At 47.2% G+C, this 143,120-nt stretch overlaps 2 protein-coding genes and 1 non-coding gene across 7 annotated transcripts; 1 reads left to right on the plus strand and 2 right to left on the minus strand.

The window, feature by feature from the left end:
* Positions 1-6,570: 6,570 nt before the first annotated feature.
* On the plus strand, positions 6,571-43,430 carry LOC138445055 (solute carrier family 22 member 1). 4 transcript variants are annotated; one of them, XR_011258721.1, is made up of 12 exons: positions 6,571-8,051; positions 13,838-13,941; positions 16,326-16,480; positions 19,471-19,639; positions 20,098-20,212; positions 20,460-20,566; positions 24,750-24,964; positions 25,559-25,637; positions 29,085-29,193; positions 38,588-38,700; positions 40,178-40,277; positions 42,691-43,430. XR_011258721.1 is itself a non-coding variant. In XM_069598859.1 (11 exons), the coding sequence occupies exons 1-11, from the start codon at positions 7,656-7,658 to the stop codon at positions 42,797-42,799; spliced, it is 1,692 nt and encodes a 563-aa protein (XP_069454960.1). In that variant the 5' UTR covers positions 6,571-7,655; the 3' UTR covers positions 42,800-43,430. The 4 variants fall into 4 exon arrangements, 3 of the variants coding, with proteins under 3 accessions (XP_069454960.1, XP_069454961.1, XP_069454963.1); XM_069598859.1 differs by lacking the exon at positions 25,559-25,637; XM_069598860.1 differs by lacking the exons at positions 16,326-16,480; positions 19,471-19,639; positions 25,559-25,637.
* Positions 43,431-66,974: 23,544 nt separating this feature from the next.
* On the minus strand, positions 66,975-100,322 carry LOC138445057 (solute carrier family 22 member 2). Of its 2 annotated transcripts, XM_069598863.1 has the most exons (11): positions 99,228-100,322; positions 97,085-97,188; positions 91,820-91,974; positions 89,372-89,540; positions 87,107-87,221; positions 85,464-85,570; positions 83,211-83,425; positions 82,283-82,391; positions 81,245-81,357; positions 77,512-77,611; positions 66,975-68,867 (listed from the first exon to the last, which is right to left on the minus strand). In XM_069598863.1, exons 1-11 carry the CDS (start codon positions 99,621-99,623, stop codon positions 68,801-68,803), a joined length of 1,650 nt encoding a protein of 549 aa, XP_069454964.1. In that variant the 5' UTR covers positions 99,624-100,322; the 3' UTR covers positions 66,975-68,800. The 2 variants fall into 2 exon arrangements, with proteins under 2 accessions (XP_069454964.1, XP_069454965.1); XM_069598864.1 differs by lacking the exon at positions 81,245-81,357 and having other exon boundaries at positions 99,228-100,312.
* Positions 82,876-82,947, minus strand: TRNAH-GUG (transfer RNA histidin (anticodon GUG)). The gene has a single exon. It is a non-coding gene; the product is annotated as a tRNA-His (tRNA).
* Positions 100,323-143,120: the final 42,798 nt, after the last annotated feature.

Below are 143,120 nucleotides of genomic sequence, written 5' to 3' on the forward strand. Positions count from 1 at the left end.
ACGACCACCTTCAGGGAGGTTGATGGCCACTCCAGGGGGTCATCTAGAAAGAATTCTTCCGTCCCTTTGCACCAGTTCAAGAGGTAGGCATGGAGGACATGGAGGTCTTACCTTTCTTCCGGAGTCAGGTCACCAGCGGGTAGTGTGCCTTGGGGTGGAGGTCAGGTTAGATTGATTAGAAACCCCTTCACCAGCTTTGGAGAATCCCCACGACCCAGAGGGACATGACTTCCTACTTCTCCAGATGAACTTGGCCGATGGGGAGTTGGCAGCTCAAGGGTGGCTGAGAGTGTTGTGCCTCCCGGGAGGGTGGGTCACTGCATGAATCCCAGGCAGAGCGGTCCTGCAGCTCCTCTCCAGGCTGCACGGACCCCGAGGCAGGGAGCTGGGTGTTTGGGAACAGAGTGGCCAGAGGTGCTGGGGAGGTAAGGCTGGAGTGTTGTCATGGAGCTTGAAGAGCCCCGTGACAGTCACTGTCGTTCCCATTCTGGGGGAAGTGAACTGTTTTCCCTAAAGATGCAGGGGAAGGCCAAAGTCAGGCTGTGAGTTATTATTCACATTTCTTTGCTTCCTCCTGGTAGTGAGCTATGGGCTTCCCTGACAGCTCAGTTGGTAAAGAATCTACCTGCAATGCAGAAGACCCCAGTTTGATTCCCAGGTCAGGAATATCCCCTGGAGAAGGGAAAGGCTACCTACTCCAGTATTCTTGGGCTTCCCTGGTGGCTCAGCTGGTAAAGAATCTGCCTGCAATGTGGGAGACCTGGGTTCGGTCCCTGGGTTGGGAAGATCCCCTGGGGAAGGGAAAAGACTACCCACTGCAGTATTCTGGCCTGGAGAATTCCATGGACTGTACAGTCCATGGGGTCATGAAGAGTTGGACACGACTGAGTGTCTTTCACTCTCTTTACTTCTTATGGTATTTTGGGCAATTAGTGAATCAGGTTCAATGAAGTTTACTTACACTGTTATTTTGATACAGAGTTAGAGGAAAACAGAACTGAACAAATGGTCCCGTCACCCCTGGACAGGATGAGAGTGTCAGGGGTCACCTGGTGGCAGCTCTGGGGACCCCCTTAGGGGAAGCATCCCGAGAGCAGACCTCACTCCCCCAGAGCAGTGCTGAGTCACTGTGGGGCGGGGGGGGGGGGGTGCGGGGGAGGGGAGGTAGCGGGCGCCATGAGGGGCGGGTCCCAGGCAGGCCCTGTGACCCTTGGCTTCAGATTAAAGAAATGAAATTGATGAAATGTACCAGGCAAAGAACTTTATTCCCTGAATCACATGAACATGAGCTGCTTCCATGATGCCTTGGGATGTCACCACCCCTGCCGCCCCCTCAACATGCATGGACCCTCGAGCTGTGGTGCCTCCGGCCTGCTGGTTGTCATGGGAACACTTTTCACTAGGAGGACCCCACTCAGAACCCTTCCCCATTCAGTTGCCCTGTCTTGAGTTTCCCTCCATCGGGGAAGTTGGCCTTTGACTTTCGTGACCCTGACGTGAGGTCGCCCTCCTCACCCACGATCACCCTCTGCCACCCCTGACGAGCGCCCTCCCCTCAGGGCTGGCCTTGCCCAGCCCACCGCTGTCCCGCTCTGCCCACCTTGTGGCTTCCCGACTCCTGCCGCAAGCACCAGGGAAGGGGCTCAGGATGAAAGAAGGCATGCTTGAGCGCGTTTTGACTGCTGGGTTATCTCATACAGCCACACTCCCCACAGGGACTGCCGCACGGAACACTTGTTCTGTGTGGCTTTTGACAGAGGTTCTGCAGACACTGGAGAGGACTTAGGTTTAAGAATGTTTGGAAAAGCCTGAATTTAAAGGGAAATGACCTTTCTTGGTACAAGGCAGAAGGTCTTTTGAAGGAGAGATGGCTGAGTGCACGTGAAGTCAGACTAGGGCGCGTGGCCAGCGAGTCTCCTAGAAGAGGAGCGGCACACGGTGGTCCCTGGGACCCGGGGGGTGTGTGGACCGCCCACCGGGGATGCTGTCACGATGGGCGGGGCTCTGTGGCTCCCTGGCAGGTCCCATGGAGCAGGATTGTGGTGGACTCTGCGAGGGCACACAGATGATTAACAATGACGATGGCCAGGTGGGCCCCGTCTGCCTCTCACCTGCCTTCCTCAGAGGAAGGCTTTGCTCCCTGCCCCCACCATTTGTGTCCCCCCAACACCACTCTCCTTGGGGTCAGTCTCCAGGAAACCGACCCTCAGCCCTGATGCTGAAGCGCAGTTGACCCTTGAGCAGCACAGGTTTGAACTGCACAGATCCACCTAGACGCAGATTTTTTTTTCAGTAAATAGCATGGTACTGAAAAAATGGTTGACAAAAATAAGGATATCACACGACACAGGACAATGAGATGAAACTAAAAATTTCTGTGTCCCTAAATGAAACTCTCCGGGGAGCCAGAAGGCACGTGCCTTCATTTCGGTCTCATCCAGGGCGGTGTTAGCGTTTGGACTGAAGGGAACCCTCTGCAGAGACTAGACGGCCCAGAAGAGCCTCTCCACCCAGGCACTGACCACCGGGGCCTCTGCGGATAAGCTCACCCACCGCCCCAGGCTTTCCTGATCCTCTCGGCTGCACCTGGGGCAGGAGGGAGGGTGAGTGTTGGCCCATTTTACAGGTGTGAACGTTAAGGCTTAGCAGATGTGTGGTGTACTGATGGAGGTGGGATCTAAATGACTCTAAAGCCCCTCCCTGCCTGTGTGCTGTCCGCTCGCTCTGTGGGCGTCTCCCGTCCCCTCGGTCAAGGGAAGGCTGTCCTTCCAGAGGCTCGGGCCAAACGCCTGGCACCTCTGGACCTCTCGCTGGCTCTCGCACCCCACATCCAGCCCATCAGCACATCCTGCTACCTCCACCTGCAATCACACCCTGAATGCGTTTCTCTCCAGCCCTGCTGGTGCCAGCTGGTCCAGCCCCCCGGGCCCAGCTGGGCAGTGGCAGCTTCCCCGTGCTTGGCTCAGACGGCCTTGAGGGGCTGCCCTCGCCCCTGGGTGAAGCCCCGGTCCTGCGGGGCCCTGTGTCCAGGCCCGAGGCCCCTCTGGCCTCAGTCCTGCTCCCTTGGCTTGCCTCTGTGGCTGCCCCACGGGCCTCCTTGCTCAGTCTGCCCAGCCCCTGCTTTTTCCTCTCTCTGGAACGTTTGTCCTCCAGTTCCCACCCCCAGAGCTCATTCTCCTGTCTCCCTCGAGGCTCAGCATCCCAGAGGCCCCCCCGACTGCTGGTTCTTAAGGCTGCAGCCCCCCACCCCTTCCTGCTCGAGATTTCCGTAGCACTTCCTACCTGCGAAGACACCGTCTCCCTACTTCCCTCACTGAGCTCGGATCTCTACCCTAAGATGCTGGTTCCTCTGTTCAAGGCTCTGTTCTCCCTGCCAAGAGCAGGGCCTGGTAGATTGCAGGAGCTCTACTTTGCAGAGAGTGAGTGGGTGGGTGGGTTCCTTAGTGGGACAGGGTGGTGGGTAGCTGAGGCCCAAGCCAGGATCTCTTGGACAAGGTTTCAGAACAGTGTCTGGAGGCTGGTCCTGGAATGTTCTCACCTCATCTGGAAAAGAGCTGAAGACCCAGGTGATGCCCGTGTCCTCCCTGGCCTCTGCCGATGTTGCTGGGCCAGCCCCCAACCCCCAGAGACCCCCAGCCCCAGGGGTGGCATCTGTAGGCACTGGGCCCTGGCGCTCTGGGGGCAGGGTGGGTAAGTCAGGATGTAGTGATGCTTCTGTGTCCAGGTCCCGGGACAGGCGGGATAAAGAGGACTGTCACAGCAGGTGAGGCAGACACAGAACACTGGGAGAACCATCCCAGTCCCTGGAGGAAGTGGAAGTAGAAGACTTCTGCCGAGAAAAATTGGCAGAACATCAGGCAGGGCCTTGTACAGTAAGCGCCGTGGGCAAACCCTGGCATCTACACTAAGGCACAGCTTAATAAACCATCCTCAACCATCAAAAAAAAAAAACCAAAAACTGATTGAGGCCTGGGAGGAGGAAGCACTCTGCCCAGCAGCCTTCCGTGTCAGGACTATGGGGCAGGAAACGCAGACCCAGCAGAGCCGGCCTGACTTCGGGAAGGAGCTTGAGGTGCAGGGAACGCACTTTGCCCCTAAGACAAGCTTCGCCCCCCAAGACAAGCTTCGCCCCCAAAGGCCTGGCTGGAGCCTCACCACGGGCTCCCATGCTGTTCCCACGCCTCTGGTGGCTTCCGTGCTCCCCACTGGAGTTAATGCCTGTCCCCTGATGGCCTCATGGAGCCATGCTGCCTTGGAAGAAGGTTCCAGGGTCACCGGGGGACCCCTCAGGACAGCACAGAGAGGGAAACAGCAACCCTGGGGCCAGGTCCGGGACAGCCATGGCCCCCCAACCACCATGTCCCCAGCTCAGCCCGGCGGGAGGGGCGCCCTGTGACGGCAGGAGCTTTGGGGCCACAGGGTGGGAGGCAGGCCAGCCGATCTCCCCAAAGGCCTCCTGGAAAATCAGCCCAGTCGTGTTGAAGTCAGTCCCCTGGGAGGTCATCCAGACCTAGGGAATCCCTGGTGGCTGGGCTTTCATTCTGCAGCTCTGGGCTTGCCCTGAATGCCTGTTCCTTTTCTATTTTCCCAGAGGGGAGCCCGGCCTCTGTCCTTAACTTCAGGAGGTCCCAAGGCCTGGGGTGAACTGTCTTGCAACAAAGGACATGTCTTGCACAAAATCTGTGTTTTGGGCTGCTGGGCAAGTTGAGCTGCAGCACAAGAGTCCTGGAAACACTGTCACTGGTCACTAGCCCTGCGGCTTTCAGTGAATTGATTTCTTAAGAACTGGCCAAGAGCCAGTGGCATGACAGCGGACAAGGGCCTCAGTTTCTTGTCTCTAACATGCTTCTAACCTCGAGGGTTTTCATGGGATCACGTAGTGAATATCGTGCTCAGAGAGGAATCTGGCCCGTCACCCCCGATGCCATTGAGGATGGTGGCACTGGCCTTTCCTGGCGGCACTTACCCACCAGCCTGGGTCGCTTCTGCAGTCTGGACTCCAGGATGACCGGCCACCCCCATGTGCCCCTGGCCGAGGGACTTGGAGACAGGGTCGGGGGGAGCCATGCAGAGCCGTGCACAGGTCTCCCTGCTCTGGGGTCCGAGGGGGAAAAGAGCTCTCAGGACACTGAGAGCAGGAGGGCAGCTCTGCCCAGACCTGGGTGGCTGCCGTCTCCTCGGGGAAGAGTGCGTGGTGGGTCCGGCCCAGCCTGGGGAGTGGGTGCGGGGAGGGCCCTGCTTGCTTCCTCCCCACAACGAGCTGAGAGCAGGGCCTTAGCAGCTGGCCGCTTCCCAAGCTGAGGCTGCGAGGCAGGGGAGCCCTGTGTGTCGCTTGTGGTGGAGAAATGCAGTGACTTCCTCGTGTGTAGGAAAACCCCGTTCTCCTTTCTCTCATGAGTCCTCCTCACTCCTCTCCCAGGACACTTCACTTCAGATCACCGAATGTGGGGCTTTTGCCCACACCAGACACTTGCCTGCAATGCCAGCCAGGTGTCCCACAATTTAACCCACTTCTGACCCCCTCGGCCTGGAGAGAGCCTCAGACCCCACCGGTTAAGGGCTTGGTCCCATGAGACCATGCCCCCTCGATGCCAGTCACTATGGCAGGTGACCCACAGTTCTGCCTGACTTGGCTACAGATCAGGGTCCTCTGACCGCTTCCCTCTTTGGAGTAAACTAATTTGTGAGAAAGTGGTACCTGCTCAGTCGTGTCCCATTCTCTGCGACCCCATGGACTGTAGCCCACCAGACTCCTCTGTCCATGGGATTCTCCAGGCAAGAGTACTGGAGTGGGGTGCTGTTTCCTTCTCCAGGGGATCTTCCTGACCCAAGGATTGACCCCGGGTCTCCTGCACTGCAGGTGGATTCTTTATCAACTAAGCCATGGGGAAGCCTCTGATTTGCTGGAGCAGCTCACAGAAGTCAGGGAAATGTTGGCTTGTCCACCAGATTATTAGAGAATATGGTGCAGCATCGGAGGAGCCAGGAGAGGAGACACACAGGGCGGGGGTGGGGGGTGGGTCCCAGTGCAGGAGCTGCGGTCCCCACAGACCTGGGGTATGGATATGATTGCTCTGAACCCCAGGTAGTGGGGCTCTTATGCAGGCTTCACCCCATCGGCATGACCCATGACCAACCATTTCAGCCCTTTTTGCTCAAGAGAGTGGGGAGATGGGGCTGAAAGTTCCAAGTTTCTAATCACAGGCTTACCTGCAGGCAGGCACCCACCCAGAGTCTCTTTGCGATCCCGTGGACTGTAGCCCGCCAGGTTCCTCTGTCCATGGGATTCTCCAGGCAAGAACACTGGAGTGGGTTGCCACTTCCTTCTCCAGGGGAATCTTCCCCACCCAGGGATTGAGCCTGCATCTCCTGTGTCTGCATTGGCAGGCAGGTTCTTTACCACTAGCGCCACCTGGGAAGACCCTAGCACACAATCATAGCTTGGTCTTACCCATGACCAGGAGCCACCCACAAGCCCACCCAGAGTCACCTCGTTGAACAGAAGACACTCCTAGGAAGTGTCAAGGGTTTCAGGGGCCCTGTGCCAAGAACAGGGAGGCGTGATGAAGACACAGTTCTATTATCTCACTCAGGCAGGAAGGGCAGTGCCTGGCCTGGGTGAGCTGATGCCTTGGGGAGGTTTGCCCCCCTCCCCACCCTCTCCCCTCCCACCGCACCCCAGTCAGTGCTCAGCCCAAGTAGGGAAGTTGTTTGCAGAGCTGCAGCTTCCTCCTGTCTCACCAGAGCAGCTGGTGCACCGCTGGGCTTGGGGCCAGCTCCCCGTGTCCACAGAGCAGAGAAGTGAGGGTCCCGGGAACGAGAGGGCACCCGGCACTCATTCGTGTCTGTTATCTGTCCCTCTTGCATGCACGGAGGGGGGACCCAACCTTAATGTTCTGTGTCCTCCCAGGCTGCAGTCGGGGAGGGGGAGGTGTTCTCTGCCTGCGGCCCTTTGATCTTTTCTACCAGCATCTCTGCCCAGGAAACCCATCAGGATCTGTGCTCAGAGGACCCCTGTGGCCCACTTTCCTGGGGATTCAGGGTGGGTGCATCACGGTCCAGCGGCCATGAGCCTGCCTGCAGACATAGTGATACCAGGAGAAGTCCTTTGTGGGTCCCGAAGAAGGCAGCCGTTCTACCCTGGGACAAGGACGTAGGGAAGTGAGTCAGTCTGGGAAGCGTGGCTCTCCCATCGCCCGCGGCCAGACCCTCGATGCACACTGCTTGAGACACCCCATCGTGAGTAGCAGGTCCGATAGCAGTGTGCTATCCTTGTTTACCTGGATGATAAAACATCTTTCAAGAAGAGGATCTCTCTGGAAGAGCCTGAAAGAGACTGCTGGGAGGGTCACGGCCACTTTCACTCACTCCCTTGGCCCTGGGAACCCCGGTGCCACAGAATCAGGTCCTCAGCCCAGGTGACTTCCCCCAGCCCAGCAGTCTGACCAATCATCATCCTCCTATCCCTGCCTGAAACCTGCCCTGTGGGTGAAAGATTGTTTCCAGCTGGCTGGCTTCCAAGGGTAGAAGCCAAGATGCTTAGACAGCAATTCGACTTCAGACCAGCCCATTGCAGAGAAACCCACATAAGACCCTGACCCTGAGCCCTGTGGCTGCTGTGGTCCGCTCAGAGCGATGTGCATGGAGGCTCAGTCATGCTCACCGTAGATGATGTACTGGAGCAGGTCGGGGAGTTCGGCTGGTTCCAGAAGCAAACCTTCCTGATCCTGTGCCTGCTGTCAGCCGCCTTTGCCCCCATCTACGTGGGCATTGTCTTCCTGGCCTTCACCCCGGACCACCGCTGCCGGAGCCCGGGGGTGGCAGAGCTGAGCCGGCGATGCGGCTGGAGCCTGGCGGAGGAGCTCAACTACACGGTGCCAGGCCCGGGGCCCGAGGGCCAGTGCCTTCGCTACGAGGTGGACTGGAACCAGAGCGCCCTTAGCTGCCTGGACCCGCTGGCAGGCCTGGCCGCCAATGGCAGCGCCCTGCCCCTGGGCCCCTGCGTGCAGGGCTGGGTATACGACACGCCGGGCTCCTCCATCGTGACCGAGGTAAGAGCGGGCCTTTGCTGCGGGGATAATGATGCGGGTTTCAGGGCAGAGAGGAAACATGATGGATCCTACAGGCTTCGACCCCACGTCAGCAAAGAGGCAGCGGGGTCGTGTTCTCTGAACTCCGGCGCATCAGACTCCGTCCTGGGCATTGCTGTTCCTCCCTTGTTCAATCCTCCGCACACTCTGGGTGTTAGAGGAGGGAACTGGGGCTCGGAGACACCATCGCCTGCCAGGCTGAGCTGGACTGCTTGGATGGGGGGCCCCTGAGGAGACTGGCTCCCTCAGCCTTCTGCCCCACTGGCTTCTCCAGGGCCTGCAGAATCCACCTGGGGGCCAGCGGCCCCACCATCAGAGATGCGAGGCCCCATCCCTCCATTCACAAGCCGTGGGCATGTGACAGCTCAGTGCTGGTCTCTGAGGCGGTGTGGAAGCTGCCCTGGAGTCCGACTGAGCCCCAGCCATGCCCCGAGTTGGCTGAGTGTCGCTGTGTAGGTTACTCAGCCTCTCTGAGCCTCAGTTTCCTCATCAGTCAACCAGCGATGACAATGCCCTGCTTCCCAGGGGTCAGCCGAGGACAGCGAAGGTGCTGATCAGACAATCCAGAAGAGTGGCAGGGTCAGCACCCCTGGGTGTCCAGCACCCAGCTGCACCGGGTATCCCCTCCATGGCCCACAGGAGAGCAGGATGGTGGCAGAGCGCTTGCCTGGATAGGTTAGTGGGTTATCTGAGCATTTGCTTTGAGAATATCTTACCGAGAAGCCAGCAGATTTCTTTCCTTCATGGGCCCTTTGGAAAGTGCTATGCTGTGTCAAGCATGGGCACTTGGAAACTGACCTCAAGGTTGCTTGGTGAAGTCACAGGAGACATTTAGACACATTAGTTGCTCAGACATGTCCGACTGTTTGCAACCCCACGGACTGTAGCCTGCAAGGCTCCTCTGTCCATGGGATTCTCCAGGCCAGAATGCTGGAGTGGGTAGCCATTTCCTTCTCCAGGGGATCGTCCCGACCCAGGGATCGACCCTGGGTCTCCTGCATTGCAGGCAGATTCTTTACCATCTGAGCCACCAGGGAAGCCATTTGGTGAAGCCACAGACCAGAACTACGCAGAGTCTGTCTGTTAGCAAACTGCTCACCTGAAACAAGGTAGCTGAGTGGCCTGAGCAGCACACGTCCAGCTGGAGAAAAGCGCCTTGTCCACTCCTCTGGCCCCACGGCCCGCTGTCTTGGGGGCGGGGGAGCAGGTGTGGGTGCCCTTGCTCAGACATCCAGTCTCCGAGGCGTCTCCAGTCGTAGATGTCCAGGTAGAGGACTCGCCTTCCAGGGATGCTGAACTGGCCGCTCATCTTGCTGGGAATCTAGAAACAGACCCAGACGGGGATGTATTGTTCTCTGTGGCTGAGGCACACTCTGCTTGGAAAGGATCAGCTAGATGCATGAATTCATCCATTCACCCCTCCATCTATTCCCTCAGTAACCATGTCCTGAGCTTTTCCTCTGTTCTGGCACTGGGTATGATGCCAGGAGGGACACAGAGGAAGCCCATGAGGTTCAAGGAGTTTGCAGTCTCCAGGGTGTGAGGGAGGGGTGGTGGCCGTGAGAATAAGATTGGTGTCTCAGACAAGGAGGGGGACCTTACTGTTCAGCTGGCCGCTGGGGTCTTCCCGCGGGAGGCGGCAGACTTTCTGCACTGGAGTGCAGCTGATTTACGGTGCTGTGTCAGTTTCAGGCAAGGTGATTCAGCTATGCCGTCCCAGGCTAAGTCGCTTCTGTCGTGTCAGACTCTGCGACCCCATGGACTGCAGTCTGCCAGGCTCCTCTCTGTCCGTGGGATTCTCCAGGCAAGAACACTGGAGTGGGTTACCATGCCACCTCCCTGACTCAGCTATATACACATATATATCTATTTTTCTCAGATTCTTTTCCCTTCTAGGTTATTACAAAATATCAGGTGTAATTCCCTGTGCTACACAGTACGTCCTTAGGACCGAGTATTTGAATGGGGCCTAGGGTGGTATTTTGAGCTGCTAGGAGAGCAAAGAGGGTGCGTCGGGGAATGTGAACTGAAGCTCAGGGGAGAGGGAGCAGGGACCACGTTCAGGGAGCAATAGTTGTTGAATTGGCTGGAATTCAGTAGAGGAGTCATGAACAGAATGGTGGTGGCTCAGCTTTGGGCCAGAGTGCTGAGATCTTACATCAGGTCACCAGATAAAATGCTGGACGCCCATTAAATTTGAATTTTGGGTAAACAACGAATATTTATTTAGGATCATTAGGTCCCAGATATTGCATAACATTTGATACTGACAGCTGAGGCTGGGGATTCAGATACTGCTGAGGACACGATTGCACTAAAAAAAAAGTGTTGTTTATCTGAAATTCCAGTTCGGAGGGGAACCCCATATTTTTTTTTGCTCTAAAACTGGCAACCCTACCTTTGTGCCAAGTGGCAGTTCGGGCAGAGGAAGAAGACAGTCCTCACGGGACTTGGGGATGGTCCAGGCGCTGGTGGGGAGTGGGGGTGACGCTCCCCAGAGGTGGGGAGAGCTTGAAGAGGCCGACATGGGCCCTGGCAGGGCTGTCAGTCAACGTGGCTGCCATAGGGTCAAAAAGAAGGATCGATTTTAGAGACGCAGACCTGGCAGGGGTTGGGGAGGAGGAGGGGCCCGATTTGCCAAAGGGTCCTGGCCAGGGAGGCAGGGCGGCTGAGACCCTGAACAGTGAGGCTGGGACACTGGGAAGTAGCAGGTCATGCATGTGGGGCGCCTGGGCGGGGCGGGGGCTTGGGGAGGGGACACAGCCCCGACTGGCTGACGGTGGGACCCGCGCACTCTGGGGAGGGCTGGGGGAGACGGTTTGGGATTGTGGCTAGGGCTCAGCTGGGGGCACACTAGTGTACTGGGGGGGTGGGACTCAGCTGGAGGTGAGCAGGCGATGAGACGCGGGGCCTCAGGAGTGGAGGACCACTTCTCCTGGGTGGAACACGCCTCCTCTGACTCACCCTTCCCACTGCTTCACAACAACTTTTGCCTCCTCCCCTTAGCCTAAGCTGAAGCTTATTTGGGGGAGAATCCTCCCTAGTTATTCATTTCTGCAGAAATAATCTTTAACATGACCTTGCCTTGGACGTTGGAATTGGCTGAAGGAAAGACAATGAGCTGACCTCTTTGAACCCCCAGCTCCCCATCCCTCCCCACCCTGAGGGCAGAGGTCAGGGTCCATTTGGGGCAGGAAGGTGCTGGTTTCCCAACTCACCTGATCCCTGGGATCACCTGGATTCCAACCCATGATCTGCTGAGACAGAACCCACGGGAACCTGGATTCTAACGAGGACGCTGGGTGACTCTGTGCCCTGTGAGCTTGGCCAGCCTGCTGCTCTATGGGTCACGTCCACCATACAGCCTGGCCCCGGAGAAATCCCCAGTGAAGTCCCAGCAGGGAGAGGGACCTGGTCTAGGAGACCCCACCCCACCCCGTGGCCCCCCTGTACAAACCCAAGGCTTTCTGTCTTCCTAGGGGCACAGAGGGGCCCCAGGGACAGTGGCTGGGTCTGGGATCACAGGGCGCAGGCAGGTGCCTGAAGACAGAGCCCCTTGGCATAGCTGGGGGCAGAGTTCTTAAGGGAGGCGGCGTCAGTAGGGAAGGCCAGGCCCCTCTTCCTCCAGTTCCATGAGCTCCCTGGCTTCTGCACGCCCCCAGAGCAGAATGGCATGCAGGGCATTTCAGGGAGGGTGGCAGAGACATCTTACAAAGATGCTGATTGCAAAGAGTAGAAACACCCCCAAACCATTGCCCTGTGGCTTTGGGGGCATCTAGTACGCACAGAACATCGTCCTGGGTGTTGTAGGTGGAGGCTCCAGAGAGGCCGCTGGAGAGGCTGACCTGGGCCAGCGAGATAACAACTCCCAGGAGCGGCCTCCCCTGAGTTCCACTGACGGGGCCCAGGGCCACAGACAAACCAAACAGCAGCAGGAGAAACTCCTCAGGGCGGTGTGCTTCCAGCTGAATTTTCAAGGGAATAAACACCTGGAGTGAGAGTTGAACCATAAAGAAAGCTGGGCACCAAAAAACTGATGTTTTTGAACTGTGGTGTTGGAGAAGACTCTTGAGAGTCCCGTGGGCTGCAAGGAGATCCAACCAGTCCATCCTAAAGGACATCAACCCTGAATATTCATTGGAAGGACTGATGCTGAAGCTGAAACTCCAGTCCTTTGGCCACCTGATAAGAAGAGCCGACTCACTGGAAAAGACCCTGATGCTGGGAAAGACTGAAGGCAGGAGGAGAAGGGGGTGACAGAGGATGAGATGGTTTGATGGCATCACGGACTTGATGGCATCATTGATTCGATGGATATAAATTTGAGCAAATCCCAGGAGACAGTAAAGGACAGGGAAGCCTGGCATGCTGCAGTCCCTGGCGTTGCAGAATCAGACATGCCTGAGTGACTGAACAACAAAAAGTAAAGCCTCCATTTAAAAAGTTAAATGGTTCAGTATTTACTAAACCACGGGCACATGGTTTCTCCCTGCAGTGCCCACAGGGGCTTCACGAAGGTGATAGGAGCAGCTCCACACATGCCTTCCAGACAGGAGACCGAGGCCCCCCTGCTTTCTGCTCCTCTGTGCTCCCAGTGGGGATGCTTCTGCACTTGGGCCTCCCAGAGCACCCAGGCCTGCTGGCATCACCACGCATGTGCCAAGCACGGAGAGGCGATCCCTGGACCTCACTCCCAACAAAGACCAGGCAGATTGGCCCCTGTCTTTGCCTCTGTCCTTCTGCCCTGGTTCCTCCCAGGCACATGGGACCCTCTGCATCTCCTGCCGCTTCTGGGCTCCCACATCCCTGGCATGCAAGGCTGCACAGGGCTGCTCCCCAGACGCCCCCACCAGCTGGCCTCTGCGTCTTTGGTAAGAAATTCTCACGTTGATACAGTTCCATCAGTCATGACAAATTTACACAATTATTGGGTAGAATTTATGGAATAAAACATGTGATTCAGTTCAGTTCAGTCACTCAGTCGTGTCCAGCTCTTTGCGACCCCATGGACTGCAGCACGCCAGGCCTCCCTGTCCATCAGCAATTCCTGGACCTTACTCAAACTCATGTCCATCGAGTCGGTGATGCCATCCAGCCATCTCATCCTCTATTGTCCTTTCTCCTCCTGCCCACAATCCCTCCCAGCATCAGGGTCTTTTCCAATGACTCAGTTATTCGCATCAGGTGGCCTAAGTATTGGAGTTTCAGCTTCAGCATCAATCCTTCTCAGGAATATTGAGGATTGATTTCCTTTAGGATGGACAGGTTGGATCTCCTTGCAGTCCAAGGGACTTTCAAGAGTCTTCTCCAACACCACAGTTCAAAGCATCAATTCTTTGGCGCTCAGCTTTCTTAATTAAGGGTTTTTACCAATTCTGGGAAACACGTCATATTTATTTTACATAATTTTTGCTTTTGGATAATTACTTTGCTGTATTTCCTCTAGAAACCTTACCACTTGGCCACCCTGTCCTTTGAAAACTATCAGGGGTACCTGACAACAGACTCTTTAATTAGTATATATTGAGGGTAAACCCAAGATAAAGATATCAGGCATATAATGACACTGCCTGAGATTCCTCAGAAACCTTGCATTTGTCTTACGAAAATGTGGTGAAAGGAAAGACTGTGAGGGGCCCCGGGATCCCACATTTTTGCATAGTGTGTTGACATTTTCTGCAGGGAAAATGGTAGGCGTAGTTTAACTTACAAATGGTCTTTTGTGTCTTGGCCCTTCCGACCTGCAGTTTAACCTGGTGTGTGATGACTCTTGGAAGGTGGACCTCTTTCAGTCCTGTGTGAACTTGGGCTTCTTCCTGGGCTCTCTGGGAGTCGGCTACATCGCAGACAGGTATGTAAAGGCGGATCCGACCAAGCACAGCGCCAGCACTGTGGGGAGAAGGGACTTCAGCGGCCGGAGGTGGGAGAAGTGGCCAGAGGGAATCTTCGCAGAACTTGAGACTCAACATGGTAGGGAGTGAGGGACGATGTGGGGCAAGACAATGGGAGGAAGCTGGGGACTTAGGGGGGACTTCAGAGGTTGAGACTTGCAGGCAGGTTGTGTAGCTGGGATGCAGGGCTTAGAGGAAGGGGGCAGAAAGCCAAGGATTATGCTTCTGGCAGATGGGTGGAGGGGGGCAGGGCCATTTTTTGAGACAGAGAGGGTTAAGAATATCCTCCACTGCAGCTTTTAGGAGATGTGTTTTAGAGCAGCGTGTAGACAGAGAAGAGTGCCAAGTAGACAGTTGGATACATAAGGTTCAGGCTGGAGTTAAATATTTGGGATTTGCCGCCAGTAACTGGTATTTAAAGCGATAAACCAGGTTTGAGATAAGCTAGAAGAGGGTATGCAGAGAGAAGTTCAACATGTAGAAGCTGGTGAGCAAGGACAGTGTCAGTGGGAGGTTGGAAATGAGAGATGAGGAAGTGGATTTTTGTGTGTGGACAGCTCTTTCTCCCCCCACAGTATTTCCCTAAAGCGTGTTAATCATCTTTGCATGCGGGAAGGAGGTAGAATCAATGGTTCCATCACTAATATTTTTAGTATTTATCTATTTATGTATCTATTTGCAGGAGTAGATGATTGTCATTAGAAGCTATATTTGTTTTGTTTCTTAAATCTTGCGTATGAGTGAGGCCACATGGTATTCGTTTTTCTCTGACTGCTTTCACTTAGAGCTTTACCCTCCATGTCCATCTTCACTGCCACAAATACGTTCTTTTTTATGGCTGAGCACTACTGCATTGTATACATATCTATAATATATAATAATAATAATATAAATATAATATAATATAAATATATAATAATATATAATATTATATATATACACACACATATATATACACACACATCTTCATATCAGTTCAGTTCAGTTCAGTCACTCAGTCATGTCCAACTCTTTGCAACCCCATGGACCACAGCATGTCAGGCCTCCCTGTCCATCACCAACTCCTGGAGTCCACCCAAACTCTTGTCCATTGAGTCAGTGATGCCATCCAAGCATCTCATCCTCTGTCCTCATCCTTCTCCTCCTGCCGTCAATCTTTCCCAGCATCAGGGTCTTTTCAGATGAGTCAGTTCCTGACATCAGGTGGCCAAACAAAGTATTGGAGCTTCAGCTTCAGCATCAGTCCTTCCATGTATTGCTTATATTGGAATATATTCCATATATTGCTTTCATATATTGGCAATTTAGCTAATACTGCAATAAACATGGGGCTGCAGATGTCTTTTTGAATTAGGGTTTTTGTTTCCTTTGGAGAAATATTCAGACCTGAGATTGCCGGATTGCATGGTGGTTCCATGTTTAATTTTTTGAAGAACCTTCGTCCTGTTGCTTCCATTTTCCATGATGGCTGCCTCAGTTTCTATTCCCATCCACAGTGTCCTAAGCTCCCTTTTTTTCACATCCTTGCCAACACTTATTGTTTATTGTCTTTCTGATAATGGCCATTCTGATAAGCATGAGGGGATATCTCATTGTAGTTTTTTAAAAATGTTTTTTAAAAATTATTTTTAATTGGAGGATAATTGCTCTAGAATATCGTGTTGGCTTCTGCCGTAGGCCAGTGTGAATGAACCATAAGCATACACATGTCCCCTCCCTCTTGAACCTCCCCCCCAACCCCCACCTCACCCCAGCCCTCTAGGTTCTCACAGAACGCCGGTTGAGCTCCCTGTGTTTACAGCAACTTCCCTGCTCTGATTTGCATTTCCCTGCTGACTAGGGATGTTGAGCATCTCTTCACGTGTTTGTTGGCCCACTTTACTCATGAAAAAAAGAAAGGAAAAACACTTTTCAATAATTATACTATTAGAATTGAATATTTCCCCAGAAAAACCTTATGAGCATTGATAAGGTTAACTATGTGGGTGGGTGGGGACCTGATTTCTGGTGCACCCTGTTAAGTCTGTGAATAGTAATGCAATCTATTAAATACAAAGATAACAAGAGGGGATGAGTCTGAGGACTGGGCGGGTCACAGAGGGAGACCCTGGTCCTTGACTGAGAGTGGTCGGGATTCCTCTTCCAAGTGACTTCGTTAAACCTGCAAGAGTTTCCGGTCGCTGTCACGGAGTGGGGACCAGGTCAGGCCTGAAGAAGGGGCCGCGATGTGTGATGGACTGCACGATGCCGCAGAGAAACTGTCTTGTCTCCCACTAGAGAGCCTGCTGTCCCTTCGTCCCTGTGAACACTCAACGCTCACCTCACTGTCTGCTTGTCTCGGAAGGTTTGGCCGCAAAGTGTGCCTCTTGGCCACCACCATCACCTGCGCCATCTCGGGCGTCCTCACGGCCGTGGCTCCAGACTACACGTCCCTGCTGCTCTTCCGCCTGCTGCAGGGGCTGGTCAGCAAGGGCAGCTGGACGGCTGGCTACACCCTGAGTAAGCATCTGCTGGCCCGAGGTTTCCAGCCACTTTGAGAAGCCCGGGAGGTCAGACAGTGGGGTAGAATGGGACGAAGCCGAACATGCAGGCGGGTTTGTTTTGGAGGAAGCCTAGAGAAAGTGTGGCCTCGCTAGCTGTATTTGTGTTTGTGTGATTGGAACTGAGTGTGCCATCAGAATGGCCTCTGTCTCTTTGTTTGAGAGACACTTATATAACCACTTATATGGGTCCTTTTTTTCCATATCAACTAATCTGTTTGGGAAAAGGAGATCACGTGTGATGTGTTTACAGTGATGGGGGTGTGTAGGAAGGGGAGACAGGTGGGAGAGTATTTTAACGTTTTGAATATAAACTAACCAGCCTCTTCCAAAAGAAATACAACAAACTCCACTTGTTTGAAGGACACTCAAGAGTTAGGCTGCAGTCCATGGGGTTGCAAAGAGCCGGACACAACTGAGCGACTCCACTTTCACGCCTTGGAGAAGGAAATGGCAACCCACTCCAGGGTTCTTTCCTGGAGTCCCAGGGACGGCGGAGCCTGGTGGGCTGCCATCTATGGGGTCGCACAGAGTCAGACACAACTGAAGTGACTTAGCAGCAGCAGCAGCAGCAGCAGCAGCAAGAGTTAGGGGAGAAGATACAAGAGGAAATAAAAGAAGCTCTTATACTTTGGCCGACTCATTGGAAAAGACCCTGATGCTGGGAAAGACAGAAGACAGCAGGAGATGGTTAGACAGCATCAGCCACGAATGGACATGAACCTGGGCAAACTCTGGGAGGTGGTGAGGGACAGGGAAGCCTGGTGTGCAGCTGTCCATGGGGTCTCAAAGAGTCGAACATCACTTGGCGACTGAACAAGCTAATCAAAAAAGAGATAGACACAATGATGAAAAAACTCAAGTGTAAAACAATGTAATTCTATATACTATTTTTTCTTTCAAGTTTTCTCTGAAGAGTAAGAATAGAAAATGAAAAATACTTCTGTAGAAGAAAGCATCATAGCCGCCTGTGTATCTCTCAGCCCATGGATGGCTGGATGGGTACATCAGACAGCATGAGGATGGCCCAGGTTTTTGCCAGGTCTCGCCATCTTTGAAAACGGACTCTTATGGCTTGACATTCTAAGAAATAGTTCACTAGGGCCAAAAAACCCCATGTTCCTCCCCCAAGAAATCATGAACACACTAGTTTAGTGAGTTCAGCACATATCAGCTGCAACGGCCCAGCCATCTAGAGGCTGAACGTGCCGTATTTGGCACCTGGTGACAAGGATTAATTTAAGGTCAAATCTACACCCAAGTCTGATCAGCTGTGTGGTCCTGGGCACGTTCCATAATCTCTCTGTGCCTCAGGATCCTGCACGTGGGGACCGCGGTGCCGTGAGGTCGATGAAGGGCCACAGGGGAAGCCCAGAGCCATGCCTGCCCCTTCTCCTCCCTGTGGTGTGGCTGTTGCCCTGTGGCAGGCACAGGGGCGGGGCAGGAGATGCCGAGATAGATAAGGCCTCCCATCCTGCTCTCAAGACACCAGTCAGCCCCAAAGGAAATCAACCCTGAATATTCATTGGAAAGCCTGTTGCTGAAGAGAAAGCTCCAATACTTTGGCCATCTGATGCAAAGAGTTGATTCGTTGGAAAAGACCCTGATGCTGGGAAAGATGGCATGTAGGAGGAGAAGGGGGTGAAAGAGAATGGGATGGTTGGATGGCATCACTGACTCAATGGACATGAGTTTGAGCAAACTCTGGGAGAGAGTGGAGGACAGATGAGCCTGGTGGGCTCTAGTCCATGGCTACCAACCAAACAGTGAAGTTGCTCAGTCATGTCCGATTCTTTGTGGCCCCATGGGCTACAAGCCAGTACAAAGAGTCAGAAACAGCTTAGCAACTGAACAACAACCTCCGTCAAGGAGCTCCCAGGCTAGAGAGAAAGGAAGACAGACCCAGAATGCTACCTGTCAGTGATGGAGTGCGTGCTGTCCTGGCTTGCCTCCTTCCCACGGCTCCCTGCCTTGCTTGGAGGTCCCATACTCCCTGGTCCTGCACGAGGGGCTCCCCTTCAGTCTGCGTGACCGACTCCTCCTCTTTTCCCAGCCCAGGACGTCTTCCTCCTCCACCCCCAAGCCTGCTCCCCCTGTGCCCCTCTCCCCAGCCCCCCATCTGCTTTCCTCTCGGCATACCTCCGGCACCACAGCCCTCTTGCTCCACTGCTGCTCCTGCTGGGCCCCCCACCACGCTGGCCTCTGCTCCACACTGGCCCACCCCCGGGGCGCCCACAGGCAGCAGCGCGGTGGGGGTCCTTTAGCAGACGTAACATCGGGTCACCCCTGTGCTACGGTGCCTCTGTGCCTCCCACACTTGAAGCCAGTGTTCTCCGCAAGCCTACGAGACCTGCCCACCCCCCTACCCCAGGAGGGCGCACGGCCCCCGTGGCCCGACCTCACCCAGCGGTCACCAGGGCTGCTATCCCTCTGCCTGGAACTCGCTTTCCCATTCTGGGTTCAGTTAACTACTGCTCCTCCCGATGGCTCAAATTTCCTCCACGAGCTCTGCTCCACTGCTCTCTGAAAATCTGCGACCCCCGGAGACTCCCCCACCTTTCTGGCTATTTATGCTTTCTTCCCACATGGCCCGCATCATGCCAAGACCTGGGTGTGATGAACACAGTGTGTGCGTCTGGTCCACCACCTCTCATGAGGCTGTGAGGTTAGGAGGGCGGGACTGTGCCCACAGAGCTGGAGATGCATCTGAACACCTGTGACAGGGCCAGGTCCCTGGGGTGCACTCAAAGGTGTTGGTGTTAACAGCACTCCCTTGGGGGGTCGTGGGAAATACTCCAGCTAATCCTGGAGCCAATGGGAGGAAGGTTCTGGGCGGGAGAGCCCCGTAGACAGAATACTGCACTGTGCAAAGGCGGGGGGAGCTGCAGACGGCAAATGGGGGATTTTAAAGCGGATGGGAGCCCGCAGGTGACGTCTCTCTGGTTTCAGTCACAGAGTTCGTGGGCCTGGGCTACAGACGGACGGTGGCCATCCTCTACCAGATGGCCTTCACCATTGGGCTTGTGCTGCTCTCCGGACTGGCCTACATCCTCCCGCACTGGCGCTGGCTGCAGCTGGCCGTCTCCCTGCCCATCTTTCTGCTCCTCTTCTGCTACTGGTACTGTGTCCCCATGGGGACCAGTCTTCCCCACAGCCAGGGCGGTCCTACCCGCAGGCCCGGGGCTTCCAGCCACCCACGTCATCTGGGGTGCTCCGTCATGGGGTAGCCCTCATTCCTGGGGGAGAGCCACCCTCAGCCACCCTTTAAAGAAACAAATTCGCATCACCCAGAGATGCTAAAAGTCAGACAAAAGTTCACCTAGCCACGAAGTAGGCGTCTGCTCTTTGACGAGCCGGTGAAGCAGGAGATGAAGGAATGGAGCCATCTCTGGGGTGTGCCCATCAGACAGGACCACTGGCAGAATGGACGAGGAAGCTGTGGTTCATATACACAAGCAATACTTCTCAGCTATAAAAAAGAATGCATTCGAGCCAGCTGCAGCGAGGTTCTCTTTTGATCTTAAACTCAGACGGGCTCTGGGGGAGACGCTAAGTGGGGATGATCTGCGTCCGCAGGTTTGTGCCCGAGTCCCCCCGATGGCTGTTATCGCAAAAGAGAAACACTGAGGCGATAAAGATCATGGACCACATTGCCCAAAAGAACGGGAAGCTGCCTCCTGCTGACCTGAAGGTGACTCACTTGCAAGGGTTTTCTCTCCTCACTGAATGCTGTGTCGGGTTTATGACTTAGCGCTTGCCTGTGGGACTTGCCTGGGGAGGCGGGAAGGTGCTGGAACTCTTCGGGGTGATGAGTATGATGACCGACCTCGGGGTGGTGGCTGGTGGGAGGCAGGGGGTGGGGTGGGCGAAGGGCTTTGATGGCGATTCCTGATCACGGTGGCAGCCTGGATGTGGCTGATGCCCTGACTCTCTCCTAGATGCTGTCCGTAGAGGAGGACGTCACTGAGAAGCTGAGCCCCTCGTTCACAGACCTGTTTCGCACGCCCATCCTGAGGAAGTACACCTTCATCCTGATGTACCTGTGGTAAGGGGTCTTTCCAAGGCCCCATGCACTTCCCTGCATGCCTGGGTACACGTCAGAGATGGTGGGCCAACTTACGGAGGGGGGAAACGAGAGGCATGAAAAAGCATTTCCAGATGGCTTTCCACTCAAAAAGCTCTTAAAAAGACACCTGTATTTCTCCTTTGAGGACATCCAAGTAAAGGAAAGGCCTCATTTTAGTAAGAAGAAATCCCCATGTAGAAAAGTCAGCAGTGAGCCGGAAGGAGGTGACAGGGTTGCCAGAAACCCCATGTTTCAGGAGCCAAGTGCTGACTTAGCCCCCGTAGGTAGATGAGATTTCAGGGATTCTCCAGGACAGCAGTACTTCTCTGGTGGCTCAGACAGTAAAGCATCTGCCTACAATGTGGGATACCCGGGTTCGATCCCTGGGTTGGGAAGATGCTGGAGAAAGAAATGGCAACCCACTCCAGTACTCTTGTCTGGAAAATCCCATGGACGGAGGAGCCTGGTAGGTTAGAGTCCATGGGGTCACAAAGAGTCGGACACGACTGAGTGACTTCATTTTCTGGGCTGTCAAAGAGGAAGAAGACTTCCTCATGTCTGAGGACTTGACAGAGCCTGCGGAAAGCACAGGCGTGCTTTATTCACACCGATTAGGAAACGCCTGTCCACGCCTAGCACTCTTTGCACACCCTGGGGCTGTGTCACTCTCCCCGGTGGCTTCCTCGAGATGGGTCTTCTCCCTCTTCCCCTGGGGGGCTGGGTCAGCTCCTCACCTCAGCACTTGCTCCTCCAACCCCGGTGGCCCTTCAGTTACTTCTGGAAACCCCTGGGCCAAGTATCCGGGTTGCCCTTCCACTGGGGTCACTCTGCCGCCCTGCCCTTCTTTGCCCCTCTGTGAAATAAGGGTTCCAATGATGAGGGCAGTGCCTGGCACGTAGCAGCCGCTCCGTAAATATTTGTGGGAGCTTAAATGAGTAACCAGTGTTCCACAGAGTCCATCCTGAGTTCTCTAGATGCTGGGTTGTCTCCTGGTCCCCAGTCCCTGTGTCTGCAGGCTGGCCCTGGGAGCCCTTGTGCCCGCCGTGTGAGGGGCCCAGGGACCCCTGCAAGCATACCAGGTCCCTGGTGCCTTTCTCTTGATTCTCAGCATCCAACACCATGGTACCTCTTGGGTTGGAGGCCCAGGACCCCACAGACAGGAAGGCTTGCTCCCCTCCTGTATAAGCCCGGGTCCCATCTCCACCCCTAGCATTCCTGTCGAGGCGGTGATTCTGTCTCCTCAGCTCTCTCACACCCCTCCACGCAAGCTTTCCATAAATCCCTCTCTGTCTTGAAAACCTATCCCGAACGTGCCATTTTCCCATCGCCTGTGCTCTTAGGCGTGAGTGTGGCAATCTCCCATCCAGCTCGTCGCGGTAGCCTCCTTGCTGGCGGTCTGCTCCCGCTCCTGTTCCCCCCTCCCCAGAGCACAGGTCACGGATGGCATCACCTCCTGTCCACATCCTCATAGTCTTCCTAATTCACTGAGAAGAAACCTAGCTTCCTTCCACGGCCTGCAAGGCTTCATGCCATCTGGCTCTGGACACCTTCTCTTACTGTACACGCCCCCTGCCCCCGTCTGCTCCATTCATTACAGCAACTCGGGGCCGGGGGGCCCATCACTTCCCGGCTGTGTGACCTTCAGGAAGCTTCTTGACCTCTGTGACTCAGTTTCCTCATCAGCCAATGGAGGCAATGATAGGATCTACTCACGGGCATGTTGGAAGAATTAATGTGATAATGCGTGCGAAAGGCTTAGAATTTAGGAAACGCCCAACAACGACAGACTGCTATTTTTATGAGTGTGAGAAGGAAATGGCAACCCGCTCCAGTATTCCTTCCTGGGAAATCCCACGGACAGAGGAGCCTGGCAGGTTACAGTCCATGGGGTCGCAAAGAGTCAGACCCCTGGCGAAAAAACCATCGCCTCTACCTGTAGCAGTGTGTACATGCAGTTAGTGGGTTCTGCCAGAAGATGGCAGCATTGCACATTGTTGACTGCAGTTTGGTTGGTCAGTGGCTAAGTCCCGTCCAACTCTGGGACCACATGGGACCCCATGGGACCCCATGGATGGCAGCACGCCAGGCTTCCCTGTTCTTCACCATCTCCCAGAGTTTGTTGTGATTTGGGGTTTTTGTTTATTTGTTTGTACAGGAAAATCAGGGCTCTACATTCCTTTCTCTTAGGTCAGTGGCTTTCTGAGTAGAAGATGACTGTTGCCATTTAACCATTTAACCCGGCATAGAGAAGCTCCCCCTTGCCCCACCAGGCTCATCTAAACTCACCGAGTTGCAGGCAGTGCATTCTTACTCTCTTGACACTTTGTTTCAAACAGGAATAATTTAGGACTAGAAACAAAAGCATACCAGACTCCCCTGAATGCAGCTTTATAAAACCAGGGAGTGAGTGAGTGAAGTGAGTGAAAGTCGTTCAGTCATGTCAGACTCTTTGCAACCCTATGGACTACAGCCTACGAGGCTCCTCTGTCCATGAGACCTTCCAGGAAAGAATACTGGAGTGGGTTGCCAGTCCCTTCTAGAGGGGATTTTCCCGACACAGGGATCGAACTGGGGACTCCTGCACTGCAGGCAGATTCCTAACTGTCTGAGCCACAGGAGCTGGACCTTATAAAACCAGGGGGGTGTAGTAATGAGAAACGTCCCCTATGACCTCAGTTTTGGAACTGATGGGCAATTTGCATTTCTATAAGAAAGTAATTTCTTATCCACCAAAATCTCTTCCCACAGCCAGTACTTCATATCTGCAGGTTCTGCATCTGGGGGTTCAATCAACTGCAGATAAAAAATAGTCAAAAAATTCCAGACAGTCCCCCAAAGCAAACCTTGAATCTGCTGCATGCTGGCAGCCACTTACACAACATTCATATTATGTTAGGTGTTACAAGTAATCTAGCGATGGTGTCAGTCTTACGGGAGTGTGCCCATCCTACGCTGATTCATACGATTTACACGAGGGACTCGAGCATCCTCGGATTCTGGTACCCTGGGGGGTCCTGGAACCAGTCCCCCATGGTAGTGAGGAATGACTGTACCAACAGAGTCATTCAATGTTCCAAAATTGTGCAGTTTGCCCAAAAGTGACCCATGGGATGCTACGTTTTCCCGAGTCAGACTGACCGAGCTGGTCCCCATCCTGCGTGCCATGTTCTGTAACATGGTTTTTCTTTCCTCAAATATGGGTGAATGGGTCGTGTGCCGTGGGATATGGGGTGAAAGAGAGGAAGGGAATACTGCTGGTTCAAGATGGTGTGATGTGCGCAGGGGGCCCCCACTGTGGAGCTGGGAAGACTTGGCTGACTCCTCCCCGCCGTGGTGCTCTGGATCCTGGCCCTGGGAAAGACAACCGTGACAGCAATAAAATCTGCTCTTCTCTGAGCGCCCACCTACACCAAGCCCTTCTGGTCCATGGCCTCAATGAATTCTCAAGACAGATTCACAGCTGAAGGAACTGAGGCACAGAGAGGCTGGTTAACTTACGGAGACCACACAGCTCAGACAGCACTCTGAATCCCGAAACTGCTCACTCCCCACTGCTGTCTCCCGCCCTCCTTCCCCTTGGAGGCTTGGGGCATCCGATGAGATAGGGCCTGTGTGGTGTTCAGAGCAGGGCTGCCCGCAGGGGCACAGTAAGGAGTAAACGATGGTCGCTACATTGTTTGCCATCTCTCGGAAACATGGGTCTGTGCTGTAAGTCACAGGCTCACAAAAATCGTGGAAGGAGCTTCTCAACCAGGAGGGCCCCTTCTGGATTTTGACGTCCCCCCACCCCCACCTCTTCTCATATTACAACTTCCCAGGTGGCTCAGATGGTAAATTGTCTGCCTACAATGTGGGAGACCCGGCTTCGATCTCCTGGGTCGGGAAGATCCCCCCGGAGAAGGAAATGGCAACCCACTCCAGTATCCTTGCCTGGAAAATCCCATGGACAGAGGAGCCTGGTGGGCTATGGTTCTTGGGGTCTCAGAGTCGGACGCGACTGAGTGACCTCACTTACTTTCTTACTTCTCATATTGGTCCAGAACATTCTACATCCAGCAGTGGATGCTTCCTTCCAGCTCGCAGGGGCCTCTATCCCGGCCAGTCTCCGGGATCTCCCTTCTTCCGAGGAGCTCACCTTTGACCCGCCTCTCCTGCCGCCCAGGTTCACCAGCTCCGTGGTCTACCAGGGCCTCATCATGCACATGGGCGCCACTGGCGGGAACCTCTACCTGGACTTCCTCTACTCTGCTCTGGTCGAGTTCCCCGCGGCCTTCATCATCCTCGTCACCATCGACCGCTTCGGCCGCCGCTACCCGCTGGCCACGTTCAACCTGGTGACCGGGCTGGCCTGCTTCCTCATGATCTTTATCCCACACGGTGAGTGGTCCACACCCATTGTCTTCCAGGTCGTTGAACCGTGGGAAGAGTGTTGGAACAGGAACAAAGGCAAGGTGCTTACCTGAGTCTAGAATTACCTTTTAACAAATTTTAAGTAGAGGTACAGCATACCGACAATGAGCCCTTTTAAAGTGCTCAAGCCAACGAACTTTTCACCTGTATGTATGCCTGGGCACTGAGACCTGTGCCAAGATAAGGAACATTTCCAGCACCTCGGAAGGTCCCTCACCCTCCTTGGCCACCAACGCTCACCACCCCTGCCCGGGTCACCGCAGCTCTGGTCTCTGCCACCGCAGATGAAAGTCGGCTGTTCTTGAACTTCATACAATTGAACCATACTGCACTTACGCTTTGGATCGCCTTCATTCACTTATTATGGCGTCTGCAAGGGTCACCCACGTTGTCTCACGAGGGTGCCGCTTGTACTTTTTCACTGTTGGGCAGCCTTGCCTTGTAGGAATCCCTCACCCTAAATCCAGGCCTCTGTTGACTTCAGGCTTCCTAAGGTCACCCTGGACCGCCGTACAAAGAATTAAAGTCGCATCCCTCTTCCTCCTTCTCTTTTCCCTCTAGAACATAAGCTCCAAGAAGCGGAAACATTCTCTGCTTTGCTCACAGCCGAGCTCCTGTGGCAGAGACACCACTCTATCACGTACGTAGAGGAGCTTCCCAGGTGGTGCTACTGGTAAAGAGCCTGACTGTAGTGCAAGAGGCGTAAGAGATGCAGGTTCAGTCCCTGGGTTGGGACGATCTAAAGTCATCCAGTGTCTGCCTATTTGGATTAAGGCTGCAGCGAACATTCCAACGCATCTCTTCGTGGACACTCACTTCCCTTGCTGGGTCAGGGGGCGGGACACAGGTTAGTTTTAATAGATACAGCCAGACAGCTTTTCAGTTCACGCTCCCACGGTGACGCATCAGCTTTCCAGTGGTTCCACAGACTCACTAGCACTTGGCATCATTAGTCTTTTCAACACCAGCCATCTTGGTGCCTGTTTGCTTGAGTCCATAATTCTTAGCAATCCAAGATAAGCCAAAGCAGAATCGTTTGGGCCACTTTAATTTGAGTACATACATTGCCTTTCTCATTTGTTACTTTTAGAAATGTTAAAAAAAATTAGGAGAGCAGATTTGCTATTTTCTCAGTTTTTATTGCTTGTGCTCGGCAGTTGTTGGTTTAATGAGTCATTTTGGCAGGCTTTGGGGGCAGGATATTATGAGAAACATCCCATGAAATCCCTGTTCTCAAGAATTAGACTTTACAGAGCAGGCTGGAAATTTTAAGAGGCAGCAAAAGGTAGCTCAGGTTTTTTTCTCCCTCCTTTCATGAGCGAGTGAGTGAGTGAAGTCGCTCAGTCGTGTCCGACTCTTTACGACCCCATGGACTGTAGCCCACCAGCTCCTCCATCCATGGAATTTTCCAGGCAAGAATGCTGGAGTGGGTAGCCGTTTCCTTCTCCAGGGGATCTTCCCGACCCAGGGCTTGAACTGGGTCTCCCACAATGCAGGCAGGCGCGACACTGTCTGGGCCACCAGGGACAAAGAAGAAGGAAAAGGTGCCGAGCATCTGAAATCGGCTCCCCGTTTCCCCCTATTTCCCTGTTTCTAGAATCCTGGTAAAGCTGAATGAATGAGTAGAGGTTTTCGTTGTTGCTGTTTTTTAAATAACAATGCCAGGTACTGAGAGGGAACTTGGGATCTGAGGCCATTTGGTTATCACCTGGAAGAAGCTTGGTTACTGCGTCCTCTGTCCCGCATCCTCCCAGGACCCTCTCCCAGCTCCCACTCTCGCCACTCGCCTTTACTAGTCCTCATCGCATTCGATGACGAGCCTTCGTCTCCTGCTCCAGAAACTATTTCAAGTACCTTCTATGTATTTGCGTGCAGGCATGCTAAGTCACTTTAGTTGTGTCTGACTCTTTGTGACCCTCTGGAGCAAAGACCCTTTGGAGCCCATCAGGCTCCTCTCTCCATGGGTTTCTCCAGGCAAGAATACTGGAGTGGGTTGCTGTGCCCTCCTCTAGGGGATCTTCCCAACCCAGGGACTGAACCTGCATCTCTTATGTCTCTTGCAGTTGGGTTCTTTACCAGTAGCACCACCTGGGAAGCTCCTTTGTGTACTTGACAGAGTGGTGTCTCTGCCCCAGGATCTCAGCCGTGAGCAAAGCAGAGAAAGATTCCACTTCTAGAGGGAAAAGAGAAGGAGGAAGAAGGATGGGGCATTAATTCTTCATATGGTGGTCCAGGGTGACCTTAGGAGACCTAAGTGAAGAGGGGATGAGCCATTTAAACAGCCGGGCAAGGAGGTTTCCAGGAAAGGGAACAGCAAGAGCAAGGACCCTGAGGATGGGGAGAGCTGGGCGCTGGAGGAGCAGCTGGACCCTGGTGAGCAGGGGACAGGGAGAGATGCCAGCGTGGGTTTTATCCCAAGCGTGGCAGGAAGCCACGTGGCAGGACTGCAGTTGTAAGTGGTCCCTCTGACTGCTGGGGAGAGTGACCTGGGCCCAGAGGAGGCAGGGCGATTCTCTGAGGGCAAGGATGCCGTGCATGTCCAGGAGAGCATCTTGCCAAATCCATCAAAGCTGCGGAATTTGTGACCAATGCCCTCCTCCAGGTGTCCGAGTGAACTCCCTTATCTTGTATCTCATAGGAGCCTTAACTAAAGGCTCCGCATGGGCTCTCCTCCAGGCAGAGGGCAGCCGAGACCTGGAGAGACCGCGCTGGTCAGCTCTCCCCAGAGCCTCCCGCTGGCAAGGGGATGGACGCCTGTCTTCCTTGAGTAGCCGGCTCGTGGGGATGAGGGTGAGATGACACGCTGTCTGGGACCCTGGAGGCTCTCTTAGTGAGCCGGCCTGACTCAGGAGTTACTTGTGGTTTGGGATCTGGGTGAATACCTAACATCCAGGAGAAGCAGACAATGGTGTCTAATGCTTTGACGGCTCCCCAGGAAGGAGAAGGCTTCTGGACCTGCTGCTAACTAAGATGCAGAGCCATCTGTTAGGAGGAGATGAGGGTTTGCATCCCTCATCCTCTCAGACCAGTGAAAGATGCTTGGGTTAAAAAAATGTGTTCTGAGGACTTCCCTGGTGGTCCAGGGGTTAAGAATCCAGCTGCCACTGCAGGGACATGGGTTTGATCCTTGCTCTGGCAAAATTCCGTATGCCGAGGAGCCACTAAGCCCAGGTGTCAGACTGCTGAGCCCAAGTCATAGAGCCCACAAGCTGTAACTCCTGAAGCCTCAGCATCAGACCTAGACCGTGGCCCCTGCTCGTACAACTAGAGAAAGCCCTTGCACAGCAGCGAAGGCTAGGTGCCGTCAAAAATAAATAAATAAAACATTTTTAAAAATGTGTTGGGAAATGAGAGCTGAGGATGAGAAATCCGGTCCACCAGCTCTAGGACTTGTGCCCGAGGGAACCACGTTGTTGAGGACCTACTGTGTTTCAAGAGCTGTGTCAGAAAGGACACTATTGCAGGATAATAAAAAGCCAGGACTGGTGGGGTGGTCACGACACACAGCTGACATGTGTTATCTCTAAATTTCTCCACTACCTTTAAGTTGGGTAAGATCATTCTCATTTCATAGTTGAGGAGACTGAGGCAGGCAGAAGTAAGCCATTTGCCTTGTCACTCTGCTGACAGGAGGCACAGCTGAGATTCAAAACAGCACCTTCTGTCCTTTGCACAGTGAAGTCTTCCCTCAAGTGTCATCAAGTCCCCAGATCTCTCAGGACTCCGTTTAGTTCACGTTAGTAGTGGTCGCTGAGTCGTGTCCGACTCTTCGGGACCCTATGGACTGTAGCCTGCCAGGCTACTCTGTCCACGGGATTCTCCAGGCAAGAATACTGGGGCGGGTTCCTGTTTCCTCCTCCAGGGCATCTTCCCAACCCAGGGATCAAACCCAAGTGTCCCGCACTGCAAGCAGATTCTTTACCATCTGAGCCACCAGGCTCAGTTACCTGATCCAAATCTGGAGGGGTCGGATAAGACAGCCTTGGCCCTTCCAGCTCTTAAGTCCAAGCTCCCAGTCACGGCATCCCCTGGCAAATCTGTGGGTACAGCCCTCTAGCTCTCACACCCTCTGTCTCTTTCCTCCCAGATCTGCCCTGGTTGAACATCACGATAGCTTGTGTCGGCCGAATGGGGATCACCATCGGGTTCCAGATGGTGTGCCTGGTCAACGCCGAGCTGTTCCCTACATTCATCCGGTGAGTATGTCCATGGGGACAGGGTGGCTAGCTGCTGACAGGGCTGTGGGCCAGCCGGGCTCTCTTGAGGCCCACTCTTAAAGATGCCCCCCAGGGTGGATGGGTTGACATTGAGATGGGGGTTGGGCATCAAAGACAGCCCACGCCTGATGCAGTATAGAAGGTGAGATGGACAGGTTAAAGTGGACTCAGGGTCACAGCACGTGCCGTACGGAGGGCCAACACAAGAGAAAAGACATCTGGTTAAGGGCAGTTCCTGTTTGGTCCATGACATACAGAGCATTGCCACACGTGGCGTGCAGGTCATCCTATAAAATTGCTGTTACCTGCCTTTCACATGTGAGTAGACCGAGGTTTACAAAGGGAAGGCGACCTCCCCAGGATCACACAGCTAGAAAGTGGCAGGGTCCAGGTAAGAACACACTGCTTCGCCCCTCTTGTTTTTTTTCAACTGAAGTACGGTTGATTTACATTGGTGTGTGTGAATTTCTGCTGCACAGCCAAGAGATTCAGTTACACGTACCCATAGTAATACATGGTTTCTCGTGTTCTTTTCCGCTGCGGCTTCTCACAGGGCAGTGAGTGACGTCTGCTGTGTTCTACAGCAGGACCTGGCTGTTTGTCCGTCCTGTTCACACTCTTTTGCATCGGCTAGGCCCAACCTTCCACTCCATCCCTCCCCTCCCCCTCCCTCTTGGCAACCAAGAACACACTTCTTTCTGCCCTTGAAGCTGGTGTTTCCCTGCAACGACACAATACTTTGTAAGCATAGCAATGGGCCCAGATCATTCATTGTTTCAAGTCAGGTTTATTGAGGCAGAATTTTCTTAGAGCAAGATTTACCCTCAAAGGCACAGTTTGATGAGTTTTGATCTGTTCATTTCACCAGCACCACGATCAAGGTGACACAGACGTGTCTCCAACGTGTGCAAATGCATCCTCCTGTCCCTTTGTGGTCCGCCTTCTCCCCTCCCACCTCCAGCACCGGGCAAGCCCCGATCTGGGTTCCCTCCCCATGGCTTTGCCGTTTCTTGAATGTTGCATACATGGAGTAACTTGGAGTGCAGGCTTTTGTGCTTGGCTTCTTTCGCTTGACATCAGGGGACCCATCCAGGCCGTGGCTTGTATAATGCTCCATTCCTCCTTATTGCTGAGTGTGGTTTCCATGCGTGGAAGATGGACCATGGTATGTTTCTCCATTTCTCAGTTCATGGAGGTTTGGGCTTTTTCCAGACAGAGTGATTACAATACAGGTGCCAATAAGTATTCACTTATGGGTTTATGAGCTTCCTTGTGACTCAGCTGGTAAAGACTCCGCCTGCCATGCAGGAGATGCTGGTTCTATTCCTGGGTCGGGAAAATCTGCTGGAGAAAGGATAGGCTACCCACTCCAGTGTTCTTGGGTTTCCTTAGTGGCTCAGCTGGTAAAGAATCTGCCTGCAATGCGGGAGACCTGGGTTCGATCCCTGGGTTGGGAAGATCCCCTGGAGAAGGGAAAGGCTGCCCACTCTAGTATTCTGGCCTGGAGAACTCCATGGACTGCATATAAGTCCGTGGAGCTGCAAAAAGTCAGACACGACTGAGCAACTTTTGCTTCACCATGGGTCTTTGCGTGGACATACGTCTTCATTTCTCTTAGGAAAAAACTTAGGGATGGGTCACATGGTAGTTGTGTGTTTAAATTCACGAGAAACTATCGCAATGTTTTCCAAAGTGGCCACACCAGTTTCTATCCCACCAGCTGTGTGAGACACAGGTGATTGCTCTGTATCCTCCCCTGTCCTTGGTGTCGCCAGCTTAAAAAAAAATGTTTGAGCCATTCTTGGAGGTGGTGGTATTATCGTGACTTTGATTTACCTTGTCCTAACTACTGATAATGTTGATCACCGTTGCATGTCCTTATTACAATCTGTATCTTAGAAGGCTTAGTCTAAATGAAGAGTATTTTTATTGTAAAGGATTAACCCCCTTAAAGTTTAAATTCTGACCTTTGTTAGAGTTTGGCACATTTCTGCGAACTCTTCCCCCACCCCGCCTCACTTTATAAATTCTTTCTTCTCCCCATATACTCAGATCAGTGATGTCTAAGAACTATTCCAGCTCTCCATCCTTCTCTCACACCTGGGCAGCCCTCAGAACCCTTTCATGAGCCAGAAGACACAGGTGACTCTGATTCAGTCTTTCCTGCACATCCCTCATTAAAAGGCCCTGTCTCATCTGGAAAAGATTGTTCGGAATGGGTACAGAGAGATAAAGGCAAATGAAGGAGAAAAATCTACAATTGGCAGTTCTGAGCCAGAGTCTAAAACGGCTGGGCCAAACAATTCCATTGTCATGGCTACTGGACCCAGGGGACTGACTTCTAGTATAAACTGCCAGAGGTCCTGAGTGCCTGGTCCAAGGCGGAGGAAAGCCAAGTGGCCCATCCTCAAGGGGCAGAACATCCATTTGATGAGGATTCTCAAGAACCAGGAAAGAAAGCCAGATGTTCAGAAATAACTTTAAACTTGATCCACAGACATCACATGCCAAAGTAAGACAGTCATGAAAGTTTGGGTCTTTTCAATCAATTGAATCAAATCTCAATTGGAAAAAAAAGGATCATTTCTGTTCCTTTATTACTTTATAATCGCTTCAGGTTGACAGAGTTTCTATTTAGATCATTTTGACGCTGCTTCTTATGCACAGGAGGCTTCAGAGTTGAACAGCATCCTCCTTCTAACTGTCTGGAACATATACTGTCAAGACCCAGGTGTCACTAGTGGTAAAGAATCTGCCTGCCAGTGCAGGAGACACAAGAGATGTGGGTTTGATTCCTGGGTTGGGGAGACCCCCTGGAGGAGGGCATGGCAACCCGCTCCAGTATTCTTGCCTGAAGAATCCCAAGGACAGAGGAGCTTGGTGGGCTACAGTTCTTAGGGTCGCACAGAGTTGGACACGACTGAGGCGACTTGGCACACACGCACGCAGGCTCTGCCTTGTATTGAAAATCATCCACCCATTTTTACCTCTTCTCTATATTATGCACTCCTTGAACACAGAGACTGCACAGCATTCTTGTCTGCACCTCCTGAAGCTGCTCTGTAGCTCTACTAACCAGGCAGCTGGTGCTTGCAGAATGAATGGCTGAAGTGTCCCAGAGACCTGAATTTTCTTAATTTTGTTTTTTAAGATATTTATTATTTTCAATTATGTTTGGCTGCACTGGGTCTTCACTGCTGCACGTGGGCTTTCTCTAGTTGGGGCGAGTGGGGGCTACTCTCTGGTTGCAAGACACGGGCTTCTCATTGCTGTGGCTTCTCTTGTTGCAGAGCGTGGACTCTAGAGCAGACTCAGTAGTTGTGGCACATGGGCTTAGTTGCTCTGTGTCCTGGGGGATCTTCCTGGGCCCAGGGTGAAACCGTGTCCCCTGCATTGCAGGGCAGATTCTGAACCACTGGACCACCAGGGAAGCCCTATGAGTTTTAAAGATGGAAGCTAGTTTCTTACTTCTTCTAGCCTCTGTGTGCTTGTAAAATCTTTCTCTTTTTTAAGACTTATTCTCTTAAAATTATTTTTAAAATGGTGATTTTTTTTCCCCTCCTCTTGGAAACCACACTGAAGCTACTAGAAGAATGAGAACATGAGGGCATATCTTTATTATTCACTGCTACTGCGTGAGAATCTACATTTTCATCAATGAAAATTTCAACAAAAATAATTTAATAGCAACAAAAAGGAAGGAGATGCAGAAAAGAAAAAAAAAAAAAAACCCTGCAAATGCCATCTTTGAAAGTAGGACGACCTTGAAAGAAGGTGTAGGAAGAAGGGTTGCCTAGTACAGCAAATATAAAAGGGTCTAGAAGACTCCAGGGAGGTCCACTGGGGCAGCAAATTTGAGACAAGGCCAGAGGTTTTCCAAGGTAGGAAGGGAGCTTGAAGAATCTAACCCACAATCCCTTGTTGGAGGAACAAGATGGGTCCAAGCTTCCCTGTCCTTCCCTATCTCTCAGGTCCATTGAGTCAGTGATGCTATCTTGCCATCTCATCCTCTGCTGCTGGCTTCTCCTTTTGCCTTCAGTCTTTCCCAGTATCAGGGTCTTTTCCAATGAGTTGTTTCTTCTTATTAGGTAGCCAAAATATTGGAGCTTCTGCTTCAGCATCAGTCCTTCTAATGAATATTCAGGATTGATTTCCTTTAGGATGGACTGGCTTGATCTTCTTGCAGTCCAAGGGACTCTCAAGAATCTTCTTTAGCACCACAATTTGAAAGCATCAATTCTTTGGCACTCAGCCTTCCTTATGGGCCAACTCACACATCCGTACATTACTGCTAGAAAAACCATAGCTCTGACTAGATGGACCTTTGTGGCAAAGTGACGCCTCTGCTTTTTCATATGCTGTCTAGGTTTGTCATAGTATTCCTTCCAAGGAGCAAGCGTCTTTTAATGTCATGAGTAGGGATAAGAGAGTCAAAGCATTTAATCATAGACATCCCTGGCCAGAAAGAGAATTTCTAATAGCTTAAACATGCCCTGGTCCTTCTCCACAAATCCTTCTAAAATAGCTGCTGCAGGAAGAAATAATAGTGTTGAATGTTGAATCACAAATAAAAAAGTAACTTTCCCAGGAGCTATACAGATATATCATGAGGTAAAAAGGAGAAAGGAAGAGGAAAAGCAAGTGACAAATGAAGACAATGCATAGGGAAAATATTATCAGAACGCAAATGAAAAGTATAGCCAAGTGTACTATGACTAAGTACAAAATAGTAATGAATTAGCCATCTCTGTAAAAGAAGAGTGTAAAGCAGAGAATGTAAGTTCTTTGGAGAATGTGTGATAAGACAAGAGATGAAGTCAGCTCAGGTTGAAAAAAAAAGAAATATTAAACTATTTCACAAATGAAAACCACATTGAAAGCAGTACACGGGAGAATTGATAAAGTAAAGGAAAGGTAAGACAGAACTAAGAATTGCAAAATAAGATTGAAATAAGCAAAAAGGTTAAAAGGCTTAGAGATTATGCTTATACATATGTCCCAAAGAAGATCACTGAAATAATGAAACCAAAGAACTTAAAGAAATAAAAAAAAAAAACTTAAAAGAACTTCTGGAAATAAAAGAACACTTGGATCTATGAACGCTTGGATCTATGATTTGAAGGTGGCATACAGTGACAGTTATAGGAAAACTTGATTCTGAGCAATATTAACAAATATTCCAGTTAAGTTACTGTGCTTCAGAGATAAAGAAAGACTTATGAGGCACCCAGGCTGAAAGTGTAAGTCACATGTATCAGGAGAAAGTCAAACTGATACCATTTGATGAAGCTTGTGAAGCATCCTGCAATGATCCCAAGGAGAGGCAATGTAACTCAAAGAATTTTATCCAAACTCTCATTCCCAAATAAAAACAACATCCAATTATTTTGTTCCTTAAAAATATGGTTGCTATAAACTTTTTTCCAAAAAAGCTATTAGAGAAAAAATTCTCAGTAAACACAATAAGTGGAGTAATACTTCAAAGTTATTGATGGTGATTACTGAATTTGAGATTAAAACCCGCAGTTTCTGTTTTGATTACAGAATATAAATTGACAATACAGAAATGCTATAACTAAAAGTGGACTTTAGCTTTCCAGGTTTCTCTGTCCATAGAATTCTCCAGGCAAGGCTGCTGGAGTCATTTCCTTTCCCAGGGGATCTTCCCGACCCAGGGATAGAGCCCAGGTCTCCGCATTGCAGGCAAATTCTTTACCATCTGAGCCACCAGGGAAGCCCAATAACTAAAAAAAGTTGGAAAGGGAAGAGAGAATGTTGGAGGTGGTGTGATACACTGATTTTCTCAATACTTTCTCCAGGAAAAAATATGTCACTAAAAGCTAATAAATTCAGTAGTTTTATAGGCATATTTTAAGAGATGAAGGCAAACAGTAAGAACAATGATATTATTAACTACAGCCAGTGCATGGAGGGATGATTTGAGGAGAAAGTAAAAATACACTAATTTTAAAGTTGTTCTTAATAGTTAACCAATACTATCTAAAGAAATAGAGTATTAAGTATATTCTCAAACCTTCTTAAGTATCAGAAAAAAATACACATAACCAACACAAACTGAGAAATAAAAGACACAGAAAACAATAAAAAACATGGCATATGTTAATATATTTATAAAATGTTAATAAACAGTTAATGACAGAATTAAGAACAAACATTTCTGATATTTAAATAAATATAAAGAGACTCAACTCCTTTATTGAAAAACAAAAGTAAAAAGGCTCTAATTTCATTGTAAAGCAAAATCCAACAATCTGCTGCAGAGTTGGAGTCTAACTTTTCCTCAGGAAGGTTGAGAAGCAAGGAATGCACAAAAGCAGGGGCTTCCTCAGTGCCTCAGTGGTAAAGAAACCACTTGCAATGCAGGAGACTCAGGAGGCATGGGTTTGATCCCCCGGATTCCCTGGAGGAGGAACTGGCAACGCTCCAGTGTTCTTGCCTGGAGACTCCCATGGACAGAGGAGCCTGGTGGGCCACAGTCCTTGGGGTCACAAAGAGTCAGACAGCACTGAGCACACAGCACACGCACACTGGGTAAATGGAAACAAAACTGTTGCAAGAACCACGATGTTATCAGACAAAGTTGAATTTATGGCAAAAATGTATTAAGACAAAGAAGACCCTAAATCATAGTTGAGAGAATCCACAATGCTTTCACAGGATAGTTTTACAAAACATTCAATTAATAGAAAACTTCAGTGATCCACAGTTCTAGAGTATAGGAAAAGGAGGAAATTTAAAAAAAAATTGTTTATAAAGCTCTCATGATGTTGGTGTCAAATAGCAACAAAAATAAAGGAAACAAGAAAACAACAAATATTATTTATGAATGATAAATTCAAATCCTAAACAATGTATTATCAAGCAGAATAGTGGAGCACATTAAAATAATAATACATAGTATTTAAGATGAGTTATTCCAGGAATACAGAGATAGCTTAATATTAGAAAATCATAGTATAGTTCATGCTAATAAATTAAAAGAGAAAATTGTATCTCTCCATAGATAAAAGAGGCATTCAATAAAAGTCAACACCTATTTTTATTTTTTAAATCTCTCAATAAACATGGATAGGTAACTTTTCATATAGTTTTCTCAGTATGTTTTCCAGCTAAAAAGAAAGATATTATTGAAAGCTGGTGAATCAAGTAAATTACAAAGCATATTTAATGATTATAATGGCAAACACTTAATAAATAACTAAACTGAGGTCATAGAGGGAGACTTTGGGAAGGGAAGAAAAATGTACTAATGTTATAATTACTCATTTTAGGGAGTAAGAAATTGTGCAAATGGATGTAATAGAAGAAGCTTAAAAGGATAAAACTTTTCTGGATTTATCATTCCTGATTTAACCATGTCTTCGACCCAAAGCTCAAGATTATTTACAGGAATACCCTGAAGTGGCTATATTCATATAAGACAGAATGATCAAAAACTATTGTCAGGGATAAAGAGGTCATTTCAAGTAGACAGTTTCCTCCCTAGCTTTCTTTGTCCTTTATTTCTTAATCTCCTCTCTTTATCCTTCCCATCCCTCTATGTGAAAGCAAAAACTCTAGTTAGACCAACCAGTTCTCCAAATCTCCAGGCCATTGTTATAATCCAATTCTGACCTTCAGTTCAGTTCAGTCACTCAGTCCTGTCTGACTCCTTGTGACCCCATCGACTGTAGCATTCCAGGCTTCCCTGTTCATCACCAACTCCCAGAACTTGCTCAAACTCATGTCCACTGAGTTGGTGATGCCATCCAACCATCTCATCCTCTGTTGTTCCTGTCTCCTTCTGCCTTCAATCTTTCTCAGCATCGGGGTCTTTTCCAGTGAGTCAATTCTTCGCATCAGGTGGCCAAAATATTAGAGTTTCAGCTTCAGCATCAGTCCTTCCAATAAATATTCAGGACTGATTTCCTTTAGGATTGGCTGATTTGATCTCCTTGCAGTCTGAAGGACTGCAACACCACAGTTCAAAAGCATCAATTCTTCGGCACTCAGCTTTCTTTATGGTCCAACTCTCACATCCACACATGACTACTGGAAAAACCATAGCTTTGACTAGACGGGCCTTTGTTGGCAAAGTGATGTCTCTGCTTTTTTTATGGGGAGGGAGGTGGGAGGGGGGTTCAGGATTGGGAACACGTGTACACCTGTGACGGATTCATGTTGATGTATGGCAAAACCAATACAATATTGTAAAGTAAAATAAAAGTAAAAAGAAAAAAAGAAAAGAATCTGAAAAAAAAATCTGTTGTCTAGGTTGGTCATAGCTTTTCTTCCAAGGAGCAAGCATCTTTTAATTTTATGGCTGCAATGGTGATGAACAGGGAGGCCTGGCGTGCTGCAATTCATGGGGTCGCAAAGAGTTGGACACGACTGAGCGTCTGAGCTGAACTGAATCACCATCTGCAGTGATTTTAGAGCCCAAGAAAGTAAAGTCTTTCACTGTTTCCACTGTTTCCCCATCTATTTGCCATGAAGTGATGGGACTGGATGCCATGATCTTAATTTTCTGAATGTTGAGTTTTAAGCCAACTTTTTCACTCTCCTCTTTCACTTTCATCAAGAGGCCCTTTAGTTCTTCTTTGCTTTCTCCCATAAGGGTGATGTCATCTGCGTATCTGAGGTTATGGATATTTCTCCCGGCCATCTTGATTCCAGTTTGTGCTTCATCCAGCCTGGCATTTCCCATGAAATTCTGACATTAACTACCTGGAATTAGCAACCTCCCTCCTGGAGTTCATTCATTTGCTATAAGGCCCATGGAACTCAGGGAAGCACTTGCACTTACTCATTTGTTACAAAGGTTATAAACAGGCGACCAGAGGAAGAGATTCACAGGCAGGGCTAGCAGAGTCCTAGCACAGGCACTCTGTCCCCCTGGAGCTGGGATGTGTCTGTCTCTTAGCACGTTACATAGGTGTGGTTGATGAAATCGTCAGTGATTTTTTTTTTTAAGAATATTTATTTGTTTATTTTTGACTGTGCTGGGTCTTCGTGGCTGTGCTCGGGCTTTCTCCAGTTTCCGTGAGCAGGGGCTACTCTTCCTTCAGGACCACGGGCTTCAGTAGTTGCAGCACGCAGACTCAGTAGTTGTAGCGTACGAGCTTAGTTGCTCCTCGGCATGTGGAATCTTCCTGGACCAGGGATCAAACCCATGTTCCCTGCATTGGCAGGCGGATTTCTATCCACTGTGCCACCAGGGAAGTCCAGTCATCAGGGATTAACCCCATCGCCAGCCCCTCTCCCCTTCCTGGAGGTTGGGGAATGGGCGGTGTAATTGCTGTAGCGTAAGTTTATCATTTGGAAAACTGATTCACAGAAATGTCATCTTTTTTGGTCTCTGTATTTTTACCAGGAATCTTGGCATGATGGTGTGTTCCTCCCTGTGTGATGTGGGTGGGATTCTCACCCCATTCCTGGTCTTCAGGCTGATGGAGGTTTGGCAAGGCTCGCCGCTCATTTTGTTTGGTAAGACTTCACGACACGTTTACTATTTCTTATTCACAGCCCAGTGTGAATAGTCGATAACTACCGGACGAGTGAATGGTACCCCCCGAGGGTACAGAAGGGAAGGGTGGTGCCAGCCCTTTCATCATCTCCTGGCTCCTCTGTCTTGCTTCACGGGAAAGATAAGATGCCGTTCTTACATCATGGGCCAGAGGTGTATGTCCTGTGGCTCTGGAGTCCAATAATTCCTTCTACAGAATAGAACAGGAGAGCATTTTTGATGCAGCCTCCTGGTTTCTTAGTGAATTTGACACCCAGCTTTGGTGAGCTTCACATGTGATCGCTAGATGTTAGGTTGCCATCACTCCTCTTCTGCTTCCAGATCTTAACAACTGACAACAGACACAAAGAGACAATGGGAACCAAGTTTAGTGCCTGGTTTGTTACTGAATATGTTAGATTAGAGGAGGAGGAGGGAACTCATCCACTTCTCCCCAAACCTGCCACTAGCGGAGGGCAAATCGACTGCCTGTGTGTGGAGAGCTGCCATGTCTGGGCCAGGTAAACCCCTGCGGGTAGGGTGGAGTGGGAGTGGATGAGTAGCAAGAAAGGCCCACACTGCCCACACACACATCACCTGGGCTCCATATCGTGTACGTGTAGTAGCTATAAGATACACTGTATAGCTTATATATGGGTGTCCCAGGTGGTGCAGTGGTAAAGAATCTGCCTGCCAGTGCAGGAGATGCGGGTTCAGTCCCTGGACTGGGAAGATCCTTTGGAGGAGGAAATGGAAACCCACTCCAGTATTCTTGCCTGGAAAATCCCATGGACGGAGGAGCCTGGTGGGCTGCAGTCCATGGGTCGCTAAGAGTCGGACATGACTGAGCGACTTCACTTTCACTTTTCACTTTCCTGCATTGGAGAAGGAAATGGCAACCCACTCCAGTATTCTTGACTGGAGAATCCCAGAGACGGGGGAGCCTGGTGGGCTGCCATCTATGAGGTCGCACAGAGTCGGACACGACTGAAGCGACTTAGCAGCAGCAGCAGCATATATATAAATATAATGAGGGCTTCCCAGGTGGTGCTAGTGGTAAGGAACCTGCTTGACAATGCAGGAGACATAAGAGATGTGGGTTTGATCCCTGGATTGGGAAGATCCCTGGAGGAGGGTGCGACAATCAATTCCAATATTCTTACCTGGAGAATCCCATGGACAGAGGAGCCTGGTGGGCTACAGTCCAAGGGATCACAAAGAGTCGGACGTGACTGAGCAACTAAGCACAGCACAGGTGTACAAGGAGGGAAGTATTTCCTTTTCTTACTCTGCCATTCCCCCGTTACCGTATTGCTTTTAGTTTTCTAGACATTGCTGACTTTTTGAAGTGGCCCTCACACATGTATTGCCTACGCATCTCTTTAGTTAGCTGTCATCATCTGTAAATGGTGTTGGCCATGCTCTAACGGCTCCATGTTGAATCTGTCTCGTTTGAAGCGGCCTTGGGGCTGGTTGCCGGGGGAATGACGCTGCTTCTTCCGGAGACCAAGGGGGTCACTTTGCCAGAGACCATTGAGGATGCTGAAAATCTGCAGAGGTGAGAGCCAGCCACTGGGGGACCCAGAGCCCCATGTTAGGCTTGCCCTCCCTGTTATGAACACTCTCCATTTCCTGTCTCCTGGGAGGGCTTTATCACCCCAGAGCTGCTACAGAGAGAAACACAAAGCAGTGACTGTTGGCTAAAAAGGAAAGCAGGGAGAGCCGGAGTGTATGTTTTTGGTGGGCAGTCATCTGCTCTAAACCGCGAGACGCAAGGTTTTGTTTATTGTTTATGATGCCAACCACGCGGAACACTGCGGCCCCTAGCTCACCCCAGAGTTGTTGGGAGCTATTTTTAAATTAATCTTCTGTCTTTTTTGTGACTGTTGGTTCAAATTCCTTAGTGACTTTCTTCACAAAGAAGAATGACTTAAAACTTTCACTCCTGTAACAGGGACAAGTGCTTCAGTGGAGTCTCAGGTCCTACTCTTAAAGCCATCAAACAGGAAAGGGAGAAAAAGTGTCTGATGATGTAGTCATTACAGGCTTGGTTCTCTGGATTCTATGTAAGGACCCACGTGTCCCTGGGAAGTGGAGTGAAGAGACTCTGGGGACTCATTGAGGCTTAGGTTCAGTCCAGGGGCAGCCACCTACTTGGCCATGTGATCTTGGGAATATCATTGAACCCTCTAACCTTCGTTTCCTTGCCTGAAAAGTAGCCGCAATAATACTTAACTGAGAAGTGTGCTGTGAAAATTCAATGAGGTTAAGTAGGTGACAACGACTTAGCCACTGCCCAGCACATAGTAGGTGTTCAACAAATTTTGGATTCTTGCCATTCTTCATACATATTGTGTGATTTCCTCAATGATTCTCAAATTTACTCTGCAGAGGAGTCACAAATGGAGCTTGCTAAAATGCAGATTCCTGGGCCCTTTCTGTTTTTGACTTCATAAGTGAATGGGGGAACATGATCTTTTCATGATGATCAATACCCGTCAGTGCACTTCACTTTGAGAAATTCTTCATCTCTCAGTACTGATAAGGGACACACACTCTGTGTGAACTGTAAGCACATTTTGTCATATGGGTAGTAGACACACACAGCTACACGTTGGTCCTTGCTGACAGTACCTTCCTCTGGTCCCAAGGAGTAGACACATATAGTAAGGTTGACTACCTGATTTTGAAAGTTTCGTTATAATTTGTTAATAGGCACTTGGTCATCTTTTACGGTGTTGTTTGTGCCTTCACTCCATCATCAGAGCCATTCCTGCCTGGCCAGGGGAGGCCAGGGCTTCTGCTTGGAGCTCCATGCCGCCATGGACACCCTCTGTTCTTGATAATGCCCTTCCCTATGTATAATCACCACTTATTTCATTATCTGTCTTCTCTGCTATACAAATTTCATAAATAGAGAGATCATTTCAATGATACCTTCTTGGGACATCCCACGTGGTCCAGTGGCTAAGACACCATGATCCCAAAACAGGGGGCCCGGGTTCAGTCTATATTCAGAGAACTAGATTCCACATGCTGCAACTAACAGATCCCACATGCTGCAACTAAGATCCCTTGTAGCCAAATCAATTGAAATTTTAAAAAATGACACGTTCTTCCCTACTGTCCAGGAAACAAGCTCAGGGAATGGGAGTGACGGGAGCTCTGGCTAATAGACGTCACACTGCGTCAGCTTCACTGAGTTTCGGGTGCCGGCCACCCCATCCTCGCAAAACACTGTGAGGCAGCTGTTGTCATTAGCACACCTGCTCTACAGATAAAGGAAATCGTGATAGATGCTCCCGAGCCCCAGCTTCAAGGTGGCATGCTGACTCTCAGGGGATGCTGTGAGACAGACACACAGATGCTCTGTGGAAGGGTCAGAAACCCTTTCTGTAAAGGACCAAGGAGCAAATACTTCCGGCTTTGGGGATGTGCAGTCTTTGTCCCCAGGTTCTGCCCTTTCAGAACGAAAGCGGTCACAGTTCATAAATGAATGGACGCGGCTGGGTTCCAGCACAACTTTATGTATGGAAGTTGACACTGAGATTTCATCCGATTTTCAAGTGTCAAGAAATAATATTTAACATTTGACTTTCAAGAACTATTTTAAAATGTAAGAAACCATAGCAAAACAGGCAGAGAACCAGAAACCGGCCACCCGAGGTCTCTGCTCAGCCTGTTCTTCTTCATCACCTGCTATGCACGTTCTCACCTTCACTTTTGAGACTTATTCCCAGGTGAAACTTTGCAACAGATTCTTAAAAAGCCATTATTGATTTTAACTTAAAACCTGAAAAGAGATATTTATTTCTTTGGCTGCGTCAGGTCTTAGTTGTGGCGGGCAGGACCTAGTTCCTTGACCAGGGATCGAACCTGGGGCCGCCTGCTTTGGGAGTGTGGAATCTCAGCCACTGGACCACCAGGGAAGTCCCTGTTGTAACTTAAATTTTTCTTTTTGGTCGCTGCAGGAAAGCAAAACCCAAAGAACGCAAGATTTACCTGCAGGTTCAAACATCAGAACTCAACACACAGGTGCCTGAGAGAGATGCTTCGCAGGGGAACGCGCGGCAGGAATGAAGACCGAGTTCTCACCCTTTCAGAAGCCCTGAACACTTCCTCCCACCTGCCTGCTCTCAAATCAGTATCAGTTCTAGAGAATGCTAACTATGCTTTGCTCTATTTTGTTTTCTTGAAGTCTCTCAAAGCTCTGGCTATCTTTTATCTACTTATCTTCTCTAGTGAGAGCTATTGGTGGTTAGCAGGTACTTGCTTAGCCAAAGTATTTTGAAAGCCCAGTAGCATTTAAATGCTGTTAGACCAGAGGCCTCTGTCATTGGTTTCCTAGAATAACTATTGTTTTATTCACTCTCTGAAAGAAAACGTCTTTGTAGGCATCATGTTGGCATTTTAGCATCTAGGCTCCTTGGAGGACTACTGGTTTATGAATATGGTGACTCTTCCAGCCAACTCTACCCCAAGCATGCTTATACACCTGTGATGGCATAAAACAGGCTCCTTATTTCAAGACTAGAAGGTCTATAAGATTTTTGAGGGGGAAGAGTTTCGGCAACCCACATTTTAGGAATGCTTCATTCTATTTCACTCTTGCTTAGTTCACTCTTAGTTCTTATTGGTGATTCTAGAAGGTGACCTCATATGCCAACAATGGAATATCACAGTGAACATATAAAAAAAGGAGTTCAGCTTACTTCTTTTTATAATTTTTTAAAGAAATGTTTTGACTTCACTGCATGGCATGTGGGATCTTAGTTCCCTGACCACGGATTGAACCCATGTCCCCTGCACTGGAAGCGTGGAGTGAACCCACTGGACCACTGGGGAAGTCCCAAGTTCAATTTACTCTGAGTTAGTAGTAACTGGTTCAAGTTCTAGTTCAAGAAGTGATTTCGGTTCCTGGAAAAAACAGAAACTTTATTTATTTTAAAAGTTCTTTATTCGCGAGACAAACCACAAATGAAGACCCTTCAGAACACACTGTGGGAGAAAAGATTCTAATGCAAATTGGAGGTGTGATCGAACACATGTGGTATTACCTTATAAACACTTCTGGCCAGGTTGGCTAAGCCAAGGGATGGCCTCGCGGACTCGAGATATTGGGATTTCGTTCTGGGCAGCACTGATCTTCCTTTGAGAGTGGACGTGGGCTAATCAGAAACCTGAAACTTTGTCATTGGTAAAACAACAAAAACAAAAAAATTAACTAGATTCGAATTCTTTAAATTGTAAATAAGTAAATAACTAAAACAAAACCACATCTGGGGCCCATGGAGGGGACCTAGCGCTCCATTCCAGCTTTTCCCAAGCAAAGCCCTGATTCTGAGTCTTCTCTTTCTGACTGTCAGAGTTATACTCTTTACTGGTAGCGAATATGTTAATTGTAGGCTTTGAATCAGTTTTTCAAATATGTGTTAAAAAATACCCTCTCTAATTTTTCTTAGAATCTTGGGCAAAACTTCTGAAGAAGGCTTTAGACCGAGAGGTTGCTGCTGTTTCTCACTCTCTAAGTTGTGTCTGACTCCCTGCATCCCCATGGACCGCAGCACACCAGACTTCCCTGGCCTTCACTATCTCCCGGAGCTTGCTCAAACTCATGTCCACCGAGTCGATGATGCCATCCAACCCTCTCATCCTCTGTCGTCCCCGTCTCCTCCTGCCCTCAATCTTTCCCAGCATCAGGGTCTTTTCCAATGAGTCAGCTCTTTGCATCAGGTGGCCAAAGTATCAGAGCTGGGTCATTGTTAAAAACAACAGTAAAACCTCTGATTTTCTTTCTGCTCAGAAGACATGTCTGGACAAAGTAGACATGTGGTTCTGGGAGAGAAGCAGGCCGCCCTTGAAAATCACAAGGGTTTGGATCAGAGTGAAGCCTGTCTGAACCATGAAAGAGTGCTTCTCTGCCGACCCGGGAGCAGCTTCTCCAGGGCGCAGGAGGAAAGCCATGCGTCAGGACAGGGCATTGGGCCCCTGACTCCTTGCTGTAGCTACAACAGAGCCAGAGTCAGTCCTGCCGGGGTTGGGGGTTGGGGGTGGGGCATAGAAGTCACATGAACACTTGGAGCGCCTGGGAGGTGTGACTCAGGCCTCAGGACACAGGCAGCTCCTGGAAAGGGCCCCAGGCCTCCTCCCTGGAAGAAGTCCTGTTCCTTCAGCATGTATCTACTGAGCACCTGCTGTATGCATGCCTCTGTCATCTTGGCCCCTTAGAGAACCGGAAGGCAGCTATAGATGTGCTGGGACCAATGCTCACACAAGGACTCACAGTAGAAATGAGGCCTTTGTGAGGTCATTTCAGTCATCCTGTTGGACATGGAGGAGCAGCACAGCCAACCTCACAGGAAGTGGAGGGATGGGAGGGTCTCGACATCAGCTCCCCAGCCTGCCCCAAAGTTTCCTGCAGTGTCTAGAACCCCACGATTAGAGATTTCTCCCTGCAGGTCTTGAAAGCTAACCACTGATGGTTGAGCGCTAACCACTGATGAGACAGAGGAAGCAATGGGGGCGGGGCTGCCTGCCTGGTCAGACCCAGTGGGGACAGGTGGGCGGGGCCAGTGTCTACAGAGGGCGGGTGATTGCAGGACAGGAAGCATGCTTCCTGGGACATGGCGTGGCCCTGAAGTGGCAACCTTATGTCACAGAAGGGGACCCAACCCTGGAAGGAGCTGAATGTGACTCCACGACTCCTCCACCATCTGCTGATTTTATGGCCTTGTCCCAGCTCCAGGCCCCTGGTCCCCACATCTGCATGGCCCAGGGGACCCTCTGAGCTCCAGCTGGAGAAACCACTGAGCTATCCACTCCGCAGTCCCTGCACTGGTTGCTAAGGGCAACATGTGCTATTTCCACCCCACTATGTTTCTCTACAGGTGAAGGTCCAAAATCTGATATTTCAAGATGTTGGTAGACTCCCCTGGGGGTGCATTAGTTTAATGCAGTGCTTTAAATTCGCCTGTAACTGAAATCTCCCAAATATCCGAAGCTTAAACAAGATAAAAGTTCTTGCTCACTTTGAAGAAGTTCGAGGCTGTCTGTCCGGTGCTAGTTGACGGCTTGGGGACCAGTTCTGGTGCCACCATCTCATTGCTCTGCTGGACAGGGCTTCCCAGGCCCCAGGTTGCTGCTGGGGCACACCCATTGTACCCACGCCCACTGCTGGGGAGGGGGCCAGGCCCCACTGCAGGGGACAGGGCACAGCGGGGAGGACACTTCCTAGAAGAATGAGGACTTCAGATAAAAACTAAGTCCGAGAAACACAAGATTGCATTTCTTACGCATTTGAATTTCGTGGCCTGAGAACTTGTGTAGTGACGCCACACACATCAGTCTGCAAGTTAACTTTCTTCCATTACAGCCACATGGGTCTGGTTCTTTGTAATGACTGTACAGTGATGCATTGAGCAAGAGAATTTATTCAACCACTACAGTTCCTAGAAAGCATCTGTCTACAATGCGGGAGACCTGTGTTCGATCCCTGGGTCAGGAAGATCCCCTGGAGAAGGAAATGGCAATCCACTGCAGTACTATTGCCTGGAAAATCGCAAAGTGTCAGACACAACTGAGCGACTTCACTTTCACTGGAAATCAAATGACAGTGTTTTTGTTGTTATTGTTGTTGGTTCTCCTGCCCCATCCTGCTTTGCCACATTCTCCCTGCATGGCCTGTCCTTGGAGTGGCCAGGCTTTCCCTCCTGGACAGTCCACAATCTAGTCCTGCCCTTTCAAACATTTTGTGAGCTAAACACATTTTTCTTGCTGATCCAAATTCTGTTTGTCTCATCTTACCAATTCATTTTGTTCTCTCTCTCTTTCTCACACATTTCACATGGCATATTATGTTACATATGAAAATCACCCCAAACATACAAGACTGCATGTAAAATTTCTTAGCAGGTACATTTTCCAAAATTCTCCAAGCGAGGCTTCAACAGTACATGAACTGAGAACTTCCAGATGTTTAAGCTGGATTTAGAAATGGCAGAGGAACCAGAGATCAAATTGCCAACATTCGCTGGATCATAGAAAAAGCAAGAGAATTTCAGAAAAACAACTGCTTTATTGACTACGCCAAAGCCTTTGACTGTGCAGATCATAACAAACTGTGGAAAATTCTTAAAGAGATGGGAATACCAAACCATCTTACCTGCCTCCTGAAAAATCTGTATGCAGGTCAAGAAGCAACAGTTAGAACAGGACATGGAACAACAGACTGGTTCCAAACTGGGAAAGGAGTATGTCAAGGCTGTATATTGTCACCTTGCTTATTTAATTTATATGCAGAATACATCATGCAACATGGTGGACTGGATGAAGCACAAACTGGAATCAAGATTTCAGGGAGAAATTTCAATAGCCTCAGATATGCGGAATATACCATCCTTATGGGAGAAAGCAAATAAAAGAGCCTCTTGATGAAGGTGAAATAGGAGAGTGAAAAAGCAGGCTTAAAACTCAACGTTCAGAAAACTAAGATTGTGGCATTTGGTCCCAACACTTCAAGGCAAATAGATGGGGGAACAATGGAAACAGTGACAGACTTTATTTTCTTGGGCTCCCAAATCATGGCAGATGGTGGCTGCAGCCATGAAATTAAAAGATGCTTGCTCCTTGGAAGAAAAGCTATGACAAGTCTAGACAGCATATTTAAAAGCAGAGACATTACTTTGCCAACAAAGGTCCGTCTAGTCAAAGCTGTGGTTTTACCAGTAGTTATGAATGGGTGTGAGAGTTGGACCATAAAGAAAGCTGAGCTCTGAGTTGATGGTTTTCAACTATGGGTTTGGAGAAGACTCTTGAGAGCCCCTTGGACTACAAGGAGATCAAACCAGTCAATCCTAAAGGAAATCAGTCCTGAATATTCATTGGAAGGACTGATGCTGAAGCTAAAACTCCAATACTTTGACCACCTAATGTGAAGAACTGAGTCACTGGCAAAGACCCTGATGCTGGGAAAGATTGAGGGCAGGAGGAGAAAAGGACGACAGAGGGTGAAATGTTTGGATGGCATCACCAACTTGATGGAAATGAGTTTGAGTAAGCTCCAGGTGTGGGTAATGGACAGGGAGGCCTGGTGTGCTGCAGTCCATGGGGTTGCAAAGAGTTGGACACGACTAACCAACTGAACTGAACTGACATTTTCCAAACATCTCAGTTAAAATTTTTGCTCTGTCTTAGTTAAATAACTCCCCTCCCACTAGGTACTTTATTGTTGTTCTTGTTTAGTCCCTGAGTCTTGTCTGACTCTTTTGTGACCGCAAGGACTGTAGCCCAGCAGGCTTCTCTGTCCATGAGATTCTCCAGGCAAGAATGCTGAAGTGGGTTGCCATTTCCTCCTCCAGGGGATCTTCCTGAGCCAGGGATTGAACCTGTGACTCCTGCATTGGCAGGCAGATTCTCTACCGCTGAGCCACCGGGGAAGCCTGCTAAGTACTATCCTTATCTCTCAAACGCAAGCAAACGTGTTCTGATCTTCTGCCCTTTGAGGGATGTGAAAGGAGGCTACTGTCCCCTTGGGAAGTGACCTTGTAGACCCCAGGAACCACGTGGCCTTTTCTTTAGCAGATATGCCTCCCTAGGTCCTTTTGGGAATGAAAGGTAAGTTGGGAAGGTAATAAGAAAACAAAGAGCTGGCCAACCTGTAACTTGTAAAACTGGAAGCTCAAAGCTGCCTTCTAGGTTAAAAATGGAGGGACAAAGGGCATCTTTAGAAGAAGGGAAGAAAGTTAGAATAAAGATGTGCAGTGTAGGGCACATCTGAGCACGTGAGCCCCACAGAGGTCAGGCAGCTCCCATGTCCCACCCACCACCTCCTTAACTTGCCAAGAGAGAAGCAAGCACACAAAAGACAGCCATGTGTCCTTCAGCTCATTCTCAGTGATGACAATGACAGGGTGAGGTCTGTCCTGTGCCTCCTCTCATCCCACCACAACACCCTCCTCCGTTTCCACCCCTCGCCCCCGCAGCAGCCTGAGAACAGATAGGATCCCAGTTGCCAAGTGGCCCAGAAGGTACCACCTGCCTCTCATGCACCCTGGCTGCTGATGTCGGGTGGAGTCTCTCCTGGCTCCAGGGGGTATCATGGGGTATCTCAAGAGCTAACAAACAGCTGAGATGAGAACCTGGTGACACATGGGCCTTTCTTTAAGTCTGATTCTAGTTTTGTTTCTGCGAGGGTCTGGACTTTTAGAGGATCACACCTAGCCATTCAGTTAGCCTCATCCAAAGAAACCCTAGTGTCCATCTGTTAAGGACACCACTAACTGAAACTGCCCAGCCTGGCCAGCACCATAGTAAACCACTGACATGAGTTACAGGAGGTCCTGGTGAGGAAAGTAGAACTAACAAGCGACCACCAACAAGAAGAATTCGGGAAGGGTCAAAAGGAGACACCAGTCCAAATGTCCTACCAACCTCCCAGAATCCACCTCTCTGGAATCCATCTTGGTGCCACCAGGAAGGGCCCTGAGTCAGAACGATTGGCCAGAGATAACCCGGAAACTAATCCCGTCACCATAAAACCTGAGGCTGTGAGCCACATAGCAGAGCAGTCCTCCTGGGTTCCCTCACCCTCCTGCTCTCTGCTCAGGCGCCCCTTTCCAAGAAAGTCTTTGTTTTGTCGGCATGCGTGTCTCCTCAGACAATCCATTTCTGAGTGTTAGACAAGAGCTCACTCTCAAGCCCTGAAGGAGCCCTCCTTCTGGTAGCACATCTATGCTGCGGGGACCCTCTCGTTGTACTAAAATGTTCCTCCCCTTCCTGGGAGGATTTCAGGCCCTTCAGCCTCCATCTCTGCGACTTCTCCTCCAAGTGCTGACTTCCCCTCTGATTCCAGACACTGGTGCCCATGACCCACCCTTTGCAACTTACTGTCCAGCCCCAAACTCCTGAGCTCTCTCTATCTGTTCAGAGGAAGTTTGGTTTTTATCTGCTCTGTTATCATAGTCCCAGACATTAATATTAGTGATAAAATCTAGAGTTGCTAATCATTAAAAACCAAAGCAATATTGTAAAGCAATTGTCCTTCAATTAAAAATAAATTAAAAAAGAAAAAAACACCCCAAAGTATCACAAGAAAAAATCAGGGTAATTCATTGCACCAAAAATGAAATCTCTAAAAAAACCCCATATAACATTAGAAAGGCAAAGAAAAGTAAGTGTTCTTTAAACATTTGCTAATTGATCAGTGAATGGCAAGCTTTTGTGGCCTAATCTTAGTCTCAGTCCAAATTTGAACTTTTGACTAGTTATCTTCAAAATATTTGTAATTTTACTTAGAGCTGAGGCTCCCTCTGAGGCCTCTCTGCCTGCTGTCAAAGCCCATCAGCCCATCTCATGTGTACTTGAGACACCCAGATTTTAGTTTCCTATACAGTTTGTCTAAAAGAAATTAAGATCCCAGGAAGAGCTGCTGTGGCTAGACCTAGAGACAAGGAAAATCCAAAGTTCAAAAGTGGGAGGAAACGTTTTTGCCAAACAACAAAGACTGTCAGAGATGATTAAGGTCGTGTTCAAAAGACAAAGATGCCTACAGTATGGAGGGCTCCTCATGGCCCAGCAGGGACAATTTCAACATTATAAAATTATAGTAATTATAGTCTATTGAAATAAGCTGAGACTATAAAAAGAGTCACAAGTCCATGATAATACTTAAAAGGAACACACAGGAATTGTGCCAATGAAAAAGGACGCATCTATTCCTAATAAAGTTTATAAGGCATTCTGTTAATTGTTCAACACAAATTAATATGAGTTTGCTACTCAAAGTTAGATTAACAACAAGGTTAACAACCATAAGTAAGAAACAGATATAGAAGGAAAGAGAGCATGCTTAAAATATATAATGTCTATGATTTGATTGTTTTATTTCATTTTTTAATATTAATTCTTCTGAACCATGATCATAGTGAAAGTTTGTGGCTGCAAGCCGTGAATGACAGCAGGATTCGTGGCCTCCAGAGGAGAGGAACTCCATCTGGAGCCAGAGATGAGGCTTGATCACTCGGAGCTTTGGGGTAGCAGAGTTTTATTAAAGTATAAAAAGAGATAGAGAAAGCTTCTGACATAGGCATCAGAAGGGGACAGAAAGAGTGCCCCCTTTCATATCAGTTAGCAAGCTGCTAATCAGATAAAAGAAACAACTCAAGACTGAAAGGGTCACACCAGGCCCCTCTCGCACAACGTGTATTTTGAGATAGAATGGCACAAGGGGAGTCATCTCCAGGCATAAAACAATGACATGACTCTTGAAGAAAGGCAGATTTCCAAGCAAATACAGTTTCACTAACATAGTTTAAGAAAACATTTCCAAGACTAAAACGTACTGGTTTGCTGAGACATGATCAGCACAAGGTTTGGGAAAAAGATTAGTTTTAAGCAGAACTGATTTGAAGAAAGGCAGATTCCAAAGTAAATCAGTTCAGTTCAGTTCAGTTGCTCAGTTGTGTCTGACTTTTTGCGACCCGAGGGACTGCTGCACACCAGGCCTCCCTGCCCATTACCCACACCTGGAGCTTACTCAAACTCATGTTCATCAAGTCAGTGATGCCATCCAACCAACTCATCCTCTGTCGTCCCCTTCTCCTCCTGCCTTCAATCTTTCCCAGGATCTTTTCCAGTGAGTCTTTTTTTGTTTTTTTTTGCATCAGATGGCCAGAGTATTGGAGCTTCAGCTTCATCATCAGTCCTTCCAATGAATATTCAGGACTGATTTCCTTTAGATTGACTGGTTGGATCTCCTTGCAGTCCAAGGGGCTCTCAAGAATCTTCTCCAACATCATAGTTCAAAAGCATCAGAGCTCAGCTTTCTTTATGGTCCAACACTCTCACCTATATATGACTACTGGAAAAACCATAGCTTTGACTAGGCAGATATTTGTAGGCAAATTAATGTCTCTGCTTTTTAATATGCTGTCTAGGTTGGTCATAGTTTGTGTTCCAAGGAGCAAAATCTTTTAATTTCATGGCTGCAATCACCATCTGCAGTGATTTTAGAGCCCAAGAAAATTAAGTCTGTCACTGTTTCCATTGTTTCTCCATCTATTTGCCATGAAGTGATGGGACTGGATGCCATGGTTTTAGCTTTTGAATGTTGATTTTTAAGCCAACTTTTTCACTCTCCTCTTTCACTTTCACCAAAAGGCTTTTTAGTTCTTTGCTTTCTGCCATAAGGGTGGTGTCGTTTTTCAGTTCAGTTCAGTCGCTCAGTCGTGTCTGACTCTTTGTGACTCCATGAACCGCAGCACGCCAGGCCTCCCTGTCCATCACCAACTCCCAGAGTTTACCCAAACTCATGTCCATTGAGTCAGTGATGCCATCCAATCATCTCATCATCTGCCATCCACTTCTCCTCGTACCCTCAATCTTTCCCAGCATCAGGGTCTTTTCAAATGAGTCATCTCTTTGCATCAGGTGGCCAAAGTATTGGAGTTTCAGCTTCAACATCAGTCCTTCCAATGAACACCCAGGACCAGTCTCCTTTAGGATGGACTGGTTGGATCTCCTTATAGTTCCAGGGACTCTCAAGAGTCTTCTCCAACACCACAGTTCAAAAGCATCAATTCTTTGGCACTCAGCTTTCTTTATAGCCCAACTCTCACATCCATACATGACTACTGGAAAAACCATAGCCTTGACTGGATGGACCTTTGTTGGCAAAGTAATGCCTCTGCTTTTTAATATGCTGTCTAGGTTGGTCATAACTTTCCTTAAGTGTCTTTTAATTTCATGGCTGCAGTCACCATCTGCAGTGATTTTGGAGCCCCCCAAAATAAAGTCAGTCACTGTTTCCATAGTTTCCCCATCTATTTGGCATGAAATGATGGGACTGGATGCCGTGATCTTAGTTTTCTGAATGTTGAGCTTTAAGCCAACTTTTTCACTCTCCTCTTTCACTTTCATCAAGAGGCCATGGGGTTCTTCTTAACTTTCTGCCATAAGGGTGGTGTCATCTGCATATCTGAGGTTATTGCTATTTCCTCCCAGCAATCTTGATTCCAGCTTGTGCTTCATCCAGCCCAGCATTTTTCATGATGTCCTCTGCATATAAGATGAATAAGCAAGGTGACAATGTACAGCCTTGACGTACTCCTTTCCCAATTTGGAACCAGTCTGTTGTTCCATGTCCTGTTCTAACTGCTGCTTCTTGACCTGCTGACAGGTTTCTCAGAAGGCAAGTAAGGTGATCTGGTATTTCCATTTCTTTAAGAATTTTCCACAGGCTGTTGTGATCTACATAGTCAAAGATTTTAGTGTAGTCAACGAAGCAGAAGTAGATGTTTTTCTGGAATTCTCTTGCTTTTTCTATGATGCAATGAATGTTGACAATTTGATCTCTGCTTCCACTGCCATTGCTAAATTCAGCTTGAACATCTGGAAGTTCTCAGTTCATGTACTGTTGAAGCCTGACTTGGAGAATTTTGAGCATTACTTTGCTAGGGTGTGAGATGAGTGCAATTGTGTGGTTAGTTAGTTCAGTCACTCAATCATGTCCAACACTTTGCAACCTCATGAATTGCAGCACGCCAGGCCTCCCTGTCCATCACCATCTCCCAGAGTTCACTCAGACTCACGTCCATCGAGTCCGTGATGCCATCCAGCCATCTCATCCTCGGTCGTCCCTTTCTCCTCCTGGCCCCAATCCCTCCCAGCATCAGAGTCTTTTCCAATGAGTCAACTCTTTGCAGAAGGTGGCCAAAGTACTGGAGTTTCAGCTTTAGCATCATTCCTTCCAAAGAAATCCCAGGGCTGATCTCCTTCAGAATGGACTGGTTGGATCTCCTTGCAGTCCAAGGGACTCTCAAGAGTCTTCTCCAACACCACAGTTCAAAAGCATCAATTCTTCGGCGCTCAGCCTTCTTCACAGTCCAACTCTCACATCCATACATGACCACAGGAAAAACCATAGCCTTGACTAGACGGACCTTAGTCAGCAAAGTAATGTCTCTGCTTTTCAATATGCTGTCTAGGTTGGTCATAACTTTTCTTCCAAGGAGTAAGCGTCTTTTAATTTCATGGCTGCAGTCACCATCTGCAGTGATTTTGGAGCCCCCAAAAATAAAGTCTGACACTGTTTCCACTGTTTCCCCATCTATTTCCCATGAAGTGATGGGACCAGATGCCATGATCTTCATTTTCTGAAAGTTGAGCTTTAAGCCAACTTTTCCACTCTACTCTTTCACTTTCATCAAGAGGCTTTTTAGCTCCTCTTCACTTTCTGCCATAAGGGTGGTGTCATCTGCATGTCTGAGGTGATTGATATTTCTCCTGGCAGTCTTGATTCCAGCTTGTGCTTCTTCCAGCCCAGCGTTTCTCATGATGTACTCTGCATATAAGTTAAATAAGGAGGGTGACAATATACAGCCTTGACGTACTCCTTTTCCTATTTGGAACCAGTCTGTTGTTCCATGTCCAGTTCTGACTGTTGCTTCCTGACCTGCATACAGATTTCTCAAGAGGCAGGTTACGTGGTCTGGTATTCCCATCTCTTTCAGAATTTTCCACAGTTTATTGTGATCCACACAGTCAAAGGCTTTGGCATAGTGAATAAAGCAGAAGTAGATGTTTTTCTGGAACTCTCTTGCTTTTTCCATGATCCAGCGGATGTTGGCAATTTGATCTCTGGTTCCTCTGCCTTTTCTAAAACTAGCTTGAACATCAGGGAGTTCACGGTTCATGTATTGCTGAAGCCTGGTTTGGGGAATTTTGAGCATTACTTTACTAGCATGTGAGATGAGTGCAATTGTGCGGTAGTTTGAGCATTGTTTGGCATTGCCTTTCTTTGGGATTGGAATGAAAACTGACCTTTTCCAGTCCTCTGGCCAGAGTGCTGAGATTTCCAAATTTGCTGGCATATTGAGTGCAGCACTTTCACAGCATCATCTTTCAGGATTTGAAATAGCTCAACTGGAATCCCATCACCTCCACTAGCTTTGTTCGTAGTGATGCTTTCTAAGGCCCACTTGACTTCACATTCCAGGATGTCTGGCTCTAGATTAGTGATCACATCATCGTGATTATCTGGGTCGTGAAGATCTTTTTTGTACAGTTCTTCCGTGTATTCTTGCCACCTCTTCTTAATATCTTCTGCTTCAGTTAGGTCCATACCATTTCTGTCCTTTATCAAGCCCATCTTTGCAAGAAATGTTCCCTTGGTATCTCTAATTTTCTTGAAGAGATCTCTAGTCTTTCCCATTCTATTCTTTTCCTCTCTTTCTTTGCATTGATCACTGAAGAAGGCTTTCTAATCTCTTCTTGCTGTTCTTTGGAACTCTGCATTCAGATGCTTATATCTTTCCTTTTCTCCTTTGCTTTTCGCCTCTCTTCTTTCCACAGCTATTTGTAAGGCCTCCCCAGACAGCCATTTTGCTTTTTTGCATTTCTTTTCCATGGGATGGTCTTGATCCCTGTCTCCTGTACAATGTCACGAACCTCTGTCCATAGTTCATCAGGCACTCCATCTATCAGATCTAGGCCCTTAAATCTATTTCTCACTTCCACTGTATAATCATAAGGGATTTTATTTAGGTCATACCTAAATGGTCTAGCGGTTTTCCCTACTTTCTTCAATTTGAGTCTGAATTTGGCAATAAAGAGTTCATGATCTGAGCCACAGTCAGCTCCTGGTCTTGTTTTTGTTGACTGTATAGAGCTTCTCCATCTTTGGCTGCAAAGAATATAATCAATCTGCTTTTGGTGTTGACCATCTGGTGATGTCCATGTGTAGAGTCTTCTCTTGTGTTGTTGGAAGAGGGTGTTTGCTATGATCAGTGCATTTTCTTGTCAAAACTCTATTAGTCTTTGCCCTGCTTCATTCTGCATTCCAAGGCCAAATTTGCCTGTTACTCCAGGTGCTTCCTGACTTCCTACTTTTGCATTCCAGTCCCCTATAATGAAAAGGACATCTTTTTTGGGTGTTAGTTCTAAAAGGTCTTGTAGGTCTTCATAGAACCATTCAACTTCAGCTTCTTCAGCGTTACTGGTTGGGGCATAGACTTGAATAACTGTGATATTGAATGGTTTGCCTTGGAGACGAACAGAGATCATTCTGTCATTTTTGAGATTGCATCCAAGTACTGCATTTCAGACTCTTTTGTTGACCATGATGGCTACTCCATTTCTTCTGGGGGATTCCTGCCCTCAGTAGTAGACATAATCGTCATCTGAGTTAAATTCACCCATTCCAGTCCATTTTAGTTCGCTGATTCCTAGAATGTTGACGTTCACCCTTGCCATCTCTTGTTTGACCACTTCCAATTTGCCTTGATTCATGGACCTGACACTCCAGGTTCCTATGCAATATTGCTCTTTACAGCATTGGACCTTGCTTCTATCACCAGTCACATCCGCAACTGGGTATTGTTTTTGCTTTGGCTCCAACCCTTCATTCTTTCTGGAGTTATTTCTCCACTGATCTGCAGTAGCATATTGGGCACCTAATGACCTGGGCAGTTCCTCTTTTGGTATCCTATCATTTTGCCTTTTCCTACTGTTCATGGGGTTCTCAAGGCAAGAATACTGAAGTGGCTTGCCGTTTCCTTCTCCAGTGGACCACATTCTGTCAGGCCTCTCCACCATGACCTGCCTGTCTTGGGTTGCCCCGCGGGCATGGCTTGGTTTCATTGAGTTAGACAAGGCTGTGGTCCTAGTGTGATTTGATTGCAGCCACCGCTCCTCGGGTTGCTCCTCCCGGCCACCGGCCCTGGCCTCAGGCTCGGGGTGGCTCCTCAGGGTCACCGCCCCTGGCCTCGGGGGCGAAGTGGCTTCTCCCCGCTGCCCCTGACCTCAGACGCGGGGTGTCTCCTCCTGGCCGCCACTGGCCTCGGACGCGGGGTGGCTTCTCCCGGCCGCTGCCCTGACCTTGGACACAGGGCAGCTCCTCTCAGCCGTTCCTGCACCGTCACAGCAGGGCACTCTAGGCCGCTGCCACTGACCTCGGGCGTGGGGTAGCTCCTCTTGGCTGCGCTTAGTGTGCCGGCTCGCCGCCGCCGCCTGCGCTTAGTGTGTGGTAGTTTGAACATTTTTTGGCATTGCTTTTCTTTGGGATTGGAATGAAAACTGACCTTTTCCAGTCCCGTGGCCACTGCTGAGTTTTCCAAATTTGCTGACCCATTGAGTGCAGCATTTTCACAGCATCATCTTTCAGGATTTGAAATAGCTCAACTGGAATTCCATCACCTCCACTAGCTTTGTTCACAGTGGTGCTTCCTAAGACCCGCTTGACTTCACACTTCAGAATGCCTGGCTCTAGGTGAGTGATCACATCATCATGGTTATCTGGGTCATTGAGATCTTTTTGGTACAGTTCTTTTGTGTATTCTGCCACCTCTTCTTAACATCGTCTGCTTCTGTTAGGTCCATAATGTTTCTGTCCTTTATTGTGCTCATTTTTGCATGAAATATTCGGTTGGTATCTCTGATTTTCTTGAAGAGATCTCTAGTCTTTCCCAGTCTATTGTTTTCCTCTATTTCTTTGCACTGATCATTTCCAAAGCAAATACATAGTTTCATTAACATGGCTTAAGAAAAACATTTCCATAAGAAAACTGCACTGGTTAGCTCAAGGTTTGAGGAAAATTAAGTTCAGGTGGAACCAGGTATCATCATGGCAACGCAGGAATAAGAGAAAAGAAGAAAGAGATGCCTGCCAGTTGCAGTTCATTTCCTCGTGCCGCTTGGGAAGCTCTAGCCTTCCTGACTGTTAACCTTCTCAGTAGCGTATCTTTTCTCTTATTATTTATTTTTAAATATTTGCTTTATTAACTTTTGCTGTGCTGGGTCTTCATCGCTGCTCTTGGGCTTTCTCTCGCTGCGGCGAGAAGTGGGCTTCTCATTTCGGTGGTTTCTGTTGTTGCGGAGCTTGGGCTCTAGGTTCAGGGGCTTCAGCAGTTGTGACACTCGGGCTTAGTTGCTACTTAGCATGTGGAATCTTCACAGATCAGGGATCAAACTCATGTCCCCTCCGTTGACAGGTGGACTGTTAACCACTGGATCACCAGAACAGTCCAGTTTGATCGTTTTAAATCGAAACCTGTTGGTCATCCAGAAGTAAACTCATCTGAAAGTGAAAGTGTTAGTCGCTCAGCCGTATCCAAAACTTTGTGACTGCATGGACTGTGGCTGGCCAGGCTCCTCCATCCATGGACACCAGGCGAGAGTACTGGAGTGGGTGCCATTCCCTTCTCCAGGGGATCTTCCCAACTCAGGGATCAAACCCAGGGCTCCCGCAGTGCAGGCAGAATCTTTACCGTCTGAGCCACCAGGAAGCCCCAAAAATCAGGGCAGGCGACCCCCAAACCCTCCCTTTCCCAGTGAATATCCCACCCCTTCATTTGTAACCCCTCAGAACCGGCTTGCTGAAGAAACCCGGGGCAGCAGCTCCTCACCTCCTCGCCGCTCTCCCTCTCAGAGCATTTTCTTGCTGAAATAAAGTCTCAGTTAACTTTCTTAACCTCCCTGCTTCCTTTCTGAGTTCCTTCATGATGAAGAAAGAACCTTACAATTCACCAGAAGCAGCTTCAGGCTTCCCCTGAATCCCACAGACAGCAGAGGAGTGCTTTGCTCAGGATGGAATGGGGGTGGGGGTGGGGGGGTCCTGGGAGTGTGGAAAGAGGAAGAGGGGCAGGGAGCCCTCCCCTCACGGCAAAGGTGTGGCGACGCCCAGAGTTATTGGGTCAAGACAGAGACCTTCCATTTCAATTACACCAAAGGTACCTCTCGAGTAGGGAGGCAGCCCATTTTTTACCCATTTTGGTAAAAAAAAAATTCTATATGTGAAAAATTCCCCTCCATCCCAAACCCCTAAAAGGCCAGAGGCCAACTCCAAGACAGAAACTGAGGATTCTATGCCAAAGTGTTACTATTCCTAATATACAAAAGGCTCTTACCTGTTAATAAGGAAAAGCAGACGATTTTGAAGAGAAAATGGGCAAAAGGCAAAAATAGTCACGTTACAGCAAAAAGAAAATTGCCAAGAAATTTGAAAACATGTTCAACCTCACTGCTCAAAGAAGCACAGGTGAAACAGCCTTGAGGTGTGATCTTTGGTGGATCCACTCGGCAAGACTGCGTGCCAGTGGTGAGTGCGTGTGCGGGTGTGAGAGAGTGAGTGAGTGAGTGAGAGAGAAGCTGTGGGTGGGGACGACGGCATGGAAAAGCAGGCTCTCCTGTGGTATGTCAGTGCGTTAATTTCTAACACCTTCGGAAGGACAATTCGATACTTGCAGCAGAAGTCTGTAAATGTGCACCGCATAGCTAGTAAACGGAGCAATCCGTCTCAACGCTAGGTCAGCCCTTACCCACTCTGCCTCTCGCCTCAGCAGTTGCAGAAGCAAAGTAGCAGCAGTGAAGACAAGTCAGACCTCTCTCTCAAGGCCCTCCTCACTTCTCTCTGACGCTGTCTTCCCCTTCATCTTCTGCTGTCTATTCACCTTCGCCTAGTTTGATCTATTGGAGAACCCTGTTTAATCGGTTTCATGGGACTTCCTTTCATTCCGGACATTTGCTCTTAATGAATCCCCCCTTCTCTGGATGCTTTAGAAAGAATGGCTCGCTAGTTGAACTTGGCCAAGTTCTCTGGAGCCACATTTGGAAGAAGGGAGAGGGACTCTCGTCTTTAGACTTCCCCCTTTGTCCTCTCGTTACCTTAATTACCACGGCCACCGCACTTAGCAGTCTCTTGCCTTTGGAAGAGAGAAAACTGTGATTTTAAGATGTGTTTGAGCTGAGACAGTGATGCGTCAGTGTCTGACCCTGGACAGTCACTTCCAACAGACAGCCGGGCATGGCTTTGGAGGAGTCCCTGGACAGCACCAGGGGCTGCTCTCCTTTAAAGACCCAGGAATAGATGTTTTCCTGGCCTCCCAACTCAGCATGTCTCCGAGAAGAAAACAACCCACGTTGTAGGCTGTGGGAAAACATTGCTGTGCTGTTTGTGTGATAATGGGGTTAAACAGAGCCTGAGAGAGGGGGTGGAGCTTTGGGACTTTCTCCCGGTTGAAGGTCCCACCAGGAGATAGGAAGCCTGGGGCAGGCATACGGGGATGTGTGGAACAGCTTCTCAGATCAGAGTTGGCCAACACGCTAGTTATCTGTGATGGCTGAGGCTCAGAGTCTAAATGGTCATTAGGGATAGGGAATTAGAAAAAGAACTGCAAAATAAACCCAAAGTAAGAAAAATGAAGATGAAGATCAAAGCAGAAAGTAATAAAAATATAAAACAAAGATGAAAGAAGAGACTGAAATTAACTGTATTTCAGTAACATTTTAAAAATATATATTAAAAAAGTTGATATCGCTAAAATAAGACCACAGGCCCCAAAAGGATTCACTTGTACTACATCAGGCTACCAAACCAGGGCTGAATACCTAACTTAACTGAAGCTTCAGACTCCCCCAGAAATACAGCCTTAACCTGTTGGTCAGATACTTTCCGGTCAGCACCTTCTCCATGCCCCAAAGGAAGGTGAGGCAGTGCACCTGAAAGACCCCTTTTCCACTGAAGAAAAATGATCTGAATCTGAAACAGTTTTGTTTCCATGTTTACGACTTCCTTGTCCTGCCTTTGGGGCTTCCCAGGGAGCTCAGTGGTAAAGAATCCACCTGCCAACGCAGGAGACGTGGGTTCTACCGCTGGGTCGGGAAGATCCCCTGGAGAAGGAAATGGCAACTTACTCCAGTATTGTTGCCTGGAGAATCTCATGGACGCAGGAGCCTGGCGGGCTACAGTCCATGAGTTTGCAAAAGAGCTGTACACCACTTAGCCAATGAGCACACACGCGCTCCCTCATATCCATCCTGTCTTTAGCAAACTTCTCTTTCTGTCACCCTTTGAAGCTTCTTTCCACACAATGCGTGGGATGCTGCCTGATGCCTGAATTGTTAATAAAGTCAATTAGATCTTTAAAATGTATTCAGTGGAATTTTTGTTTTTTAACAGGATGCATACACACATTTGTGTGTGGGTGTGTCTGTGTGCGTGTTGCACATTCAAAACAAGGAAATCAGAGAGACAAAATCTGGAATAGTTGTTACCTTTGGTGTGATGGAGGCTAGATCAGGAATGAAGTCAGAAAGGAAATCTTTATTGGTGACCCATCAATCACGTGTATTTTTATAGGCACCATATCCTGCCTAACACGTTTTTTTTTTTTTAAGTACATGCATTGCAGAAAACTGAGGAAATGCCAAAGTTATGAAGAAGAAAATGTAAAACTACCTTCCTCTCAGTCTTAATGTTATTTCTCTTTGAACCATTTAAAGTGTTTCTAAAATGTCTTTTATTTTTTCCTTCTTTCTGAAAGAGTACTTGAGAATACTTGAACCTGTTTTTGTGATTTCTGGTTGCTTTGTGGACAAAAATTCCTGTGTGATGCTCTAGACACTGATGGCCTCAGGACCTCTGAACATGCTCCCGGAAGTGTCCCCAGGCTGTCGAGCTTGTGCAGTTAGTGTCTAGTGTGTTCGTTATGGGATAAATCTCATTGCTATGCTCTTCTTAAATGCCCCTTTAGCCTCTGGCTCCACAGCTAATAGTCATCCTTTTTCTTTTCTCCCTAAATCTCTCTCATCTGTCCGCTTCTCTTGGCTCCGTGCCTTCTGCTGCCCATCCCATCTCTCCCTGCCCAGCTCTCTGTCCACAAGGTCAAGGTTGGGCACCCCTGGCCACTCTGCCTGCCTCTCCCCCTCCTGCCCATGCTTATCTTCAGCCTCTCAGGGTATTGTCCCCAAACCCCAAATTGTCCTCCAAGTATTCTCCTTTGTCTGTGAACTCCTAGAACTGTACTATTGGCTCCCCAGGGAGACTTGTCCCCGCTCAAGAAGCAAGACCAGCTTGACTTTGGGAGTCTGGGCACTTCCCTCTTGGTCCTCAGGCTAGCTCCACATTGCGCTGCCATCACTAGGGTATTTCCCCCATCCACCTGCGGCGTCAAAGCCCACACCCATCTTGTTCATCTTGTCCTGGTGAACAGTGTTCCCGAGTAGAGGAGACCCCCGCACTTTGTGCCGTGGTTAGTGGTCTGAGGCTGTTTCTCTAGTGATGAGGGACACCCCAGACAGGGTCCTGCTTACAGCACCCATCTGTTGTGTTTGAACTGGGCCCCTGAAGGGTTGTGAGCTCTGGGGGCTCAGGCACTGGGTGGCCTCTACCGCCTCTGTGGTTTCTGAACCTAGTCTTTCTGCCTGACAGGAAAATCATCACTGAACATCTGTTCTGGGGGTAAAATATCTGTAACATTCCACAAGATTTCCTGGGGATGACAGATGGCTTAGAAAATGTGCAAGAAAGATATGAATATGGACCTCTACAGAGTTCTTCTTCTTTTCAAAATCTGAAGATGATAAACATTTTTGTCACTGGCAGTAAAATCTCAATGAGAAATGCTGGTTACCAGAACCCTCATGCTAAGCAGCTTCAGTTGCGTCTGACTCTGCGACCCTATGGACTGTAGCCCCGCCAGGCTCCTCTGTCCACGGGATTCCCCAGGCAAGAACACCGGAGTGGTTTGTTATGTCCTCCTCCAGGGGATCTTCCCGACCCAGGGTTTGAACCTGCATCTCTTATGTCTCCTGCATTGGCAGGCAGGTTCTTTATCACTAGCGCCACCTGGGAGGCCCACAGAAACCCTCAGCATGTCTAAATAGAGATGTCTGGAGCTGGGAAGAGTGTTCTGGGCTGGAGTCTCGGACCTGGGAATCCAAGCCAGCACTAGTGTTCTGAGTCATTGTTTTTAGGAGTTTCTGGGCATCTAAGTACTGAAATGATTGAACGCTGGGATAGAGACTGCTAGTTCCCACAACCCAGCAGAACTGGTTTCCAGAATTAACACCCTCTGCCCCACAGGTCACTCCCCAGCTGATCCCTAAGATTCTGGGGCATGGAGCAGGTCTTTTCTGATGAGGGGCCAGAGGAGAGATTGGCTTGCTCTTATCCAGAGAGTCGTATCCAGCTCTTTTGTGATCCCATGGATTGTAGCCCTCTAGGCTGCTCTGTCCATGGAATTTTTCAGGCAACACTACTGGAGCGGGTTGCTATTTCTTCCTCCAGAGATCTTCCTGATCCAGGGATCGACTCTGTGTCTCCTGGATTGCAGGCAGATTCTTTACCTGCTGAGCCATTGGTGTCAAAGGGCCCTGGTGTGGCCAGGGAGGGTGGGTGTGCGGGGAGAGGCAGGGAACCTGGAACACGGACGCCTCAATTTTGCCAGGCCCGGTAGTGATCGAGGTGGCGTCCTTGGGTGCTTTATGCTTGAGGGCAAGCACTCCTGGGGCGAGATGCGCTGGGCTCTCGGCAGGGAAATGCAGATTGAGGGCACGTGGAAATCACACAGACCCCCAAATCACAGCAGCCAGAGACTGACGGACGGGGTCCCCTCTCACCCCACATCTTCCTGCCTTAGACAAATCGTTGCTGGAGACATCTGAACGTGAACCTGAGCCCGAGACCCGCTTGCCGGATGGTGTAAGCGTGGAGTCAGACTGTTTGGGGAGAGAAGTCTTTGCCAAGTCAGTTTTGATTTCAGAACTTTTATGGGGGTCACCCAAGTTCACAGCTTCAGAGTTCTAGTTAACCGAGGATACTGTGCTAAGACCTGCCAAACAGGGAAAACGGAAGACAGCTTTACTCTTGGGGTTTGACCAGGGTCCTAGTGTTTTAACGTATTGTCCTATTTGTCAAACTTGCATGAGAGAAACAAGGGGAGTTCTATGTTTTGTTTAGCGTAGCGGCATTGGGCTTAGAAGGAGCTCTTGAGACCAGCCTCCAGTGAACTGGTTTACAGAGCGACACCCCCCACCCTGCCCCGTGAATGTGAATTCTGTGTCCCGATGAAGCAGGATGCCTGAGTGTGTCTGTGAGGGTGTTTCAGGATGAGATCGGCATTGGAAGTGGTGGACTCAGCAAAAGTGGATGCCCCTTGCCACGAACAACCTGGGTGGGCATCGTCCAGTCCGTGGACTGAGCAGAAGAAGGAAGAGAGGAGGGAGTGTTGTCCCTGGCTGCCACCCTCCCTTCCTGCTGCGGAGAGCGGCATCTGTCTTCAGCCCTGGGACTGGGAGTCCCAGCATCGGCTCCCTCGGTCTTTACAGCTGGCTTTCCCGGGTCTCTGGCTTACAGATCGTGGGACTTCTCAGCCCTCACAATCGTGTAAGCCAGTTTCCTTTCATGTATGTGTATATATCGTGCGTTGGTTCTGTTTCCTCCGGGGAACCCCGATGGGCACACCTTCTGTCTGTGAAACTGTAACAGATCAGAACCCCGTGGGACCTTCCTGGGGCAGACCCCTCCCCCCTATCCTCTGCTGTAGCTCCTCCCTGAAGCACAGATCACGGTATTTCATGCTTATTTCCTGAGTTTGTCAGATGCTACCACCAAAGGGAAGAAATTAGCTGCTTGATGGTACTGAGCACTGTAACCCCCAGATCTAATGGAGCCTAAGGATTGCTCAGGGTTACCTCTGTGACACTGCCATGTTACCTTCCCATCAGCCAGTCAGAAACGACACAGGAACTGATCACAAACCCTGCCATCCCTCCCACCCCCGTCTTTAAAAATGCTTTGCTGAACTCCTTCAGGGAGTTGATGGGTTTTGGGGGGAAGAGACACGCATTCTCCTCACATGATCCTGAGGTTTGCAGTAAACCTTTCTTGGCTCCAAACTCTAACATTCAGGTTTATTTGGCCTTGCTGTGTGTCGGGCACACAGACTTGCGTGGGTAGCAAAACCAGCTGGAGAGCCCTCAGCTCGGCTAGGTGGCCACATTCTAATGTGACCACCCATCTGTGTCTCTTAGCTGAGTTACAGGAGGACCAGGGATCAATTAGATTTGCTCCTAAATCTGTTTTTTTTCTTTGAACTCGATATTGTGATTACCTAATTTGATGACATCATGTAATCTGATGAAATAGAAAGGTAAAAATGCATTTTTAATACCCAATTCAATTGAAGTAAGTTAAATCAACAGTCCCTTACATTTGGGCACTGGTGACTGGTTTCGTGGAAGACAATATTGCCACTGGCCTGGGTGGGGTTATAGTTTTGATTTTGCCTGCCCAATGCTCACCTCCTGCTGTTCATCCCAGTTTCTAACAGGCTATAGTCTGTGGCCTGGGGGTTGGGGACACCTGAATTAAATGCTTTCATGATATTCAATAGAGTGAGTCACTAAAAATGTCATGTAAATGTGGACAAGTCAAATATTAAAGAAAAAAAGTATGGTAAAAATCTGGAATTTTGGATCCAGGTTGTTTCAAAGTGTTTTGAGTTTTGGTTCTATTTTAAAGAGACTCAAATTGCAAATGATCAACAATGCATTAGGAACGTGGCTTATGCCAGAAAAAGCCAAAGAACTCCTAACAGGAGACATATTCTTAGAGAAAAGATGTTCCTCCTTCATTGAAGAAATAAAAATACATTCTTTTTGTTTTAGGTTAAATGAAAATAATAGTCTTTGATGAGTGGGACTTTTTAGATAACGGGGTTTCTACTGAACACATCTTACAACGTGGATAGAGTGGTCCCTGACTCTTCCCCTCCCAAGTCGCCCCTCCCAGTTTCCATGGCCACCCCAATCTGCATGGCCCACCTAGTTCTTTTCCTCAAGAGTGCTGGGGCTTTCGGGAATCACCACACCCAGAACACGCCCCAAGGCCACTGGGCAGCCCAACCCACCCCAGGGCACAGGGAGGGAAGCCACAAGGGGCCCTGTGCACAAGCGTGCTGGTGTAATGTGAGCTCTTCTTTCCAAACTGCCACCTTCTTACCTGACTTCTTGCCTGTTCGCTTACACAACTGGTGTTGCATTCCAGGCACACAGAAGAAGGAACACAGACTTTAGAATGTTAATAGTATTGCCTTCCCTGTGGTTTTATTGCTTTTTTAAATTCCAACATTCCTTTCAGTTTACAAAGGTGGGATTCTATCCAGAGGTCAGCAAACTTTTCCCATAAAGGGCTGCTGTGCTGTGCTTAATCACTCAGTCATGTCTGACTCTTTGCAACCCCATGAACTGTTGCCCACCAGGCTTCTCTGTCCAGGGTGATTCTCCAGGCAAGAATACTAGAGTGGGTTGCCATGCCCTCCTCCAGGGAATCTTCCCAACCCAGGGATTGAACCCAGGTCTCCCGCATTGCAGACGGATTCTTTACCACCTGAGCCACCAGGGAAGCCCACGAATACTGATGTGGGCAGCCTATCCCTTCTCCAAGGGATCTTCCAGGAATTGAACTGGGGTCTTCTACACTGCAGGTGGATTCTTTACCAGCTGAGCTATCAGGTAAACCCCATAAAGGGCTAGATAGAAATATTTTGAGGTTTGTGCATCAAAGAATCTTTGCAGCAGCCACTCACTCTGCTGCAGTGGCTGCAAAGTTGCCTTAGACAATGTAGAAGTCAATGGGTGTGGCTGTGTGTCAATAAAACTTTATTTAAAAACAGGCAGCATGCTGAATTTGGTTTATGGACTGAAACTTGTGTCAACAGCAAGAGTTCTTAACTGAGCGAGGGATTGGTAAAAGCCTGTGAAAGTATTTGCACATTTTAGGTATGCAGTTTTCTGGACAGAGGAACCATAGTTTCCCTCGGATGTCAAAGACATTTTGAACATTAACTTTAAGAAACATTGTTACAGAGAAGTGGCCTCTTCTGGGTCCCCATAGCATTTCATTAAAAAAATTTTTAATTTAAAAAATTAAAAAAATTTTCATCTTTTATTTTGAAATAACTAGATTCATGGGAATTTACAAAGGTAATCCAAAGAGATTCTGGGTCCCCTTCACCTGGTGTTCCCCAATGGTTCCATCTCACATAATTATAGAAAGTATCAAAACCTAACTTTGGTGCTCTGTGTGAATATAGACCCATGTCACTTTATCACACGTGTGGATTTATGTAACCACTACTGTAATTAACTACTGATCTGTTTTCCATCTCAGTAGTTTTTCCTTTCATGAGTGACCTTTGGAGATTGGCCTTTATCAGTCAGCCTAGCACCCTTGAGTTCCATTCAAGTTGTGTGTGTCTTGTTGCCTTGTTCCTTTTTCTTGCTGAGGAGTGTTCCTTGGTATGAGGGACATTTTAATTATTTCCAGATTTTGTTTAACTAGAGACAAAAACTGCCATGAGCAATTGTGTATGGCATTTTGTGTGGATGTATGTTTTCCTTTCTCTGGGATAAATACCTAGGAGGGCAATTGCTGAGTGATATTGTAAGCACACGTTTAGTTTTTAAAGAAACCATCAAACTATTTCCCAGTTAATCATTTATTTTTTTAAACCAGCATGAGCATGCCACAGATCAGCACATGGAAAAGTAAAAATGCAAGAATTGCAGAAAAAGTAAAATCTTTCTAGTCATTCCTGTGCACTGCAGTCCCGTGCTCCCCCCAGATCATTAGTTAGATGCACATCCTATTATTTCTACATGCTGCTGCTAAGTCACTTCAGTCGTGTCCGACTCTGTGTGACCCCATAGACGGCAGCACATGAGGCTCCGCCGTCCCTGGTATTCTCCAGGCAAGAACACTGGAGTGGGTTGCCATTTCCTTCTCCAATGCTTGAAAGTGAAAAGTGAAAGTGAAGTCGCTCAGTCATGTCCAACCCTCATCGACCCCATGAACTGCAGCCTTCCAGACTCCTCTGCCCACGGGATTTTCCAGGCAAGAGTACTGGAGTGGGGTGCCATTGCCTTCTACATCCTTATTCTACATCCTTATTCCAAAACTCACCTTAGCCCTTCACCATGAAGGTCTTTATATGGAGTAGCTATATATCATTTTCACTCTTTTTCAACTGATGAGTTGATATACCATAGTTTATTTAAGCATTCCTCACATACAAGGACTTTGGTTATTTCCAATTTTTGCTCTCATCAGCAAATGATGCAATGAATACCTCCAAGATGAATCTGTATACACTTTAGTGTTTCTCAAAAATAGACACCTAGTGGTGAAATTGTTGGGTCCAGATGTGCACATTTCTAATATGAGCACAGACACTGCCAAGCTGCTTTTTAAAGACTAAACCAATCCACTCATGCATGCCAGCAATGCAGAAAGTTCTTTCATATCCTCATCCACACTTGATATTTTCAATTTTATTTTTATTAATTTTATTAGTTAATCTGAAGAGTGAAAATATTTCATTATTATTTCCCTAACAGTGAGGATATACACCTTTATATATATATAAAACCTAACCATTTTTAAAAGCTATTTCTATAAATAACTTTGTATTCTTGAACCATTTTTCCTATGGTCTGTCTAAAGGATTATCATTTCTTTATTGACTTTTAGTAGCTTTTAGTTTATTTTGGATATTAGCCCTTTAATATTTTATAGGCAAATATTTCCCCGAATCTGTCACTCATCCATTAAGTTTACTTTTGGGGTGTGTTAAACAGCTAGCCTCATTTAATTTAGCCTTGTTTTGTGTAGTCACATCAATCCATCAGTCATCCACTTTATGTCTCTTGGATTATGCTTTTGCCTAATAAGTCCTCCTTATTTCAAATTGTGGAAATATATTTTTTCTGCTAACTGTTGGAGCTGATGCTAGATGCTCCAGCCAGCACATTAAGTCTAGAACCTGGAGTAAGAGCACTCATATCAGTAAATCTTACCTGACTCATTATTATGTTTCATCCTCCTGGACCTTGTATCTTTACAATTCACTCCTAAACTTGTAGCCAGATTTCTGCTGATTTAAATGATAAAATCTTGACATTCTTTTTATATGTAAGCTATTTCTTTCCTAGACAGACTTTTTGTTTCTCCGTTGAGATATTCTAGAACCTACTCTGGAAATATCTGGTCCAGAGGAGTACTGGCATCCCCTCTTAAGGTACCTATGTAAGATGAGGTCGTTAGAAGTGTTCAAGCAAGTGAAGATTGCAGGGCCTCATCCTAGAGGCAGCTTTTCATACAGCAGTACGACAGACCCCATTTGGTTACAGATCGAGGTTAATATTATCCAAAGAGAAGTAAGGTTGACATGTATAGGCTTTGTGGTGAGAGCAGAAATCTCTGATTCTTGCCTTTTTATGGTCAAAGCAAACTAGAGCAGCTCTCTCTTCTTAATTTAGTGGAGTGTCTAGTTTCTTGACTTCAATGTAAATCATCTTTTCTTTGTTTTTTCCTGACCTGCAATAACAAAACAAAAAAGGAGAGAGGAGAAAGAGATTATGAGGAACTGAAAATCAAGATAAAGTGGATAATGGAAGAATGGAGCAACAAATGAGTATGAGCTTTGTCCAGGATCAGTCTTGCCAAGTGTTCCTTGTGGTGATGCTCAAAAAGGAAATGGACAGAGCATTGTGAGCAGCTAATGTGGATGGAGTCTTTCCTAAAATGCTCTCTTAGGAGTGGGACTGGCCCACATTCTTTATTCAAGGTGTTTCCCTCCTCTCTGTAATAGAGAACATAGTAGATATCTAAATTTGATTTTCTGTCACTTAGATGAATGCAAAATATAGACACTGCTATCATCTGCTCTGCAAATAGGACTTGAGAAACCATTTTACCAAAGATTATTGCTTTTCAGTAAAAGTAAGGAGCAAATAAAAAGTAATTCAGAAATTTTTTCAAATTGCAACTTTTCTCAGTCATCTTGTCTTTGTGAATATGAGGATCTTGCTGACACTGATGTAAAAATGCTGCTTTCTTCACTCTGCTGTTCCCAGCCACACCCTCTTGGCATGTTTGTGTTTATAATACTGAAATCCAGGTTGGGGCTGCTCCTGGGTCCCCCAACTCCTCATAGAATGCCCCCCACCTGGGGGGGCTTAGTCTTGCCTCAGTCTCTGGATCCATCTGAGATAGAGAGAGGAACAGAGCTCGCCTGAATCCAGGTGGCTCTGGAGTCCTGTCAGACTCCAGATGCAGGGGCCCAAGCTCAACAACCAAGCTCCAAGGGCCTCCTTGTCAACAGTGGCAGCAACAAAAATGATAGCTGCAGCAGCAACAGAAGCAACAGCAGCAGCAACAGCAGTAACAGAAACAACAGCAGCAGCAACAGCAACAGCAGCAGCAGTAACAACAGGAACAACAGCAGCAACAACAGCAGTAACAACAACAGCAGCAACAAACGCATCAGCAATAGCAGTAACAGCAACAGCAGCAACAAAAACAGCAGCAGCAAAAACAGCAGCAACAACAACAGCAGCAACACCACCAACAGCAGCAACAGCAGTAGCAACAACAGCAGCAGTAGCAGCAACAACAGCAGCAGCATCAAAAGCAACAGCAGCAACAACAGCAACAGCAGCAGCAGCAGCAACAACAGCAACAGCAGCAACATCAGCAACAGCAGCAACAGCAAAAACAGCAACAGCAGCAACAACAGCAACAGCAGCAGCAGTAACAGTAAAAACAGCAACAGCAGCAACAATAGCAGTAGGAATAACAGCAGCAACAAAAACAGCAGCAGCAACAACAGCAACAGAAGCAACAACAGCAACAGTGACAACAACAGCAGGAGAAACAATAGCAACAGCACCAACAACATCAGCAGCAGCAACAGCACCAACAACAGCAACAGCATCAACAGCAGTAACAACAGCAACAGTAACAGAAACAACGGCAACAATAGCAATAGCAGCAACATCAACAGCAGCAGCAATAGCAGCAACAACAGCAGCAGCAGTAGCAGAAACAAGCAACAACAGCAACTACAGCAAGAGCAGTAACAACAGAAACAACAGCAACAACAGAAATAACAGCAACAGCAAGAGCAACAGCAGTAATAGTAACAACAGCAGCAGTAACAGCAGCAGAAATAGTAACAGCAACAACAGCAGCAGCAAAAGCTATTGTTGCTGCAACAACAACAGCAGCAAAGCAGCAACAACAATCGCAGGAGCAGCAGCAGCAGGAACAGCCAGGGTGCTGGTTACTGAAGGCAGCCCTGCACCTTGCACACCTCATCCCTCTCGTGAGCTCAGCCCTCTGGGGTGAGGTGTGTCCATGAACCCTGGCCTTGGGCTGCCAGCATTAAAACCTTGGCTTTGTTACTTACTGACTTTGGGCAAATCTCTCTTTTTTATTCTGTTGTCAAATGGGGTTAATAATACTACCTACTGCCTACGGTTGTTGCAAGGATTAAATGAGGTGATACAGGAGAAGGGCTTGCAAAGCACTAGATGAAAGCTCTCAGGACATGTAAGCTATTGCAGCTCAATTTTACAGGAAAGGAAACAGGCTGAAGGGGTGAAATAGGTGTATGTTAGTAAGTCAGAAGGCTCTCTGTACCTAGGATGGGCTCAGGGACTGAATAACTTGAGTGGTGGTGCAGTTCCTGTCCTCCCTGGTCTTGCCCATGCTCACTCAGTGCCTGGGACACTCTATCTGGGTCGGCTCTCCACACCTAGTGAGAAGCGTGCCTGACCCCAGGTGCCGACTACAGTTGCCCCCTCTCCTGGGTGCCTCTACCTCCCACCAGCTGGCCCCTCCTCATCTTTCTCTGCATGGGAGCCTCCACCTAATTCAGCTTCAGTCTCCATATTCTCACACACTCCTCCTGTCACGCTCTGAACCCTACTCATCTCTCTTCTGTCTTTGAAAGGTGAACTGGGTTACACAATAGGATAGAAAAGTGCAAATCTTCATAGATGTATTTGCAGATGGCATAGTTAGAAAGAATATAAAATAACAATAGGAATAATATTGCAAAATATCTCTTTAGCCTACTTTGAGCCAGTCTGATGAAAACGGAAAATTCTTTCAAGTACAGGTATATCGGTGTATCACTGAGCTTCACTTCCCTGTCTCAAAACCATTCAGCGTATATTTAAAAATTTGATTTCCAATAAACCATCTGAGTACCTATTTTATTGTTTTGTAAAACAGCTGTGAAAACTTCTATGAATAGTCTTGGTGGTTACTGAACATTTACTAACAGCCAGCCAGGCACTTTACATGCGTTATCCGCCCACCAGGCTCCTCTGTCCATGTGATTTCCCAGGCAAGAATACTGAAGTGGGTTGCCATTTCCTTCTCCAGGGGATCTTCCCGCCTCAGGGATCAAACCCACATCTTCTGTGTTGCACGTGGATTTTTTTACCTGCTGAGCCATCAGGGAAGTCCCATTTAATCATTACAAAAATTCAATGAATAGGAACTCTTGTTCCATTGACAGATGAAAAATTGAGCCCTAGTGGAGAGAAGCTAACATGATAGGAAATATGAGGACCCATAGCCCAGCAGGACCCTATGAAGCCTTTCCAGAATAGACACCCACCCATGACCTCCATTTGCCTTTGTCTGTAGAAAAACTTTAGTCAAAGAATAAATTTAATCAGAGAAGTGAGAAAATGCAGAAAAAAAAGGAAAACAGCCAAGCAAGACAAAATAATACTTTAACCATTAAATAAAGTCAAGGGCTATAGATAATATTCTGAGCCATGTCCTTTGAGCTGTTTTGCAGATACTGAAACCCTACCAGAAGGAAGAAACTACCTATGCTGCCCATAAACTCTAGACCCCAGACTGGTTGGAACCAGAAGGTTGATGATGCTGACTCCCAAGTACCTCACCACCAACCAATCAGAAGAATATTCATGAGATGGTCACACACCCCATAACCCCCTTCCCTCACCTTGTTTTATAAACGTTTCCTTGAAAATCTTCAGGAAGGTTGGTTCTTTTAAGCACTAGCTGCCCTGGACTCTTTGCTTGGCACCTGCAAAAAGAGCTGTTCTTTTCTACTTTACCCCAAAACTCTGTCTCTGAGATTCAATTGAGTCAGTGCACAGAGGCTGGGTTCTGGCATCAGCCCTAGCCTGTTCCTCGCCATCACATGTTGCTGCCTTGCTGACACTGGAACTGGCAGGGGAAAACCTAGGGGCGCCCCACATAGGGGTGCTGTAGAAGGAGCTCTGCATTTATTTCACAAATATTTGGAGAGCGCCTGCTCTCTGTGTGCAGGGACTATGCTTAGCTCTAGGGACATGACCATAACCGATGTAGAATTTCTGTCCTCCAGGAGAGGCACTCATGTGCACGGTAAGATGCATTGGACAAGATCTGTGGGGGTTGGTTGATCAAGATCAAGGCTCTCAAACTCAAAGGTCCACACTCACCAGATGGAAAACAGAAGTGTTCTAGGCACCAAGCATAGGGAAGGCAGGCCTGTGGCTGGCTCCCCAGGCATGCCCTTCAAAGAGCGGTGCTGTCACCGCTCAGCTCCTCCAAACTGTCAGCAGGAGGAAACTGCCTGCTCAGTGTTTCCCAATTCTCTGATTTAAAACAATGAAACAGATTCTGGAAATTCAGTTTATGTGGAATTTCCCACTTAAAAAAATTACATGGGCCAGGCAAGGCTCTTGAGAGCCCGGTGTCCCATCAACTGCTAGGGTATGACCTCTGGCTGAATTCAAAGCCTCTTCCAAGTTCTAGGAAAAGCCTCAGACCACTGTGACTCTTCTGCTATGACCTTTGCCCAAGTACTGAATATGTGAAATGTGAAGGGTTTGTAGCATGGGTACAATTCAGCTCAGTTCATGGCATCAGTGGGCTGAAAATGGACTATGGATAAAACAGTTATAGCTAAGCATGTCACAGAAACAGATTCATGGGGGGGTGTGTCACAAATGTTTCTCTGTATGTAGATTTGTTTTAAATTGTTTTATCTATTCATTTTTGATTGCACTGGGTCTTTGTTGCTGTGCTTGGGCTTTCTCCACTTGCGGCCAGCGATGGCAGCTCTCTAGCTGCGGTCCGAGGGGCTTCTCGCTGAGGTGGCTTCTCTTGCTGTGGAGCACAGGCTCTAGGCCCACGGGCTTCAGTAGTTGCTCCGTGCAGGCTTCGGTGGTGGGGGTCTCCTGGCTCTCGGGCATGGGGGCTTCCATAGCTGTGGTACACGGGCTCCGTAGTTGTGGCTCATTGGCCCTAGAGGGTGCATCTTCAGGACCACTAAGTTGTGGTCCACAGGCTTAGTTGCTCTGTGGCAAGTGGAATCCTCCTGGACCAGGGATTGAACCTGTGTCCCTTGCACTGGCAGGCGGATTCTTATCCACTGTACCAACCAAAAGGGAAGTCTCTGTTTTTGATTTTTTAAGGTTACTTTTAAAATAGAATTGTATGTGTTCAGAAATTGCAAAAAGTATGCACTGAAGAGTCTCCCTTCCACTTATATCCCATAGCCATCTAATTCCATAGATGATCAATGTTACGCATGTGCTTCCAGAGATAAAGTAAATTGCATATATAATTTATATTTATGTTTAATATATATTTAAGTTTCACATACATGTATTTTGCTCTTTGTACCCAAATGATTATATGCCTTTCTATGTTTTGCTTTTTTTTCCCCATTAATAATACATCTGGGAAAATTTCCTTATCAGTGTATATATATCAAGGTGCCTTGTTCTTTTTAATAACCATGGAGAATTTTACTGAATGACATATCATAATTTACCTAACTGGTCTCCCAGTCGATCGACGTTTATGTTGTACTCACTCTTTTGATACATAAAAATTGCTTTAATGAATAATCTTGTACAAACACCATTTTACACACATAAATTTCTACAAGTATGGAATTGCTGTATATGAAAGTGAACACATATACAATTTTGATACTATTGTCATACTGCCCATCAAAAAGATTTTAAGGACACTGCCTGTCTATCCACATCTTTTACCAACACAGTACAGTTGATCCTTAAACACACAAGTTTGAACTGCATGTGCCCACTTACATGTGGATTTTTTTCTATAAAAGAAGTTGTAAATTTTTTGGCAGTTTGTGACAATTTGAAAAATTCTCAGATGAAACATGTAGCCTAGAAATTTTGAAAAAACTAAGAAAAAGTTAAGTACATCATGAATGCATAAAGTATATGCAGGCATTAGTCTGGGCTTTCCTGGTGGCTCAATAGTAAAGAATCCATCTACAGGGCAGGAGGCGCTGGTTCGATCCCTAGGTCGGGAAGATGCCCTGGAGGAGGGCATGGCAACCCACTCCAGTATATCTGCCTGGAGAATCCCATGGACAGAGGAGCCTGGAGAAATGCAGTGTTGCAAGGAGTCACACATGACTGAGGCAACTGAGCACGCATGCACGCACAGACTTTAGTCTATCCCTACATAGGCATAAGGTGAGTGATATTTAATACAAAATTAATTAATAATGTATTCATTTTCTTATTGTTTTATAATTTTGCTTTCAAAGAATTACATTATCTTACATTATGCCTCTCTTGATCGTACTGGAGAACCTGCTTATCATCACAGGTAAGTGTTTTTTTTTTTTAATGTAACAAATGTTTCCAATACTGTATTATGAAATATGACTGTAATACCCTATGGCACAAATGTTTCATATTAATGCATCCATTCGTGTATAGGCTAGGCTGCTGTGAGCAGCGGAGGGCAATAGCATCAGTTGATTACAGTAGGCAGCCATAAAGCAACCACATAGATACCGCTTCGGTATCAGTGCATGAATCACTGCATGGTGGCCCAGATTCAGTCTCTAAGTCATGTCTGACTCGCAACCCTGCCAGGCTCCTCTGTCGATAGGAATTCCCCGGCAAGAATACTGGAGTGAGTTGCCATTTCCTCCTCCAGGGGATCTTCCCGACCCAGGGATCACACCTGTGTCTCCTGCATTGGCAGGTGGATTTTTTTTTTTTTCTTTTTTACCACTGAGCCACCTGGGAAGCCCGTGAATCATTATATCTGTAAATAAATATGGGTTTCTTTTTTACATTATCTTTTCATTTTTGTGGAGAAGGCAATGGCACCCCACTCCAGTACTCTTGCCTGGAAAATCCCATGGACGGAGGAGCCTGGTAGGCTGCAATCCATGGGGTCGCCAAGAGTCGGAAACAACTGAGCGACTTCCCGTTCACTTTTCACTTTCATACACTGGAGAAGGAAATGGCAGCCCACTCCAGTGTTCTTGCTTGGAGAATCCCAGGGATGGGGGAGCCTGGTGGGCTGCCGTCTATGGGGTCGCACAGAGTCAGACACGACTGAAGTGACTTAGCAGCAGTTTCATTTTTGATGTCACTTGTTATTAATACACGTAAAACCTAGTGTTTTCTTTTTAATTTTATTTATTTAGTTTTGGCTGTGCTGGGTCTTCCTTGCTGCGTGGGCTTTTCTCTAGCTTTGGCGTGCAGGGACTGCTCTCCTTTGTGGTGCGTGGGCTTCTCATTGCGGTGACTCTTCTCTTTGGGGAGCACGGGCTCTAGGGCGTGCAGGCTTCAGGATTTGTGGCACGTGGGCTCAGAAGTCGTGGTCCCCAGGCTCTAGAGCACAGGCTCAATAGTTGTGGCGCATGGGCTTGGTGGCCTGTGGCCTGTGGCATCTTCCCAGATCAGGGATTGAACCCATGTCTCCTGCATCGGCAGGCCACTTCTTTACCACTGAGCCATCAGGGAAGTCCTACAGTGTTTCGTATCATATAGGAAAGTGTTCATGTAGGTGCTGATAGATGATTTGTCTTATAAACAGATGATGTAAATTTATAAATTTACAGAATTGATAAACAAGGTGGGTGCTAAGCTGCTTCAGTCGTGTCTGAGTCTGTGCAACCCTATGGACTGCAGCCTGTCAGGCTCCTCTGTCCATGGGATTCTCCAGGCAAGCATATTGGAGCGGGCTGCCATGCCCTCCTCCAGGGGATCTCCCAGACCCGGGGATCGGACCTGCATCTCTCACGTCTCCTGCATTGGCAGGCATGTTCTTTACCACTAATGCCACCCGAGAAGCCTGAAAACACGGCATAGCACTGTAAATGTATTTTATTTTCCTTATGATTTTCTTAATAACATTTTCTTTTCTATAGATTCCTGTAGGAACACAGTATATGATACATACAACATACGAGATATGTCTGAACTGCCCTATGTGATTCATAAGCTTCTGATTATTAGTGGTTGGGGCTTCCCTCATAGCTCAGTCGGTAAAGAATCTGCCTGCAGTGCAGGAAACCTGGGTTCGATTCCTGGGTCGGAAAGATCCTCTGGAGAAGGAAATGGCAACCCACTCCAGTATTCTTGCCTGGAAAATCTCATGGACAGAGGAGCCTGGTGGACGGCAGTCCATGGGGTCGCAAAGAGTCGGGCACGACTGGGGACTAACACTTACGTACTTATTAGCAGTTAAGTTTTGGGGGAATTGAAAGTAAGTGGATTTTGATTGCATAGGCGGTTGACACCCTTCACTCCTGTGCCGTTCAAGGGTCCACTGGATGTTTTCAAGCAATTGGATCTTTGACAATCCCAGGGAATTATAGTGCAGGGTAACTTTGCAATTCTCTTACTATGAAGGAGATTGGGCTTATTAATATATTTTAGAGCTGTTTTTTTTTTCTTCTTTTCACTAAATTATGTATTCAAGTCCTTTGTCCATTTTCTCCTACTGAGTGATTTTTCGTATGAATTTGTTAGTACTCTTTATACATGAGGAAAATTAGCCCTTTTTGGAGGAGTAAACATTTTCTCTAAGTTTGCTTATCTTTTTTTAGCTTATGGAAGTTTTTCAACACAGTTTTGAATTTTTTTGAAGGTGAACTTTTTTTCCTAATGGGTCCTGGATATTTTTGGTCAGATTTTAAAAGTCTTCCTCACTGTGAAAGGGTAAAGGTCTTCTCCTATAATATCTTCATTCTCTTTTACTGTTTCTTTGTTGGTACATTTTAATCTTTGATTTCATTTGAATTGATCTCCGTGTACAGTGTGAGGGATAGATTCAACCTCATCTTTCTTTCCAGCCAGCTACAGAGTTTTCCCCAAACATGTATGGAATAGTTCATGAAGAAATCTCAACTCCCTACCTCTTCATGTTCTCAACTTCCTCAATGGTCTCAGGCAAAGTCCTCCCTTTGGTTTCTGGGAGCAACAGCACCAGTCCTCCAGCAATCAGGCCAACCACAGCTGAAAGCCAAACAGGCAAAGATCACATTCAGGGTTGATGCATGCCCTTTCTGTAATTAGAGCTCCCCTTCTTTCTTAAAAAATTTTTTTTGATGATTTCCTATACTTACAGATTCCTTTGCCATCTCAGACTGCCCTCCCTGTTCCCCATCATAAATATTTCGCCCGTTCCAAACTCCGCTGAATTACAATTCCTTATAGGGAAATGAAATACTTCGCATTTTGAGTCAAAGTTATTCTAGGCTAGAGGACATTGCCATGATATTAAGATAGTTTAGAGTTAGAAAATAACTCTGAAAAAAAAAAACAATGCTAAGAAAAGAAAGAATATAGCCTTGCCAACATAAAGCACTTAGTAATGAAAATGAGTTAGAAACTTGGATTGTTACTAGCAAATAAAAGTAATGAATCACATATTACTTCATAACAGCATTAAATGGTATAGCCAGGCTTTTAATTTTATTTTTATTTATTGTTGCTTTTTATTTTTTATTTTACTGAAGTATAGTTGATCTACAGCGTTGTGTTAATTTCAGGCATACAGCAAAGTGATTCATATATATTCTTTTTAATATATATAGCTTTTTAAATGTATACATTTTTATATAGTCTTTTTATGTATATATATAGTATCTTTATGTATGTATTACATATATCTATATATAGACTTTAAATGTATATAGATGTATGTGTGTGTATATACATAAAAATACCATATATATACTTAAATATACATAAAAAGAATATATATACACACACAAATACATATATACACACAGAATATATATATATACATTCGTACACACACACAAACACACGTGCTATGCTGTGCTTAGTCACTCAGTTATGTCCAACTCTTTGTGATCCCATGGACTATAACCCACCAGGCTCTTCTGTCCACGGGATTCTCCAGGCAAGAATCCTGGAGTGGGTGGCCATGCCCTCCTCCAGGGGCTCTTCCCAAACCAGGGGCTGAACCCAGGTCTCCCGCATTGCAGGCAGATTCTTTACGATCTGAGCCCCCAGGGAAGCCCATGAATACTGGCGTGGGCAGCCTATCCCTCCTCCAGGGGTTCTTCCTGACCCAGCAATCGAACCAGGGTACATCTTTATATATTTTCTATCATAGAATGCAAGAAGTAGGATGTGGGTTTTTCACTATTTGGGGGTTTCAAAAAAATGCCTGCTGGACTCCATTTTCTGCAGCCTTAAAACTGAAATAGAAATACAGGCCTCCAGTGCACTGGTTCAGGGCACCGGCTGTAGCTCTGGGCACCAGGGTGCTGACACCCCGAGTGCTGACTCCCCGAGCACTGGTCTTAGAGCCCCAAGAAGTTGCATGATCTCCCAATACTCCATGCACCTTTGCAGAACGTGGGATGGTGTCTCCACCTCAAATGCTTGTTATGAGGCTGAAATGAGTTCATATTTGTTAGGTGCTTAGAAAAGTGCCTGGCCCATGGCATGAACTTTTCCAATGTATTTGTGTGTTGGTTTTCAAGCTTCTAGATGACCATTTCCGGTTATTACTAGAGCACAATTTGCAGACCATTATTGTGTGAAAAGAGAAAGAAAAAGTGTAAAACTGCTCACTTTGCTTCCTGCTAGCTATTAAAAGCTGGGGAGAGAAGGAAACTACCAGCCATATAAAATTGGGAATTGTCTCCTTCCCAGGTGGTTCTAGTGGTAAAGAACCTGCCTGCCAATGCAGGAGACACAAGAGACGTGGATTCGATCCCTGGGTCAGGAAGATGCCCTGGAGAAAGGCATGGCTACCCACTCCAGTAGTCTCACCTGGGGAATCCCCTGGACAGAGCAGCCTGGCGGGCTATATATAGTTCATGGGGTCACAACGAGTTGGACACGACTGAGCCACTAACACTTTGCTTACTTCAAATTTGAAATGCAGTTAAAATCCTTTATCTTCTTGATTGACAGGCAGGGCCCAAAGGAGGGTCTAGGTCTGGGGAGTTCCTCTGGGTTTGGGCTTTGCCTATTTTTGTTGTTGTTAAGTGGTACTAACAGAAACAAAATAGATACTAAGGAGTATCTATTTTCTACCCAGAAATATCCCACAGATCCGTGGACCACTCATTGCCAACCTAGGGGAGTGGCCGATGTTGGAGTGTAAGGAAGAGACCAGAACGTGCTCCCCAAATGGAAAGGGGGTCCTGGGGTCAGGCCCCTCGGCCAGTACGGGGGGAGGAAGGAGTCTGGGCCCAGGGCTCCCAGCCACTCTGCCTACCTCGGGATAGAGACCTCATGTTCTATCAACTTGGCCATCTTGTTGTTATTAAGTTGGAACATGGAAACATTCGTCAGGTCTCTTTCGAGGGTGAGTTCTCTCAATGCTTTGGAGTTTTTGCTGATTAATCTACAACAGTGGAAGCTTCTGCCCTCACAAGTCCCTCGAGCAGAAGGAATGAGCAGAGACATGTGGGTGTGATAACACGCAGGATTGGGGGAACGTGGGTGTGACAACACGCGGGATTGGGGGAAAGCCACTTGCTGTCCCCCTGCTGTCGTCTGAGATAGTCTTCCCCTTCCTCCCCCAGACTGTCTTGTATGCCTGTGGGGAAAGCGTTCCATTTCTGTCAAATTAAAACAAAGACTCAAAAGGAGTCTTAAAGAAGACAGGAGTGGGTGCATGGAGACCCGGGGGGCTGACACACTGAGAGGGTGAAATTACGTGTGTGGATCTGGAGCCGTGTCTGCCGGGATGCCCAGGAGGTCACCTGTCCCTCTGTCTGCCGCTGGGGGAAGAGGCAGTGGATACTGGGTGAATGGAACCTCCCAGGATCCCAGCCCTTCTCAGTCTGCAGACTTAGGGTTCCGGACGTGGTGATGATTAGGTTAATCCCTCCGGTTCTCTCCTGCAGCTGGTCTGGGAAGGGTGGACTCAGCACCCTTCAGGGTGGACCTCCCTCAGGGTCAGCCGGCAGGAGTGCCCTAGCTCCTTCAATCTAATCGCTGAGGAACCTGAGGACGGGGCACCAGCACCCCCACAGGTGTTCCTGTCATGCTAACGCGTTTTCTTTCTTTCTTAAAAAATGTATTTATTTGGCTGCACTGGGCCTCCATTGCAACATGCAGGATCTTACAGTTGCAACATGTGGGATCTAGTTCCCTGATCGGGGATCAAAGCCGGGCCCCCTGGATTCGAGCGCGGAGTCTTAGCCACTGGGCCGCCAGGGAATTCTGCTTTTCCCAGTCTTGGTCTTTATTCCCCGGGTGTTGAAATTGCCCTCCGCAAAATTTTAACTGCTTCTTTTGAAGTAAGGAAGTAAAGAGAGTTTAGATTTTCCAATGTCTGGGCCTAGAGGAGATAGAAAGATTGAGTTCCTGGACAAGGAGGCAGATATCAGTGAGGGGAGAGGGTCTTTTTCAACGAAACCCCCACCTCACTCGCCCTGGACTTTGTGTCTCTACGGGCGTGAGTCCTCGTGGGTTCCCAGGCTTGAGTGTTAGCGGCTGCTAATGCTGTTAGTAACACTAGTGTTGCCACACTGACAGTAGTACCAATGACTAGTCACATTTAGTAGTTACTTGCAAGGAGAGCACTAGTTTGGAGGTAGAAACATGGAGACCCCTAAAAGACAGGTTTTCCTTTGGACATCTCTGAGGGTTTCTTACCGAAAACCACCAGGGGGAGCTCGTGCCAGATGTCGGTGAGCCTGTAGACCAGGAAGGGGGTGAGGATGCCCCCGATGTCACACATGGAGGAGCAGACGAGGACCCCGAGGTTCCTGAAACGCGGGACACCCGTGTTTCCTTCTGCTTATCACAGCGCCGTAGTTATCTCCCACCCCCCGCCTTAAATAACTCCCCCAATCATTAAACCAGGTGCAAGCTGAAAGTCTTCACGGAAATGATACATAATGCCATTCGTGTTCTGCTGAACTTGTTTTACATTAACTTTCTCGAAGATGTCTCACCGGGGGAGGGGGCAATTTTGGATTTGTACTTTCATCACCGTCTGCGCTCGCTCTGCTCTGCCACCCTGCGTGGGCTGTTCTCCCGCCTGCGGCCATCCGTCATCCCCCGCCATGCAATGGCTGCCGTTCTCCCCACGTGGTTCCTCTGTTTTACCCCAGCCCGGGAGTGTGAGGTGTGACCTGCCTACTGCCTTGACATGCTCTCATCCTCTGGAAAAGGAAGGTGCCTTCCCTAGAGACACCAAGTGCAGGAGGTCAGAAAGAGAAAGGCAAATACGGTATGATGTCACCTATATGTGGAATCTAAAACGTGACACAAATGAGCTTATCTACAAAACAGAAGCAGACTCACAGACACAGATGCCAGACTTGCGGGTGCCAAGGAGCACGGGAAGGCGTGAGAGTGCTGGACTGGGGCTTTGGGGTTAGCAGAGATAAAACTATTCTCTACAGGATGGATCAGCCACAAGGTCCTACTGTATAGCACAGGGAACTGGACTCAACATCCTGTGATAAATTGTATTGGAGAAGAATAGGTAAAAGAATGCATATATGCATGTATAACCAAGTCATTTTGCTGTACAGTAGAAATTGACACACCGCTGTAAATCAACTGTACATCAATGAAATAAATTTCTTAAAAAAGGTGAGTTGTCCTCTGTTGGCACCTGGGGTCATTCTCACCAGTAAACAGATGTCCCAGCTGCCCTCCTCGCGCTGAGGGGGACGCACGCACCTGATGAACGTGGGGTACAGTTCTGCGTTGACCAGGCAGACCATCTCATAGGCCATTGTGATCCCCATCCGACCCAGGCAAGCAGCCGTAACTCTTAGCCAGTGTAGATCTGAGGGGAAAACACATGGCTGACACGTGCTGCGCAGGCTCCCGGGTCGCCCAACGGGGCTCAGGGGCAGAGGGGAGGGGCAAGGAGATGGTGCATCCGCTAGAACAGGACAAGAGTGCGCCATCGGTGTTTCTGCAGACTCAGGGCGGCTCTGCAAAATCTGCGGCGTCTGCTTGTGTTAGCCTCACGGTTCTAACACACTCCTCACTTTAGACCTCAGTCGTTAATGACACCCGAATGACACTCGCTTCCAAAGTTCCACCAACTTTTGTCTATAGAAGGGACCCAGAAGAAAGAGCCTGCTCTCTGTGCTGGCCCAGCTGGATGGCCCACGGCATGGATCCTCCTAGCCTCTCTTGTTGTATTATGTCAGAGAACCGACTCATTGCAACCCCATGGACTGTAGCCTATCAGGCTCCTCCGTCCATAGGATTTTCCAAGCAAGAGGACTGGGGTGGGTTGCTACGTCCTTCTCCAGGGGAACTTCCCAACCCAGGGATCGAACCCAGGTCTCCTGCATCACAGGCAGATGCTTTACCATCTGAGCCACCAGGGAAGCCCAACTCAGAGAACCAGTGGCTGTGATTATATCGCATCAGGCCATCAGAGGGTGCCGTGGCTCTTATAGGCAGAGTTGCCATATGCGTTCACTCAGGAAAGTCCCAGATATTTCATTCATTCTTCCCAAATAGACTTCCATGCTGAAAAACATGGTCTTCCTATCAAAGGGCTATGCTTCCCGCTTCCTCCCCCTGCCCTCGCCCCTGGCCCCTTCTTGGGGCCTTGGCAGATAAGACCCCAGCGTGGCCGGGCACTTACCCTCAGGGATGAAAACCGAGGCTAGACAGGCTGCCCCCGCCACCATATTTGATATGGCCCATGGATAACGGCGACCTATGCGGTCAACGGTGAGGATGATGAGGAAGGCGGCAGGGAACTCGACCAGGGCAGAGTAGAAGAAGTCCAGGTAGATGTTGCTCCCTGCAAGGCCCATGTGCATGATGAGGCCCTGGTAGAGAACAGAGCTCGTGAACCTGAGCAAAGAGGAGAGCTCAGATCAAGACAAGCACCGAGAGCAAGCCACCAAAAGCTTGACTGTGGGACCCCTTTCTTTGTCATCTCATTATTGCTTTTCCCTCCATTCCACTGCGCTTACACCATCTGACCCATTATGGCGACTGGCTGTAACCGCAGAGTCTAGAAAGGACAAGAATTAGGCTAACATTCCCTGGCCAAACTGAAAGGCGAGAAGCAATGTCTTAGTGGAAGGATTTATTTAGTAAAACTGTTTCAGGTTATTAGTGGTTGTTAATCTTTTCTCTTTCTGGTCTTCTGAAGTGAAGTCGCTCAGTCGTGTCCGACTCTTTGCGACCCCATAGACTGTAGCCTATCAGGCTCCTCCATCCATGGGATTTTCCAGGCAAGAGTGCTGGAGTGGATTGCCATTTCCTTCTCCATTCTGGTCTTCTAATGACTACTTAATCCAAACATAAGGAACACAGGAGACCAAGTGGGAACCAAATTCCCAAATGGATACAGCCCCACTTTTGATGATTTATCTTCTGCATGATACAGACAACACACTAAAATCAATTAATTTTTACATATATGCTTTCTTTTTTTATATTCTTTTCCATTATGGTTAACCATAGGATACCAAATCTCGTTCTCTGAGCTATATGGTAGGTCCCTGTTGTTTATCCATTCACAAACAAGACTTAGATGATGTTTTTGGTTTTGTTGACCGAAAGTGTTGAATGTCTGCAATGGAAAATATGAGGATAATGAGGCCAGGTTTCCCCGATGCATTTCACATGCAATATTGTGAAGGCTGCTAAATTAACTCCTGGTAAGCTTTGCTTTTGTCAGTGACTCTGGATAGTCTTTTATTGTTTAGCTGTCCCATGTGGCATGCAGGACATTCAGGATCTTAGTTCCCCGACCAGGGATCAATCCCGTGCTCCCTGCAGTAGGAGCGTGGACCACCAGGGGCGTCCCCTTCTGTCAGTGACTGTGAAGCATCATTTGACTGCTCTGTGTCATCCCAGTGATGTCACTCAGTGAAGGGAAAGCATGCTGCGTGGTGCAGAGGCTGGTGCAGAGCCCGCAGCCCAGCGCTCTGGAGCAGCCTGCAGGCAGTGAGGATGCTCAGACTTGCTACTGGATGTGGAGTCAGTGGTTATACCTGTCGGGTAGTCTTGTTTGAGAAGTTTATTTATTTACATTTTTTCCAGGTGGAAAAGAAAAGGCCTTGCAGTAGAGATCTACACTCATGTCAATTAATCTACACAACAAGGACCTACTGTGCAGCACCGGGGACTCTATCAGTATTTAGTAACAACCTGCCAGGGCTTCCCTGATGACTCAGATGGTAAAGAATCTGATCTATCTGCCGATGCAGGAGAACCAGGTTCAGTCCCTGGGTCAGGAAGATCCCCTGGAGAAGGGAATGGCGGCCCACTTCAGTATTCTTGCCTGGAGAATTCTCATGGACTCCTCTCCTTCTCATGGACTCCTGCCAGAGGAGCCTGGCAGGCTGCAGTCCGTGGGATCACAAAGAGTCAGACACAACTGAGTGGCTAACACTTCTACCACTTCTATAAGGGAAGAGAATTTGAAGCATATATACATATATATGAATCGCTGTGCTATATAACTGAAACTAACATATTGTAAATCAATTACACTTCAATTTTAAAAAAATCTATACCAATTGTCTCAGTTTGACATTAGAATCACTTGGAAGATTTTAAAAGTATTGGTTCCTGGTTCCTTGCCTTGACAATTAAATCCATGTCTTTGTGGGAGAGGAGTCTGGCCTTGGTATTTTGTAAACTCCCAGGTGATTCTTAAGGTAAAGCCAAGGTTGAGACTGTAGCGGTCTGTGTGTTGGGTCGGTAAGCTGATTTCAACATCTGCCTGACGAAAATATAAATGAGCCCACTTGCAATCTACCACTGATGCTGACTGGACCTAGGCTACGTTTTGAAGGTACTCTTGGTCCCTCCCTCTATGTGGATGATGGAGATTAAAAGAATTTGGAGAGATTTTAAAGTGAAGAATAATCCTTACCAGTTGTACATCAAGATCAAGGTGTGTTTCCTTATTTGAGCGGTTCTGACCAAGTCAAGAAATGAAGGATTCAACTTCTCGCCAACTTCCTCATCGGGTCTGAGGCTCTGAGAATATAAACAATAGCAATAGTTTTGTATATTTCATGAGAGCGTCCCAGGGTCACCCCGGGAACATAATACCTTGCTAATTGCTTTTAATGTGCCCAGAGCTAGCTAAGCCCTTCACACACATTAACTCGTTTAATCAATATAACCACCCTACAAGTTAGATTTTATGTTTTTCACTATGTCTCACAGAAGAGGATACTGGGCTACAGAGAAGCGGGGTAATTCATACATATATATTATGGGATGCTGTTGGTAAAGTGTGGTGGGGTAAAACTGAGGTCCTCCAGTGACCCTGAGGGCTGAGGGCATTGACACAACCTCTCTGCACACCCAGACCTGAGTGAGGCCCAATAGGAGACTGCTCGAGGACCTTGGCACTCAGACCAGCGTTGGCATCACCTGGGGCTTGTTGGAATGAAAGGTCTCTGGGGACTTCTCTGGTGGTTCAGTGGCTAAGACTTCAGTGCAGGAGGCCTGGGTTTGATCCCTGGTCAGGGAACCAGGTCCTGCATGCCAAATCTCATATGCTGCAATGAAGATCGAAGATCCTGCATGTCTCAACTAAGACCTGGTGCAGCCAAACAAATAAATAAAATAAAATATTAAAATAATAAAGAGCAAAAAATCTCTGGCCCCAGCCCAGCCAGAGGGAAATGCATGTTCACAGGTTCCCCTGGTGAATTGAGAAGCCCACTCTAGAAGGACACAGTCGATGCTGGACCAGTCAAGCTGGTGTTGGAAGAAGCCTCCAGGGAACCTGCAATGACCGGACTTAGTGTCCTCACATGAACTCTGACCGTGGGGGCAGACAGTGACCCACGTGTGCTTTATTCCCTGGCCAGTGTCCAAGAGGATCTGAATTCTAAGAATCAGTGCTATGCTAGTTGCTCATGCAGAAAGAACAATAGGTACTCTAACCACCCAGAGAGGAAGTGAAGGGAAAAGGCCTCTGAGTCTCTCACTGTGAATGTCAGGTCAATCTCAGATTTGTACAGGTCACCCATTTTAGAGCCTCATCAAAAATGACTTGCTATTATGTCAATATAAATTCCTAGTAAGCTTGATTTTCTCTTTACCAGGTCCTGTCAGGCGAAAAGTTTTAAACTAAAGGTGATGAGGTCTACTAAAGGCGAAATGCTAAGTGCACGGAAAATGGACACGTTGATTTGTTCTATTCAGGAAGGCAGGGGGTTGTTTAAAATATTTTGGGATAATTTTTTATCTAAAATTTTAAAAATTCTAAGGAATTATTGGTGTTTGAAGATTCTTCCCTCTGTACTGGGGCTGAGGGCCAACACAGTCAAGAGATGAACAAGATAGAAGCTCCTCATTCGACTTTCAAATGACTTTTGGTTTCCTTTGATGTTTCCCATCTGCTTAAAATATTCTACTGGGAACCACAAATCTTAGTACAACAGGAATATCCTGCTGTGCACGGGAGGTGGGCCCCTTCTGCGGCTCCCCATGGAGACAGTGCATGCTTTTTCCTGCTTTTCACAGTTCCCAGCTTTGCTACTTCAGCCGCTGGCTCACCTGAAGAGATCCGGGCAAGGGTTTTCCATTTTTCTTTGCAATATGCTTAATGATCTTCATGGCTTTTGCATTTTTGTTCTGTGAGATCAGCCACCGAGGAGACTCAGGTACACACCTGGGGCACAGAAAAAGTGTCATCAGTGCTGTTAAGTAGAGGGGAAAATCCTACTTGGCCCTCCACCTGCTCAGCGGTCACAAGCCAATTTCTGGGAGGGGCCTTACATAAAGAGGTTTGGTTGTATCTACAGAGGAAGTAAAATTGTGTGGAGACTTCACAGTAAAGGAAACCATCAACAAAATGAACAGACAGCCTACTGAATGGGAGAGAATACTTGCTAGCTATATATCGAATAAGGGGTTGATATCCAAAATATATAAAGAGCTCATTCAACCTGATAGCTAAAATCCAAACAATTTGATTTAAAAATGAGCAGAGTGGGACTTCCCTGATGGCCCCAGGGGTTAAGAATCCACCTGCCAATGCAGGGGACAAGGGTTTGATCCCTGGTCTGGGAAGATCCTACATGCTTTGGAGCGAGCATGTGTACCACCACGACTGAGGCTGCACTGTAGAGCCCATGCTGTGTAACAGGAGAAGCCGCCACTGCGAGGAGAAGCCCGCGTACGATCACTAGAGAGTGGCTTCCACTCACTGCAACTAGAGAAGCCCACACACGGCCTCAAAGATGCAGCACAGCCAAATCTTTTTTTAATTTTAAAAATAAACAAATATGAACAGAGCATTGGAACAGACATTTTTCCAAAGAAGATACACAGATGGCCACTAAGGACATGAAAATATGCTCAACATCACTAATCACCAGGGAAAAGCAAATCAAAACTACAGTTGAGATATCACCTCAATCTGTCAGAGTGGCTGTTATCAAAAAGACAAGAAATAGCAAGTACTGGCGAGGATATGGAGAAAAGGGAATCCTGGTGAACTATTGGTGGGGATGTATATATTGGTGCAGCCACCATGGAGAAAGGTATGGAATAATATTAGAAATAGAACTGCTGTATTATCCAGAAATCCCACTTCTGAATATTTATCTGAAGAAAACAAAACAGCCCAAACACCTGTTTTCTACTCTTCATCTTGAGTGATCTTTTGTAAAAGCAGCTCTACTGTGGGGCTTGTGAAATTGTAAGAAAACTAAATTTGACTCAGTTGAGTAAAAGTGGCAAGAAGTGCTTCAGAGATGGTCAGAACTTGGATAATACCTGGCCCTTTCCTGTCATGCTAAAGCATTACGTCATTCTGAGGAGAATAAGACTTGAAAAATGTTTAAGGCACAGAGTAAGGAGGTAGACCTGGATTTTTTCAATGCAATGCGAAGCATGGACTAGAGGATAGGAAAGCTGATGCCAAACAGACCAGTTATGAATCTGTCCAGAAAGCCAGGCAATAAATAATGAGCTCCTAATGAGAACAGGAAAAAACAAGGGGGTGGATTCCGAGATAGAAAGGGGGTAGAAAGGATAGAGGGAAGGAGGTAAGAATCACCCTCAGAATATTACTGGCTTTTGGAGAAGAAACAGGCTTCCTGGAAAGGGTTTAGATGTTAAATCCTTAGACAAGGCACGTATAGGAAGAATACGTAGCTATGTCCAGGAAGTAAATAAGTGGGTTTTTGCAAAGGAGATTTGGTTGATAATCCAGCACCCTTTTTTACTGTATCTCAGATAACCTCACATTAGGAGCTTTTGAGAGTTTCTGCTATTTCCATGTTTCCCTTGGGCAGGAATGACTGACATTTCACTTGCTTTGTTAACTCTGATTGATTGGTATGGTCTGACTGGGGTACCACATTGGCCTAATCTGGGATAAAAACTGCTGTGATTGATTGGGGATGTCTGCTTCGGACCTGGCGGTGCAAGTGTTAACAACAGCGTCACCCTTCACCTTCTCCATCTTGGAGTTTCTTCTGAGGAGAGGCAGAATAAGAATGGTAATATTCTCAGTCTCTTCAAATGGTATTACGGCCACTAGAAGCTAATTTTTAAAACCACATAAATAATGTGAAAATGTGAGATCCAAGTCATAAAGCTCTTTGTTCAAAGTGAAAGAACATTTGGTTTCCAGAGGGGGAGACAGGTGGAAACTTGTAATTTTCAGCCCTGAAACACGGACCTGGGTTTTCCGTGAAACAGAAGAGTGAAGGACAGCTTAGGCTGGATGGATGGTGTGCATTGGGGGAAGATAGCCTTTTTAGTTAAATGTAATATTTCAGTTTCTTTCCTTTTTGTTCCACGTGGACTTACCAGTAATAGAGCAAGAAGCAGAAGTTGGGCAGAGTCACGGTGAGCTGAAGCCACCTCCAGTGCGGAAGCGCATAGGCCACCCCAGCAAGCACAAGGAGTCCAACCGTGAAGGCCACTTGGTAGACAATCCCCACTGTCCTCCGGTATCTCAGCCCAACAAATTCTGTAACTGTGGAGAGAACCCAAAGGGCCAGCACCAGTCAGTACGACAGTAAGCTGGTGATCCAGTGAAAGGGCAACTAGAATGCCAACCTCGAAAATGCAGTCCAACTTCCAGAATTTTCTATACAGCTCTTAGAGAACATTTAAGTGTCCTTTGGGACCTATTCTGTTATGATTATTGCTATTGTGTTAATATAAAATCTCGTAATCCCACATTACATGGAATAAGCATTGAATTTAGAGCATAGATGATTTTCACGTAAATGAATAGCTCAGTATAATAGCTCATGTCCTCTTACATGAGTTAAACTTTTTCTTGGCCATCCTGTTAATGTGTGCAAATGGCTTGAAAACCTAAGGGGTGTGTTTCCAAGTTGACTGAAGTCAGCTAGTACTGGCTGGCAAGAACTAATTTTTAAAATTTTAGGAATTTTGCAAGCTGATTTTTAACCCATTGGTATCTTAAAATCAGTCGTGGTGTGAGTATTCACAACTTAGAAATTGGAAAACACTATGAATCAGGTTTTTTATTCTCCAAGAACTGGTTTAAAGGCATAACACTGCACGTGGTGTAATTATTGCCTTATCCTATGCCATACACCTGACAGCTATATGAAGTCCATGGTACATGGCTTTAGGCAATAGTCATTTTTATGTCACAGACATTCTAAAATTGACATGCCAGATATTCCATGAACCACAGAATTTTGCTTGAAATGTTTGGTTATCATGTTAAAGATTTCAGCTATTTGTAAACCAAATAGAAATATTCTATGAAATTATTTCTATGAAGTACTGTGAACTATCCAAAAGTACTTACAAAGACAGATGAAACTGTGTACATAATAAATGGAAACATCTGTCTTTCAAAGCAGTTGGGGTCACGGATGAGGTCTTGGGGTAGCAAGTAGAAAAGCAGAAAAAGGGCACATGGCAAGGGTACCATAAGGGCACCGTAAGGACACTAGAGGAGAAAGTACCAAGAGGAGGCTGAAATCTACATCCAAAAGCTGCATATTTCGATGTTATGTCTTCAGAGGCCACGTTCCTCATCAGACAACTGCATGCATTCATCTCTTTGTTGTCCTCACATAGATCAGGGGACTACCGTGACAGGCACCGAAAAGTATTAAAGGCGCCATTGCCTCCTCATCTCATAGAATCCCCCAAATGTGCTGGCCCCTCTCCTGAGCCAGTTTTTAAGCACAGATATTCTAGTTCTCTTGTGTGAAATGAGAGATGTATTATTATTATTTAAATTTCAGAGTCCATTTCCCTTTGTGTGGATACTACTTGAATGTACCCAAAAGAAAAGCAATGATGAAGTGAATTCCCAAAATCTAAGTGTGGTGGTAATTCTCCTTAATATCACTTTAAAGATGCTCTGCTGTTATAATGTAAATATTTGCCTATAATCTATGGAGCTTAAGCATAGCTCTGGCTCCTAATGAGTAGGATGTAAATGATATTCCTGGTCCTACAAGTGGCTTGCTGAGGACCCGAGATTGACCACAGCACTTGTATCCTCAGTTTCCTTGCATATAATTTGAGGATAACTGTGGTTTGCTAGAGTGGATGTACTCAAACTAATAAAGTCTCTTATAAATCTAGCATGCTTCTCATTGAATGTTCTCTCTGTATAGCCTGGTACTAAAGTTCATGGGGTTCAAACCAGTCAGTCCTAAAGAAAATCAACTCTGAATATCCATTGGAAGGACCGAAGCAAAAGCTCTAATTGTTTAGCCACCTGATTTGAAGAGCCAACTTGATGGAAAAGACTCTGATGCTGGGGAAGATTGAGGACAAGAGGAGAAGGGGACGACAGAGGATGAGATGGTTGGATGGCATCACCAACTCGATGGACGTGAGTTTGAGCAAACTCCAGGAGACAGTAAGAGACAGGGAAGCCTGGTGTGCTGCAGCCCATGGGGTCGCAAAGAGTCAGACATGACTTAGTGGCAGAACAACAATCAGAAGAACCTGGTAGGCTAGACTTTCTCTCTATGGAACACACTAGGGTATAGAAAGCAAAAATTCCTAAAGTGTTATATAAGACTTTGGATGGCACACTGTTTACTCTCAATCCTGTTCCATTGTTTTCTTTCTAGGAGGAATGTAGAATGAGTCTAGTGAAAAGATTTTAGAAATGCTTTTGATACAGAAAGAAAAATCTTTCAACGTTGTCTTGAAGCTGAGTCCAGTTTTCTGTGTAGCTTCCCCCACCAGACTGACTGTATTTTGCCAGCCAACCTTTGTTCCCACAGCTACAATCACAAGTGTTCTTACTCAGGATGTAGCCTATTAACCAGCCTGCTTTGCTGACCAGTCCTTGAATCAAGCGAAAAATTAGCATCCAAGTGTAGTTTGGGGAGATGGCCATGAGCACTCCAGATGAAGCGTTTATGAGGATTGTAATCAAGAGGCAGAGCTTACGGCCAAACCTGTGAAGAGAAAACGAAGAGAGGGAATGGCATCAGATTAGATTCACGAAAGTTGTAGAAAATTCACACAAGCTATGGAACTCTAATTAAAGTGGGGGTCAACTCTGAAGGATGGAAATTCAAGAGGTACAGATTGATTCCCTCCAAGAGAATCCCTGACTTTGGGTCTGTTCTGTTGGCACAATGTGTAAACAGCGAGACCCTTTCTGGGCTGCAGAATCTCTCAGCCTCACACTGTGGAGGGTACTCAGGGAGGGGAGATTCTTCGAGCTCCCCAGTCCTGAATGCCCCAAGGGCCTATCTAAGCCTTCCATCATCACATGAGCTGGGCCTCTCCACGAACAGACTCAACTGCCCACCCAGGAGCTTTTGTTTTAGAAAAAACAAAACTCAGCGTTGGGTGAATTTCCCTATCCATTTCAACACTGCCTTTGGACTTCATGGTATTTGTGTGTCTCCATGGAAATGGTTGTTTGTGCCCTCACCTCGTGTGTTCCCCTCCCTTAGGCCTTTGTCGTGCAGTCCCCTAGCAGGAGAGCTCCTGTACATTTTATTATGGGGACTTGGGTTTCATTGGTTTAAGGACCTGGGAGTGTCTCAGTACACAGAGTAGAGGAAAATGTGGGAACCTGGGCTTAACCTTGTCTTTACGGAAACAGAACAGGACCGTATGCTTCCTGCCCCCACCCCACACCACCATGCCCTCTGCCTGCCTTCTGTCTGCAGAAAACTTTGGTCAAAGAATGAGTTTAATCAGAGAAGTGAGAAATGTGGAAACAAAGGACAGCAATCAAAGGAGACTAAATAATAACAATGTCATCAAGCACAGTCAAGACCCTTAGTTCTTTCTCAAGGGCTTTAGATAATATCCTGAGCCTTATCCTGTGAGCGGTCTTATGGATATCATTAATGCTTCAAATCTGAAACTTAAAGATCAAGCAGTCCCATTGGGAATCAATGTAAATTGCCAAACTTCTTAAAACTCTGTGTTGACTACATCATTTGTGAATTCTCAGTCAACTATTCCCCACTGTAAACGTATAGCCCCTTAGCCTTTTATCCATAGCCTTCCAAAATCACAACTCGACACAACGTTTTAGCCTTTCTTTCCATGTTCTCCTACCCAATCCCCTTCACTTATCCTCAAAGAATTTATAAGCACGCGTTCAAATGAGATTTCTTCAACTTCCAAATTTGACTCGGGTGACCGCAAAGCACCGCGATCGTGCTCCCCTAGGTGACAAAATCCCATGGCTGATGAGAGGGGGCATTCACCGTTTGAAACTCAGAGCGTGGGAACCTTCAGAAACTCGAATCTACGAATGCAGTTCACTAGGGGACAATTTCACAGATGGACACAAGGCGATTAAAACAGTAAGGCAGGGCTGGAAGAAATTCTGGAGGTTCGGGAGACTGGTTTGAGACATCCCTACCTTCCTGCCCTCCTACAACAGAACCACTTAAGTGGCTAAATGAAAGAAAGAGAGAAAATCAAAGAGAGTGGATGGACTCCTGTAGCATTGGCTTCATAAATCCTTTAGCTACTTGCCACTCCGACTGTGGCCTGGGGATATGAATATTGCCAGCGGGTGGTTTGAAAGGCAGATCCTCAGGCCCACTCCAGACCCAATGGATCAGAATCGTAATTCTAACAAACCCCCCAGGTGGTTGACATGCACGTTAACATTTGGGAAGCACTGCCTTAATTTCACTGAGCCTCAGTCTCCTCCTGTGCAAACTGTGGATGATAACTTTCCTCTTCAAGGCTGTTAGGATCCTAGTGAGATATAACACACCATGATGTCCAGTACAATGACTGGCACATAGTAGGTAGGAGACAGCTTGTTTTGGAAGATTCCACAGAGTTGGGTAAGCCTGACTGCAACTCATTGGGACTTTGATTCTGTTTGGATCTGGTTCCATTATGAAATCTGAACAGCGTGGTGGTGACTCTCAAGAACTGACTGATAGACTTTCAGAAAATTTGTGAGCTGAGTGTTAAATGGACCGTTATGAAAAATGAATGTATACGCTTACTCTAAAGTAAATTGTGTTAAAAGCTAGTGTAATAAATATGCAAAACATCTCTTCCTGATTATTTTGCAGTGTTTGAGTATTTATCTATGCTCATGAGGTCTTTTACATCTTTTTGTTACATTTATATGGTGGAAATGCCATAGGATGGTGCCTATTTCTCTAACTCTGTGTTCATGACCTCACTTTGGTAGCTTGAAATGGACCTCTATGGGAGCATCAACAGCATGGAGATCAACAAACTCTACAAGTCAGGGCTTTCTCCTTTAGAGTCAGTTGTTAAACATTTATAAGCCTGATGGGACTTCTCTGATAATCTAGCAGTTAAGACTCTGCCTTCCAAAGCAAGAGGCATGGGTTGACCCCTGGTCAGGGGACTAAGATCCCATGGTCAAAATAAAATAAAATAAAATAAAACAAAACATTTACAAGCCTGACATTGAATTACTGATCATTGGAGTAAAAAGCCTGGAGTCGCTGATCGATTACTTTTTTGTGTCAGATGATTCTCACAATCGTTCTTTAGGCGGTCTGGATGATGAAACAAATGATACATCTTGTAAAAGGCTTATTTCCAAATTTTTTAGCATGTATCTTCCCTCCCTCCCACCTGACGGTTGCAAAGCTGACCCTCAGAAGTCTGGCTTGGTGTTCCTGGCTTGCTTCTAAAAGACACTTCAGCTCTTAAAAGACTCCTCACCCCTTCAGCTGTTAGGTCATATTTTGAAAATTCCTTATAGCAATCTATTTTGTTTAATCTGTAGCATCAAATGGGTTCCCATGAGATTCTTGTCCCATTCTTGTCCCAACCTGAGAGTTGTTCAGAAACAGCTGTTGAGTGTGCAAAAGATTAGTCATCTTATTCCATACCCTTATCTGCACACAGCAGAGGAGAAAGGGGGTCATAACCAACCAGACTTCAGACAGTTTAAGAAAAAGAAATGGAGGGATGTGCACAGCTTGCGGGGGGAAAGAATGATGACTCATCAGCTTTACACAGGAGATTTCAACAAAGGGAACAAAATGATGAGGTCATTTCAGAAGGTGGATAATCGCCCGGGGATTGTAAGTCAGGAATGCACCGTCAGGAGAGAATTATAACCCGTTTCCTACTCTCTGAGTGGGATGGGAATAATTAACTCATGTATTTAACCAACTGTGAAGCTCGGTCACCTATTTGTTCACTTCCATGCTGGCAGAGTTGAGTGTTAGTCTGCTCTTTCCAGCGCGGGTGGGAGTGGAGAGGGAGCCAGGGGCCAGGGGCCCGAGCAGCCACACGCTGGAGCAGGGTGGACTCTGGACCGCCCTCGTAGGGTGCTTCTTCCTTCTTAAAGGATCATCTCCAAACCACTGCCCTCAGTTCAGTAGCAATACTAGTGGAAGCAAACACCCTCCCCTTGCACCTCACCAGCCTCTTCCCCACACAGTCTCAAGAGGAGCCTCTGAAAGAAGGTGCACAGGCAGCTACAGAAGAGGCAGGAGGCCCAGGGCTGCCTCAGACCTAGTGCCCCCTCTGCCGCTCCCCTCCTGCCTGCTGCCGCAGGGAGTCCCGGCTGTGCACGTTCAGATGCCCCTGGGGTGTGACCGACTCAGCCAGCCTTATTCATCTTTAACATATTTGCCAGTTTTAATCCAGACAGACCATGCAGCATCATCAGACAAAATGTTCTACCTGCGTTTCATATTAAGCTCACAGGTGTGGGTTTATCTGTACCAAAGATAGAGCTGGAGAAGGCAGCAGGCATATTTACCATTTATTTCAGAATTAAACATGTGTAGTTTATAACAAGTTATGAGACTACATATTCATTGCTCAGTCATGCAGCACCATCTCACTAGGTGACTAACAGTTTAAGAGGATGATACTGTTTAAAATGTTGCTCACACTGCCTGGCATAGAAAACACACCCAGTAAACAGTTGGTATGATAGCTCTGATGGCCAAATTAGCTAAGGTGCTTACCAAGTACAGAGCCGATTTTTCTATTCCTCTCCCTTTTTTAGTCACTCAGTAATGTTCAACTCTTTGTGACCCCATAGACTGTAGCCCCCCAGGCTCCTGTGTCCATGGGATTCTCCAGGCAAGAATACTGGAGCGGGTTGCCATGTCCTTCTGCAGGGGATCTTCCTGACCCAGGGATCGAACCTGGGTCTCCTACATTGCAGACAGATTCTCTACTGCCTGAGCCACCAGGGAAGCCCTCCTTTCCCTGTCTCTTTAGGGGACTCCTAATAATGTCTAATTGATCATTGATCAATCAGATCAATGAATAAAGATGCACATTATGAGGAACTTTCAGCACAGTGAATGTGGGATTACAAAACAATGGATAAATAAGAGACCCAGGAAGAGCTGGATTGGTACGAGCCACTGAAAACAAGCTCCTGACGATTCAGACCCAAGTGAGAAGACCACCGGCCATGCGTCCCACCTGGAGAAATCTCCCTTCATTTATCTCTTGGGACGTGACATTATGGAATCGAATCCTTACCTCTGTCAGTGTGGAGACCCTGGTTCCCTTTCCCCGCTATATTGTACCTTCCACACATATGTTGGGTTAACCAAAAGGTTCATTCAAAGTTTTCTGTAAGATCATAAGGGAAAACACAAAGGAACTTTCTGGCCAACTCAACAATTACATCTGGCTCTGGGGCCCCGATTCAGGAATCCTGCACCCCCTCAGGCTCAGGTAAGAACACTAGTGAGATTCTACCCGGCTCTGGGACTTGAGAGGGAAGAGGGAAGAGGCCCCGAATGTGGATGACGGGGGGGATGGCAGGAAGCCGAATGAAGAATCAGGATTATGAAAGGGATCCAGTCCTCTTTCACCTGTCATCTCTCCCGTCTCACCCTCAGCTTCTGGACAACCCACAAGGAAACACTGCTACCCGATGCTGAAACATCCCTCGATGAGCCCCGAGAATGAGAAAGTACAGACAGAGCAGGGAGAAATCTAAGACTGTCGTGACCATCCAGGGAAGTGTGGCCGGTGTGCTGTGGGGTAGGAGGGCATTCAGGCAGGGGCGGGTGCTCTCCTTGGACAGTTTCAATCCCACCACTTCTGTGGCACACCTACCTGTCTGCTATGTAGCCGATACTCATAGAACCGATAAAAAATCCTACATTCACCGCCGACTGAAACAGGTCCAGCATCCAGGAGTCGGCACACACTAGGTTAAACTGCGAGGGGCCGCAGGGGTCCCGAGTTGGGAGAGAAAGAAAACAAAGTCCTGTTAGACACGACTCAGCCTAGGGGACACGGGAGGCACTCCTTGTATTGCACTGAGTAGCTGGATGACAATAACCCAACTCTCTCCTTGCTTGTGTTAACTTTCTTTACACAATCTGAAGATTTGACCCGCAGCCTGTTTAGCATTCTACCTGGTGGTATGTCATCAGGCTAAACTCTATTTTGGCTAAATCAGCTGAAATTAGGTAATTACTTGTGCACGAACCATTCCTCTTTCTAATTTCAATGCACAGAGGCAAACAGGTGCGTGGACATGTTACAAGTGCTGCCTCAAGGAAGTTGGGAAGTTTGGTGTCTCTTTAAATTAGGGGAATTAGCATCTTGGGCATGGCTGTGGCCTTTGCTCTCATTTGGAACAAGAGGCAGTGTTGTAGGAGTCGCCGGTGCCGGCCCGGAGTTTGGGAGATCCGGTTTCTAGGGCTTAGAACTAAGTTTCTCTCTGTGCGTGCATTGTATGCTCAGTGGCTTGGTCGTGTCCAGCTCTTTGCAACCTTATGGACTGTAGCCCGCCAGGCTCTTCTGTCCATGGGATTTCCCAGGCAAGAACACTGGAGTGGGTTGCCATTCCCTCCTCTAGGGGATCTTCCTTACCCAGGGATTGAACCCATATCCCTTGTATCTCCTGCATTGGGAGGCACAGTCTTTACCACTGAGCCACTTGGGAAGGCCTTCTCACTGTCTGGGGTAAAATCTTTCTCTGCCCTGGACCTCAGTTTCCTCATCTCTGTATGAATGAGTGAGATGAGCCAAGTTGTAAGGCCTCTTAAAAATTGTATGGTGTTAAATCTTCAATCCTTCACGTTTCATGTGACTGTCAGACCACTTTAGAACCTTAGAAAAAAAGGCTCTTCTACCTAAATGTCCGTTCAGCCAGAGTATCTTCACATCGTCCAAGTGGTCCTTTTAAGTTAAGCCAAGCACCTGGCTTTCTTTGTAGGATAATCTTGTCCCCCTATTTTGCTTTGCCTCCAATAAAATCATGTCTCACTATTGTATATAAAATAGATAACTAGCAGGGACCTACTATAGAGCACAGGGAACTCTACTCAATATTATGCAATAGCCTATGTAGAAAAAAATCTAAAGAGTGAGTGTATGAATATGTATGAGTGATTTACTTTGCTGCACAGCAGAAACTGACACAACATTGTAAATTGGCTCTACTCCAATAAAAATTTTTTTAAACAGCAAGCCTCCATTGTTTTCCTTTTTATGGAAAAGAGGCCTCACAATCAGATGTATGTCAACTGTGTGTGTTAATGTTGCTCATTCGTGTCCAACTTTTTGCAACTCCATGGACTATAGCCTGCCAGTCTCCTCTGTCCATGGAATTCTCTAAGCAAGAATACTGGAGTGGGTTGCCGTCTCCTTCTCCAGGGGATCTTCCCAAACCAGGGCTTGAACCCAGGTCTCCTGTACTTCAGGCAGATTGTTTACCCTCTGAGCCACCAGGGACAGACAAGTGTGGGAATGTCAAGTGTGGTTTTTAATAAACTAACAGTACCCTAGCAAAAGCTCCAACCCCAAATAGTTTGACATATATACTTTGAGCAAACTAAAGAGAAGAAAGTTAACCATTGAGAGAACAGTACATTGTATCACAGTAAGGCACCAGTCAGGTGAGTTCTAGGAGCTGTCGGCTGTCTGTCCATTCATATGACGGCAGGTGGAGGATACAGCTTCCAGAAATTCAGCCTGAGGCTTGGAAATTTCCCCTTTCCTGGCGTTATTTCCAGGAATTCTGATATGTTTTTGTTTATTTCTTATACTGAGACTTGCATACACTAGAATCATTATGGCCATAATTTGAAGTTTCAGCTAACTCACACTCTAGACAAGCAAGAGGCCGTATGTTTTGGTTGGAAACGAGGATTTTGTGAGATCCTCTGACTCCACGTCTGGGCTTCCCCGGGTTCTTCCTTAAGGAAAGCTGCCCTGTTTATCTCTTGTAAGTCCCATGGTCACCTACCTCGGTCACGATGGAGGAGCCGGACGTGTCGTACAACCAGCCCTGCGCGCAGGGGCCCAGGGGTAGGGCGCTGCCGTTGGTGGCCAGGCCTGCTAGCGGGTCCAGGCAGCCGAGGGCGCTCTGGTTCCAGTCCACCTCGTAGCGGAGGCACTGGCCCTCGGGCCCCGGGCCCGGCACCGTGTAGTTGAGCTCCTCCACCAGGCTCCAGCCGCATCGCCGGCTCAGCTCCGCCACCCCCGGGCTCTGGCAGCGGTGGTCAGGGGTGAAGCCCAGGAAGACGATGCCCACATAGATGGGGGTGAAGGCGGCCGAGAGCAGACAGAGGAGGAAGAACGTTTGTTTCTGGAAAAAGTTGAATTCCCCGATGTGCTCTAGGATGTCGTCCACCGTCGGCATGATTCCGGGCAGAGAGATCCGAGGTTCTTTCCTGCGCTGCTCCGCTGTCGCTGAGCGAGGCTGCAGCCAGCTCAGCAAAGCCCCGACCAAAAGTCAAAGGGTGAGTGTACTTTAGAAAGGGGACCAGCCTCTGGTCCAGACCTCTGCTGGTGGGACCAACTCCCAGCCAGGCGCTTCCCTGGCCCCTGAACCCTGCTGCTCCCCGGAAGAATCCCAGGGTGAGATGCTGTGTTTACTATCGCATCCCTCCCGTGTGTGTGGGTCGCTCCCTCACCCAGCCCCACAAACGATCCTTCCTATGTCCCCCAAGGGGAGAAATCCGAGAGCTTTCACGTATCACAGCCCTGTTAATCTTTCTCTTAGTAAACGGAGCGTCCAGAAAATTAATACATTCATATCTCACCCACACAGCCGACCTTTTCACTAAGGTGTTGCAGGGAAACGAACTGGATTTTGGCCATGCGCCCCGGGTGCGGTGTGAATCAGTCTCCGGCCAGAGTTCTTGTCTGGATTTGGGAGGTTCACGAACTGGATCGCTGGACTCCCACTACCAACCACAGCCCGTGACTTGGCACCTGCTGGGGCTGCCTTGTGTTGATTTCCCCGGATTTCCCCACTCTGCTCTTTCAAGAAGGACAATTTGACATTCCTGCCTTTGAATCCTGAAACTGCTTGACCCAATTGTGAGGAAAGAATAATATGTCCTCTCCACATGTAGGTCAAGTGGAGACGCAGGCAGGGGCGGTCTGTTCTGCTGCCTTTTTGTCTTATTTGTTATTTCTGCCTGTGATTGGTGCGGAGGGTACTCTTTAGGATGGCATTGCCGCATCCAAGGGCAAGGGAAGCAGGCAGACATCTTTCTTGGGTGAGGGTGGAAGGATCCTCACCGAGGTGGGCAGCTGCCACTTTAGGAAGGTGGCTTCTTGATGTATCTGCCTATTAGAACACCAGAAATCTAATCTTGTTTACTTTCTTCTTCTTTTTCTGTTAGGGTCTGTTTTCCTGTGGTTAGAGCAGCATGTGTCTAAAAGTAGTGACTCATAGAAGTCCTCCTCAAAGCAGCTGCAAACATCTTTTTTTTTTTTTTTCTCAAACAAAGCAAGAACCCGGGTGCCTGTGGGGTCCCTGTCTGCCTCCTCTGTGTCCTGCTGGGCTCCTGGAGGGGCTCTGCTTGATGGTGACAGGCTGGGGGTGGGGCTCCTGCCATCACTGACCCCCGTTTGAGTGAGTGGATTCAGACTCTAGAACCAAGAACTGGTGCAGTATTTCTGGCACAAAATTGTAGCACAAAGCTCATCCATGCAGCTCTACCCACTGACTATTTGATGTGCTCAGTCACTCAATCTTGTCCAACTCTTTTGTGACCCCACGGACTGTAGCTTGCCAGCCTCCTCTGTCCATGGACTTTTCCAGGCAAGAGTACTGGAGTGGGCTGTCGTTTCCTCCTCCAGGGGATTTTCCTGACCCAGGGATGGAACCCATGTCTCCTGCACTGGCAGGTGGATTCTTTATCACTGAGCTACTGGGGAAGCCCATTCAAAGGAGAAAAGAGAACAGAAGAAGTGAGACTTGAATTGAGTTGCTGGCTGTACCCTAAGTGGCCAAGGCCAAGACTGGACCATGCTGAGCAGGGGTCTCGGCTTCTGAGGGAATAAACTGTCATGACCTAAAAGCGCCAGCCCCGCAAGGCCGCAGCTCGATCTGCATCTGTCTTGGATAATAGATGACAGGAAGGATTTCCAGGGAGAGGAGGCCACAGCCAGCTGCCTGAATTTGGATATGAGTTCCAGCTCTTTGCTCAGGAGATCTCTAGAGGCGAAGAGATTTTTCAAATAAAGATGAGAAAACCATGAATAACATAAAAAGCAGAAAAATAATGCCAACTAACAAAAAGATAAGGTGATATTGGGCAAGAAAAACATGGCTTGAACTTCCATTTCCAAGAAAATGCAGTAGATGGCCTTTTTCTTCCCACTGAGCACAACAAAAACCCGTGGACAATTTATACAAAACAATCACCAGGAGTCGCTGTACCCTGGAGAGGAGGCAGACCCGGAGGGCACCTCTGGGCCCAGAAAGTGACATGGGCCCACACCGGGTTCTGGAGAAGCAACTAGCCAGAAATACCAGTTGTCCCAACACAGCACCATGTGAAGTCCCAACACAGGCCTGCTCTCTCTAGATTCCTGGGAGTAAGTTGGAGCTTTATCATGACTGAAATGGACATCTCCTATATATAGGAGATCACGTTGTCTCTTAAGCAATCCCAGAACTCCGTAAGATGAAGCACCGCTTTAAGAGTTGCAGTCTGTAGTCCTGCGGTGTGATCTTGTCCTCTGAACAAGGATGCTGAGCACCCTAGACGTGGTTCCCCGGCTGAGAACAATTAGCAGGGACCAGCGATTGCCTCATCTCACCGCTGTTAAACTTGTGGATCTCTCAACAGGATCCTCAACGCACAGCCAGTGGACCTTGGAAGCTGCCACCTTCATGGCCCGACACTCGCTACTGATGGGCAGAGCCATCTTCACCATGCCTGTCCACATGTTCTCTGCCTACTAGCCTGGTTCTCGCCTCCAGAACTACCAGAACAAGACTCCACTTCCCTGAGGGGACCCCTCCATCCTACAGTCGAAGTTTGTGCATTGCCGAGAGTGACTCAGGGAGACCGGAGAGGCCTAGCAGGAGTCCAGCAGGGCCAGCTGGGGCTTTGATCTTGCTACTCCACATCCAGCCTCTTCTCTCACCCCAGGTGCCAATGGCGGAAACCAGAGGAGGACCGTCAGGTGGCAGAGAGTGTGATGGGGAGCAAGGGAGGAGAGAAGGACACTCGGGTCTGCTGAGCGTGTGCTCTGCTCCAGGCAGCCTCTGACGAGCCGAGTCTTTCCTGTAATAAGCAGATCGTTTCCACAGGGTGGACATGAGTGTCCCTGATTTACAGAAGAAGACACTGAGGGTCAGAGCAGTTTACAGACTTCTTAAATGTCAGCCAGTCAATTAAGGATGAATCAGACCCAAGGCAAGGATGTCCCCAAATCTCCCCTGCCTTCTGTCATTTGCTGGAAGTGACATAAAGTCAAGTGAAGTGATAGTCACTCAGTCGTGTCCGACTCTTTGCAACCCCATGGACTATACAGCCATGGAATTCTCCAGGCCAGAACACTCGAGTGGGTAGCTTTTCCCTTCTCCAGGGGATCTTCCCAAACCAGGGATCGAACCCAGGTCTCCCACATTGCAGGCGGATTCTTTATCAGCTGAGCCACAAGGGAAGCCCAGTGACATGAGAATGGGTGAATTCAAAAGTGAGCAAGGTCCTAAAACTCGACTCCACCCCGAGAGACCCAGAGGTGGTCCTGACTGCCTCTTACAAACCCCTGCACCCTGGATTTGACTGTTTGACACAGTCCACTTCAAGAAACCAGATCTTCATGCCATGAGCCAGAGGGCACCAGGTGAGAGGCCAGAAGAACGTTGCTTGCTTCGGAGAAAAGATGTTGAAACTCGCTGTGAATTACTTACAGTACGTGACCAGATAAGGAGAAGGCAGGACCTCAGATCACTTACAGCTTGGCCACGTGACACTTTTCCATTGAAGGACTGGCACAGGAGCAAAGCCCACAGCATGGCCACCGTAAAACCCATCCTCTCATGTGACAGACGGACCTACAGCAAAGCCACACAGGCCCTGAGCAGGAGAGCCACGACGCGGGAGGGAACAGGGCGATGGGGTAACTCCCCGCTCACTGCCTGAGTCTCTTGGGCCCCCACCACTTCCTTTCTGGGGGTGCCTACCCACCCAGGAGTGGGGCATGAGGCTAATGTGATCCCATGCTGAAGGATCACTTAATCCATATAATCGGATGAGTCATTGTATTGAGTTGGAAGTATTTCTCGATCTTTTATCAGGCTCTTTTGAAATGTAAATAAACACTGTCCCCAGATGCTGTCTTCTGACAGCACCCAGGAAGGCCAGGTGCGCCCAGGCTGACTTCTGAGCTCTCCCCACCAGAGCACAGGTGGGCACCTGGAGGTGTGAGTCTTACCCAGGGACAAGCCAACATGTAGGCAGTAGACCCCTGGCAGACAGGAAAAGGGTGATGTGGCCTCCGGCCAGGGGTACCCCATAGGTAAGTTGGAGCCCACCCGAGACCAGGACGATTAGAGGCAGGGCGTCTCGGCGTGATGAGGGCTGTGTGTTCTCCAGGCGGGTCACAGGGGTAATGACGGCACCAGGCCAGGCAGGACCGGAAGGGGTGTCCACACTTCCAGACCGTGCCCATCCTTGCCCTCGAGCACCCGTGTCTCTGGGTTGGTTCCTAACTTGTAGGCTGGTGACTATGCCTGAGTCAGACAGCTCATGAACAGGACCACTTGGGACCCCCCAGTCCCATGGCCTCTGCCATCAGCCTCACCCGCAAGATGTGCTTCACCCCTCCCTTCCGCCTTCCCCCTCCCCACCATCCCCTCCCCATCCTGAACACGCCTCGCCCCTCTTCACTGCCTGGCTGCCCACCTGCAGACATGGGCCACAGCGATAGGAGACCAACCCTGACCCAGGGGGCTTCCCTGGTGGCTCAGCCAATACAGAATCCACCTGCAATTCAGGAGACCTGGATTCAATCCCTGGGTCTGGAAGATCCCCTGGAGAAGGGAACAGCTACCCATTCTCGTATTCTTGCCTGGAGAATCCCATGGACAGAGGAGCCCTGGTGGGCTACAGTCTATGAGGTTGCAAAGAGTTGGCCACGACTGAGTGACTAACACTTTCCCTTTCAGGCCCTCTGGAAAGAAGGACCTGAGAGGACATCGGAACAGCACCGTCTGATTCGTCAGTTCCTCAGAAATGTTTGTCCTGCCTGGGTCCCTTCATGTACAGGTGACCCCACCGCGCGTTTGGGCCTTAACAACTGCCGGAAAGATCTTTCTTCTTCAGCATCAGGAGTCATTTTCCAGAATCTTCCACATGCTTGGACATTGTTCTTTCCTTTGGGGTCAGATAGGTTAGGTTAAAACTTTCTTATGCAGAACTTCCCGTATTGGAAGAAGGCTTTCTTTGACCTCAGAATATTCTCTTTTCCAGAGTAAACATCCCCAATCCCTGGTGGCAGGGGGTCTATTCTCCTTACTACCGGGAACGGCCCTAGCATGAGCTCTGGTTTCTCTCCTCCCTTAACTTGCAGAGTCCAGGGCTTGGCACACCACTCTGAGTAGGGTCCCTGGGGTGCTGGAGAGCTGGGTGCTGCCTGCTCAAGCAGGGGTGGGCTGACCCCAGCAGGCGGGCAGCTCCTCCGCCAACCCTCCTGTCAAGAGAGGGCTGACAGGTCCTCTCCTTGGGCTTCCTGTGTTGAGGAAATCTCTGATTTTGTTTATCTCTATTGGGTCTGTTTCCCCCACAAAATGATGCTCTGTGCTTATTCCCTTCAACTCCAGGAAGGTGGGTTCAGGCTGGCCATCAGATCAGGGTGCCCTCTTCGGAGGGGCAGGAACGAGGAGGCGACTGAGGTTTCGGGGGTCCCTCCTGCCTATAGCACCTTCTCTTTCCTCTTAGTTCAGCTTCCACACCTAGGATCGGGTGGAGCGGGGTGGGTGCAGCTCTGGGGGGCTACACACAGCCTGGACCTTGAGTGTTAAACTGCAAGACACCTGCCTGACAGCAAACCGCAAGGTAGCCTGGCTGATTCTCGGGCTTCCTTTAAGGAGCTGCAGGGAAACGTCATTTTTAAAACATCGGACAGTTAATCTCAGTCTTTCTCAGGGACACCACTTGTTTTCAAAGCTGTACTATTTATTATGTAAATAGTGCAGAAAATTCGGTTTTGGCCTTTGGCTTCTGTGTCAGGCTGAACCTGAGGCTCAGACAGGCCTGATCAGAGAGTGATCGGGCAGCTCAGCCTTCACGAGGTATTGTTTGCCAAAACACACGCCGTACTAATGTCCAGATAATATCGAACTTTCGTGGGCACTTAACTAAACCCCCGGAATGAGTCAGCTAAGAATGAACTGCTGTCTTCAAAGAGAGCGTGAGTCTGGTCTGGCCAGAAAGGATACCCTTTAATGTTACCTGGGTGCCCCTGGAGAATGAGAAGAGAGGAATCTTTAAGATTTTCATTTCGATTATTCTCAGCTTTCACTTTTTTTTTCTAAGGGTTGGATTAGTGATCAATTTCCTCCTCATCCCACCAAGTTATTATTTCTTCAGACTGTTTATCCAGAGCACTGAGGACAAGGCTGCCTGTTAATTCCCTTCATCTGATTCTTAGGCAGGGATTTCTACACAGATGTGTGTGCCAGACTCAGAGGGAATAAACCATGCAAATATCAATTAATCCCAAGCCAATTAAAAAAGAAGGTATCAGAAATAGAGCTTGTGGTTCACAGCAAAGCTAAACTTTGCCCCTGAAAGTGTCATGCCCGAGGTTCAAAGAGTTCTGGTTAAAGAGAAAGGGCCAGGACATCTTAACTTTTCTGGGATTTCGGCTCAGGGCCGGGGTGCAGCATTTCAAAGGGAGGGGCATCTCCTTGGGAGAAAGACCACTGATTTCAGATCAGGGGGAGTAAATTCAGATGAGGCACCGGGACATCCTGCCAGGTCAGGAAGTACAGAGTGCTGGTCATGCTGAAAGAGCAAAGAGGCCCCCAAAGGTGCTCCCTTATTGGCCTAAAACAGGACAATTTGGGCACCAAAAAGAATAATAACTGAAATGGATTGAAATGTGTGTGTCTTAAGAAATCATTACTTTATAATGATTTTTTGAATCTGGGCATTAATCTTCAACAGACACTAAATTTATTAGGTGCAATGGTGATAAGGAGTTTCACACTGGTTCGGTGGGTGAGGAGAGGGGATGTCAGGCTGCCACCACCTAGACGTCCCCATCTATAGCTGCTGCTGCTGCTGCTGCTAAGTCGCTTCAGTCGTGTCCGACTCTGTGCGACCCCATAGATGGCAGCCCACCAGGCTTCCCCGTCCCTGGGATTCTCCAGGCAAGAACATTGGAGTAGGTTGCCATTTCCTTCTCCAATGCATGAAAGTGAAAAGTGAAAGTGAAGTCGCTCAGTCATGTCTGACTCTTCCTGATCCCATGGACTACAGCCTACCAGGCTCCTCCACCCATGGGATTTTCCAGGCAAGAGTACTGGAGTGGGGTGCCATTGCCTTCTCCTCCCATCTATAGGGAGCAGACTAAACCTTTAGGGAGTTCTAGGTGTTCTTTGGAAGGAATGATGCTAAAGCTGAAACTCCAGTACTTTGGCCACCTCATGCGAAGAGTTGACTCATTGGAAAAGACTCTGATGCTGGGAGCAGTTGGGGGCAGGAGGAGAAGGGGGCGACTGAGGATGAGATGGCTGGATGGCATCACTGACTCAATAGATATGAGTCTGAGTGAACTCCGGGAGTTGGTGATGGACAGGGAGGCCTGCTGCTGCTGCTAAGTCACTTCACTCATGTCCGACTCTGTGCGACCCCGTAGATGGCAGCCCATCAGGCTCCTGGCCTGTCGTGCTGCAATTCATGGGATTGCAAAGAGTTGGACATGACTGTGCAACTGAACTGAACTGAACTGAACTGAACTGAACGTCATAGTTTAAGGACTCAGTGATTTGCTAGTGGTATATCCCTCATAATGCTTAGTGTGCTATTAATACAGCTGTATCATCACAGTGCGTTGTTTTTGTTCAGTCGCTAAGTCTTGTCCGACTCTGTGTGACCCCGTGGACTGTAGGACCCCAAGCTCCTCTGTCCTTCACTATCTCCCAGAGTTTGCTCAAGTTCACGTCCATTGAGTCGGCGATGCTGTCTAACCATCTCATCCTCTTCTGCCCACCTCTCCTTTTGCCTTCAATCTCTCCCAGCATCAGGGTATTTTCCAACGAGTCACAGCAAAAAATACATATAAACTCTCCTGTCTTTCTCTCAGACTTCCACTTTAATACAGGTAGAGCCAAGCTGGGCTGTGTGAGGTGTGTGGTTCCTGGGTCAGCTGCTAGCTTTTCATCTCTTTGTATTACCACTCTCATTTAATAAAGAGAAAAAGTGTCGAGTATATGACCAACAGAATTAATTCCTCTAAAAATTCTTCACCTTCCCAGAAAGACAACTTCATTTGGAAGTTGAAGGAAAGGCCTGTCGACTTCTAGTTGAAACGAGAGATGATGGCAAGTGATCAAGATGCCTTGTTTATAGATGAGATTTCCTTAAGACAGAGTCTCAGAATTTAGGTTTCTCTGATTCAGGAATAAAAATAACAAGCAGGTCATGGTTCTCATAGGACTAGAAGTAAGTTGGTGGACCTACAAGCCAAATTTATGTACCCAGGGCAAGCAAGAAAAGAATGCAGTGTGAAGAAAATTGTCTATAACCAAGAATTAAATTTTAAAATTTACATATTTTCTTCATATTAATTTTAGAGGGTGAAATAACTCAGTTTTAGAGGGAAAAAATTCATTTTTTAAAAAGCTAAAATAAGCAATATGGAAATGAACAAAATGATGCAGTTGAGGACAAGCGTATGTGTGCGCTAAGTCGCTCAGTCCTGTCCAAATCTTTGCAACCCCCTGGACTGTAGCCTTCCAGGCTCCTCAGTCCATGGGATTTCCCAGGCAAGAATGCTGGAGTGGGTTGCCATTTCCTCCTTCAGGGAATCTTGCCAACCCAGGGATCAAACCCACAACTCCTGCGTCGGCAGGCAGATTCTTTACCAGTGCAACCCCTGGGAAGCCCAGGTGAGGACAAGCAAAGGCTCTCTATTCAGAGCTTGCTGTAGCAACGGAGTCAGCCACTACCACCTGCCTTCTCGCAGAGACTCCAGGGTAGGCAGAGGAGTGCTGGGGGGCTTCTTTGTGGAGAAAGGCATGGCTCCAGGTGTGTCCTGACGGAGGCTGGGGGTGTGGGGAAGCTGGAGGCAGCTGAACGGAAGCAGAGCATCCCTGTGACTGGTTTTGGGTGCATATTTTGTTTTCTATAGAAGTGAAAGTTGCTCAGTCGTGTACAACTCTTTGCAACCCCATGGACTATAGCCCATGGAATTCTCCAGGCCAGAATACTGGAGTGGGTAGCTTTTCCCTTCTCCAGGGGATCTTCCCAACCCAGGGCTCGAACCCAGGTTTCCCACATTGCAGGTGGATTCTTTATCAGCTGAGCCACAAGGAAAACCCCTTGTTTTCTATGGTGGATCCTAAATTAGAAGCCAAGGCAAAAATTAGAGATGCTGTCACTTATTAATCAAGTCCTGGCCATTTTGGCTCAATTGTTGTTTAGTCGCTCAGTTATGTCCAACTCTTTGAAACCCCGTGGACTGCAGCACACCAGACTTCCCCGTCCTTCACCATCTGCCAGAGTTTGCTCAAACTCATGTCCAGTGAGTTGATGATGCCATCCAACCATCTCATCCTCTGTCATCCCCTTCTCCTTCTGCCTTCAATCTTTGCCAGCATCAGGGTCTTTTCAAGTGAGTCAACTCTTCACATCAGGTGGCCAAAGTATTAGAGCTCCAGCTTCAGCATCAGTCCTTCTAATGAATATTCAGGGTTGATTTCCTTTAGAATTGACTTGTTCTATCTCTTTGCTGTCCAAGAGACTCTTAAGAGTCTTCCTCAGCTTCACAATTCGAAAATGTGAATTCTTTGGCCCTCAGGCTTCTTTATGGTCCACCTCTCACATCCATACATGACTACTGGAAAAACCGTAGCTTTGAATATATGGACCTTTGTTGGCAAAATGATTGCTGAAGGCTATTGTTTGGCTTTCTGGACTGATGGCTGCAGAAGTTCTATCTTTATACCCAACCTGGTCATTACTGTTTGTAAGTTCCATCTCTCATAAGCTAGTGATTTGTTAGAAAAAGCTTGAACTACTCTCTGAAAAGAAACCAAACCAGATATGATTAGAAACATAGCAATGTGATGGGATGATAAGACATGATTTCATGTTTGGGAGTGTAGTCTCAAGAGCAGAATTTGCCTGTGGGAAACTCTTCTGGAATCTCCCAGACTGGGTCTCTGAGATAGTAGTAACAGTGACATCAGCAATCAGGCTTACCTGGCGGATCAGAGAGCAACAGTTCTGTCAATGTGAGGGGAGACGTCTGGTAGGAATTCTTCTAGAAAGTTCTCTATTTTCCCTTCAAATATATTTCTAGTCCATTCTCTTGACTCTCTCTCAAGTGGAATTCTCATAAAGAAGCTGCAGTTTTTCATTCCTTTCTTTCAACCTCTGCCTATTTTCCATCTCTCTCTTTCTCTGTGTTGAGGCTTATGTTATATTCCCATATGCATTGGTCCTCTGCTTACTTCCCTGGTGGCTCAGACGGTAAAAGCATCTGCCCGAAATGCAGGAGACCATTTGATCCCTGGATTGGGAAGATCCCTTGGTGAAGTAAATGGCACCCCACTCCAGTATTCTTGACTGGAAAATCCCATGGACAGAGAAGCCTGGTAGGCTATGGTCCATGGGGTTGCAAAGAGTTGGACACGACTGAGCAACTTCACTTTCACTTTTCACTTTTATGCACTGGAGAAGGAAATGGCAACCCACTCCAGTGTTCTTGCTTGGAGAATCCCAGGGTCGAGGGAGTCTGGTGGGCTGCCATCTATGGGGTCGCACAGAGTCGGACACAACTGAAGCGACTTAGCAGTAAGAAATACAAGCAATTCAAGGATCATACAGTAATTGAGAAATCTGGAGATGTGTTTACCCTCAGAGACAAAGTGGCCTAGTAATAAGAGTGTTAAAATGTGGGTGACTTCAGGAATAGACTCTAGGTCTCAGACTAGATAGCTTGTTTCTTCCCCCTTCTTGCAAGATTCTTCTTGCTTCTGCTACACAAGTTACACAAAGGTGAGGAGGAATCCTTTCCTCTATCGATCTTATTCTTTCTCTTGTATTCTGTATTTATTATAGATACCATCATTCTTTCAATCAAGTTAGAAATGCTGAGGTCATGGGAGATGACTCCTTCCTACTTCACTCATTCAAACAAGTAATTTTTTTTTAATAGATTCTAATATATACATTTTTCCTCTATTTTAACCTCTGGTATCAGGGTGTATCTTATAATCAATGGCATATAGCAAGCGACAGCAATTTGTCGATAGTATTTTACTTTAATGGCTAAATTTCTATTTGGTGCTTTTTCAGTCTCCTTGTTTGTTTATTTTTTCCTCAATGTAATTTTGTATTCTTACACCACACATTCAAATACTTCCTTGCCGTACTTCAAACTCTTAAAACCTACTCATTTTTAAATATCTTTTAAATGGATATATGTATATATGCATATGTGCTGCTGCTGCTGCTGTTGCTAAGTCACTTCAGTCGTATCCAACTCTGTGCGGCCCCATAGACGGCAGCCCACCGGGCTCCCCTGTCCCTGGGATTCTCCAGGCAAGAACACTGGAGTGGGTTGCCATTTCCTTCTCCAATGCATGAAAGTGAAAAGTAAAAGTGAAGTCGCTCAGCCGTGTAGGACTCTTTGCGACCCCATGGACTGCAGCCTGTATAACTAATTCACTTTGCTATAAACCTAAAATTAACATGACATTGTAAAGCAACTATACTTCAATTAAAAAGGTTAAAAGTAAATAAATAAAAATATCTTTTGGATTTCTTTTTTGTGTATGTGTTTCTGGAAGTCAGTTTTCTAACCCTTAGCTTGATTTGAGGAATTCAGTGTTAGCTGCTCATCACCTACAGGGCTTGAATCCATGACTTCTGTGCTTCTTTAGTGTTAGACTGCAGCGCCGAGGGATTTATGGCCCTCTCTTTGCAACTCATGTCGAAACTCAAGAACGACCTCTCTGATTTCGAGTTTCTTCTATGACTCTAGCCTCTAGGGAACTCCTTCTTTTGCTCTCGAGCTTGGCTCTCCGTCCAACGATGTTTCTCTCCAGCATTTTCCCATGTGAAGAGCATGGCAGACGAGATCTGTAAGTCTGCCATGTTGACCAGCATCAACTAATACTTATGATGTGCCTACTGTATACACGACTAGGTGCTGAGGATGAGAAATGAACAAGACTCAGACCTTTACTTCAGGGAACTTAGAGTCCAGAAGGCCAGACAGACAAATGAAACATTTATATTAAAATACAAGAAGTTCAATGCTGCATAGAATTCTATAGAAGCACCAAGTTGGGGGCATCTGACTCTGGCTTTAAGGGGAGGGTGAGGGTCAGCGAAGAAAATGCATGTTCTTCTAAACAAAGACTGTATTGGAAAAGATGGATGTAATAGAGCACTTTCTGGGGAAAAGGTTTTTGGCTTTATTTTATTTTAAAAAGCTAGTCATGGACCCAGCAATCACAATCACACATGGAAGTCCGTGCCTCGCTAGTTCCCACAGTCTAGGACTTTCACAAGCTTTATTTTTCTTTCAACACCGAAGACATTGTTTGTTTGATGAATCATTTATTCAGCAAACATCATCCAAACAGCTACTAAGGCAGTTTCTCAAAAGATTAATTTTACTGCTGGGATATACATTATACCCCAGAAGACTTGGAATCACTGCCAACTGCCATCATAAATATTTGTTAAGAGGCTGTTTCCAATGATTTAGGCGGCTTTATTCTATTTTTTTTTAATTAAAAGGTACTATTAATCCACATATTGCTTGTAATATATGAAAATTATTGCTTATATTGAAGATAACTAATCTGGGGCAATTTGAAAATAAGGGATCTGAAGTGGAAAAAAAAGTGGATGCTTGAGCTGTGTATTGTTGTTTAGTCACTAAGTCGTGTCTGATGTCTCTTTGCAACCCCATGGACTGCAGCCCGCCAGGCTCCTCTCCAAGAGATTCTCCAGGCAAGAATACTGGAGTGGGTTGCCATGCCCTCCTCTAGGGGTCTTCTTGACCCAGGCATCCAATCCGAGTCTTCTGCAATTGCAGATGGCGAATGGCGGATTCTTTACCACTAAGTCACCAGGGAAGCCTTGAACTGTATATTACCTTGTTGGAAATCTAGTCTGATCTAGCTGAAACCAGGTTTCCCACTTGGCAGCATCCCTGGTCTCTACTCACTAGATGCCACTGACACAACCCCCGCTCCAAGGCATGACCAAATGACCCAGATGTTGCTAAATGTCCTGGATGAGAACTCGTGGTCCACATCCTTTCTCTCAGAGATGAGGAGTGGAGGCCCAGAGAATGAACCATGTCACCCGACACAGGTAATTAGAGGCCGTTCCTGCAAGAGCATCCCTGGTCTTCTGCCATCTCTTCTCAGGCGCTTTCCCCAGAAACTGCAGTACAGCCTCCAGGCTAGTATTAGTTAACTGCTCAGTCTGAATTGCAGCAGAGGCCTGGGCTCAGACCCTCAACATAATGTAGCTTCTATTGACAAACTTGGGCTTGGCAAGCTTGTACTCTTCGAGTTGTCTCCAACATAGTACTTCAGTACCAAGATTTTTGTGAAATTTCAATGATACTCATTGAATTCGCTCTCAGTAACCAAAAAGTTCCTTCCAAGCTCACATTTTCTATTTTTTGAGAAAGTATCAGTTTCTCTCTCCATCTCCTTCATTTGTGAAAAAAATCAATGCCTCGAGCCAGGCCCAGGGGATTGTGCCCTTGGTTCTTTTCCACGGTGCCAATTATTGGGTGGCGGAACGCTTGCCAAGTGGTGAATAAATCCATCCACAGCTTTTGTTCATCTGATACCTGGGTGTGATATATGCAAAGTTAAGGCTTACCCCATGAAAACATCCGGTTTTATCTGGGATCTCTCCTTCTGGTCAGTATATTCTAACACCTGGAGGAAAAAACCTGATAACTCACAGTCTGAAACCCTGCGGTCCTGTTGTCGGCCTTTTACTCACCATGCTGACATTTAAGTAAGAGAGACGGTGGAGGGTGGCAGAAACCAGGCCGCAGAGTGCCCTTCCTGGGGGCTGTCCCACCGTGGCCCTGCCCTTCCTGGTTAGTGAGATGCTCCCTTGCTCACAGGTTGCTCGGGGTCACTGGGCATCTAGTAACACAGGCCTGACTTAGATTCTGACCCTGCAGAGCTGTTGTCTTTGAAGTCTAGCAGCCTGCGGTTGGAAAAGACCACCCGAGCCAGCAAATGGCCGGTGACACTCAAGCCCAAATCCAATTTATGTCAGTGTGCCAGTGACGAAATTCATTGCTGGCCATCTGATGGGGCAAATCCTTGCCGACAGCCGGTGCCAGCGGCCACAGCAGGTGCTGCTTCGTGCTCGTTGTTGAAATGCCCGCAGCTCTGAGAGATGGCTCAGGAATGCTGCTGACGCCACCCAAGCACTCAGCACCCCTACCTGCTTACGCTACCACCCTGCCAGTCAGGGCAGGCAGCTGTGTTTCCGTATTGGGACCAGATGACGTCATGGTACCAGATGACGAATTTTAACCTGGCTTTGTGCAGAACCTGGAAATATCCAGTCAAATTGGAAACTGGGGGTGGGGAAAAAAATCAGGTCAGTTCTGCAGGGTCAGGACGTCGGGAGGCCCCGCAGACCACTGATCTCTTTCCCCTGAATTACTGTTAACACATCTGTGTTGTGAACTCAGCCACGCTGTAATTAAGTCCAGGTGGGCAAGGACCCTTTCCTCGTCCCTATTCAAACACAGCACAGCGTCGGATGTGGCAGTACATCATAGCCAGAAGAGCACTGGCCAAGGCAGGTCTCAAGATCTGGAGTCCCTTCATCCCCTGACAGTTTGATAAGTTCGGGTAAGTAGCTCATGGGCTTCCTTGGTGGCTGAGTGGTGAAGAATCCGCCTGCCAATGCAGGAGACCCGGATTCCATCCCAGGATCAGAAGATCCCCTGGAGAAGGAAATGGTAACCCACTCCAGAATTCTTGCCTGGGAAATCCCATGGACAGAGGAGCCTGGCGGTCCCTGGGGTCGCAAAGAGTCGGAAAGGACTTGGCAACTAAACAACAACAGCAACAAGTAGCTTGGGAGCTGGGGGAGGGGCAGGCGGACAGCAAAGCTCTTCATCTCTTTCGCACTCTTGACTGGCACAGTTTGCGCCCGTACCTCTTTCCCTTCCACACCTTACAGAGAGCCCCCTCCAGCTCTGCCTACATGGAGATCAGCAGCTCTGTAGCCCCTGACCAAGCTCTCTGCTGCTTAGACAGCTTCTCCCTCGAAGGCTGCTCGCTCACCCTGACGCTGCCTCTCTTAGCTACTCTTGTGAGGACCAGAGATGGTCCAGCTTATTCTTCCCTATTGCTCTGCTTATCAGTTTCACATGGGCAGCAGAAGCCGTGAATGCACTAACATGAAATTATACAAATGCAGATCTCCTCCAAGTATATTCCCTGGAAAGCAATGTTTTTGCCCAAACTGGATCCATTTTAGCTGCAGCTAAGGCCAGACTCTCCCTGTTATTAATCAGAAAAAAGATGCTTGTTTTCAAATTTTTTCTCTAGCAATTTTTTCCCTTAGATTTCTTTATTGTTGCTTAGTCACTAAGTTGTGTCTGACTCTTTGTGATCCCATGGACTGCAGCACGCCAGGGTTCCCGGTCCTTCACTATCTCCCTGAGTTTGCTCTAGCTCATGTCCATTGAGTCAGTGATGCCATCCAACCATCTCATCTCCTGTCCTTTCCTTCTCCTCTTGCCCTCCATCTTTCCCAGCATCAGGGTCTTTTCCAATGAGTTGCATCAGGTGGCCAAAGTATTGGAGCTTCAGCATCTGTCTTTCCAATGAATATTCAGAGTTGATTTCCCTTAGGATTGATTGATCTCTTTGCTGTCCAAGGGACTCTCGTGAGTCTTCTCCACAGTTGAAAAGCATCAATTCTTCAGTTCTTAGCCTTCTTTATGGTCCAACTCTCACGTCCGTATATGACTACTGGAAAACCTATAGCTTTGACGATACAGATCTTTGCTGGCAAAGTGATGTCTCTGCTTTTTAATATGCTGTCTAGGTTTGTCATGGCCTTTCTTCCAAGGAGTAAGCATCTTTTAATTTCATGGGGGCATTTAACATCTAAAGTGATTTTGGAGCCCAAGAAAATGAAATCTGTCGCCATTTCCACTGTTTCCCCATGGAAACAGTGATGGGACTGGATGCCATGATCTTAGTTTTTGAATGTTGAGTTTTAAGCCAACTTTTTCGCTGTCCTCTTTCACCTTCATCAAGAGGCTCTTTAGTTCCTTTTCACTTTCTGCCTTTAGTGTGGTATCATCTGCATATCTGAGGTTGCTGATATTTCTCCAGACAATCTTGACTCTAGCTTGTGCTTCACCCAGCCTGGCATTTCACATGATGTACTCTACATATGAATTAAGTAAGCAGGGTGACAGTGTACTGCCTTGACGTACTCCTTTCCTAATTTGGAACCAGACTGTTGTTCCATGTCCAGTTCTAACTGTTGCTTCCTGACCTGCACTCAGTTTTCTCAGGAGGCAGGTCAGGTGGTCTGGTATTCCCATCTCTTTAAGAATTTTCAAGTTTGTTGTGATCCACACACTCAAAGGCTTTAGTGTAGTCAATGAAGCAGAAGTAAATGTTTTTTTTTTGTTTGTTTTAATTCTCTTGCCTTTTCTATGATTCAGTGTATGTTGGCAATTTGATCTCTAGTTCCTCTGCTTTTTCTAAATCCAACTTGTACATCTGGAAGTTCTAGGTTCATGTATTGTTGAAGCCTAGTTTGAAAGACTTTGAGCATTACTTTGCTAGCATGTGAAATGAGTGCAATTGTGTGGTAGTTTGAACATTCTTTGGGATTGGAACGAACATTGACCTTTTCTAGTTTTGTGGCTGGAGAAGGCAATGGCACCCCACTCCAGTGCTCTTGCCTGGAGAATCCCACGGATGGAGGAGCCTGGTGGGCTGCAGTCCATGGAGTCGCTAAGAGTTGGACACGACTGAGCAACTTCACTTTCACTTTTCACTTTCATGCATTGGAGAAGGAAATGGCAACCCACTCCAGTGTTCTTGCCTGGAGAATCCCAGGAACGGGGGGAGCCTGGTGGGCTGCCGTCTATGGGGTCGCACAGAGTCGGACACGACTGAAGCGACTTAGCAGCAGCAGCAGCAGCAGCAGCAGTTCTGTGGCTACTGCTGAGTTTTCCAAATTTGCTCGCATATTGAGTGCAGCACTTTCACAACATCATCTTACATACAGTCCATGGGGTCGCAAAGAGTTGGACACGACTAAGCAACTATCACTTTCACTTTTTAGATAATTTACATTTAATGTGATAATTTATATGACTATAGTTATCTAGCATCTTGCTGTTTATCCCATTGGCTTTTTGTTCCATTTTCCCTCTGTTCACCCTTCTTTTCCATTAATTGTTTGTTATTATTCCATCAAGTCCCTTTTATTGACTTATTAGCTGAAAATTTTGTTTTGCTATTTAGTGCGAAATCTGTTATTATCCTTATCTTTGTTCCTCTCTATATATGTCTTTTTTTCCTCAGCTGTTTTTCTGATTTTTTTCTTAGTCAGTGGCTCGTGAAATTTAATGACCAAGTGTGACTGAACTGAACTGAATTTGATGTGATCCTTTTGAGCTTAGGGTTAGATAAACATTTTGGATATATGGGTTTATGTTGTTGCTGTTATTCAGTTGCTAAGTCATGTCTGTCTCTTTGCAACCGCATGGACGGCAGCACGCCAGGCTTCCCTGTCCTTCACAAGCTCCTGGAGTTTGCTCAGACTCATGTCCATTGAGTCAGCGATGCTCTCTAACCGTTTCATCCTCTGCCACCCCCATGAGTTTGTATTCTTCACCAAATTTGGAAATTTTTCATTATTTCTTTTTTACAAAATTTTTTAAGTTTATTGCTGGCTGTGCTGAGTCTTCGTGGCTGCGTGGCTTTTCTCCAGCTGCAGTGAGCAGGGGACACTCTCCAGTAGCGGTGCGTGGGCTTGTCACTGTAGCTTTTCTTGCTGAAGACCACAGGCTCTAGGGCACGTGGGCTCCGGTGCTTGTGGCACAAGAGCTTAGCTGCTCTGCAGCACGTGGGATCTTTCCAGACTAGGGATCGAACCTGTGTCCCCTGCATTGGCAGGTGGATTCTTCACCACTGAGCCACCAGGCGAGCCTCCACTATTTCTTTAAATAGTTTTCCTGATGTATCCCTCTATGTTTTTCTTCAGGGACTCTAAATACAAATATATTAAGTCATTTGAAGTTGTCCAAAAGTTTGCTGATGATTTTGTCATCTTTTTCTTTTTTTTTAAATATATTTTATTTTGGATAGTTTTTATTGCTCTATTTTCAAAGTCACTATCTTTTATTCTGCAATGTCTTACTTGTTGTTAATCACATCCAGTGTATTTTTATCTATAGTTCAGTTCAGTCCAGTCACTCAGTCGTATCCAACTCTTTGTGACCCCTTGGACTGCAGCACTCCAGGCTTCCCAGTCCATCACCAACTCCCGGAGCTTGCTCAATCTCATGTCTATGGAGTTAGTGATGCCATCCAACCATCTCATCCTCTGTCATCCCCTTCTCCTCCTGCCTTCAGTCTTTCCCAGCATCGGGGTCTTTTCAAATGAGTCAGTTCTTCAGATCAGGTGGCCAAAGTATTGGAGTTTCAGCTTCAGCATCAGTCCTTCCAATGAATACTCAGGACTGATCTCCTTTAGGAGTGATTGGTTGGATCTCCTTGGAGTCCCAGGGACTCTCAAGAGTCTTCTCCAACATCACAGTTCAAAAGCATCAATTCTTTGGTGCTCAGCTTTCTTTATAGAAACTCTCCATAGTTAAAAATAGCTTTTTCTCTGCAGTTAAAAATTTTTATCTGAAATTTGTAGTTTTCATCTCTGAATGTCTGATTTGGACACCTAGGACACAGTTATACAGTTATGATGCTTCTTGAACTTCTAGAATACTTTGTACAGTTATAACTGTTTTATGTCCTTATTTGCTAATTCTAACATTTAATCGGTTCTGTGTTGGTTTTGAATGGTTGATTTTTCTCCTTATAATTGTTTTGTTGCTTCTTTCTGGCTTGGTGAATTTTACTTTGGTGCTGAATATTTTTCTACTTCTAAATATTCTTGAGCTTTGTTTTGGGATGCAGTTAAATTACTCGGAAAAAGTTTGATTGCATTGGGTCTTGCTTTTAAGAATTTGGTTGAAACAGAGCTGCATTTAGTCTCAGGTGAATTATTCCACATTACAAACAAAACATGCCTTTGAGTGCTCTACCCAATGACCCACACATTATGATGTCTTGCTGTGGGGACAGTCACTTTCCCTGGCCCTGTGTGAGTAGCTCACCCTCTCAGGCAGGTCTTCACCCAGCCTCACAGGTTCCTCACATGCATCTGCCGCAGTTGATGTTGTTTAGTCTCTAAGTTGTGTTCAGTTCTTTGGGACTCCACGGACAGCAGCATACCAGGCTCCTCTGTCCATGGGATTTCCCAGGCAAGAGTACTAAAGTAGGTTCCTTCTCCAGGGGATCTTCCCGACCCAGGGGTCGGACCCTCCTCTCCTGCTTGGCAGGCGGATTCTATACCACTGAGCCATCAGGGAAGCCTGTGCCTAGCAGTACTCTGCTGAATTCTTGAGGGAGCCCCTCCATAGATCTAAGGAACTCTCTCTCCTTGCAACTTTCCTCCCTGGTCTTTAATTCTGCAAACTCTAGGCACCCCATTCGCCCACACTCTCAGCTCTATTAGTTCAATAGTGCTCTGTTGACTATGGAGGTCCACTGGATAACACCTGGATTCACAGTCTCCGAACCATGGCTTGGAAACTCTCTCATGGAAGTAAGCTGGGGTCATTACAAAGCTCACTTTGTCTATTCCCAAGCCCTTAGGAGTACTGTTCTCCATTACCTGATGTCCAGTGCCTTGAAAACAGCTGTCTGATACTTTCATTGAGTTTTTACAATTGTTTTGGGCAGGAGGGTAAGTGTGGTTTCTGTTACTCCATCTTGATCAGAAGCAGAGGTTGCAAATTAACTAGATTTATTTCCTCCTAACAAGTATGTATGCATGTGGCTATGATTTTATTAATATATTGCACACATCTAATAAATATTTGCTGTAAGTAAAATTGATCCTAGTTTTATATTGGAGCTGAATAGATGAATAATAATAGATTTTGTTTGCTAGGTAAACCATACCTGCCAGGTACTAATGAAGTTAGAGAATCCTGCCCTCACTTGTCTTCCTATCACTAACATGCATTCAGGGACTTCTCGATCAACGGAGTCATATCCCTCCCCAGTGAAGCTCTTTGCTCCCATCAAGTATCCACTGGAAATTTGGGGAAGTTCACTCCCTCAAATTCCAGTTTTTGCCTTTCTGAGAATTTTATGAACAGATTTCTCTTAATGGGGCTGTCACTTTTCCAGCTTTAAAATCGAAATCTGAAGTAAAGCCCTTCCAAGAATATACTTCTGACAATGAGTTTCTTAAGCATGGAAATATTTAGATATTTTCCATAGATGTTCAGAAAGTAAGTGGTGGAATTTCCACACGAGGTGCTCTCATGTCTCTGATGGATGGATGGGAGTCTTCAAAGCAGGAATTAGAACAGGACAACCCACACCAACACAGAAATAGCCTGTTCTCTCTTGGAATGGAGAGCCAAGGTTAAGCCAGTACATTTTAAGAAGCTGGACATTTGTGCCAACAATTCTTTCCCAGCTTATTTTTGGTCTTTTTATTTTAAAGAGTTTTAACCTTACAAAGGTGTTCAAAATTTACATTTTTTTTTCTTTTACTTCTTCCACTACTTTTATACCTTTACTTGCATTATGAGAGTGCATAAAGTTTTAACATGTTATTTTATGGGGTTATTTCCCCTGTATCATTATTTAATTCCTATGAAATTTATTAGGGATGTGAGAGAAGAAGCCAAACATTTTTTCCCAAATGTCGAAAAATTTTGCCAGTGCTATTACTTTAAAAAATACCCATCACCATTTATTTGTGATTCCATATGTATAAAATATATGGTTTTTATGGGTACTGAGATTTGTTGATGGATTCTTAGTTCTCTTGTGCTTATTTTTCCGTTTGTACTTCTATAATGCTACTCTGAATCATAGACAGGGTCTTCTGTAGATAAGACCCACACTATTCCTGTTCACTGAATGTTCTTTTTTTATTCAATCCATGTTCCAGATAAGCTTTATGCCAACTTTTTCAAGTTAAGAAAAGCCATTAAAAATTTCTTTGAGATCAAATAGAACATATCAATTCTTTGGGAGAAGAACTGCTGTTTTGATAATACTTCAATCTCCTTAATCTTATCCATCAGAACTATTTTCTCTGTCAATTTATACAACTCTATTATGTCACTTGGTAAATATGTAAATATTTAGTAAGATAGACATATATTCCCTGTGTATTTTAAATAAGATTCCCCTCATTGTTTCCTTTTGTTATTATTGCTATTGTGGGTGGGAACACTGGACTTTATAACCGATTTTTGCTGCTTGATAGAAAAGGTATTGATACCTCTGCATTTTCCATTGGTCTCCTTTAAATATATCCTGTAGTTTTCAGTGGGTTTTGCATTTTTTTGAATCAATGGGTCACTTGAAACTCGTAATATTCTCTTGATTATAATTCTATTTAATGAATACCAGGAAGCTCTATGAAATGCTGAGTTGGAGAGGAGAGAATACTAACCCTAGACTTCTAGAATATCCTCACTATGTGATGTCTTTTGTTATAAAATTCTGGAAATGCTTAGAGATGAGTAAATCTTCAGGTATAATCAGTCTAATTCTTTCACTTACAGAGAATAAAACAGTGTCTGCTCTGTCGCTGTTGCGATGTTAGATACTGGCAGAGAGGGGAAAGAAACGTGAGTGACCATATTATAAGGAGCAACCATCAGTTTCAGTATTCTGGTAACGCGACACTTTTATTACCTGTAATTTTCCTCATAAAGGCTATCAGCATTGCCCCCTTTTGTGTAAAATGGTGCATTTTGTATCAGAACAGAGGCAGAAAAGAAGGTTCCACCTACTCCCCCAGGCTGTTTTTCGAAGCTGGTTCTAAGCACACAGCAAGCGGTGGGGAAAGCCCTGGTACTGGCCCCATTGCAGGAGGTCTAAATGGACAATACAAACAAACCATGAACCTCCAAGAGGTAACCTGCTGCTCTAGAGCCCATGTGTGTAGGGGACGCAGTGGGTGCCTGGAACTCAGAGCAGCTCCATGGAGCTGGACCCTGGTGGGAACATGTATGCTTAAAGCCACTGAAAAATGCTTTAAAGAACTCTGCAAGCACATCCCATTTATTTGCCTTGGAGGATGGGCCCTTATCCAAATCTCCTGGAGGAGCCAGCCTTGCAAAGCGGCTAAAGCAAACCCTGAGATCAGAGACAGATAACACAGACCTTTCTCATCATTTGCCACCAGCCTGGAATAATCCTGCCCCTCTTCTTGCCATCTTTGCTCTTGTCATGGCTCAAAAGCCCCCTGAGAGCAATTCCTGGGTGAGGAAGAAATGAGCCTGACACCAAGGCCAAGTGCAGCCAAGTTCCCAAGACGGCTGAGGACAACCCATTTATTTTGCAGCATCATCTCCAAAGCTCACATAAAAGGGAATGGGGACCATATCTTCACCTTCACAGAAAACACTCATGAACTTATTCAACAAATGCAGAGTGAGTCAGTTGTATGTCCAAGACTTCGAGTTACGAAGGTTGCAGAAGGTCTGAGCTTCAGGGTGGGGGTGGGGGGGAGGCGTTCATCATCTAAGTGTGGACAGCAGGTTGGGAGAGACTCACTTCAATGACAGCCTTTGCTCTTTTCACTCGCAAGCATCAAGCACTGTGCTGGATATGAAGTACGTAGAGTAGTTTGAGAGGAGTATATTATAATGCGTATAGTAGCCTTTGTATATATCATGAAGTTATAAAGAGGCAAAAAATAATGGGATATATCAAAACACCAAGAATGGGATATTCCAGAACATCTGGAATCTCTGTTCTTGCCACTCACATGATTTTGAACACTCATAACACATGTAAACCAGGTGTGTGTATGCCACAAGGCCCTGATGGGTTACACAAGTACAATGACCCAGGGAGACTTCCTGGAAGAAGCGGTTGTTGGCATAGCCAAAAGGGGACAGAGACAGTAGGAACCCTGAGACATAGACTCTTACCAGGAGCCTTTCAGTCTCCTTTTGGGGTAGCAGAGTAAGCCCTCGGCACTCCAAGGTGGAGCTGGTGTCCTGGTAATGGATTTCATACATAGGCATCAAACATATAGATGCCCCATAAAGTTACACAGATGTGTGGTCTCCTGTGCCATCACTGGCTTCAATTGTAGAATGGGGGAGAGGGGAATACTTTCCCATAAGAAAAAAAATGAAGTTGAAGTGTGATTTTTTTGTCAAAATCAATATTCAGCCCTTCTACCTACAAGTTTTAATGTTTCAGTAATTTGTCTCATGGATGATCAGAAACCTTGGACTCAAGGGATCAAGGTCAAGGATCAACTCCTCATTTAGGTCCATTGGAATGGATTATTCTATAGCTACACTTTGTAACCTCTAACTTTTTTTTAATGAATAGGTCGATATTTCATACTAAGAGGGAGGGGTATGCAAAGTGTGATCTTATATTCGCACAGCAATCAAGTATGTATTCAGGGCCTTGCCTTCTGTGTGCTCACCTCTCATTAGACCGTGGATACCCTGAGGGCAAGGCCGGTGTCTTATTTATAGCTCAGTCCCCAGCGCTGCTCTGGGAAGAGGAGAGTGAGTGAGTGAGTGAGTGAGTGAAGAGGAGAGGTCTCAGTCAAAGTCTGAATGACTGACTGAGCAACTCCCCAGCATGAGAAGGACACTGAGGAAATTCATGGCTCCCGCCCTGTCCCCTGGGAGCTGGTGAAGACAGTGCCCTGCTGGCTACCGTAGCTTTGCACCCTTGGATCGGCGCTGATGGGCTGGTGGGACAGGGCTCCCTGCCCCTGCTTTCTGGAGTGTACTGGAGCGAGAGAATCACACTTGGCAGGGAGATGGCACTCAGCTCGGGGGCAGAGCTCTGGAGTGAGCCTCTCTCTGAGGGAGACTGAGGCGTGGACTCCACCTGGTGGTGTCTGCAGAGACCTCACCTACCTGATCAAAGCCAGGAGAAGCCAGTGCCCGTGGCTGGCCCCTCTGGTTTGGATCTCATGAGGAGGAAGACTCCCAAAGAGAGGCTGGGGGCTGGGTGACTCCCGGGAGAATCTGTGGGCTCCAAAACTCCCAGGGGAGGTAGGCTCTGCTCCCCTGATCCCACCCCAGAGAGCAGCATCCCCAGGGAGACCGATGTCTTACTCCCTGAAACATAGTAATAAAGCATTCTGGGAAAATTCTGTCCACATGCCCCTGAATGGTCCAGCTGTGACTAGCCAGCTGTGGGGTTGGCTCTTGGACCTCTGTTTTCCCAGTGGGTGATCCGAGGGAATGTGCAGAGGGAACTTTCGAGGGAGACATCTTACCCCGGTCTCCCACCTCCCAGCTAACCTCCCATCTCTGCTATGCCCATGCTGCCTCGTAGCTTCCGTGTACACGGGGCTCTACCACTTAAGGGGCACACTCTTGTGTGAACTGGAACCTAGCTGGCATCCAGTGAGGACAGATGAGTGCCCTTGTCCATGGGAAGGCAGGCAGTGGGAAGGCAGACAGGTGAGTTCTCCCCGGCAGTGACCAGTGGAGTGGGACCAGCCCAGGGCAGTGTGCGCTGCACCCCCAACAGAGGCTAAACTCTCAGAATCCATCATCCCTGCTGTCTTGTTACCTCAGTGTTTGATTTGAGGACTGATGTACGCATGTAACTGGGGCTTCCCAGGTGGTGCTGATGATAAAGAACTTGCCTGCCAAGGCAAGAGACATGAGACATGAGTTTGGTCCCTGGGTCAGGAAGATCCCCTGGAGAAGGAAATGGCAGCCCACTGCAGTATTCTTGCCTGGGAAATCCCATGGACAGAGGAGCCTGGTGGGCTACAGTCCTTGGGGGTGGCAAAGAGTCAGACACGACTTAGTCACTAAATAACAACAATGACAACACGTAACTGGTACAGCTTGCTCCATCTAGCAGGCCATGCAGGGCCACTTCATGGTTTGGCAGCTTCCAGAGCAAGCAAAACGCTTCCCACATCTCTGTGGGCCTGACCACACAGGAATTGAGAAGCCGCAGCAGGAAATGTGCAAAGCGTGTTCCAAAGAAAACACACACTCTTCTTTTTCTAAAATCAGGCGTTGAAGCTGGTGTGTCTTTCCTTTCTTGAGGTCGTGTTGGACTGTCCATTCAATATGGGTATCTGGGACTTTCTTTTATGGGAGAAGACAATTCCAAATGCACAGACTGAATTAGCTGAAACCAAAAAGCGTAGGGGAAAGAAAATTAAGCTGGGGAGAGGGGAACGAAATGCCTTGACAAGGCCACAGAGCCATATAAGATAAACCATAGGAGCAACTGTAGACACTTTCTGAGAGGTGGAGCTGTCATGAGAAGCCAGTTTGATCTCTGATCATTTGACCCCTAGTGGAAGAGGACTGTATATAATGTTTCATCAACATCCTGTTATCAGAGAGGATTACCCGAACCCACGTCATTTCCCCAAACTGGGTTAACCTAAAATGAAGCAACAGAATTGCTGTTGCTTTGGGAGTTAAGAGAACCCAGGAAACACAATCCTATAAAAATATTTTTTTAAAGAGCAAAAGTCACCAAAAGTCCTTCAACAAGAAGGGCAGAACAAGTCACAGTGGATGTTTGCTACAATTGGAACGACACGGGATGATCAGTCAAGGCTTTTACACTTACATCCACAAACATATACGCATACATATACATACACATACATATGGGTACACACCTATATTCACACTTATACAGGCTGGATCATGTCCCTCCCAGTTCCTAACCCTTAGTCCCTCAGAATGTGACTGTGTTTAGAGATGGAGCCTGTAGGGAAGGAATTAAGCTAAAATGAGGCTGTTTGGGTGGTCCCTGACCCAGTGTGAGCAGAGAAGAGGAAATTTGGGCAAAGAGGCTCCAGGGATACGCACGTGTGTGCACTGAGGGAAGACCACCGAGGGAGGGCCCACGGAGAAGGTCAGTTCAGTTGCTCAGTCGTGTCTGACTCTCTGCAACCCCATGGACTGCAGCACGCCAGGCCTCCCTGTCCTTCACCAACTCCCAGAGCTTGCTCAAACTCATGTCCGTCGAGTCAGTGATACCATCCAACCATCTTATTCTCTGTCATCCCCTTCTCCTCCTGCCTTCAATCTTTCCCAACATCAGGGTCTTTTCCAATGAGTCAGCTCTTCGCATCAGGTGGCTGAAGTATTGGAGCTTCAGCTTCAAGCATCAGTCCTTCCAATGACTATTCAGGACTGATTCCCTTTACGATTGACTGGTTTTATCTCTTTCTAGTCCAAGGAACTCTCAAGAGTCTTCTCCAACAGCACAGTTCCATCAGAGTGAAACTGACCCTGCCCAAGCCTTAATCTTGGCCTTCTAAATTGGACCCCGAGAAGTGAAGGGACTTATCACTATGGGGGACACAGCTCCCGATTAATAGAGTTAGAGATTATTTAGATATATGAAAAGTGAATGTGTTAGTCACTCAGTTGTATCCAACTCTTTGGATAGCATGGACTATAGCCCACCAGGCTCCTCTATGCATGGAATTCTCCAGGCAAGAGCACTGGAGTGGGTAGTCACTCCCTTCTGCAGGAGATCTTCCCAACCCAGGGATCGAACCCAGATCTCCAGCATTGCAGGCATATTCTGTATCACCTGAAGCACCAGAGAAGTCCATATAGACATACACATATATCTGTCTATGTACTCACACAGGTACACACATATATTTATATACACCTGTGTAGGTGGTGCGGTGGTAAAGAATCCACGTACCAATGCAGAGATGCAAGAGACACTTCCCTGGGTCAGGAAGATCCCCTGGAGTAGGAAATGGCAATCCACTCCAGTATTCTTGCCTGGAAAATTCCATGGAGAGAGGAGCCTGGTGGGTTACAGGCCGTGGGGTTGCAAAGAGTGGAATACAACTGAATGACTGAACACACACACACACACACACACACATTCACACACGTGTACACATGCATCTATGCATCACACACCTGAATTATACTTCTTAGGTTTACTGAAAACCGTGAATTCGCACCCATACCCCCCACTTCCATTTAACACCACAGGTTTTACTCAAGTTTGAATCGTCCTTATCAGAACCTCCCGTCTCTGACAGTGAGCCGCCTGGGCTGATCCCAGGGCAGAGCTCCCTTCAGTCCTCCAGGACTTCTTGGCTCACCCTCTGGGGCTCTGAGCCCCAAGCCAGGGCCCCTCGACAGATCCTCCTTTCCACAGGGCCTCCAACACCCCTTGTCGGGCAGCCCCCGTAAGTGACCCCTTCTCACTCCCCCAGGCCCTGTGCCTCCCCTAGGCTTCCTCTTACGCCTCACCATCCACACTCTGCTCGGAATCTGACTTGGCCAGCAAGGACCCCCCTCATCTTGACCAGCCCCGGCAGCCTGGGTATGGCTGCCTGCCCTGCACACGAAGTTGTTCTGGAAAGGAAGAGAATGGGCGAGGGAAGGGAGGACCACCTCTGCCACCCTCACGCGCAGGACCCCCCAGCAAATCACTCCACGTCTCTTCGTGGAGGTAGGCATTCTGCCTTGCACCATGCGTGTGTTATATCAGCCCACGGGCCTCTCGCTGGCGTCTGTTTGTTTCAATTTTTTAAAATTTACCTTTATTTATTTATTTTTGATTCTTTTATTTTTTTGTTGAAGGATAATTGCTTTACAGAATTTTTTTGTTTTCTGTCAAAGCTCAACATGAATCAGCCGTAGGTATACATATATCCCCTCCCGTTTGAACCCTCCTCCCATCTCCCGCCCCATTCCACTCCTCTAGGTTGATACAGAGCCCCTGTATGAGTTCTCTGAGCCATACAGCAAATACATTTATTTATTTTTAATTGGAGTCCCTGTTTGAGTTTCCTGAGCCATAGAGCAAAAACATTTATTTATTTTTAATTTTAATAATTTAATTTTTAATATAATGTGATGTTGACGTCTGCCGTACAACGTGAATCAGCCATGCGTGTACATCTATCCCCTCCCTTTGGAGCCTCCTCACCTCTCCCCACCATTCCACCCCTCTGCGCTGTCACCGAGCACCAGGCTGGCCCCTGGGGCTGTACAGCAGCTTCCCACGAGCTTCTGTTTCACACGTGGCCGTGTGTACCTGTCAGTGCCACTCTCTCAACTCATCCCACTCTCTCTGTCCCCCGATGTGTCACAAGTCTGTTTTCCATGTCTGTGTCTCTATTCCTGCCTTACAAATAGATTAGTCCATACCATTTTTCTAGATTCCATGTATATGCATCTAGATTCCATATATATGTGTTAACATACAGTGTTTTTCTCTTTGTAACTTACTTCACTCCATGTTACAGTTTCTAGGTTCATCCACCTCAGTTCAGTTGACTCAATTTCATCCCTCTTTAGGGCTAAGTGATAGTCCACTGTACATTTGTACTCTATCTTCTTTATCCACTCATCTGTGGATGGCCGCGTTCTGGCAGTTGTAAACAGTGCTGCAGTGAACATCAGGGTCCATGTGTCTTTTCAAATTATGGTTTTCTCAGGGTATATGCTCAGTTGCTCAGTTGTGTCCAGCTCTTTGTGACCCCATGGACTGTAGCCGGCCAGGCTCTTCTGTCCATGGGATTTTCCAGGCAAGAATGCTGGAGTGGGTGGCCATTTCCTTCTCTGATATTCTGCTGTCACAAACAAAGCTGCAGTAAACATCCTTGCATATACACTGGGTTTTACTTTTATTTCTATGGGACAGATTCCCAAGGGTGGGATTACTGGGTCAAAGGTAAAGGTTTAATTATATCTGACGTGTTTTTTTTTTTTGTATTTCAAAAACAAATTTTATTAAGCAGTTTTACACAATCAGCCGTTCACAGTCTGCAGTTAAAACATTGTGTATATTCAGTTCAGTTCAGTTCAGTCGCTCAGTCGTGTCCGACTCTTTGCGACCCCATGAATCGCAGCACGCCAGGCCTCCCTGTCCATCACCATCTCCCGGAGTTCACTCAGACTCACGTCCATCAAGTCGGTGATGCCATGCAGCCATCTTATCCTCTGTCATCCCCTTTTCCTCCTGCCCCCAATCCCTCCCAGTATCAGAGTCTTTTCCAATGAGTCAACTCTTCACATGAGTACTGGAGTTTCAGCTTTAGCATCATTCCTTCCAAAGAACACCCAGAACCAATCTCCTTTAGGATGGACTGGTTAGATCTCCTTGCAGTCCAAAGGACTCTCAAGAGTCTTCTCCAACACCACAGTTCAAAAGCATCAATTCTTTGGCACTCAGCTTTCTTCACAGTCCAACTCTCACATCCATACATGACCACTGGAAAAACCATAGCCTGGACTAGACGGACTTTTGTTGGCTAAGTAATGTCTCTGCTTTTGAATATGCTATCTAGGTTGGTCATAACTTTTCTTCCAAGGAGTAAGCGTCTTTTAATTTCATGGCTGCAATCACCATCTGCAGTGATTTTGGAGCCCCCCAAAATAAAGTCTGACACTGTTTCCACTGTATCCACATCTATTTCCCATGAAGTGATGGGACCAGATGCCATGATCTTCGTTTTCTGAATTTTGAGCTTTAAGCCAACTTTGTCACTCTCCTCTTTCACTTTCATCAAGAGGCTTTTTAGTTCCTCTTCACTGTCTGTGTATATTCACTGCTACTCAATTACAAAATCTTCAGACAGCAGTGAAAAACATATCAAATAACTTAAGAAAAAAAACAGTACTATGGTTCCTTAAAGAATAAAATATTAGGTGATGTCACTTGAGATAGGAAATGAGGGTTTTTTTTTTAAAATACACATTTACTGTACTTCATTTAGGTAGGCTTTTCCCCTTGTTTGCTTATAGCACAAGTTTAAGTGCCCAGAAACTAAAGTAATAATGTACTATGTACCATTTCAGCTTAAAATATTTTGCATTTATCACTTGACACGTACTGTTCTTTAAACATTTTAATACATAAAACCATTTAATTTATTAAATTTATTAAAAAATTTTAATTTATTAAATAATCTACTAAATAATTTTAAGTTTATTAAATTCATTAATTTTATTATATATAATAATATATTAAGTAATTGAAATTTAATTGTTTAATTGTGGCTGAGAGGCTGAGTGTTAGTTTCTTCACGTGGTATCTGGCATCTCTGGTAGCCCTCGAGCCCCGGAGGGGTTCAGCTGAGCCTGCCTGCAGTCGCGTAAGTGGGGAGACGATGTCATGTTCTCCAGTAGCCGTGCCAGCCAAGAAACTCCCTTTCAATCCTGTGGGTCCCCATCAGGGGTCGAGTGAACCCCCATCCCCCCAGCTGCCAGACTGCCCGCACCCTTCCCTCCTCACCCAGCTCCACGTTCTGCGGACTTGAAAGCTGACTCTCTGCTGGACACTGGGGCGCAGCCTGGCTCTGCTGGCTGTGCACGGGGGAGGTTGACCAGAAAGCCAGTCCTTGTTACCCCCTGAGCTGAGGGCTCTAGTGACATGGGACAGGCAGTTCAGACACAGTGGAGGTCAAGGGGGTTGGTAAGGGCTTCCCAGGGGAGTGACCCTAGTCTCGGAGATCAGGCAGGTGCCAGCCAGGCAGAGGAGAGCCAGGGTGTGTCCCACGAAGGAAACAGATGACCAGGAGTGTGCCCAGAGTACACCCTCTCCACTGGGGATCCAGGGCCCCCACCTCCTCCTGTAGCTCATCCTGCCGGCCCAGTTCCTCCCAGCTCCCCCAAACGCAGCAGACTCTTCCCCGCCTGTGTTCTCTCCCCTGTGGAAAAGCCACCTTTGGAAGAGCGGCTTCTGCCTGCGGTGTGAGTGAAGCCTTCCCCAGCTGCCACGGCCCCACTTATCGCCTGCCCTCGGAACAACCAGCCAGGTGCCTGGCACCTCGTGTTTGTCAAGTCCCTGCAGCTCTTAGTGCCAGAAACCTATCACACGTCTCAGCATCTGATCTCAGGCTGGGAAGAGGGCTTGGGGTTTCCTGCTGTTCCTACCAGATGGCAGCTCCCTAGGGGTCAGGCCACACTGTTCATGGATAGAGCCCAGCTGGTGGGTGCAGAGGAGGAGCGGCTTTGTTCCATTGTTTTTGGACATCACAAGGGCCTCATCTCCTGGCCACTCCTTCACACCATCCTGGGGCTCTTCAGGGAATGTGAGTGCTCAGGCAAAATCCTCCTCCTAATTTCGGTATTTGCAAAGTCATCCAATAAAGCTTTCCCATCACGTGGGTGGGGTGAGCAATATTGCGCCCTAGGGAAGAGGGGAGGAGGCTTCCTTTGTGTTTTCTCTACCCGTCAAGGCACAAGGTGACTAAATGTTGGCCAGCTGAGTAGCCCCCGTGTCTTCTGGGCTCCTAAGGATTTAGCTGGGCTTCCCAGGTGGCTCAGTGCGTAAAGACTCTGACTGCAATGCAGGAGACCCAGGCACAGGAGAGTTCGATCCCCAGGTTGGGAAGATTCTCTGGAGGAGGGCATGGCAACCCACTCCAGTATTCTTGCCTGGAGAATCCCATGGACAGAGCAGCCTGGTGAGCTACAGTCCATAGGGTTGGACACGACTGAAGCGACTAAGCACTCACACAAGGATTTAACTTAAAAGTTTGACTCAGCAAGCTCTCTAGTGGGGGTGGAGCACCTGATGAACAGGGCTGGTGGAAACGCAGAGTCTGGACTTGTGACTGGGGGAAAAAGGGTCACGAGCAACCTCCTGGCTGGGTTCCTAGCTTCCCTGTGCTGTGGGGATGGTAGCTGAGTTCCCAGCATCTGACCAGCTGCTGACCACACCCTTCCAACAGTAGGTGAGGACAGATGGGCCCCACTCACCCTGCTGAGACCCACCCACCCTGCTGAGACCCAATCACCCTGCTGAGATCCACCCACCCTGCTGAGAACCACTCACCCTGCTGAGACCCACTCACCCTGCTGAGACCCGCTCACCCTACTGAGACCCACTCACCCTGCTGGGCCCCTCTCACCCTGCTGAGACCGGTTCTCTCGGGCATATTTGAGGGTTCCCCTTTGAAAGAGTTACTAAATTCAGCATTAAAGCTGATATCTATTGGGGAAAAAAAAAGTTTGACAACCACCACCAAAAAAAAAAAAAAACTAATAATAATCTCTAAAAGCCATTTTTTAGGGCATCAGTATTTTACAGTCTAAATAAAGTTGCACTTTACCTTAAACTGAACTAACTGATAAAATCCATGTTTGGTGGGGAAGTCAGAGTGTATTAAAGAATAAGATGTTTACAGTGAGAATTATGTGCACTGTGGTTTAAAGTAACTGTGCTCAAATGGATTAATGTCATTTCTGAAGTTACTAGTTGGCAAAGTTCTATTCTGTCTATAAGGCAGGCCATTAGCAGCCATGACATTGGGAGAATGGTGATTTCAAGGTTCCAGCCAAGAATCTGCCTTAGAAATGGCTGGCTCAGAGAGAGTTGATTAATTCTGGGTGGAATGACTTCTAAGAAATTGCTATACTTGGTAGCCAGTCTCTAAGAGTACTCTTATCTGAGTGCTAAGCATCTCCTGGCTAGATTCTGAAGTCAGCAAGAAGGACTAAGTTGGTATTAAAGCCAGTGGAGGTTCTCCCAGGAATGTGTGTGGACAGTGCATTGGCCAATGTCAGCAACCCTGGTAGGAAGAAGCAGGAGGCTGTTCTTCCTGGAACCAGTTCTGTCACCTTGAGCAAGCCCCTTACTTCTCCAAGTCCTGTTGTTGTTTAGTCACTAAGTCATGTCTGACTCTTTGTGACCCTAGGGACACACCAGGCCTCCCATCCTTCCCCATCTCCCGGAGTTTGCTCAAACTCGTGTCCATTGAGTCAGTGATGCCATCCAACCGTCTCATCCTCTGTCGTCCCCTTCTCCTCCTGCCAACAATCTTTCCCAGCATCAGGGTCTTTTCCAATGAGTCAGGTCTTTGCATCAGGTGGCCAAAATATTGGAGCTTCAGCTTTGGCATCAATTCTTCCAGTCAATATTCAGGACTGATTTCCTTTACAATTGACTGGTTTGAACTACTTGCAATCCAAGGGACTCTCAAGAGTCTTCTCCAGCTCCAGTTGAAAAGTACCAATTCTTTCAAGGCACTCAGCATTCTTTATGGTCCAACTCTCACATCTGTAGCTTTGACTAGATGACCTTTGAGAGCTAAGTGATGTCTCTGCTTTTTAATATGCTGTCTAGTTTTGTCATAACTTTTCTTCCAAGGAACATTCCAGTCCTAAATGCTCTGATGTATTAACCTTGGGAAGGTAGTTACGAGTATTAAGTAGGAGAGGTTTTTCTGATGAGAAAAATAAAAACACATATTCAACAGTCTAGACTTTCTAACATGCATTTGAATTATTTCTCTGCATTCATGCTATCAGACTGTAATCACTTAGATTACGGCAACTGGAACAGAGTGGAGCGATTCAGGAAAGGTTTGTGAAATAGGCAAGTTCCTGAACTTAGAGGGAAGGGAGGAGCCTGACCTGAAATGGGAGGGGTTTTCCAGGCAGGGATTAGCTCATCTGGCGCCTTGGAGGAGCAGTGAGTGGGAGGAAGAGTGGGCGCTGAGGTTTGGGGGACAAGAGAAAGACAGAAGCTAAGGCCATGGTAAAAATGCTTCTCTTGCTAAAATAGATACACTCAGACATTTTGAAAATAAGAACAGTGGACTTGAGCAAGAAATCTGCTGGTCCATCAGTTCCAGTTGATTGTACATCACAAAACAGGAAAATAAAATTCAGAACTACAAAGACTGGCATAGTGTAGCCAGCAAGATACTCAAAAGCAAAAAAAAAAAAAAAAAGAACCAAAGAAACAAGAATAAAATAATATTCTATTAGTCTGACTTGTAAAAGGAAGAGGTGGCTACCAGAAATTGTTGGAATCATCTCAGGATTTAGACATAGAACATAGGTAGCTTTTAAAAAGTTGAATGGCATTTCCTCACATCCCTTCCGCATTTTGACACAAATCAGCAAAAGCTGTCATGGACCAGCGCCATGATTTAACTGACTCACTTACAGACAGAGAAGCTGAACTCTAGGACTAATCACAGCATATGTTAATTTCCGTGAGTTCTTCAGTTAACAGATCACTTTAGCAAGATCTCTGAAAATAAAAAAGATGTGTGTGTAAGCAGAGATGGTAGAGGATCTGTGGAGAAAGGGAACCAAGTGTGGCTTTCTTGATATAGCCATTATTGACCCAAGCCATTTGGGGTCTAAGCATGGCGATAACGCTTGTCCTTGAACAGGTCTCGGTGATTAGTGATCTTCAGGGAAGACAAGAATGTAGAAAAATACATTTGTCATCAAGCAGGAGAAACAACAATAGCAAAGACAATAGGTCTGTTGTAAAGTTTCCCAGTTCTGTTCCAATAATGAAGAGTAACCTGAAGTGCTCAGCCACCAGGTCAACTGGAACCCTGTGGATGAAGATGCTGACCTTTTGTGATGCTCGTGACTTCCGTTAACTGAAGCTTTGTCAACCACCTAAGACAATTTATGGATATGCACATACCCTTAGCTTAAAACTTTCCCAATTTTGCTGTTCAGAGAGACACTGCTTTGGGAAAGATCTTGGCGTTCTCCTTCCTTGCTACAGGTAATGAATCCTTCTTTCTGTTCTTTAGCTTGGTTGTGTCTTGGCTTTGATGCTAAAAGCTTGACTTCTGTGCACAAGTGCAGGGCCTAATCAAATCTCAGAGGCAGAGTTTTGGGTAGTTTTGGGTGAAGTAGAAAAGAATAGCCTTATAGGTTTGCCAGGCAATGGGGGACACAGAGGGATCCTGCTCTTTAAAAATGATGTGTCCCAACCCAGGAGGATCTGATGAGGAGCTTTATAGCAATGGTGCAGGGGTGGGATTGCTGAAAAGATTAGTGTGTGTGCAGGGCCTGTGTGTATGTACTTAGTTGCTCTGTATTACAGACTTAGTTGACTCTTTGCAAACTTTCTTGTGTCTGACTCATTGCAACCACTGGGCTATCACCCACCAGGCTCCTTTGCCCATGGGGATGCTCCAGGTCAGAATACTGGAGAGAGTTGCATGCCCTTCTCCAAGGGATCTTCCCAACCCAGGAATGGAACCCAGGTCTCCCGCATTGCAGGTGGGTTCTTTACCATCTGAGTTACCAGGGAAGCCCATGAATATTGGAGTGGGTAACCTATCCCTTCTCCAGAGGATCTTCCTGACCCAGGAATCAAACCTGGGTCTTCTGTACTGCAGGCATATTCTTTACTAGCTGAGCTACCTCTAATCTGGTCCCAGGTAACTTTGATGAGCTTCTCTGGTTCCTTGAATATTGTCTCAAGTGGTCTTTCTCTTGTATGAAGAATACTGACATCTTGAAGAACTTAAAGACATTGTTATGTGTATCCATTGAGGTGGAACTAGGACCCTGCCCCAAGGCTGCACACTCATTTCTCTTACAAGAAAGAATATGACCAGGACTCGTGGAGTGGGGTCAACAGGGTCAATGATCCTCCAAATATATTTTTAGTTTGTTTGAGATAAGCTCACCATCATAACGATGTTCAAGTCTGCAATTCAGCAGCTTTTAGTGCATTCAAAATGCTGTGCAACCATCACCATTGGCCAATTCCGGAATATTGCCCTCATCCTCTAAAGAAACCATGTACCTCCCAATTCCCTCATCCTCCCATGCCCTGGAAGCCACTAATTTACTTTCTGCCTCTACAGATGTGCCTGTTCTGAACATTTCATATATTTGGAATCTTACAAAATGTGGCTTTTGTATCTGGCTTCTGTCACTTAGCATAAAGTTTTACAGGTTCATCCATGTCAGGTCACCTATGTGCCAGGGCACTAAGACTTACACCTGTGTTTCTTCTGAGAAATGTATAGCCTAGCTCTCACGTTTAGGTCTTTGATTCATTTTGAGTTAATTTTGTATATGATATGAAATAGGGATCCAAAGTTAGGTTATACTTTTGCAGGTAACCATTCAGTTGTTCCAGCATCATCTGTTGAAAGGCTATTCTTTTCTCCACTGAATGGTCTTGGCACCCTTGACAAAAACCCATTATCCATAGATGATCACTTCATTGTCCCAGTTGCTATCACCCATGTCTGCACTCCAGACAGCAAGAAGAAGAAAAGAAGAAAGAAAGGCACATCAACTCTCTTTCAAGGAGACTTCCTGAGGTCCTACCCAATCAACTAGCATCTCCTTGGACAGAACTGGGTCCACGGCTGTACATTTCTGCAGAGGAGACTGGGGGATGTGGTCATTACTCCAATTGTTAGAACTCACTGCAAATTTTAATTTTTCATTTATATACTGCATATATTAGGAGCCATTGATAGATTCATATAAATTTGTAACTTCAATAAACTTAAAAGAAAGATATTAATTAAGTATACATGTAATAGAGACAATCAGCCTTGCTGAAACAAATTCTTTCAAGACTCTAATAAGTGTTAGTTGCTCAGTTGTGTCTAACTCTTTGCAACCCCATGGACTGTAGCTCGCCAGACTCCTCTGTCCATGGAATTCTCCAGGCAAGAGTACTGAAGTGTGGTGCTGTTCCCTTCTCCAGGGAATCTTCCTGATCCAGGGATTGAACCCAGGTCTCCTGCATTGCAGGCAGATTCTTTACTGTCTGAGCCATCAGGGAAGCAAAGTGTTCAAAACTTCAGGTAGATTAATGAAGAAAAATAGAGTTGATGAAAAGGGGGACAGAATGACAGACGCTGGGGTGGAATTTCTTCCTGCCTTGGAGATGCAGTCTCTCTGCTTCCTGTTAAACTGCCCGTTAAACTCCTAACATCAGCCATACGTGTGCCCCTCCCCCTCTGCCCACAGCTCGCTTTCCCTGGGTCTTCATTATCGCATCTGAGCTGTTGCCCTGCCCCAACCTGCCCAGCCCTCTTCCATCCCGCCTCCACTGTGCTCTTCACGTGCTGCTGGCCTGCAAGAGGTCTTCCACCATGACCCTGGCATCCCGAGACCTTCTTGCTCTGAAAACGATGATTTCTTTTCACCTCTGTTTTCTCTACATCCATTAAAATACTCTCCATTCTCCAAATTCATCCCAGAGATTTCCAGCCTCCACAATTTCGCTGATGCTTCTCCCTCCAATTTTCTTCTCAGAGAACCCAAATGTCACCCAGCAAAACCGCACTATTTCTATTAAGCCTGCAACTTGAAAATTAGACTTCTTTCACTTGGTACTTACAGTAATTTTGTGTCTGTTTTATTTTGATACAATCTCAGACGTACAGAAAAGCTGTAAGAATAACAAACAAGTCTGTGTACCATTTCTCAGATTTACCAGTCATTTATACTTTGCCTTATTTTCTCTCCCTCCACACACACTCTTTATGAACCATTTGAAAAGAAGTTGGAGACATGCTGCCTCCTGTCCCTTAAATACTTCTGCATGTATTTCCTATGAACAAGGACATTTTCTTATATATAACCATAGCGCAATTATCCAAGTCAGAACGTTCCACACTGATGCTATACTACTATCTAACCCAAAGTCTTTATTCCAGCATCACCAGTTGTTGCGATGATGTCCTCCATAGCTATTTTTCCAGTCCAGGACCATGCCCTGCCCTTAGTTATTGCATTTCTGGTCTCCTTTACTCTAGATTAGTTCTTGTTTGTCTTCCTTCTAGGGCTGTGACCAAATGTGTCACACAGAACTTAACAATTTCGCTCTCATACAATGGTTATTTGTACACATTCCTCACTTCCTCTTCCAACCTTTGTGCTCCTTCACGGGGTTATCAATGTGTGACAGAGGACACAACTTTTAAGCTTGCCCGGCACTTACCAAAGTACCCAACACTCAGTAGATTTATTATGAACAGAATGACCGCTGTTTCTGTGCTTGGAGGATTTAATTTGTAGGAAGACTTCCTGGCTCTACAGGATCTCCCACGATTAACGAGGCACTTGGAAATCAAAGATTGGTCCCCAAATAGAGAAGGTGGTAGGCTAAGGCAGAAAAAGATTTTCCTAATATTCCCATGAAATTAAGGATCTCCCAACTCTGAGTCCTTCTGTGCCATGGATTCCAGCCTCTCTAGTCCTCTTAGGAACTGTCAACCCACCCTCCTTCTTTTCTAGGTTTAGTTTATGTTCAGTCTTTTCCTTGAACTATATCTTTTCTCTTAACATTAAACACGTTCGATAGTCTCATCTTAAAATAAAGCTCTCTGCCGTTCAGTCTTACTTCTTTCTATCTCTCTATCAATAGCTATAATGACATCCAGTCACCCACTCTGATGGACAGTTTCCAGACCTTGTCTTATGTGACCTTTCAGCACTTCCGAACACTCTTGAGCAATTTTTTCTTCTGAAAACACTGTCTTATTTTGGATTCTCAGACACTACCCTCCTGGGTTTCATCCTTCATTTACCGGTTTCTTTTGAGGCTCTTTCCTCTCCACCCAGACATTACGCATGGGAGTTCCTCAATTCGAGGCTCTTTCTCTTTGCACTTTGCACTTAACACTTTCTTCCTTGTAATCTCATCATTGTCTGTGACTCAATTAGCGTCTGTAAGGAAACGCCTCAAACTTCTCCAGCCTGACCTTTGACTTAGAGCTCCAGACCACCTTGACTGCCTATTTCACATCTCCAGTAAGATGTCTTGAAGGCACCTCAACACAACATGTCTATATCGGTCAGCTACAGCTGCTAAAACAAACTGCCACAGACTGCATGGTTTAAACACATTTATTTTCTCATAGTTGGACCATAAAGAAGGCTGAATGCCAAAGAATTAATGCTTTTGAACTGTGGTGTTGGAAAAGACTTTTGAGAGTTCCTTGGACTGCAAGGAGATTAAGCCAGTCAATCCTAAAGGAAATCAGCCTTGAATAGTCACTGGAAGGACTGATGCTGAAGCTGAAACTCCAATACTTTGGTCACCTGATGTGAAGAGCTGACTCATTGGCAAAGACCTTGATGCTGGGAAAGCTTGAAGGCAGGAGGAGAGGGTGAAGCCAAAGGATGAGATGGCTGGATGGCATCACTGATTCAGTGGACATGAGCTTACGCTCTGGGAGATGGTGAAGGATAGGGAAGCCTGGTGTGCTATCCATTGGGTCACAAAGAGTCAGACACAACTGAGCGACTGAACAACAACAAGACATCTGAGATGAGAGTGTTGGCAGGAATGGTTTCTTTTGAGACCTCTCTCCTTGGTATGTGGACGGGTGCCTTCTCTGTGTTCTCACTTGGTCCTTCCTCTGTGTATGTCTGTGTCCTAATCTCCTCCTCTTATAAGGACACGAGTTATGCTGGATTAGGGTCCGCTTATATGAACTCATTTTAACTTATTTCCCTCTTTAAAGGACCCGTCTCCAAACACAATCACCCTCTGAGGTGCTGGAAGTTGGGGCTTCAACATATGAATTAGGAGACACAGTCTACCCCACAGTGTCTAACACCAAGTTTATTGTCTTTCCCTACAAATTTCCCATCTCAGTTAATAGCATCACCCTGCACCTAGTTCCACAAACCAGAAGCCCAGGAACCATCTTTATGCCTTCCTCTCTTTCCTTAAGTCACCTACCAGCACTGGCTAACTGTTTATTGTAGTATCCCTGGGGTCATCTATTTTGTCCATATCCATCTCTAAGACTCTCCAGCTAGAACACTTGTCTCACCAGGACTCTTGAAATAACCTCTTAATTGTTTTTCCTTCTTCCATAATTGGCCCTCTCCAGTCCATGCTGTAATAGCAGCTGCTGTGATCTTTTCCAAATGAAAACTGGATCTTCTTACTCCCCCAGTTAAAAGCACTGGATGGTTCCCCATTGTCTTTAAGGCAAAAGCCAAAATCCTGAACGTGGCTCCAAAGCCTGGGGTGGTCCCTATAGTCCCACTGCCTCTGCAGTCTCATCCTGAACCATGAAAGCTCCCCTTCTGCTCCAGAGTCCAGCCTCACCAACTGCTTCCAACTCCCACGAGCCTGTGTGTCCCGGTGGGAGACTCATCATTCAATTTCCCTCCCCAGGAAGCACCCTTGTCCCATCCCCCACCCCAACTGCTCATCCTGTCCCTGACCTCTCAGCTCTCAGGGCATTTCCTCCTGAGTTCTTTCCTGTCCTGTCTACTTAGGCAGGATTTCATTATTATACCAGTGAAGAGATGAGTTTGCCTTCCTCTCTCTTGTCTTTCCGAAGCCTGGACCTAATACATTTTAAAGCAAGAGAAGGGTGGGACTTTCCTGGTGGTTCAGTGGCTAAGATGCCCCTTTCCCAGTGCAGGGGGCCCAGGTTTGATACCTGGTCAGGAAATTGGATCCCACATGTTGCAACTAAGAGATCCCGCAAGCCACAGTGAAGATTGAAGTTTCCATGTGCTGCACAAAGACCCAGTGCAGCCAAATAAATACTGTTTTTTTTTTGTTTTGTTTTTGTTTTTTTTTTTAGAGAGGGGCCTTTTTGAAATTCCAGGTCAGAAGGAGATGGACAATGTTTGCACCTGGTAAAGTAGAGGAGATGTGCTGATGGCGAGCTGACCTCCACAGCTCTGGGGATCCGACTGGTTTGCAGATGCTTTAGTCAGCAAAGAATCCGCCTGCAATGCAGGAGACACAGGTTCGATCCCTGGGTCGGGAAGATCCCTTGAAGAAGGAAATGGCAACCCACTGTAGTATTCCTGCCTGGGAAATCCCATGAAGAGAGGAGCCTGGTGGCTACAGCCCATGGAGTCAGACACGACTGAGCTGCTAAACCACCACCACTCCTGGGGATGGAGCCGTGGTCAGGGGTGTTTCCTCCTCCGTCTCAGCCTCAGGGGTCTGCACCTCACACCCCTCTCCAGCAGCAGAGCCGAATGGAGAGAGAACAAGTGTCCACCCACACAGGAGGCCACACAAAAAGAGGGGAGGCCTTGGGGACCAGGAAAGAATGAAGTGATGTAAAGATCCAAGGGGGCTGGGGAAAGAAGGCGGAAGAGGGAAGGTCCTCGCAGATCCAGAATTAAGACATCTCTCGCTTCACGGGTTGTCTGCGCGCTCAGGGAAAGTGCAGAGAATGGTGCGTTGTGTAGAGAAAGTGAAAGTGAAGTCGCTCAGTCGTGTCCGACTCTTTGCGACCCGTGGACTGTAGCCCATCAAGCTCCTCCGTCCATGGAATTCTCCAGGCAAGAATACTGGAGTGGGTTGCCATTTCCTTCTCCAAGGGATCTTCCCGACCCAAGGATCGAACCCAGGTCTCTCATATTGCAGGCAGACGCTTTAACCTCTGCACCACCAGGGAAGCCATTAAATACAAGAATACAGTCTCTCAGAAAACCTCCTATAGAGACACAGAACTTCAGATCCAAGTACTAACATCAAAGATTTCAAGGGAGGAAAGGAAGCCAGGTTGAAAGAGGAAGGGGAGGAAGCGGGAGAGCTGGGGGCAAAAGGGGTGGCCTTACAGATGTCTCCTGCCACCTAAAGATAACCAGGCATTCTGGGACTTTTCCCTGGGCCTCCAGAGAAGGGAGGACTGGAACTCGGCCCTACCAGAAATCAGACCAGACCAGAACCAAAATTCGAGTTCTCTGCCAAGAAGAGGTGATCAGTCTCCAATCCTCAGCTCAGACTGAGGGCCTTTTGACCAGATTCTTGCATCCAGGACCGGGGGACTAGAAAAACAGGTAAGGATAAGAAGGGTTAAGGAGAGGAAAGAGAGCGGGAAGGAGAGAGTTGTGTAGAGAAAGCAGTCCCAAGTTTCCATAATTGCCTCTGAGCCAACATGACAGGCCTTGTTACACTCCGCAAACATGGCTTGGCCCCAGGCAGCTGCACACACTTTGGCCTTCCTGCAGAGGATGACGGGGATTAAAGAATGCAGCCAATCGGGAGCATGCTTTTATTGCTGATCCCACCACCTTCCTTCTCGTGTTACGGGTCACATACATCCTCTTGCTGCCCTGCCCACTTAACCACAGATAACTGAACCAGGTATGGATACCCGACTAATGACTCACAGATTCTCTTTTCTGTGAATTCAAAATTAGAACTCGGAGATATCAAAATTTCTTTGATTTCTCGGTTTACTAGGCCTTAGAGATTAGGAGAAGGAAATGGCAACCCACTCCAGTGTTCTTGCCTGGAGAATCCCAGGGACGGGGGAGCCTGGTGGGCTGCTGTCTATGGGGTTGCACAGAGTCGGACACAACTGAAGAGACTTAGCAGCAGCAGCAGCAGCAGCAGCAGCAGCAGCAGCAGCAGCAGCAGAGATTAGGCAGACACATTTGCTCCGCAGATCAAGAAGCGAACAAAGCAGGTCTGTGAAAAGTGAGAGAAGGTTGGGCAGACATACAATGATTAAGCAGTAACTGCATCTTCGAGGAAGAGAGAGAATGAATAGACTCTCTGCTGGCTGATAGCTTACAACGTCCAGTTCCAGGCTTTGCAGTGTTCAGTTCTAATCTTGCATTCGGCTCCAGTATTTTACCTGCCCTAGGTCTCTATCTCCATGAGCTGTTCCTCTTTTTTCTGATAAAATCTCCTTTCAGCTCCAGCTAATTTCAGTGAATTTCTGTTTTTATAAACAAAATAATCTGTTACGTAGACCAGTAATCTCTGAGTTGGTTTCCATTACTTAGCACCAGTAATAATCTGAGGTTTGTAGCCAACAATTTTATGATGTGTTGTTGTTGTTCAGTCACTCAGTTTTGTCCGACTCTTTGCGACCCCATGGACTGCAGCACGCCAGGCTTCCCTGTCCTTCACCATCTCCCGGAGCTTGCTCAAACTCAAGTCCGTTGAGTCTGTGATGCCATCTTTCAAAGTATCAGGATCTTTTCTAACGAGTCAGCTCTTTGCATCAGGTGGCCAAAGTGTTGGAGCTTCAGCTTCAGTATTCTTCAGTATCCTTCCAATGAATATTCAGGACCAATTTCCTTTAGGATTGACTGGTTTGCTCTCCTTTCAGTCCAAGGGACTAAGAGTCTTCTCCAACACCACGGTTCAATTGCATCAATTCTTCAGCGTTCAGCCCTCCTTGTGGTCCAGTTCTCACAACCATACATGACTATTGGAAAAAGCATAGCTTTGACTATATGGATCTTTGTTGGCAAAGTAATGTCTCTGCTTTTTAATATGCTGTATAGGTTGGTCATAGCTTTTCTTCCAAGGAGCAAGTGTCTTTTAATTTCATGGTTGCAGTCACCATCTGCAGTGATTTTGGAGCCCCAGAAAATAAAGTCTGCCACTGTTTCTCCATCTCTTTCCCATGAAGTGATGGGACCAGATGCCATGATCTTAGTTTTCTGAATGTTGAGCTTTAAGCCAACTTTTTCACTCTCCTGTTTCACTTTCATCAAGAGGCTCTCTATTCCTCTTCACTTTCTGCCATAAGGGTGGTGTCATCTGCATATCTGAGGTTATTGATATTTCTCCCGGCAAACTTGATTCCTGCTTGTGTTTCATCCAGGTGTACAAGATGTACTCTGCATATAAGATAAATAAGCAAAGTGACAATATACAGCCTTGACATACTGCTCT

The sequence above is a fragment of the Ovis canadensis genome, chromosome 8, assembly GCF_042477335.2.
Source record: "Ovis canadensis isolate MfBH-ARS-UI-01 breed Bighorn chromosome 8, ARS-UI_OviCan_v2, whole genome shotgun sequence".
Classification (NCBI taxonomy): Eukaryota; Metazoa; Chordata; class Mammalia; order Artiodactyla; family Bovidae; genus Ovis; species Ovis canadensis.

What these genes read in the sequence shown, in the direction of transcription:
- LOC138445057 (XM_069598863.1), bottom strand. Translation starts at nt 99,623, where the DNA reads ATGCCGACGGTGGACGACATCCTAGAGCACATCGGGGAATTCAACTTT. An exon ending in TTGATCTTGATGTACAACTG is followed by an intron (nt 83,426 to 85,463) that starts GTAAGGATTATT and finishes CTCTTTGCTCAG; the next exon opens with GTTCACGAGCTCTGTTCTCT. An exon ending in GCTCCCCCTGGTGGTTTTCG is followed by an intron (nt 77,612 to 81,244) that starts GTAAGAAACCCT and finishes TTTGGCTTTCAG; the next exon opens with CTGTGGTTGGCCTGATTGCT.
- LOC138445055 (XM_069598859.1), top strand. Translation starts at nt 7,656, where the DNA reads ATGCTCACCGTAGATGATGTACTGGAGCAGGTCGGGGAGTTCGGCTGG. An exon ending in TGCCTCCTGCTGACCTGAAG is followed by an intron (nt 20,213 to 20,459) that starts GTGACTCACTTG and finishes ACTCTCTCCTAG; the next exon opens with ATGCTGTCCGTAGAGGAGGA. An exon ending in TTCATCCTGATGTACCTGTG is followed by an intron (nt 20,567 to 24,749) that starts GTAAGGGGTCTT and finishes CCTGCCGCCCAG; the next exon opens with GTTCACCAGCTCCGTGGTCT.